Source organism: Equus asinus, unplaced genomic scaffold, assembly GCF_041296235.1.
Source record: "Equus asinus isolate D_3611 breed Donkey unplaced genomic scaffold, EquAss-T2T_v2 contig_803, whole genome shotgun sequence".
In the NCBI taxonomy this organism is placed as follows: domain Eukaryota; kingdom Metazoa; phylum Chordata; class Mammalia; order Perissodactyla; family Equidae; genus Equus; species Equus asinus.
In genome coordinates this window covers 1,159,773-1,303,951 of record NW_027225520.1, presented here as the reverse complement: position 1 = coordinate 1,303,951, position 144,179 = coordinate 1,159,773, and the positions used below count along the sequence as shown (strand labels likewise).

At 41.8% G+C, this 144,179-nt stretch overlaps 1 protein-coding gene and 2 long non-coding RNA genes across 16 annotated transcripts; 1 reads left to right on the top strand and 2 right to left on the bottom strand.

Moving 5' to 3' along the window:
- Positions 1–49,826: 49,826 nt before the first annotated feature.
- LOC139039758 (serine/threonine-protein phosphatase 2A regulatory subunit B'' subunit beta-like) lies at positions 49,827–107,164 on the bottom strand. 9 transcript variants are annotated; one of them, XR_011501300.1, is made up of 4 exons: positions 104,797–107,164; positions 91,528–91,710; positions 83,898–84,056; positions 49,827–50,451 (listed from the first exon to the last, which is right to left on the bottom strand). XR_011501300.1 is itself a non-coding variant. In XM_070503822.1 (4 exons), exons 1-3 carry the CDS (start codon positions 105,142–105,144, stop codon positions 68,115–68,117), a joined length of 660 nt encoding a protein of 219 aa, XP_070359923.1. In that variant the 5' UTR covers positions 105,145–107,164; the 3' UTR covers positions 49,827–50,451; positions 68,083–68,114. The 9 variants fall into 9 exon arrangements, 7 of the variants coding, with proteins under 7 accessions (XP_070359923.1, XP_070359924.1, XP_070359925.1 ...); XM_070503822.1 differs by lacking the exon at positions 83,898–84,056 and adding an exon at positions 68,083–68,243; XM_070503823.1 differs by lacking the exon at positions 83,898–84,056 and adding an exon at positions 53,346–53,452.
- LOC123283898 (uncharacterized) lies at positions 60,145–83,728 on the top strand. Its single transcript, XR_011501308.1, has 4 exons — positions 60,145–62,676; positions 67,756–67,928; positions 72,820–72,890; positions 74,569–83,728. It is a non-coding gene; the product is annotated as an uncharacterized lncRNA (long non-coding RNA).
- Positions 107,165–128,265: 21,101 nt separating the features above from the next.
- On the bottom strand, positions 128,266–143,833 carry LOC123284406 (uncharacterized). Of its 6 annotated transcripts, none has more exons than XR_011501303.1 (6): positions 141,664–143,833; positions 139,040–139,131; positions 138,099–138,177; positions 136,210–136,307; positions 133,104–133,267; positions 128,266–131,224 (listed from the first exon to the last, which is right to left on the bottom strand). It is a non-coding gene; the product is annotated as an uncharacterized lncRNA (long non-coding RNA). The 6 variants fall into 6 exon arrangements; XR_011501305.1 differs by having other exon boundaries at positions 128,266–131,220; positions 141,664–143,832; XR_011501302.1 differs by having other exon boundaries at positions 133,104–136,093; positions 141,664–143,756.
- Positions 143,834–144,179: the final 346 nt, after the last annotated feature.

Sequence of the window (144,179 nt, the reverse complement as noted above, 5' to 3'; positions counted from 1 at the left end):
AGGGCGAGGCTGGAGGAAGGTCCTGTGCAAAGGGACTAAGGGTAGGCAGGACTTTCCCTCTCTGGGCCCCTCTAGGGTCTCCCTGTTCACCTTTGACCTGGGCTTGGTCCTCCTGGGATTCGGGTCCTTGACTCTGATTCCCACTTCCTGCTTCTTTTCTCTCCAAGGGGAAAGATTGGGGAGGCAGCTTTTAGCGCCACTGCCGGGTCTCCCTCCACGAACCTGGTGCTCCCTGTGAACTAGGATTTTCAGCATCCCTGCACTTCCGCATGCAATTCTTTCTTAGGGCAGAAATTCCCTAGATGCCCCTAGCCTTTCTGTCAGGTCCATCGTGGCCACTCCTTCCAGGCTGGACCTGATGGATCCCAGGGGAGCTCTGGTTTTCCAGGATAACAGACCATCATCCTGACCAGGAATGACCCCACAGTGTTCCTTGCTGCCCAGGGTGACCTCTGGGCCTGTGTGGTTCTCAGGTCCATGGTCTTGGACAATCACCAGTTTACACACTCTGGTGTAATTTGACTGGCTTTTCCTAAAGTGGTAGCTGGGCCCAAGCCCATGAAGCACATAGCCCCTGGGGTGACTGGGGTCTTTTCCACAGTCTTGTGCGGTGGTTCTGTCATCAAGGTGTGAAACTTTCCTGTTGGGAAGTTGGAAAGATGAGGCCTAAGAAGGGTGTGAGTTAGGGGTCCTGCGGGCAATGCCACCAAACTAATGTTCTGTGGATGTGCATGGACACAGCCTCACCAAGTATAATGTGGAAATGCTCCCCGTGTGGGTGTCCAACAGATACTGGTCTGGCTCAACCGGAGAACCCGCCTGAGAACCAACAGCTAAAGGGTGACCACCCGGCCTTTTGAGCCTCATCCCCAGGAAACACCATGTAAACAAGGACTAGATGAATCGCTTGTCACTTCTGAGTTATCCCCTCCTTCCTGATCACTGCAAGTGTCACTCAGACACTCTGCAGGCCGGACTTTGCCAGGGAGGCCGTCTCTGGACAGCCAGAAGCTGAGGATAAATCCTGGTTCCCGGCAGCACAGGCCCTTGCTGATGCAGCACAGCCACCCAGGAAAGAGACTTGCCAGAGGAAGGTGGGGAAGGCTGTGCTGTCCCTCCAGGGAGAAAGAGTCGTGGCAGGTCCCAGGGCTAGTCCAGGGCCAGGATGAAGGCACGGGTGTCCCACGAGTGTCTCCTCCAGGACTGGGATGCTCCTGAGAGCCTACCCGGCAGGTAGCAACATTCAGTAAGTCACGTAGGTACAGCTGTGACAGAGAAGGGACAATTTATCCCATCTTTGGGTTTCCAAATTGGAGATTGTTTGCTGAAGTCCATGAGTAAAGCAGTTAGAAAATCTGGATGACAGGTTTATTTTTGAAGGAAAGTATGAGTTACCAAAACTGGCTTCCTCAGAGCTAAGTAAAGGGAAGAGAAAATAACAATGTGAATCTCTTGAAATCCCTCAGGTGCATATAGTGTCAGAGAGAAATTGTCAGAATATTTGAGGAACTGGAAAGCTGGGTTCTGTTTAAACTGTTGCTGGTGTAAGGTGGGGATGGGTGCTTGCATCTCGTCTTCCAGTGTAAGTGAAAACAAGATCACATTAGGAGTGAACTCAGTCTTTCCAAAGTGGTGTAAGACATGGGTGTACTCCTCACTCACGTCCCTCAAGAGTATCTTGCCACGTGGTCCATTCATTGAAGCATCTTCCATTTACAGGAGCTAACAAAAAATCTGCCCCATTGACAGCCATACCATCCAGCTAAGTTCCACCTCACCCCACTCACAGTGCCCCGCAAGCCTCTCTTGGTGATCTGTCTCATCACAGTGAGGGATTCATGCCAGAGTATTCCAGAACCCTGGGAACCATATTCATACCACCTCCAATTGCCAAGACAGGAGTGTCTCTGAATGGGAAATCTGACTCTCAAACACTGCCTTTCCCTTGAATGACATGATTGGCCCATTCACCCGACTGCTGCCCCCTCGGTTTTGGTGGCTCTGGAAGAGGTACCAAGATGTACTGGCCTTTCCTTCACCATTGAGGAGACCAATGAGAACCCTTCTTGACTCCTCAACCTGCCCTTAGGTTTTGATGTGTACACTGCCTGTCCCAGTGACCACAAGACCTTGGAGACCACTCTGAGTCTCCTTAGGGAATTGAACTCTCTCTAACTACAACCACCAGACTAGAGCAAAACTGGGGCCACTGTTTTAGGAATAACTTCAGCATTTGCAGCTAAGGTTGGAACACTTCTGGAGATCTACCAAAGCCCCTGGGTAAGGGGTCTGGATCCTGGAGAGAGAGATTCCGGTCTTCACCAATCAGTTCTCTCATCCAATCATAGGGAAAGGCAGAAGCTCTACGTATGTCATCCCAAGGACTTCTCAGTTTGTCAGATTATTAACTGGGTTGGGAAGGAATATAATGGCGAAGGAGAAGTGCCATGGAAACATTGAGACTCAGCCCAGGGTCATGCTCAAGGCCAATGCATCCACCACACTGCTCCTGGGAACATTGGCTGAGGACAGCTCACAGCTCTTTCCCTCACAGGACATGCCCACAGCATAGGGAACCACCTAACCTTAGGACACAGCCCTCTCGAGGGACAGCCAGAGGCCCATGTCTGACTGATAAGGGAATAAGAAACCTGGTCTCAATTTGGGACAACACCAAAGGGCTGTCCCAGCTCCAGAGATCCTTGAGAGTTGGCAGAGACTCAGTGGCAACTGTCTTGGCCTTCAGCTTCTCCTTCAACTATCCCCGCCTTGCTAACTTCCCATAGGGATATCTCCCCAGAACACTTCCCTAAACCTTCCACATGGAATCCTCCCCCTCACAGTCTCTTTCCAGGGCCCCATCTGTGTCAGGCAGCAATCGGGAGACATTAATGCTGAACACAGCTGCATGAGATTCGGCAAATACTGTTCTGGAAGAATGATCTGTTAGACAATCTGAGAGGGTAGGTCATTGTAATCTCCAGGATAACTTAGGTAATGCTCTGGTAATAAATGCAACAATTGAGAAATTCATGACTAAAGATGTATTTCTCCTCAGATTTACATCATACATTGATAGTTGAGGTGAAGGGACCCCTGGTTCCTAAGTCACGTGGGGCAAGGCTGATGGAGGCCCCACGATCTTGTTGGTACACCATCTGAAACTGATGCCTTCTTCAGTTGCCACCAAAGGACAGAAAGAGCACCTAGTGTCTTACACCTCCTCTTTTATTCTCTGGCTTAAAAGTGATGCCATTGGTTGGAAGGTGCCACACATCCTTTCCAAAACCAAGAGGTCTAGGAAACATAGTCTTCTGTGTGCGAGAGTGAAAGCAAAAGTGGATGCTGGCACCACACTCTCTTTCTTTTCACCAAAGGATATGATTGCTTTCCCTCTCACATAGAGAATTCACTCACCCTCTTTCCCAAGGAGGACATCTGAAGACCCGGTAGACTCAGAAACCCTAGCTGACCCTTGGGCTAATGGGACAAAGACTTCAGGGACCACACATGACAAAGAATACAGAACTCGCAGGAGTGGATCTGAAAATTCACTAAAGAAATGAACAAGGACTATTGTAATAAGCAGAAACAAGAAACTCTGGGGATGGGGAGAACCTGACATCCTCAATTGTCACATCATCCTATTCCAAATACTCAGTCTCCTGCAAGAAGTTGCAGGGCATACAAAGGGACAAAGAAGGATGGCTCATACAGAGGAAAACTTCATGATTAGAAGGGGCCCTTGAGGAAGCACTGAGGGGTTACTGCAGAAAATCTTGTCTGCTTGTTGCTATTCACATTCCTGTGCTGAGCCTATGTCTTCATAAGCTTGTCGCGGGGATGCTGAACAGCTCTGTTTCAGGGTAAGACAGAGTCAGAGGTCATGGATACCAGCACCTGATTTGTCTATTCTCTTCTGTCTTTCTCCATGACTATATCTACTGTCTCATCTTGCTTTATAAGCAAAACCTGGAAAACCTACCAAAGCAATTGTTTTTGGGTTTTTCTACCAATAGTAAAGAAAATATGGCTGTTACTTTTGGTGCTGAAACTCAATTTTGTGGAGCAAATTTCAACCTGAATTTGAAGTTTGTTTAAAATATTTAAACATAGAATAACCATATGACCTGACCCTTCCACTCCTAGATATTTACCCCCTAAAATCGAACACAGGTATACAACCAACAATTTGTCTAGGAATATTCACATCAGCCCTGTGCGTAATAGTCCAAGGTGCAAGGTCCATCAACTGATGAAGGGAGAAACAAAAATGGGGACATCCATGCAATGGGATATGAATCAGCCATGGAAAGAAGTGAACTGCTGATGTGTGTATAATCTTTAAAAACATTATGCTAGTGAAAGAAGGCAGACACAAAAGGAGAAATCTTTATGTTTCTATAGATACGAAAAGCCCAGAAAAGGCAGATCAATAGATAGAATGTCCCTTCCTGGTTGCCAGAGGCTGGGCGTAGGGTGGAATGGGGAGCGACTGCTTAATTTGTATGGGGTTTCCTTTAGGATGATGAAATCTTGTGGTCCAGATAGCAGTGATGATTGCACAGCACTGGGAATGTCCTAAACCCCACTGAATTGTGGGTCATTCACCTTTTCACAGTGAATTTTACGTGACGTGAATTTTACCTTAATTTAAGAAAACAATACAGAGTTCATTAGCTCCCACAACAGAATGTCAAGAGCCCCTGTGGCTCAAGGATGAAAGGGCTCTATCAACAACCTCATGACTACTCCAGGAGTGGTAGATTTTCATTTTCTCTCATAGTGAGAGTGTTCTGTCCATTGTCACAAGACTATTCTATTCTTGGCCCCAAATGTCCAAAGACAGTGAGAGAAAATATGCCCTGTCATACCCCTTTTCACTAGACAGGGCTTTCCTTCCAGAAGCCCCAAGGGAACTTTCTGGGTCAGTGTTGCAATCCAGCCCATCACTAAGCTACACTTTGAGCAGTGACAGGATTGCATTCAATTCCTTCCCCACTGTTCTCAGGTAAGAAGAAAAGGTCATGTTTCCTGAGTCCATGAGATGGGAAACACCCAAACCAAACTTAGGTTCTAGCAAGGAGAAAGCCATCAGTACACAAATAACTCCCTGTTCTAGGATTTAATTTTCTTATTAATAGACTTTACTTTTTAGAATAATTTTAAGTTTACAGAAAAATTCAGCATGGGGCTGGCTCAGTGGCATAGTGGTTAAGTTTGTATGTTCCAGTTTGGTGGCCCGGGTGTCCCAGGGTTGATCCCGGGTGCAGACCTATGTACCACTGATGAAGCCATGCTGTGCTGGTGTGCCACATACAAAATATAGGAAGATTGGCACAGATGTTAGCTCAGCAGCAGTCTTCCTCAAGCAAAAAGAGGAAGATTAGCAATACATGTTAGCCCAGGGCCAATCTTCCCCAGCAAAATATATATATATATATATATATATGTATATATATATATATATATACAGCAGACAGCACAAGTTCCAATATTCTCCCTCATACCCCAGTTCACACACACTTTCCCTTGTCATCAATATCTTGCATTTGTGAGATACATTGGTTATATTTGGTGACTGATACAATATAAAGTAAACAACTTATATTAGGGTTCACTCTGTGTGTTTTATCTTTAATGGGCTTTGAAGAATGTATAAGGACATCTATCCACTGTTACAGTATCATACACCATAATTTCTCTGCTCTAAAATTCCTCTGTGCTCCTCCTATTCATTCCTCCCTCCCTCTGCCCAAGTCCCAGTAACGACTGAAGTTTTTACCATCTCCTTGGTTTTGCCTTCTCCAAAATGGCACATAATTGGAATCATACAGTGTGCAGCCTTTTCCAATTGGCTTCTTTTACTAAGAAATGTGCATTTAAGATTCCTCCATGTTTTTTTCTTGGCTTGATAATTCATTTCTTTTCTATTGCTGAATAATATTCCATTGTTTGAATAGACAACAGTTTGTTTATCCATTTACCTCTTGGAGGGCATCTTGTTTAGTTGCCATCTTTTCCAATAATGAATAAAGCTGACATAAACATTCAACTGTAGGTTTTGTGTGGATATATGTTTTCAATTCATTCAAGTATGTACCAAGGAGTGAAATTGCTGGATCTTAGGGCAAGAATGTCTAGCTTTGTAAGACACTTCCAAACTCTCCTCCAAAGTGGCCGCACTGTCTTGCATTCCCAACAGCGATGGATGAAGTTTCCTGTTGCTCCATGTCCACCTCAGCATTTGCAGTTGTTAGTGTTCTGGGTTTTGGCCGTTCTAATAGGCCTGTACTTGCATCTGATTGTTATTTCTAATTTGCATTTCCCTGATGGCAAGGATGTTGAGCATCTTTCTGTGTGCTCATTTGCCATCTGTGTATGAAAGGGCAGAAACAGAATGGACTGCAGGAAAAGAGATGGCTGGGATGACAGGAAGGTGGAGGCAGAGATGATCTTCAGGGCTGACTAGGCACTGACTATGCCCTCTGTCAGATAAATTGTGGTCTACCTAACATTGAGTTTTGAGTGAAAACTCCATAGTATCTGGTTGTGCACACATATATCTTATTGAGGCTTGAGTTTTTATATATGTTTTCACTGAAAGATGCCGTAAGCCCTATGTATAAACAGGTTGCTGTACAGCAGGTGATGACGGTGTCAGAGATGATGAGAGTCTATCTTGAGTGGATGGTGTCTGCCATGCAAGCGGCATGTGTTGCCTATCACCACAGGCAGAAACCCAAACACTTCTGCCACTGCGTCTTAGTATTGGAGTCTCCAAGGAAAACACAACGCAGCCAAGCACTGGGTGGAACAATGCTTTACTCACATAGAGGAGACAGAGCAAGATCAGCTTCAGTGGTAGGCATTGGTCCCCCATGGCCAGCGGGTTCCTCCTGGCAGCTGAGGCAGGGCAGCTGGCCTGCACACACCCCTCTCATGCTGTAGAAGAAAGAACCTGACCCCCTCTGCAAGGGACAAGTATAGCAGTGGAGTTGGCCAGCTGCCATGTGACGCCCAAGCTTAAGCAGAACGAAGGAGAACACATTGAGTCTGGAATGGGAAAAGATAGTCCCACAAGAGGTGACAAGTCCAGCACAGGCTGTGCAGACTCCTTACCTCTTGGTGAGGAAGTGTTCCCCACCCAAGACTCCTTCCTAAGTGGCCCAGTGAGGGTCCACAGACCACAGGCGCTGGATTGCCTCTCCCGGCAGTGTCAGTGGCAGCCAATGCCTCTCCCATTACGCATTTTCATTTTGCATTTGCCACCAGAGAGAGCCCTGAGTGGAGCTACATCTGTTTTATCTCTTGGAGGACACTTCATTCCTGAGAAGTTTCCGTATTCTTGGCTACATTGGGTTCATAATCTAATCATTTTTATATTTGTGTATGTAGCATGCGCAGTATCCCCTCTCTAATGTTCAGTTCACTTGCAACACTGGAGGCGCTTACTATTATATTTCTATTTTAGTGCTGAAGATTCTGAGGTCAGAAGAGACTACATAACATCTACGAAGTTATCACGTTTACTAAGTGCTGAAGCCATGTTACCAGGTCAGACAAGCTTCCTTCAGAGCTGACCTTTTAACCTCTAATGACTTCTTGTAGAAAAGAGAAGAGTAAATGCAAGTGCTTTCTCAAGATCATTGATTGCAGGAGTTCTTTGAAGAGAAAACAAAAAGCAATGCCTTCGTGTTAGGAGAAAACCTTACAGTTCTCCTTTACGCAGTGTCTCATCTTAATTTTCACACGGAACACCTCACTTCACCAAATCTGTGTGGGTTTTCCCCACACCAAGCAATTCCGTGGACACCAGCTGGGCGTTCTACAGTTTAACCTAACTCTGACACTCTGTAGCTGGAGATAGCGTCAGATCCCACTGGTTGAGGGCTCAGTCCCATGACACTGCCCCCACTTCAGATGCCAATGGCAAGTGGTAGGTCCCCAGGTTACCCACATTTTCTGTCCAATTTAGCTACAAATCAGAGGTTACCACAACTTCCTCCTCAGGTTCTATTAATTTTCTAGAGCAGTTCACAGAACTCAGGGAAACATTTATATATGTTTACCAGTTTATTGAAGGATATGATGAATGATACAGATGAACAGCCTAATGAAGAGACACACAGGGTGAGGTTGGGGAGGGTCCCGAACATGAGAGCATTTGTCCCTGTGGAGTCGGGATGGATCACCCCCACTGTAGGCAGATGCGTTCACCAACCTGGAGGCACCCCAAAGCCCATAGTATTGGGATTTCATGGAGGCTCCCTCACATAAGCATGACCGATTATTAACTCCACTTCCAGCCCCTCCTCTCTCTCTGGAGAAGTTGGAGGAGAAAGGGGGGATGGAAATCCCAAGCTTCTAATCACAGCCTGGTCTTTCTGGTGTCCAGCCTGCATCCAAAAGCCACACAGGAGCCCACCCAGAGTTGCCTAGTTAGAACAAAAGAAGCTTCTATTGCTCTTGGCACTTAGGAATTTACCAGTGTTCCAGGAGCGCTGTCAGGAACTGTGGGCAGAGACCTATCTATATTTCCTATTAGCTCACAACGTTTTTTCCATTTCACATTACTGTCTCCAGATACTGACTGTCGATACAGCACATGTTTGCACCCTTCTCTGCTGTATTAAGCCTGGGTGGGCTTGACTGCTCCCAGAGGCCGCAGACGGGGAAGCGTCCGTAATCTGTAATGCCTGTTCATGAGTATCTGACTACAAATGCTATGCCCCTCAGGCATATGCAGACATGGATAAACTGCAGCCAGAGGCTCAAAATCCGGAAAGAAGGGGCTATTAGAAGCTGAATCCCTACATAGGATGGGGGGAAGAATTTTCCCTCTAATCTTCTTGGTTCTTCTGGTTGTTCTAAGAGTTAAATTGACATAAGACAGAAAAAAGGAGAAAAAGAAAACAAAGTTTAATAACATGTATGCATGGGAGAAACCTAGGAAAACTGAGTAACTCACCAAAATGGCTGAAGCCACCACCTTAATTACCAACTCAAGCTGAAGACATAGGGGATGTTGGCGGTGGGGGTTTGGGACTTCCAGGGGCAATTCATGTGGAGATGGAAAAGCAAATGTTTGGTAAATAATTGTTTGCCGTACCTGGCAGAGACTTTGGATACAGAGAGGACTGTGATCCACCGGGCCTTTCTAGGTTCCTCGCTGTCTGTCACACCTCGTTCATATCACACTGTAGTTTCCATGGTAAGAGTTCCCTCCTGGAACAGGCCTTCCATCTAGAATTCTTTTAGGCAGTTATGGGGAAGGTCAAAGTCTTTGGCTCTTAAAATTGATCAAGCCAAAGAGACACATTTTGGGGTAGCAAATTCTGCTCCACTACAGTAGTTAGATTCATGAGGAACTGGAGCAAATGGGAAATGTAAAGTTCTCCTCAAAGGAGGCCCACATTTTAGTTATCAGCATTATTATATATTTAAGTATGTATTGCATACATAGCACAACCGTTCAAAAGGCAAACTTTCCTTCCAAGTGCTCAGACACACAGTAGTTCACTTCAGAGAGAACAGAGCTTTAATTTTGGTGTGTATCCTTGCAGAGAAGTTACTTTCATATACAAATAGGCAGATGCTGAAAATACACACACCTACCTATATGCGTATATAAATATATAGGTCTATACTATGTTAATATGCAATCTCAAATACATATATGCATTTCTAAGTATTTATCTATTTCTTCACACACATGTGGTTCCAAATCAGTACATTAGACGTGTCGTCATTTCCCACAGCTTCAAGTTAGGTCACAGTATGTGTGGCTGCACCCTAGGCTAAATAACCCGTCTTCTAGTAACACGCGTTAAGGATTTCCCTGTATTCTTACAAGCAGCGCTCCAATTATTAAACCTGCATAAACTACAGTTTGCATCTATGTAGGCTTACACGTAAGTTAAATTTTCAAAAGTGTATTTTCTGTGTGCATTTTCACTTGTGATGAATTTTCACTTGAGTGTCTTTTCACTTGAAAAATTTCTCACGGTGACTGTACCATTTTGCGTTTTCACAGCAATGTGAGTGTCTGTTTCCCCAGCCCACAGTTCCTACTCTGATTCTCCATTCTTCTTGCGCTAATGCTCTACTTTCTCCTCACCTCAAATATCATTCAAAGAGACATTTTCCCTCTGTGTCAAGGCTCAGCGAGGATTCCACACTTGTCACTTTAGCCACATCTGTACTACAAACAGGAGAAGACTGCAATATTATTCTTTTTGTAGGTTCAGCAAAATAAAATCTCATTCACACACATATTTCTAAGATCACTTAGGGTATTTCAATCTCTGACAATGGATAAAAACTAGGCTGAGAACATGATCCAGTACCTCTATAAAGAGTTTAACTGTTTAAAAAAAGTTACATTTTGTGGACACTGAAAGCTCATGGAATAGGAGTAAACATGAGTTGGGAACTGTGAAATAATAAGAAATATATATATTGATGTCTTCCCCTGGTTCCTGACACAGAGCTCCTCAAACCCTTGTAAAAACCTAAGTGGTGAGAGCAGTAGGAGCATCTTTTGTCCCAACAGGTGACTCTGGTGGGCCCCCGGATGACTCCAGGATGGGAGCGGGTTACCAGAAAGACCAAGTCTTGACTAGAAGTTTGGAATTTTGAGCCCCATCCTTCATCCTCCAGAGAGGGAGAGGGGCTAGAAACGGAGTTAATAATTGATCATGCCCACGAGAGAAAGCCTCCAGAAAACCCCAACAGTACAGCGTCTGGGGAGTTTCTGGGTGAACACGTGGAGGTGCTGGGAGAGTAGCACGCCTGGAGAGTGCATGGATCTGTGCCTGTTCCCCATGCCTTGCCCTAGGCATCTCTTCCATTTCGTTGTTTCAGAGTTATATTCTTCTATGATAAACTGGTAATCTTAAAAGTAAAACATATCTCTGAGTTCTTTGAGCTGCTGTAGCAAATTAAATTGAACCCAAGGAGGAGGTTGTGGGAACGTCTGATCTATAGCCTGTCGGTCAGAAGTGTAAGTGACAACCGGGGCTTGGGATTGGAATCTGAGGTTGGGGGGGAACAGTCTGGTAGGACTGAACCCTCAACCTGTGGAATCTGATGCTGTCTCCAGGTAAACAGTGTCAGAATTTGGGTGAATTGAGTTGCATTGTAGGACAGCCAGCTGGTCCAGGGTCCTGGGTCCAGGAACCTCAAAGAGGAACAGAGAAGGAAGTGACATGAAATAGCTGTTCTTTAATAATTCTATTATAAGAATTAATAATATTATCTGAGGAAATGTGGAAATCACACAAGCCAGGAAAGGAGAGACAAATGGCCATAAGATGCTTGTACAATAAAAAGAAATGTGAAAATTTGTTTGTGTGCTATAGAATTTTGCGTGTGTGTGTGCATTTTAAAGTATTAAACTTAATATACAATTATAACCCAGTTTCAGCTATCAGTATCATAACAAAATAATTTCCCCATACAAAAAAATAAACATTTAAACATTTTAACAGCTACAAAATTATATTGAGCGTGTTTCATTACTTACTTAACCATCTCAATCTTTGGGAAATTTAGTTGTTTTCCATAATATGCGATTATAAATGATGCTGGTATTAATCATACTAAAACATTCTGTATATTTTTTATTTTCTTACGCTAGACGTATAAGAGAGCATGAACTGAGAAAAATTTTAATTGCTCCTAATTTATATTTCCACCAGCACTACATAAAGTTTCTTACCTCAACAGCGTTACCATAAGGGATTAGTATTTCTTTAAACAATAATTTTGGAAAGGGAGCCTTGGAATGCAATCACAAAGGTAGGCATTGTAGGACAGGAATTCTGAGTTTCCTTCCTATACAGATTTTAAGAACTCTGCCTAAAGCCAAAGAGAAGCCCGATCTTCTTTTCTTTATTTTTTTATTTTTCCCGAGGATTGGCACCTGGGCTAACAACTGTTGCCAATCTTTTTTTTTTCTGCTTTTATCTCCCCAAACCCCCCCTGTATAGTTGTATATCTTAGTTGCACGTCCTTCTAGTTGTGGGATGTGGGACACCGCCTCAATGTGGCCTGACGAGCAGTGTCATGTCCGCGCCCAGGATCCGAACCCTGGGCCGCCACAGCGGAGTGCACGAACTTAACCATTCGGCCATGGAGCTGGTCCCTGGATCTTCTTTTATTTTATATGAATTTTATTTTCTTTTTTACCCCTTTTACAAAAGAAAGATCCAACATCAAGTGATGGAGCCATTGGCCTCCCCAAAGATGTTCACAGATCACTGCATCCTTTGTCTCTCTTTTCTGGGAGGGGTACATATGATCAGGCTGTGTTAAACAACTTGATCACGAATATCATGTTGAGCTAGCTGATTTAATTACTCCTTCCCTGAGACTCCAGTGCCACAGGGACTGCTGGATTTGGAAAAAATGACCCAAGACCAAAAGGGGATATTGGGTAGGTTCCAGAACTTTTTAAAAATCTCTACTGCAGCAGAATGAATGACAACAGAGAGAAACTTTATTAAGCTGGATTTCAGGGTCTCTCAGCCTAGGCTTCCACTATAGGGATAACGTCCTGAGCAGAGAAATTTTTCTGTTAACCCTAGATCACTTAGAAGAACTATTACTTACTTTTGGAGTGTCAGAACTGACATGTTGAAATAGGACATTGGAAGAGGGAAGAGTTAACAGTGGATGTCTGTGGAGTGTGCTGAGGAAAACTTTGTCTTGCCATGTCTCCTTAATGGACACAAGAAGGTTCATACGTATAAGGGAACTCCATTTTCCTGTGAATATGTCCTTGCCTCATTGAAATACAGGAATTTTCTATAATTCAAAGGATGGAATGTATCTTCAAGAAAATTCTGAATGAGAATCAAAGCAAACAGTGCTTTATTTTGATAAAAAACAACAATAATAACAAAAACACTGAAGCAGTTATGCAGGTGCCATATCCCTCTGGTGTGCTGGGTTCCCTGCCCTGGTCTGAAGAGGAGAGTCCTCGCTACGACCTCACACAGCATTCCCTTCTGTATGTCTATGACATCTTCCATGTGTTTACTCCTGGAACACAAGGAGAGATCTCCAACTCAGTGACACCACGCCAGTTGATGCACGCGGGCCATCTGGCCACTGAGGGCTCTGACAGTCTTCGTTGATGATCATGACCTCATGATGCATGGCACAGAACAATCTTCTCCACTTTGCCAAGTTTTAATATCCTCCACGATTACAGTGTTTAGCCAATGAGTTACATGCTTATACGTTACAGTAGCTGGGAGAGGTTTCCTTCCAACTTCTGGTATTGGAGGGAAAGAAAGGACAACTTTGGGAGTCAGTCAAACCATAGGAGACACACAAAGGCTGTTCACATTGTAGGAAATAATCAGATCTATTCTTTCTTTCAAAATAAGTCTGTTGAATGTTGAAGTCATTCTCTCCAATGTTTTGTCACTTGCAGAAATTCTTGTATGAATTCATTATAGGAGAAACTGAGTTTCTTCTGTCTTTCTTATTATAATTAGAAACAGTGAGATGAAGGTGCTTAATAGGATTACTCCAGGGCAAGAGGGGTCCCTCTCTGAAGAGTCCTGTAGATGTGGATTTCCTACATACAATAAGTAGAATGATGGGATTTCATCTTTAGTTTGAGAAGAGGTCTTTTCATTAAACATTGTTCTTGGAAACAAGAGGGCGAGATGTTGGCAGTAGCGGGGATAATGAAACTATTTTGAAATAAGCAGAACTTCAAACTGAGGAAACCTAGGGGATTGTTCCAGTGGCAATGAGGAAAGCGGGAACTGGAGAGACTATGCCACCAGGTTGGGGTAACAGGAACCTCACAGCTCCAATGGTGATCTGTCAGCATGAAGGAGGGTTAAGTGGTCTGAATCATCAGAATATGAAGAAAAGGACAAAAAGAAGACACCACAAGTCAACTCAGACCTAGGAAGAGACCCAGAGGTTTCACTTTGGGATCCTCCACGGTTAATAAACCTGTGTTCTTTCATAATTGTGAAAGGAGGCTCGCCTCCCCCAACAGTCACATTCAATTTCCATTATTAAGTTGACAAAATTAAGAATTTTCTTCTTTCTTCTCCAAAGCATACTGACAAATAAATACTAGATTTGCTGAGGCAGGATTCCTGTTTTGAGATCCACAGAAAAAAGAGCCTGAGTGAATTGTAGCTCTGTGAAAATAATCTTTGAAAATGTCCAGTTAAGCTTATTTTAAGTACTGAGGCAATCAGATTGTAACCTACGGACTCAGAGGTCAGTGTGAGCTGGTCATTGACGTGAAATACATTTACAAAGAACAGTTACACTTGTCCTGAAAACAGTGTTTGTGCTTTCACTTTTTTAGAATCTGAATTTGGAGAAGAACCTGATTGACCAAAATTATAACTTTAAGAACTTCATGAATAGAGAAATTTCTTTCTTTTCACCTTCCTTTCTTCTATTTCATTTTCATGGTGAAATATACAAACACAAAAATGGATACATAGTAGACAAGGAGAACTGATCGTTGGTTACCAGGGGAAAGGGGGGGTGGGGAGAGGGCCACAAAGGGTGAAGTGGTGTACCCACAACATGACCAACAATAATGTACAACTGAAATCTCACAAGGTTGTAAACTATCATAATCTTAACAAAAAAATGGATACATATAGATGGTTATTAAATAAACAACTGTGTGACATCAACCCAGGTCAAGAAATAGAGTACTACTACCACCAGTAGGTCTCCTGCATGCCCCCTACTGTTGCTAGACTCCACTTGCCCCCAGGATATCGAATATCCAAATTAGCATAATAACCCTCCCTTGTCTTTCTTTATACTCTTATCATGTCTATTTCTATGCCAAAATCATAGTCTGATTTTTGCCTGTTTTTTTTTCCCTTGTGTAATTAGGGTAACATATATATATACTGTTGCATCTGATTTCTTTCATTCAATATTAAGTATTTAAGATTCATACTCAGTGTTGCAAGTTAATCCTATTAATATACCATTTTGTTTATTCCTTCGATTGTTGATGGAGGTCTGGATTGTGTTCACTTTTGGCAGTTACAAATGATGCTTCTGAGATGATTCTTCTGTGTGTGTGTATATATATATATATACACATATATATATATCTGGTTACCATTCGCATGGATTTACTTATGGTATTAAGCAGGGATCATAGGGTAACCATATCTTCAGTTTTACTGGGGATATTGTCTTTTTTTCCTTCAAAGTCAACAAACCAATTGATAGTCCCACACTGTAATTCCCATATCTTCACATTCTTGCTGACACTTAATACTGTCCAGATTTTAATTTGAGGCTTCTGGTGGGTGTGTGGTGATGACTGTGGTGTAAATTTACTCAGCCTTTTCTTTTCTGTAATTCTGTCCCTGGTCAAGATTTGTGTGTGGGGGACAGGGTAGGAGGGAACCCGGGATTCCTACATCATCCTACGTGAAAATGTTTGTGGGGCACTGATATCAGTTATTTCTTTTACTTTACTTGGTATTTCAAGTGCACTGTCCAGTAGTGTGGCCAGGACACAGAGTCATTTCTCAAGGACCCCACGGAGTCTAAATATTAGACTCTAAATATTAGGTCTTCTTGTTTCCCTTTGAAATAGCTTCTTTTGTCCATCTGATAAAACAACCTCGAGTACTCTTTTTAAAAACAATAATTAAGATATAATTGACACATTATATTAGTTTCAGGTGTACAACATAGCGATTCAATATCTGTGTATATTGTGAAATGGTCACCACAATAAGTCTAGTTAACATCCACCACTATACATAATTACATATTGTTTTCTTCTGATGAGAAATTTTAAGATCTACTCAGCCACTTTCAAATATACAATATAGCGTTATTAACTATAGTTAATATAAATATAAATAGAGTCAACAAGTGCGTTACATCCCCAAGACATTTATTTATAGCTGGAAGTTTGTTATTCAACCCTCTTCATCCCTTTCACCCCCCATCCCGACCCCCCACCTCAATTACTCTTGAGGGAGCATAAAATCCTCATACTGACTAATCTGGGTACTTCCAAATTATTTGTCGGCTTCCACTCAGATCTTGCATTGAAAATCTCAAAGAGAGAGTTTAGATTTTCTTTCCTTCTCACTGCCTGACCTGACCAAAATGTCATGCATCGCTACTGGCCTATTGCTACATCCAGGAGAGTCACTTGAGGAATAGACAAAACTGGAAGAAAAAACACATCGATAATTTATCATTACATTGTCATCAAAAGCATGGAATTCACCAATGATGCCTAGGAAGAAATTGGGATCATTTATGGAATAGTGTAAAGAGAATGTAGGAGATGTCTCAGCTGAAGAGAAAGAAGCTACAAAAAACAATTATGAAAAAGATGGAGCAATAAAATGCATCAGGAGATTCAGGAGCATAAACAGAGTTAAGGGAAAAAAATGACCCATATTTTCTTAGTTACTCATTATGGAGAGCAGGATCAATTCCTAAAAGGTCAAGTAATTCTGATTCTGATGTATTTGATGATAATGTTTATTACTAATGGTAATTTGTATTTTCAACTATCATCATGTAATGCTGATAATTTGCATATATAATTTATATTTCTATAGTTATTGCTACTCTCCTCTTAGACTAGTGACCATTATTTTGAGCGACAAAAACACAGTGCCTTGAGATTATCTGTCTGTTCATTATATGAGTCAAGTTATTGAATTTTTGTCTTGCATCAATTTTTATTTCATTGATTGATTGTCATTTAGATGATTCGGATGTTCACACATAATTATCAAGTCAAATCTCAGTATTTATTTAGCATTTCTCTCTTCAGTTATGGTTGGAAAATCTGTCCCTAACTTAATATTACAAAAACATATGCAGGTGTATCTCCAGATCGCTTTTACATTTAATTATTCATTCCATTTTGACTATTATAGCTTAGCCTAGAGAATTAAGTAAATGTGTATTACTTCACTCCTACACACCATTTAAACGGATCAAGAGTTGCTTGCCCCGTATGCTGTCCCCAGGCTGCAGCCGCCTGAGGGGACTCGCCCGGGGCCCCGCCCTCAGAGCTCACACCCGCCGTGCGCTCTCGCCCCGGGGCCGCCCCGCCGATCCTCCCCCGCGGCTCTGCGCGCACAGGCCGGACGCTCGGAGCGGCGCCGGGCTGCCCTGCTCGTCCTCCTGGGCGCAGCGGCACCTCTGGACCGAGCACGCGCACCAGCGGCCTCCTCGCAGGCTCCGTGCCCGCGCACGCGCCCTCGCGTCGCGCTCCTGGCGGAGAGACCTGCGCTCGGGCCGGGCTCCGGGCGGTTCTCGCGCTGCCGTTCTCGCGGGACTTCCGCGCTTCGGCGGCCTTTCTGACAAGCCGCCGCGCCCAGGGATGTTCAGGTTGGAGCGACACTTCCCAGAGGGCAGCGGTCACGCCAGATCTTCGGCTTCCATTCCGTTTTCGCGCGCTTCTCCCTCTTTGCAGGGTGAGTGGAGCTCATTTGTGGATGTATTAGCACAGGATGCGGGAATCCTGTGAAGCGAGTCACTTCAGAGCCCGACGTGAACCAGGAGGGGTGACGGCGGAAGCGCTCACAGTGTGGCGGCCCGTAGTAGGGACACCAGTCCTCACGGGACTCTCGGGCCTGAACGGCAGAGGACGGTGTGTGTCTGTGGGGACAGACGGGCAGCGTGTGGCGGGGTGTGTGTGAGAGACGCGAGTGAGTGGTGGGATGCGCCTCCGTGCCGTGGGTGTGGCTGCGAGGCTGTGACAGGTGCGTGGCTGTGCTGGGGTGACGGGGATTTGGTTGCATGTCCTTTACCTGTGCAGGTGTGATGGCTGTGGCTCTGTGGCGTCACTGTCTGGTGGCTCTGGGCTGCCTGGCGCTTCCTCCTCTTCTCTCCTCACAGCCGCTTGGCTGCAAGAGGGAAGTAGGACATTGAGCCCTAAAGGAAGATTTCCAGCCAGGGGGCACCGAGGTTAGTTTGGGAAAGCCTGGGGAGTTCTCTACTTGGGAGCTCTGAGGGGCAGCTACTGTCTCAGAGCCTCGGGGTTCCCAGAGCTCGGACCCCAGGAACGTGCTGTAAACCTATACCCGTAGTCCAGGCTCTGTCGTCTTTTCCATCTGTTTATGTGTATGAGCAGGGCGGGTGTGGACCTGGAGAGTGTCGTGTAAGGGAGTCATTCTGTGCCCCAAGAAAAGCCTGGTGCCTCGTGACTTCCTCCTCAGTCCTGCCATACCCCAAAGAAGAACCTTGGGGAGGGGAAAGAATTGTTTTACACACAAAAGTCAACATTGAGGATGGTTGATTTTCTTTCATAAAATCATTGATTTTAAATTATTGATATAAGAAAAATTTAACAAAACTTAGCAATAATATCTGATTTTTAGTTGTCTTCCCAAAAACATGTCCAAATACTAAATGAAATAGAAGAAAATAAGGAATCATTTTATTTACCCACATGCCTTTTGTTGCTGCTTAAGGGCACTGTCAGTCTTACTAATGTTCTCACTTTATGAGACGCTTGATCACATCGGATTTTTTGAGCAGGTTATGATTCACAAATGTCTCTTTGTTTCTGCTCCATTTCGGTGGGAGGGAAATTTCTTCATTTCTAGAAACTCTTGATTTATAAATTAAAAATGCAATCTCAAGTAAAAGTCCTGATTCCCCCCCTTTTTTTTTGTGAGCATTATCAGAGCAGGGCTGATAAGCACAATTTTATCCTAAAAAGGCAAATTGTTTCTTTTATAATACCCAGTTAGGGGACATGCAATGTTCTTCAATAAAAATAGCTAACATATTTATACAGGATTACAACATATTATTAAGTTTTTATGTAGATTATATTTCTCTAAGATATTCATGCTTAAGAAGTGATCTTCATACTCCTGCCTCTACTGATGAAAAACCCAAGACACTAAAATGTCATGAACTCCAAGAGCAGTTACATTTAGAAAATCTGAGAACAGAATCTATGTCTTAAGTTTCAACTGGATACCTTTCCCCAGTTATGAGTGCGTACTTCACACTGGGACCAGTATCATCGTGATTAATAATCCTGTACATGCCATCACATAGCAGGACCAAATTAATTAACCTGTTCCCTGTTAGATTTTTGTGTTTCTGGTTTTGGTTGTCAAAAACTGCGTATTGAAGATACTCGTATCTCTTCTAGCCCAGTCTCTTCTAGCCAGTGTTTACGTATTCACTGACCAGATTATTCTCTCCTATGTGCTCAACTTAGTAATATTAAGAGCTATAATGGAGGAAGGAAGAAATTAAGTCCTATAAAGAAATGACTTGAGCTTCCCATGTCAGGACTGTAGTTGCATGAGAGATGGAGATCCCATTTGGCCAAGCAGGGAAAGACTGACATTCTCACAGACATGAGTTTTCTAGATACATGTGATAAAGCCCAGCAATGAACGGTCTCTGGAGGCTGAGATCCAATGCTCTGTGAGGTTTTTGGAATTGAATAGCAATATGAATTAGTGATTGTAATATATGGATCATGGTTCTTGGTAAGGAATTTCTGAATGATGAGTACAATGAATATTTTATTATTGACTAGGATGTGCTGAAATTGAATGACCTTGGTATAATTCTGCATCATCATACATCGAGTATTCTCTAAATCAGGAACCGCAAAAATGTTCAGTGAAGGATTGTTAATGGCCATAAAAGAGAATAAAAACATAAGCTGTTTAAGTTATCAGAGATGAAGAACAGAAAAGACCTTAGATATGTTGTCCAACCTAGTGTATAGAAACCTAGTCATCTGGAGATGATTACATCTGTTATAACTGTAAGTTTGAGTGCTATGCAGCCATTCAAAATATTTGTTAAAATAAGAAAACTATGTGGCATAGGATTTAACATAAAGAACTTGAGGATTGAAGACATCCCTTAGTTTATCAAACCCTCTTATTTTTCTGTCCCTTGTGACAATGTCTTTCTTTCATTTGGAGTGTTTAGCCCATTTACATTTAATGTAATCATTGATACAGTTAGATTAAGGTCACCCATTTTATTATTTTCTGTCTTTTCCATCTGGCTTTTGTTCCCATATTGCTCTATTTTGTCTTCTTGGGTTAATTAAGTATTTATTTAAAATTCCATGTTAATTTGCTTCTTTGCTATACTTTGTGATCATTTTTAGTGGTCACGGTCTGTATTATAATATATATTCTTAACTATTCAGAATCTACTTAGAGTTAATATTGAACTCTGCTCTTACTCGTCAAGTGTAAGAACCTTGCAATTTATAGCCCCATCTTCTATATTGCAGCTGTCATATATATTACATCTATCTTTATATAAAACTATAATACCATGTTTTTAATAACATCTGTATTGATATAGAACACAGCACATATTTAAAGTATACACTTGGATTCGTTTATTTAAAATTTTGATATAATAGACATATAACATTGAAGGAGATCTGGCCTAAGAACATGAATGTGCTTGCATACAGGACATTTCATGGAGCTGAGTTGCGGCTGAGCTGGCTTGCAAACAGGATGTTCTGCCCATTCCTCTTATGGCCCTTCCGGGGAGAACATTGCCTGCAAACAGGAGTGTTCTCAGATCCTGGAATTCAGCCTAGGGCTGGGAAACAAACACAGCATTGTAAGCACGTGAGCGTGCTTGCATAGAAGCATGTATGATGAGTCACCGCCTTTGGCTAGTTGCCGGCTTTGTCTAGGGGGATATAAATATAAACAGCCCGTGCCAGACGGGGCTTTTTTTCTTCCACTGTCGACACCGGTGTCCGTCTCTTTTTTGGGGCCCCAACTTTCTTCATTTCGTCAGCAACATCACATTATATTAGTTTCAGGTGTACAACATATTGATTCAATATTTGTATATATTGAGAACTGATCACACTAAGTCAACAGTATATTTACCTTTCGCCTGCCTATCCTTTGGATTATTTTCATCATAAGCTCACTTCTGCCTATAATGTACATCATACAATGCATCATTATTATTTTTGCTTTATGCATTTAGTCCTTTTTTAAAGAAATTTTAAAAATTCATTCTTCCACCACTTCCCCTCCAAAATTCTTACACCTGGCAGACACAAACTCAGGAGATCTCTGAGAGCTTTTTATCTATTAATTTAAACCAAGGGGTAAGAGAATTTGATTGGAATACAGCCACACCCATTCGTTTATATATTGTCGATGGCTGCTTTCCAGCTACAACAGCAGAGCTGAGTAACTACAAAAATATTTATTATCTGGCCCTTTATGAAAAAAACTGCTGATCCTCAGTTAACGGCAGTAGAGGAATTCCTGAATGAATGTCACTCAGGGGGATGCACTGCGGTGGTGCTCGAGGCTCTCTGCCTTGGGCTTCTTCCCTCCCCCTTGGCTTTCACTCACCAAGTGGACACAAAGTAGAGAGCAGCTTTGGTCTTCCTAAATATACGTTAGTGACAAGGTAGCTGGCATATTTAGGGGATTAAGAATTCCTTAATAACCAGACACCGAATAGCCAGACAGCTGAGGAGGACCGTGCAATAAAACCGCATATAACAATGAATAAAACCGCATATAACACTTGAGGCAGAGTATAACATGCTTGGCCATGGCATATTATTCTCTTGAAAAACTGCTCAGTTTTTCTTGTGAATATTTTATTCATAAGTTTTGTACAAATATTCAAAATTGGTATTAATATTGATTTCATACATTAATACTCAAAATTAAGAATTTAATAGTCTTAAATTTTTGTTATCGCCATTACATGTCCATTAAAAGTTAGAGGTGCAGGCCTGGTGGTTAAGCTTGCATGCTCCACTTTTGTGGCCCAGAATTCACAGGTTCAGATCCTGGGTATGGACCTATACACTGCTCATCACAGCATGCTGTGGTGAGCATCCCACATACAAAATAGAGGAAGATTGGCACAGGTATTCACTCAGCAACAAACTTCCTCAAGCAGAAAGAGGAAGATTGGCAACAGATGATAGCTCAGGGCCAATCTTCCTCACCAAAAAATAAAAAAAAAAATCAACGTTCAACTTGATTGCAAACCCATATGGCTCTGTTTTTTCATTTCATTTCCTTTCTTGCGATTTTAATATTAGAGTGTTAACCACTTTCCCAAATTCATCTGACAGACTAGTGTTTCCATTTCTACTTTGTTTGAAGCCAACAGATTACCTGGGTACCTGCCCCAGCCCAATTCCTTTGAGCACTTCTCATCCTGGTAGTACCGCTGGGTCCCACATAAAAGGAGCATCTCTAAATGAGCCCCTCAGTGAAAATCAGGTATCATGTGTTCTTGGCCAATAGTATGCTGGAGCTCAGGGCCAGTCTACGAGAGTATAAAATGCCATGTGGCTACTTAGCCGTGTTTCGATACTTACCAGCAAACTTAACAATAGTGCAGATTCTTTAATGTGTGAAGGTTTTAAAGCAGGGTGAGAAATATCCACTAATGGTTTTATTTGTTTAATGTATCATGCCTAAAGTTATAATTTCTCAAATAATTGTCATTTCATTAAACTATCAACATCCCTCTAGATTTGCACTGTCAGATACAATAGCCACTAGCTACTTGTGGCTATTTAAATTTAATTGATTAAAATTAAATAAAATTAAAAATTGAATCCTTCACGGGTACTAGCCATAACAAAGTGTTCACTAGCCATGTGTATCGGACTTTACAGATAAAGAAGTTTTCTATCATCATAAAACTTTCTATCACATAGGAATATTCTGAATACCTACATTTTACATAAATAAAGAGAATTTTATGGATTTAACTAATTAAATACTGCCACACATTTAATCATTTGCAAAATTAATTGAGTACTGTAAAGCATATGGTTAAAATCATAAATCTTTGTCAGATATTTGAAAGCATCTTAATTCTTGTCTAGTAGAAACAATATGCAAAAATATTGTTTAAAAATAGTAAGTTGGAAAAATGTTGACTTACATTTTGTTATTACCATTTTTATGTTTATACTTACTCATATTCTCATTTCTTACCGTATTTCCCCTGTGATTATGATAACTGGACGATTTTAGATAATTCCTGCAGTTTCCATGTTTTTGCCTGACACACACACACAAAGTGTAATCACAAAAAGTGAATGTTTTGGATCTAGCTTATCAACCAAATATTTCTCAGTCAGGGCCTAGGTGTTGGTGACCTTGCGATGGAGGCCCCTAAATATCTTTCCTTTATTTCCTTCTTACAAATACGTGATTGAGATGGGTTAAGTTATAGTTTCAGACCCTTCCTCCCCTATGATAGAGTAACAAGGATAGCAGGCACTCTTTCACCTCAAACAACTTAAAAATATAAAAATATGTGTGAAATGACAGTGTTCAGACATTAGTCAACTGCTCAAGACTAAGATCCCTGACTGCATAAACAGTCAAGGTGAACCCTATTATTTCTCCAAACGTAATGAACCAATAGCCACAGTGGAAAAACTCCATAATATATGGAATATTGGGTAAAGTACGCAAAACGAGACTGGCTTAATAGAGAGGAAAAATTAGACCTATGACATAAAAAAGCCCTTAACTTTTTAAAAGCTATTCTGGTCTTGCCTAACAAAGCTTCAAAATGCACCTTGAAAGGATCAAACACTTTCCAAGTTATACCACCTGCAAAGAAGCAGGAAAATGTGATACACAATCAGGAGAAAAATCAATATTCAAAACTGACTCAGATATAGAATTAGTAGACAGGTTATTAAAATAGTTATACCTATGTTTCATATGGTGACAAAGGTAGAGCAAAATATGAGCATGTTAAGAGAGTCATGGGAGATTTTTAAAAACCCAAATTAAACATATGGAAATGAAAACTACAATGCCTGAAATGTAAACTACATTGGGGAAATTAACAACTGATTAGGTACTGCAGAGGAAAGATTATTGAGGTTGAAGGTATACTAATCAAAAAGAAACAGAATGAAAAGACTGTAAACTTATCAGTGAGCTGTGAGACAACTTTAAGTGAACTAATATTGTCATTAAAGCTCCCAAAGAATGAAGAAAGAGGAGGGGACTGAAAAATTATTTGAAGAATATGGTAAACAATTTTCCAAAATTGATGAAAATTATAGACCTAAAATTAAAACTCAGTGAACTGTAATCATAGGAATGTAGAAATATAAACCAAGGCTGATCATAACCCATGATTTTGAAACAGTGATGAAGTAAAGAGGAAGTCAGCAGAGAAAGGAGACTCATTATATAAAGAACAAAAACAAGAATAAAATCAGATTTCTATTTGGAAACAAGAAGGTAGAAGGCAATTGAGCAAACTCCTTCTGCAGTGCTGAAAAGAAAAATATTTCCTTGAATTCTATGTAAAGTAAAATATTTTTGTAAAAAAGTAAAAATTAGTGTATGTCCAATTTTCTCACAGACATAAGAAATGAAAGAATTGATTTAACAGCATACCTGCACTATAAAAATGTTAAAGTCCCCCAGACAGATAGAAAATAAAATCAGATGAAAACTTAGATCTACACAAGACATGATAAAAATGTGTGTAAGTATATTTCTTTCTTATTTTTTAAATTAGTAAAAAGATAACTGAGTGGGACCCTCAGAATGGTGTAATGAGGAGCTTGGCAATTTTCCCCACAAAGCAACGATGAAACTGAATAACGTTATTAAAACAATTACTTTCACTCTGTGGAAATTGAGCAAACACATAAATGAATCAAGAAGCATTTATTCAAGCAAAACTACTGAACTCCAGGAAGGGACAATGGGAGTGTCCAGAGTTTTAGCCTAGGGATGCTCCCATCTGCCTCTGGCTTTGTTTTACCAGAGTTGAACAAGCTCTGAAAACCAGCAGCATTGAGCTCTGGGAGACTGACATGAGTTGGAATGGAGTCTGGAAAAACCCCATGCCTGGAGGTGTTGTGCAAAAGGAATGTGAACCTCAGTGCAAACAACTGGGGATGGATAGCCAACACAGACGGTCTGAGGGTGCAATATCATGAGACTAACCAGAGGTTAAGACAATTCTGGAAATGAGAAAGCCAGAGAAGTTCTTAATAAGATTTGACATATTCGTGGTGGTCCGGAAGGTTGGTTTATGCATAAAGTTGTGAGAACCCTAGCCATCTGTTCATCTCTGGCTGAATATGAGGCCTTGAGTATGCAAAGAGGTGACAGGAGAAGGCCCTGCAGAAAGTAAAAAGCCAAGGATTTGTTTGTTTTATTTTATTGAGGTCATAATAATTTATATCATTGTGAAATGTCAGTTGTACATTATTGTTTGTCAGTCACTATATAAATGTGCCCCTTCATCCCTTGTCCCTACCCCCCAACACCCTTCGCCTCTGGTAACACTAAACTGTTCTCTTTGTGTGTTAGTTTATCTTCCACTTATGAGTGAAATCATATGGTGTTTGTCTTTTTCTGTCTGGTAAAAGCCAGGGATTTTAATGTGTTTCCCAACCAACACTCAGAGCCATTGCCAAGGGGTAGAAGGCTCACCTAATCAAGGGGCTTATGGACAACATCTGAGCATTCATTGGCTGACCACTAAGCTATGCTGACCCAGAAGTGACGCTGTGAAGCCAGGCTTAAAGGAAAAAAAGAATTTAAAAAATAACAATAAAGTGGTTGGAGACATCAGCATCTCCACGTTGCAAAGGAGACAGATTACAGAATTAGCCAAGTCAGTACACAAAAAACAATATCAGTTCCTGGGGGAGTAGTAGATCTAAATCCAGAGTTGGTGCAATATATTATCTAACATGTCCAGTTGTCAACAATAAAAAATGGGAACTGCAAAGAAATGGGAAAGTGTGAACCATACATGGGGAAAAGTCAACAGAAACTGTTTCTGGGGGAGGTGAAGATAGTGGACTCAGGAAAAAAATACTTAAAAGGAGCTACTACAAATATATTCAAAGATCGAAATGAAACCATATTTGATGAACTAAAATAATGTGTACAATGGCTCATCAAATAGAGAATCAATAAAGAGAGATTACTTTTTAAAAACATAATAGAAATTCAAGATATAAAGTGTTGAATATCTCAAATGAAAAGTTCCAAAGAGAAGCTCAACAGCAAATTGAGTTGTCAGAAGGAAGATTTTGTGAACCTGCTGATAGGTCAATGGAGATTATCCAGTCTGAAGAAACAAAGATAAAAGGAATAAAAATTAACAGAATGTCACAACCTGCTGGGAAAACAATCAAGCATAGCAAGCATACACGACAGAAGTTCCAGGAGTATAATAGTTACTTTGAAGGAGAGTAGAGAAAAGGACAGAAGAGTTCTTTGAAGAAATAATGGCCCCACATTTCCCCAAATGAGGAAAAACCAATCTACAAATCCAAGAAGGTCAACAAACTTCAAGTAGGATAAACAAAAGGAAATTCACATATAAACACATCATAGTCAAGCTACTGAATGCCAAAGACAAGTAGAAAATCTTGCAAGAAGCAAGAGAAAGAGGACTCATTATGTACAAGGGAACCACAAGCAACTGACAGCTGACTTCTCTTCAGAAACAATGCAGGCCAGATGACATTGAAAATGCATTTTTCTCTTTCTTTCAACTGATTGTAAAGATGATTGCACAAAACGATGAAAAAACTGTAATATTGGACCTATATAAATATGTAATATATGAAAATTGCACAAAGACAGGGAAGAATGGAGCTATATCGAAACAGTTTCTAAACCTTACTGGAAGTAAATATTAATCTGAAGAGTATTATGTTAAGATGTATATTGTCTTCCCTTGAGTAACTACTAAGAAAATAATTCAGGCTATTAAGACAACCAGTAAAATGTTTCTCTAGAAAAAAATATATTTGATATGAAAAAGCAGTAAAAAAGGCACAAAAACACATAAGACATAGGAAACAGCAAAATGGGAGATAAAAAGTTAACAATATCAATAATTGAATTAAATTTGAAATGTATGAAGTACTCCAATTGAAAGCTGAGATGGTTGGGGCCAGCTCTGTGGCACAGTGGTTAAGTTCATGTGCTCTGCTTCGGTCACCCAAGGTTTGCAGGTTCTGATCTCAGGTGGGAGCTATCAGCTCTCATCAGGCCACACTGCAGCAGCATTCCCACTAAAGCAGAGCAAGATTGGCACAGATGTTAGCTCAGCAACAATCTTCTTCAAGCAAAAAGAGGAAGATTGGCAACAGATGTTAGCTCAGGGCCAATCGTCCTCGGGGTAAAAAAAAAAAGCAAAGATTGTCAGTCTCAAAACAAAACAATATACAACTGTATGCTGTTTACAAGAGACAAACTTTAAATTCAAATAGACAAATAGGTTCAAAGTAAATCATAGTAAAGTACACCATGCAAATAGTAACAAAATAGCTGGAGTGGCTATATCAATATCAGGCAAAATACTGTTTGATGCAAAAAATGTCACTAGAGACAAAAAGGAATATTTTATAAGGAGGAAAAGGGAAACTTACATAAATATTTAACAATTATAGACATAAACATATTTGACAGCTGAGCAACAAAATATATGAAGCAAGTCTGGCAGAATTAAAGAAGATATAAACAAATTGTCAACAATAGCTGGGGTCTTTAATATGCCATTCTCAGTCTGGGTCCAATGAAGGAAGAGAAACCTCACAGTAATTTGAACAGGAAACTGTTAATATAAATGACTAACTATTAATTAATACTTACATAAGGGGATTAGAATAATGAGAGATTAGCAAGTAAGTAAACAGTACGCTACAGAGTATAAGACTACAGATATAAGGAACACTAAACAGGGCTGAGATTGAGAGCCCATGGGAGATCCACTTGACAGGACTGAGATCCAGACCTTGTGGGAGAGGGCAAGGCCTTTACTTACTGAAAGGACTCTGCGAGTAAGCCATGGTAATGGATCTTCAAGAAGCCCACCTCCTAGTGTGCTGCGTAAAGCTGTCCGTGGGGCATCTCACCAGAGATACTTAAGTGCGAACCTGTGCAATGGAGGACACACATGGAAACTGCTGATTACTGTGAGCTGCTGGCACCAGGCACTGGAGATGCTCTGAGTGACACAGGAGCCAAGGGGATACTCTGCCATAAAATAACCCAAGGATGAGTGTGTGATTAAAGAGCACAGATGTATTTACAGAGCAGCCAGAATGAATGAAACTATAGCTGAGTCAATAATTTTTTAACTGTCACACAGCATTCCCAATAATGGAGAGAAAAACTAGATTAAAAAATGAATATGAACAATCTTATCTGCCAATTTGATTGACATCACATGTGTAGAATAGAGGCAGAGACCATATGCTAGGCTATAAAATGACTCAATATATTTAAAAGAACTGAAATAATGTAAAGTTCTCCTATCACAACATAATTGAATTAAAAAGCAACAGAAAGAAATGTGGGAAAAATCTCAAAGTTTGGAAATTAAACTACATGCTTCTAAACCGCCCATATGTCAAAGAAGAAATCACAATGGAAACTAAAAATAATTTGAATGAATGAAACAAAAACAACATCTCACAACAGATTAGAAGTAAACGAGGATGCAGAGGAAAATTTATAGCTTTAACACCTATATTAGAAAAAATTATTTTAAATAAATACCTAATTGTTCTAATTGAAGGTAGAAAAGAGGAGCAAACAAAACCAAAAGCAAGCAGAAGGAAGGAAATGATCAAGAATAGAGCAGAGATGGAAGTCTATTAGAAATAATAAAAAATTACAGCAAAGATACAGGGTACAAAACCAACTTACAAAGATCAGTTGCATTTCTATACTCTAATAATGAACTAAGAGAATTCAAGAATACCATCCCATTTACAATTGCAACAAAAAGAATAAAATATCTAGCAGTAAATTTAATCAAGGAGGTAAAAGACCTATACAATGAAAACTATAAGACATTACTGGAAGAAATTGATGATGACATAAAGAAATGGAAAGATATTCCATGAACTTGGATTGGAAGGATAAACATAGTTAGAATGTCCATACTACCTAAAGTGAGCTACAGATTCAATGCAATCCCAATCAGAATCCCAATGACATTCTTCACGGAAATAGAACAAAGAATCCTAAAATTCATATGGGGGAACAAAAGAACCCAAGTAGCTAAAGCAATTCTGAGGAAAAAAAAAAAAAAAACAAAGCTGGAGGCATCACAATCCCTGACTTCAAAATATACTACAAAAATATAGTAATCAAAACAGCATGGTACTGGTAAGAAAACAGGCACACAGATCAGTGGAACAGAAGAGAAAGCCCAGAAATAAAACCACACATCTACAGACAGCTAATCTTTGACAAGGGGGCTAAGAACATACAATGTAGAAAGGAAAGACTCTTCAATAAATGACATTGGGAAAACTGGACAACCATATGCAAAAGAATGAAAGTAGACCATTATCTTTCACCATAAACAAAAATTAACTCAAAATGGATCAACTACTTGAAGGTAAGACATGAAACTATAAAACTGTTAGAACAAAATATAGGCAGTAGACTCTTTGACATGGGTCTTACAAAGATCTTTTTGAATACCATGTCTCTTCAGGCAAGGGAAAAAAAGAAATAACTGGGACTTCATCAGACTAAAGAGCTTCTGCAAGGAAAAGGGAACAAGGATCAAAATGAAAAGACAACCAGGGCTGGCCCGGTGGTGCAGTGGTTAAGTTTGCATGTTCCATTTTGGCGGCCCAGGTTTCACTGGTTCGGATTCAAGGTGTGGATCTGGCACCACGTGGCAAGCCATGCTGTGGCAGGTGTCCCACATATAAAGTAGAGGAAGATGGTCACCGATGTTAGCTCAGGGCAAGTCTTCCTTAGCAAAAAGAGGAGGATTGGCAGTAGTTAGCTCAGGGCTAGTCTTCCTCAAAAAAAAAAAAAAAGAAAAGAAAATATACTAAGGCAGCAAGGCAGAAGAAAATAACTTGCAAAGGAACCCCATCAGGTTTTCAGTGGATTTCTCAGCAGAAACCTGACAGTCTAGGAGAGAGTGGAATGATCTATTCAAAATCCTGAATGACAAAACTTCCAGCCAAGAATACTCTATCCAATGAAAATCTCCTTCAGATATGACAGAGAAAAACTTGCCCAGATAAACAAAAGCTAAGGGAGTTCATTGCCACAAGTGCCCCCCTACAAGAAATCCTCAAGCAGGCCCTCATATCTGAAAAAAGAAATAGGAAAGGCGCTACAAAGCCCTGAGCAAGGAGATGATAGGCAGGCAATAATCAAGAAGTGGCAGATCTCTATCAGATAAGGTTAGTAAACAATTCTAACGTCAAGGATAATATAAACAGAAAATACCAAAACAAAAATGACCTCATCTTTTTATCCATAGATGCACAACACAGGTTGGAAAAAGATATGACAAAATAACTTAGAAGGGAAATAGTAAAGGGATGGAATCAGTATAGTCTAAGGAAGTAGGAGGCTGTCAGAAAATGGACTATCTCAACTATGAGATTGTTTATATGAACTTAAGGGTAACCAATAACAAATAATCAGAACAGACATCTTTACAATAAACGAGGAGGAAAAGAAGAAAAACAACAGAGAAAACTACCTAATCAAATTGGTAGTCCAAAATACATAGGAAGGAAACAAAGGAAATGCAGAAGAACCAGGAAATGTGTGAGAAGATGGGAGTGTTAAGCCCTATATATCAATAGTCTCTCTAAATGTAAATGGATTGAATTCTCCAATCAAAAGATACAGAGTGGCAAGATGGATTAAAGAACAAATGCCAACAATATGCTGCCTCCAGGAAACATATCTCAGCTCTAGAGACAAACATAGGCTCAGAGTGAAGAGATAGAAGACAATACTTCAAGTTGATGGCAAACCAAAGAAAGCAGGTGATGCCATACTTATATCAGACAAAGTAGACTTCAAGATAAAACTGATAAAGAGAGACAGAAAGGGGCAGTGTATAATAATAAAGGGGACTCACCACCAAGAAGACATAACACTTATAAACATGTCTGCACCCAACAGGAGCACCAAAGTACATAAAGCAACTATTAACAAAGCTAAAAGGAGATATTACCAACAACACAATAATAGTAGGGGACCACAATACTCCACTTACATCAGTGGATGGATCATCTAGACAAAAAGCCAACAAACAGATACTGGACTTAAATGAAAAACTAGATGAGATGAACATAGTAGACATATATAGAGTCCTCCATCCCAAAACAGCAGAATACACATTCTTCTCAAGAACGCATAGAACATTCTCAGGGATAGAGCAAATATTGGGAAACAAGGCAAACCTTAATAAATTTAGGTAGATTGAAATGATATCTACTATCGTTTCTGACCATAATGCCGTGAAACTAGAAATCAACTACAAGAAAAAAGCTGGGAGAGGAACCAAAAATGTGGAGACTAGACAACATGCTACTGAACAACCAAAGGGTCATCAAAAAAATAAAGGAAGAGATCAAAAGATATTCAGAGGCAAACAAAAATGGAAACACCATGTTGACTCTTATGAGATGCAGTAAAAGCAGTCCTAAGAGGGAAGTTTATAGCAACACAGCACCACGTTAACAAACAAGAAAAAGCTCAAATAAACTATCTTAATCTACACCTAACAGAATTAGAAAAAGAAGAAGAAACAAAGCCCAAGCTCAGGAGAAGCAGGGAAATAATAAAAATTAAGTGCAGAAATAAATGAAATAGAAACAAAAAAGACTGTGAAAGGATCAATGAAACAAGGAGCTGGTTCTTTGAGAGGATGAACAAAATTGACAAACCCTTAGTGAGACTAAGAAAAAAAGAAAGAAGGCTCAAATACATAAAATTAGAAATGAAAGAGCAGAAATTTCAATGGATAGCACAGAAATACAAAAGATTATGAGAATACTATGAAAAACTATATGCTAACACACTGGACAACCTAGAAGAAATGGATAAATTCTTAGACTCTTACAACCTCCCAAAACCGAATCAAGAATAAACAGAGAATCTGAATAGACCAATCACAAGTAAAGAGATTGAAACAGTAATCAAAAACCTCTCCAAAAATAAAAGTCCAGGACCAGACGGCTTCTCAGGAGAATCCTGCCAAACATTCAAAGACAATTTATTACCTATTCTTCTCAAACTATTCCAAAAAGTTGAGGAAGATGGAAATTCCCCTAACACATTCTATGAGGCCAACATCACCCTGATCCCACCACCAGACAAGAACAATACAAAGAAGGAAAATTACAGGTCAATATCGCTGATGAACATAGATGCAAAAATCCTCAACAAAATATTGGCAAACTGAATACAGTAATACATTAAAAAGATCATACACCATGATTAAGTAGTATTCATACCAGGGACACAGGGATGTTTCAACATCCACAAATCAGTAAATGTGATATAACATATAAACACAAAAGGAGGAAGAAAAACCACATGATCATCTCTGTAGAAGCAGAGAAAGCATTTGACAAGATCCAGCATCCATTCATGATAAAAATTCTCAATCAAATGGGTATAGAAGGAAAATATCCCCACACAATAAAGGTCATATATGACAAACCCACAGCCAACATCATACTCAGTGGGGGAAACTGAAAGCCATCCCACTGATAACAGGAACAAGACAAGGATGCCCACTCTCTCCACTCTTATTCAACATAGTACCAGAGGTTTTGGCCAGAGCAATTAGGCAGGAAAAAGAAATAAAAAGAATCCAAATAGGCACTGAAGAAGTGAAACTTTCACTCTTTGCAGACGACATGATTTCTATACATAAAATGTATAGAAAACTCTAAAGAATCCATTGGAAAACTCTTAGAAATAATCAACAACTACAGCAAAGTTGTAGCATACAAAGTCAACGTACAAAAATCAGTGGCATTTCTCTACTCTAATAATGAACTAATAGAGCAAGAACTCAAGAATACAACCCAATTTACAATTTCAACAAAAAGATTAAAATATCTAGGATTAAATTTAACCAAAGATGTGTAAAACCTATACAAGGAAAACTATAGGACATTACTGAAAGAAATCGATAATGACATAAAGAAATGGAAAGATAGTCCATGTACACAGATTGGAAAAATAAACATAGTTAAAATGGCCATACTACCTAAAGCAATCCACAGATTCAATGCAATCACAATCAGAATCCCAATGACAATCTTCACAGAAATAGAACAAAGAATCTTAAAATTCGTATGGGGCAACAAAAAACCCAGAATAGCCAAAGCAGTCCTGAGAAACAAGAAAACTGATGGCATCGAAATCCCGGATTTCAAAACATATTACAAAACTGTAGTAATCAGAACAGCATGGTACCAGTACAAAAACAGGCACACAGGTCAGTGAAACAGAACTGAAAGCCCTGAAATAAAACCACACATACATGGACAGCTAATCCTCAATAAAGGAAGCAAGAGGGGCTGGCCTGGTGGTGCTGTGGCTAAGTTTGCACATTCCTCTTTGGTGGCCCAGGGTTGGCCAGTTTGGATCCTGGGTGTGCACATGGCACCACTTGGCAAGCCATGCTGTGGTAGGCATCCCACATATAAAGTAGAGCAGGATGGGCACAGACGTTAGCTCAGGGCCAGCCTTCCTCAGCAAAAAGAGGAGAATTGGCAGCAGACATTAGCTCAGGGCTAATTTTCCTCAAAAACAAATAAATAAATAAATAATAAAGGAACCAAGAACATAGAATGGAGTAAGGAAAGCCACTTCAATAAGTGGTGCTGAGAAAACTAAAGAGCCAAATCTAAAATAATGAAAGTAGACCATTATCCTTCTCCATAGACAAAAATAGACCCAAAATGGATCAAAGACTTGAATGTAAGACCAGAAACTATAAAACTTCTGGAAGAAAATATAGGCAGTACACTCTTTGTCATCAGCCTTAAAAGGATCTTTACAAACATAGTGTCCACTCAGACAAGGGAAACAAAAGAAACAATAAACAAGCGGGACTTCCTCAGACTAAAGAGCTTCTGGAAGGCAGAAGAAACCAAGATCTAAATGAGAAAACAACTCAGGAACTGAGAGAAAATATTTGCAAATCATATATATGATAAGGGATTAATCTCTGCAATATATAAAGAGCTCACGCAACTGAACTATGAAAGAATAAATGACCCAATCAATAAGTGGGCAGAGGATATGAAGAGACATTTTTCCAAAGAAGATATACAGATGGTCAATAGGCAGATGAAAAGGTGCTAAACATCACTAATCATGAGGGAGATACAAATCAATGCTACAGTTAGATATCATCTTATGCCTGTTAGAACAGTTACAATCACCAAGACAAAAAAATAACAAATGTTGGAAAGGTTGTGCAGAAAAGGGAACCCTCATCTACTGGTGGTGGGAACGCAAACTTGTGCAGCCACTTTGGAAAACAGTATGGAGATTTCTCAAAAGGTTAAAAATAGAATTACCATATGACCAGGCTATCCCACTACTAGGTATTTATCCAAAGATCTTGAAATCAACAATAAGAGATGTATGCACCTCTAAGTTCATTGCAGCATTATTCACAATAGCCAAGATGTGGAAGCAACCCAAGTGCCCAACGACTGATGATTGGATAAAGATGATGTGGTATATATATACAATGGAATACTACTCCACCATAAAAAGCACATAATCGTCCCATTCACAACCACATTGGTGGAACTTGAGGGCATCATGTTGAGAGAAATAAGCCACACAGAGAGAGAAAAGAACATATGATTTCACTCATATGTGGAGTATAAACAAACTTATGGACAAAGAGAACAATTTAGTGGTTACTGTGGCAGCAGGAGAGTGGGTACAAGGGGTGAGGTGGCATATCGATATGGTGTTTGATAAATACTGATGTACAACTGAAATTTCACAATGTTATAAACTAGTTAGACCACAATAATTTTTTTTAAACTGGTTTTTTGGAAAGTTCAAAAAAGGTGAGACAACATGAGTGACATCAGCCTCATGGTGGAATTTTCCCCCTTGTCACTCCCCTCTAAGTTACAGCCAAATGGACATGCACTGACCAAGAGAGGATTTCCTATACAGCACTAGAGGATGCCTAAGAGATCCATGCGTCTATACATCTGAAGGTGGGTGGACTCAACCCCCAGTAAGCAGTGGAACTAGGGGAGAAGCCCCCACCACCCTCCCTGAGTGGCAGCAATCCAGGTTGTGGATCCTCACACAGTGGCTTGCACAAGTGGTGAGGACAGCCCAGCCTGGCCTGTGTGACTGCTGGCACAGTGGAGGTGGCCTGGCCCACACAACTGTGAGCAAACGGGGTGGGGGCAGAAGAAATAGCCCCTTTGCCCCAGCAGTGGCAGGTGGAACCTGTGACCAGAGGCTTCAGGAAACACAGCAGATCTGGTGACCTAGCCCCCACTGGTGGCACCCCCCAACACCAGCTCAGCAGCAGCAGGAGATACATATAGTTCTCCAGGTCCCTGGCAGGGATAGTGACACCTGTGAACCCAGCACCCCTGGCAGCAGTGCAGTGAGCACCTTCAGACAACCCAGGACAAGCATCACCGGTCATGATGGGGCAGCAGCATCCAAGCCTATGGGAGCCAACAGAAAGCCAGGGGGGTCTCAAATAGACCAGCCTCACTATACCTGGAAGACCTAGAAAAAGAATAAACAAAGCCCAACGTCAGGAAAAGGAAGGAAATAATGAAATCAGAGCAGAAATAAATGAAACAGGAAGTAGAAAAACAATAGAAAGGATCAATGAAACTAAGAAGTGGTTCTCTGAGAAGATAAACAAAATTGACAATATCTCAGCCAGATTCAGAAAAAAAGAGAGAAGACTCGAATAAATACAATCAGAAATTACAGAGCAGTAACTACAATGGACACTGCAGAAACACATTGGATTACAGAAGAATACTATGAAACACTATATGTCAACAGACTGAATAGCCTGGAAGAAATGGATAAATTCTTAGAACCATATGACCTCTGAAAACTGAATCATGAAGAAATAAAGAATCTGAATACACCAATCACAAGCAGAGATTGAAACTGTTATCAAAAGCCTCCCAAAGAAAAAGTCCAGGACCATACAGCTTCTCTGGTGAATTCTAACAAACATTCAAAGAAGATTTAATTCCTATGCTTCTCAAACTATTCTGAAAAATTGGGAGGATGGGACACTTCTGCATTCATTTTCTGAGGCAAACATTATCCTGATATGAAAACCAGACAAGGATGACACAAAAAAGGAAAATTACAGGCCAATATCAGTGATGAACATAGACGCAAAAGTACTCAACAAAATATTAGGAAATTGAATACAACAATACATTAATTGGATCATAGACCACAATCAAGTGGGATTTACTGTAGGGGTGCTGAAATGGTTCAACATTAGCATATCCATCAATGTGATGTACCACATTAACAAAATGAAGAATGAAAATCACATGATCATATCAATAGATGGAGAGAAAACATCTGACAATTTCCAATATCCATTTATGATAAAAACTCTCAATAAAATGGGTATAGAGGGAAAGTACCTCAACATTACAAAGGCCATATATGACCAACCCACCGCCAACATCACACACAATGGTCAAAAAGTGAAAGCCATTCCTCTGAGAACAGGAACAAGACAAGGGTGCCCACTCTTGCCACTCTTCTTCAACATAGTACTGGGAATTTTAGCCAAACAAGTAAGGCAAGAAAAAGAAATAATAGGTATCCAAAAAGGAAAGGAAGAATTAAAACTGTCACTATTTGTGGTTGACATGATTCTATATACAGAAAACTGTAAAGAATCCAACAAAAAACTATTAGAAATAATCAATGAATACAGTAAAGCTGCAGAGTACAAAATCAACATTCAAAAATCATTTGCGTTTCACTCCATAACGGGGGCCTGCAGTTTGCCAGTTGGGATCCTGGGCGTGGACCTACACACCGCTCATCAGGCCATGCTGTGGTGGCATCCCAAATAGAAGAACTAGAACTATTTACAACTAGGATATACAACTATGTACTGGGGCTTTGGGGAGAAAATAAAAGAGGAAGATTGGCAAAATACGTTATCTCAAGGCCAGTCTTCCTCACACACACAAAATCAGTTGCATTCCTATACACTAGTAATGGACCACCAGAAAGAGAAGTCAAGACTATAATCCCATTTACAACTGCAACAAAAAAGAATAAAATACTTGGAATAAATTTAACCAAGGAGGTGAATGCCATATACTCCAAAAACTATGACATTAATGAAATAACTCAAAGAAGACAAAGAAATGGAAAGATATTCCATTCCCACGCATTGGAAGAATAAACACAGTTAAAATGTCCATATTACCTAAATCAATCTACAGATTGATCTACAGATCAACCTACAGACTTAATGCAAACCCGAATGGAATACCAATGACATTCTTCATGAAAAGAGAAAAAAGAATCTTAAAATTTATATGGAAAAACAAATGACACTGAATAGCCAAAGCAATTCTGAGGGGGGAAAAAAGAAACAATATTTGGATGTATCATGCTCCCTGAACTCAAAATATACTACAAAGCTGTAGTAGTCAAAACAGCATGGTACTGGCATAAAAAACCCGGATATACAGATCAATGGAACAGAATTGAAAGCCCAGAAGTAAAACCACACATCAAGGGACAGCTAATCTTCAACAAAGAAGGCAAGAACACACAATGAAGAAAGGAAAATCTCTTCAATTAATAGTGTTGGGAAAATTGGACAGCCACATGCAAAAGAATGAGTGTAGACCATTGTCTCACATGATACACAAAAATTAACTCTAAATTGATTAAAGACTTGAACGTAAGACCTGAAACCATAAAACTCTTAGAAGAACATATAGGCAGTACAGATTTGACGTAGGTCTTAGTAGTATCTTTCTGAATACCATGTCTCTACAGGCAAGGGAATCAAAAGACAAAATAAAGAAATGGGATTACATCAGACTAAAGAGCTTCTGCAATGCAAAGGAAACCATCAGCAAAACGAAAAGACAACCTCCCAATGGGAAGAAAACATTTGCAAATCATACATCTGACAAGGCGTTACTTTCCAAAATATATAAAGAGCTCATACAACTCATTAACAAGAAAAAAGAATAATCCAATAAAAAAATGGGCAGAGGATACGAACAGACATTTTTCAAAGACGATGTCCAGATGGCCAACAGGCACACGAAAAGATGTTCGACATCACTAATCATCAGGGAAATGCAAATCAAAACGACAATGAGATATCACCTCAGACCAGTCAAATGGCTATAATTACCAAGACAAAAAATAACAAACGTTGGAGAGGATGTGGAGTAAAGGGAATGCTCATAAACTGGTGGTGGGAATGCAAACCGGTGTGACCACTATGGAAAACAGTATGCAAATTTCTCAAAAACTTAAAAACGGAAATACTGTATGATCCAGCCATTCTGCTACTGGGTATTTATCAAAAGAACATGAAATCACTAATTCAAAAAGATATATGCACCCGTATGCTCACCACAGCATTATTCACAATAGGCAAGATGTGGAAGCAACCTAGGTGCCCATCAAGAGACAAATGGATAAGAAGGTGTTGTATATATATACAATGGAATACTAATCACCCATAAAAACAGACAAACTCCTCCCATGTGAGACAACATGGATGGATCTTGAGCAAAATAAGTCAGACAGAGAAAGAAATACTGTATGATTTCACTCCTATGTGGAATATAAGCAAACACATAAATGAGAATAGATTAGTGGTTACCAGAGGAAAAAGGGATGAGGGAGGATGAAATGGTAAAGCCACATATGTATGGTGATGGATAAAAACTGAATTATTGGTGATGAACACAATGCAGTCTAAAGAGAAACTGAAATATAATGATAGACACTTGAAATGTATACAAGGTTGAAAGCCAATATGACCCAATAAAATAATTATATATATAGAAATACATATATATACATATATATATATTTAAATACAGACACTGACCACTAAAAATAGGCACATATAGAAAAAGCAAGTTAAAATGGAATTTTAAATAAATATTATTAACCCCAAAGAAGAAAAAAAGAGAAAGGGGAACAAAAGCCAAACGGAAAAAAAGAAAACATATAGTAAAACGGATGACCTAAATCTAACTGTCAATAATTACATTAAATGTAAAAGGATAAAATTCTCCAATTGAAACTTAGAGTTTGTCATAACAGATAGAAAAACAGCATTTAAAAAGAAACAAAAGAATATCTTAAATACTCAAATTCTTTGTTAAATTCTATCATATGTAGTTTCATTATTTTGACAAATATTTTGAATGGCTGCATAGCACTCTAACTTATGGTATAATAGAATTAATCATGTTTAGATGATTATGATTTTATACATTAAGTTGGACAACATATCTAAGGTCTTTTCTGCTCTTGCTCTCTGTTAATTTAAGACATGATTTTACTCTCTCTTATGGCCACTAGCAATCCGACTTAGTACTTCTGTGGTTCATGAGTTAGAGGATACTAATGTAGGATGATCCAGAATTATATCAAAGTCATTAAAATTCATCGCATCCTAGTCAGCAATAAAATAGTCATATTTATCATTCAGGAATCCGTTACCAAGGACCATGATCCATATATTTTCAAGTCTTAAATCATATTGCTATTCAATTCCAAAAACCTCACAGAGCATTGGATCTCAGCCTCCAGAGATCGTTCATTGCTGGGCTTTATCACGTGTATCTAGAAAACTCACGTCTGTGAGAATGTCAGAGTCTTTCCCTGCTTGGCCAAATGGGATCTCCATCTCTCATGCAACTACAGTCCTGACACGGGAAGCTCAAATCATTTCTTGACAGGACTTAATTTCTTCATTCCTCCATTATAGCTCTTAATATTACTAAGTTGAACATATAGGAGAGAATAATCTGGTCAGTGAATACATAAACACTGGCTAGAAGAGACTCGGCCACATAAGGAGGACTAGGTTATTTGGAACCATTGTTCAGTTCACTGGAATGGGAGGAACTGGGAAGCACATAATAACATGGGGTTCTTTTGGGTAGGAAGCTTCAGAACAATTAATGAAAACATTTACGTCCCACTATTTCAATGAGAAGGAAACACTAACTTACACATACCATGGTTGTGCACCTGCCAAAACGGATCAGTCCTCCTTGGGATTCCTCTACTGGGAAAGAACAAAGAGAATCCAGAGCTGGGAAAGGAAAAAGAGACCATGAGAGCAAGCATAATTTAGGGTTACCATGAGAGGAAGTAACATTTGGCTCCTCCATTCCATTTTGCATAATACCTCTAACTGTACAAACATAACAATATGAAAAAATTAGAAGGACTGTACATAAACCCAAACTCTTCCCCTAATGCCCAGGAAACCCAAACACTTCAGCAGACAGTTTTCTGGCCAGACCTCCACTTTGGGGAAGCTGCTCTGCACCTGAGACTAGGCTGCTCAGCCCAGCCCTGAACAGGTCCTCCTCCCTCCATTCACACCTTCCAGGACTGAAAAGGAGCCACGCCATCCAGGCACACCTAACCTCATGGCCTTGGGGTCAGGTGAGGTTGAAGAGGTTAGAAAAGACATAGAACTGGTCAGGAAATATTCAGTATTCCAATTCCAGAAAAACTGACTGTGATTAAACACATTACAACATATCCACGTAATAAACGTGAAGTCAGGAAAAATATCGTGAACATGGAAAGCATTCCGGAAACACTGTCAGTAGAAAAATCAGGTTATAAAACTATAGGTACAATATGATACCATTTGAAGAACATATGTGTATCTCAATATCAAACGACTGAAAAATCATCAGACTTCAATAGACAGAAAAAATCTAGAAAGTTTTACATTTACATGTTGACAGTGCTTATCTTTTGCCCCTGATGGGGGATTTTGTTTGTTGAGTATATCTTAACTTGCTGATTGAATGTTCATTTGTTAAAATATCTATGCATGTGAAGATTTGTTGTGTGTTAAGTGGAAGCTGTTTTCCAAAATGTGGAAAGTTCATTCTTCTAAACAGAGTTTAGTTGGTCTTGGGGAAATGTACTAAATTTGGGTTGTTTTATTAAATGGTTTTTGTTTCCTTCAGTTACCAGTGACACAATCTCCTCTCAGGTTTCTAGGCATGCTCATTGCTGGATTACTGTCTAGACAGATGGCTGAAGTCCCTGAGTATAGCTAATATGTATTGTTGCTGGTCTCAGGGCTACATCCTTTTGCAAGTTCTCTTCATGGAACCCTTTCCCATCCTGTTAGCCACGTCCTCCAGAAAGCTGCTCAATTATCTTATCCCATCAGTCTCACTCAGCAACCATCATCATCAGAATAAAAAATGTAAAGTAGGAGTTACCATGTGACCCAGGACTTCTGCCCTTAGGTATATACTGAAGAGAATGGAAATATGCATTCACACAAAAACTAGTACACAAATGTTCACATTTGTCACAGCCAAAAAGTGGAAGCAATACAAATGTCCATCAACAGATGGATGAAGAAAATGCCATTTATGGATATAAGGGAATATTACGCAGCCAGAAAAATAAGGCTATTTTGATACCGACTCCTCATGGATGACCTTGAGGACACTGCACTAAGTAAAATGAGCTAGTCACGAAAGTATAAATTTTGCACGATTGCTCTACTATGAGGGTCCTAGAGAAGTCAAATTCATAGACACAGAAAGGAGAACAGTGGTTGCCAGGACTGGGAGGAGAGGGGAATGGGGAGTTAGTGTTTAATGGGACAGAGTTTCAGTCGAAGATGAAAAAGTCCTGGAAGTGGGTGGTGCTGATGGTTGTACAACAGTGTGAATGTACTTACTGTCACAGAACTGTACACTGAAAAGTGGTTAAAATAGCAAATGTAATGCCGTGTATACTTTCCAAAATAAAGTAAAAGAATGATGTGCTTATCTACCACATGGACGAACTTTGAAAACCTCAGGCTAAGTGAAAGGAGCTAGACATAAAAGGACACATACTGCATGATTCCATGTAGACTGAATTTCAAGACTCAGCAAATCCATGGAGACAGACGACGTGTTAGTGGTTTCCAGAGTATGGGAGGACGAGGGATAGGAAGTGACAGCTGACAAGGACAGGGTTTCTTACTAAGGTGATCAAATATTTTGGAATTAGATAGTGGTACTGATTTGTACAACCTTGTGAATATAGTAAAAAGTTTTCATTTGAGTACATTTTTACAAGGTGAATTTGGGGCTGGCCCAGTGGTGTAGTGGTCAAGTTCAGCACATTTTGCTTTGGTGGCCCGGGTTCACAGGTTTGGGTCCCAGGCATGGACCTACACCACTCATCATGCCATGCTGTGGTGGCACCCCACATACACAACAGAGGAAGACGGGCACAGATGTTAGCTCGGGGCCACTCTTCCTCAAGCAAAAAGAGGAAGATTAGCCACAGGTGTTAGCACAGGGCCAAACTACCTCACCAAAAAAAAAAAAGGGGGGGGGAATTTTATGATCATGTGTATATCTCAACTGAAAAAGTAAGGTAAAAATTTACAACATAAATTCCTTACCATCATGGTGCTCTCATAGGTCATCATAGTTTGATCGCAACCCGACAGTGGTGGCTGCAGTCAGAATGACATCACTGCCTTATCAAACACCAAGTCACATTATCTGAATCTCCCTAGTGGCCTTCAATGCATCTATTCCTATTCAGGGTTTACTTTACCTACCAGAAGGAACATAAGAGTATCAACAGTGTCATTTGAGTCTTTTTATCACCCCAAATACTAAGATGGCATGGTCTGGCATATGATAAGCATTTACTAAAAATCTGATTATTTTACCCCAAATTCTAGTTCTAGACATTTCTTAAGAAAATATTGAGATAAAGAAATGCATGTACGAGTATCTTCAATACAGAGTTTTTGACAGCCAAAAACTAGAAACACAAAAATCTAACAGGGAACAGGTTAATTAATTTGGTTCTGCTGTGTGATGGCATGTACAGGATTATTAATCAGGATGATACTGGTCCCAGTGTAAAGTACACACTCATAACCGGGGAATGGTATCCAGTTGAAACTTAAGACATAGATTCTGTTCTCAGATTTTCTAAATGTAACTGCTCTTAGAGTTCATGACATTTTAGTGTCTTGGGTTTTTCATCAGTAAAGGCAAGAGTACGAAGATCACTTACTTAGCATGAATATGTTGGAGAAATATGATCTACATTAAAACTTAGTAATATGTTGTAATCCCATATAAATATAAATATGTTAGCTATTTTTATTGAAGAACATTGCATGTCCCCTAATTGGGTATTATAAAAGAAACGATTCTCCTTCCTAGAGTAAAATTGTGCTTATCAGCCCTGCTCTGATAATGCTCACAAAAATAATGGGCAAAATTAGATCTTTTGCTTGAGAATGCATTTTTAATTCATACATCAAGAGTTTCTAGAAAAGAGGAGGAGGAAATTTCCCTCCCGCCGAAATGCAGCAGAAACAAAGAGACATTTGTGAATCACAACCTGCGCAAAGAAGCTGATGTGATCAAGCGTCTCATAAAGTGAGAACATCAGTAAGACTCTCAGTGCCCTGAAGCAGCAACAAAAGGCATGTGGGTAAATAAAATGATTCCTTATTTTCTTGTATTTCAATCAGTATTTGGAAATCTTTTTGGGAAGACAACTAAAAATCAGATATTATTCCAAAGTTTTGTTAAATTTTTCTTATATCAATAATTTAAAATCAGTGAATTTATGAAAGAAAGAAACAACTATCCTCAATGTTGATTTTTGCATGAAAACAATTCTTTCCCCTCCCCAAGGTTCTTCTTTGGGGTATGGCAGGACTGAGGAGGAAGTCACCAGGCACCAGGCTGTTCTTGGGGCACAGAATGACTCTCTTACACGACACTCTCCAGGTCCACACCCGCCCTGCTCATACACATAAACAGATGGAAAAGACGACAGAGCCTGGACTACGGGTATAGGTTTACAGCACGTTCCTGGGGTCCGAGCTCTGGGAACCCCGAGGCTCTGAGACAGTAGCTGCCCCTCAGAGCTCCCAAGTAGAGAACTCCCCAGGCTTTCCCAAACTAACCTCGGTGCCCCCTGGCTGGAAATCTTCCTTTAGGGCTCAATGTCCTACTTTCCTCTTGCAGCCAAGTGGCTGTGAGGAGAGAAGAGGAGGAAGCGCCAGGGAGCCCAGAGCCACCAGACAGTGACGCCACAGAGCCACAGCCATCACACCCGCACAGGTGAAGGACACGCAACCAAATCCCCGTCACCCCAGCACAGCCACTCACCTGTCACAGCCTCGCAGCCACACCCACGGCACGGAGGCGCATCCCACCGCTCACTCGCGTCTCTCACACACACCCCGCCACACGCTGCCCGTCTGTCCCCACAGACACACACCGTCCTCTGCCGTTCATGCCCGAGAGTCCCCTGAGGACTGGCGTCCTTACTACGGGCCTCCACCCTGTGAGCGCTCCCGCTGCCACCCCACCTGGTTCACGTCGGGCTCCGAATTGACTCGCTTCACAGGATTCCCGCATCCTGTGCTAACACATCCACAAACGAGCTCCACTCACCTTGCAAAGAGGGAGAAGCGCGCGAAAACGGAATGGAAGCCGAAGATCTGGCGTGACCGCTGCCCTCTGGCAAGTGTCGCTCCAACCTGAACCTCTCTGGGCGCGGCGGCTCGTCAGACAGGCCGCCGAAGCGCGGAAGTCCCGGTGGAACTGCAGCGGCGAGAACCGCCCGGAGCCCGGCCCCGGAGCGCGCGATGCGAGGGCACGTGCACGGGCAAACGCCGCTGCGCCCAGGAGGCCGAGCAGGGCAGCCCGGCGCTGGTTCTGAGCCTCTGGCCTGTGCACGCAGAGTCGCACTGGAGTGTCGGGGGGCGGCCCCTGGGGCGCGAGCGCACGGCGGGTGTGAGCTCTGAGGGCGGGGCCCCGGGCGAGTCCCCTCAGGCGGCTGCAGCCTGGCGACAGCATATGCGGAACCTAACTCCTGATACCGCCGGGGGCGGGATGGTTTATTCAGAAAGCCTGTTAGCTGCGTTTAAACGGTGTGTAGGAGTGAAGTAACACATGTTTACTTAATTCTCTAGGCTAAGCTATAATAATAAAAATGGAATGAATATTTAATTGTAAAGGTGCTGTGGTGAATATTTTGTATATACTTTGCAATATTGATTTAGGGACAGATTTTCCAAGCATACCCAAAGAGAGGAATCTTAGTAAAATTCTAAGAGTTCACTGGATAATTATTGTAATCATCCTAATCACTTGAATGCAAATCAATTAATAAAAGTAAATCCTAGACAAAGATTTGATAGATTTATTTTAACAAATATAATGAGACTGCATTACAGCCCGCTGAATTAGAATCTCTGGAAAGCTTTTGTTTATGTCTGTGGAGGATTTTGACACAGCCAATGCATGGACTAAGATTTGAGAGTCAGTGCCTAATAACAAGTATAATAATGCAAATAATAACTAATGTATACTTAATCCATGCCATGAGCCATGCACCAGGCCAAGCACTTCAGATTATCTCCTTTAACATTCATAACAACCCAATGGTGTAGGTACTGTTACTATTCCTGTTTTATATGTGAGGGAATGGACGTTTAGAGGGGTCAAGTTACTTGCTTAAGGTCACATGGTAGGACTTGAGCTCATGAAACAGACAAACAGCTTTTCAGCCTCTAGCTGTAACCATCAATTATATACAGAGGGCCAAGGAACATGTTAAATGGCACCATGGGGATTCAATCAGAAAACTCCAGAATGTGGGAAATTCCATGACATAAATGACTTGGGTTTTTTTTGACAATCAAAATGGATGAAACAGAGAGGGAAGAGAGACTTGTAGATCAGCACTGTCCTATAACACTTTGTGCAATCGTGGAAATGTTCCGTATCTGCACTATCCATGCGACTATTTGGCACTTGAAATGTGGCTGTTGCAATGGAGGAACTGAATTTTTAATTTTATTTAATTTGAATTAATTTGTGTTTAAATTTAAATGGATACATGTGGCTAGTAGCTGCCATGTTGAACAGTGCAGTTATAGATCAGACTAAAGAGACAGGTCAGTCAAATGCTATGTGTAGACCTTATTTAAATCCTGAGTCAAACAAAATAATTCTAAAAAGATTTTATGAGACAACTGGGAAATGGCCACTGACTAGGTATGTGTTAAAATTTTTAAGTAGCATAATGGCTTTATAGTTAGGCTTTTAAAAAAGAGACTTTACCTTTTAGAGATACACACTAAAATATGTAAGCATGGGGATGATATGACATCTGGAACTTGCTGTATAAGATTCCTTTGGGGGCAAGAGAGAGTACTGGTTGGAGTATAGATGAACATCACTGACCGTGAATGGATGATTGTTGAAGCTGGGTGATGGGCACATGAGGGTACAACTGTCTTCTCTCAATCTTAGAATAGGTTTGAAATGTAAAAAGATATTTGCGTAGTGCTTTTCCATGTATTATCTCATTTAATCATCAGAACTTAGGAAGCAACTGGAACGACTGTTTACAGATGGAGAATCCGAGGCTCAGAGAGATTAGGTAACGTGCCTGAGGTCACACAGCTAGTTGAAGGCCTAGACTCAAATCCAAGCAATCTACCTCCAAATGTTGTGATTCCATCTCCTCATACTCTGTGTGACAACCTGTGTCATTGTCACGGGTTGCTTAACGGTGAATGAAGCAGGAAGGGTGAGGGAAACAGAGTAAACACCATGGCTCTCATTCAGAATGATGGCTCTGCAGCACGTGCTCCTCTAATTAGGAAGAGATGACCGTCAGCCACCAGCTGCATGAGCTGATTAGTGAGCACAGAGAGAGAATGCTGCTGAACAGGATTAATTTGTAAGTTCCAGCTGTGAAAGAGGCTTTATTAACCTTTTTCTATATACCACCAATGATGATAATAAAAGCCATTTAAGACATTAAGTCCATTGATTGCAATTGCTCTTCTCAGGACTCAAAGGTTATATTATGCTCCTTTTCCTTCAAAATATAGTCAATATGTGCTGAGGAAAATTTTCTCAGGGTAGTATCTGAAACAAAAGACAAGTAACTTGTATTTGATCTTGTTAATGCATCTATTCTCAAATTAAATGATTTTGGTCTTTAATTTCTTATACCTTCCTCAAAGGCCTTGGTTCCTATCGGCATATGATGACACGTTAACGTTTCCTACATAAAAGATTTCACAGCAGAGGCACAGCTCGGCCAATGCTTTTAGGCAATATTTTCACTCCTTGACAATTATGATACAGTGAAGTATCTTTCTTAAGCTAATAAATTAACCACTTAGTATCTGTGGGAACTACAAACAAGAGAGATGAATATACTAATTATTACCCTTCGTATCCGGACCTTTGTCTAGGCTTCACTGCTTACTGGTTGTAGCCTATGATAGTAGTCACTCAGCACTTGAGTGAAGAGTCACATGTAGCTTCATCTCTAAAAATATTTGCAAATATTTGCCTGGATCTGTTGGAATGTAATAAAAGGGACAAAAAAATAATGGCCTAATAATGACAGGATGCAGGAAAAAGGGTTATGAATTGAATCTTGAAGCAATTAAACTGTGTCCCGTAGAATTTTATTCCTGGGCTGAGAGTAACGGCCTTGAAGCACTGAGCCTTCTTGCTCAGAACAACTGCCTGCTTCCCAAGCAGCTGCTCTGAATCCAACATCTCCATCATCTCAAGCAGCCGTCACTCCCTCCTCAGGTCTGAGCTGACCCATCTCACCTGAGAGCTGGAGTTGCAGGAAGGCACGAGGCAGGAATTGGAGTCAGAAGGCAAATGGCAAGCGCAGATTTATGGAATGGTGAGTTCCAATAATTAAGTAACCAAAATGTCATACAGAAATGAGATGTGCCACACAAATTGTAACCATGAGTGCCTTAGAGTTTGCTGAGGAGAGAATAGGATTACGAAGACTTTACCCTAATGGTCTAAGAAGGCTTTGAAAACTACGGATGTCTTTCCACGTGCTTTGAGTCAAGACTTGTTTTCTTCACGTTCTTATTAAAAAATCCACCTCTAGCCAAAAGGGTTTAAAGACATTACCACCTTCTAAAGATCATGAAAATTGAAAATCAAAATGACTTTGCTTATGTAGGATCCAAACTTTTCTGAAGTATTTGAGTTCTCTTCAAAGGAAATTTCACACATAATTTGGAGGAATGCACGTGTTGAGGTAAAGATTCTTTTAGGGACATTTAGATGGTGAAAGAAAGTAAGCCCTACCCTCACCCCCACAGATAGTGCAATAAACCATTATTAGATCTTATACTGTTATTAAATAATATGTTTTACAAAAAAGATTGAACACATAAAATAAGAACATACCTCTGATTGTTCCAGAAGTAAAAATATCATCATTTTGTGTCAAAAAGCTCTTCCTGATTGACCACACCTGCTATGTTCCTTGTTCACTGTGTAGTTTATTGCTTATTTCTACAGGCCGGCTCTGCAGATGTCACGTCTGGTTATGCAACAGGTTTGGAGTTTTAGTTTATTTTTGGCTGGGATGGCGTGACAAAGTTTAATGTCTTGCATAAGCTTAACATTTCAAAAATTTTTAGCCTGAACTTTGTTACATCTAGGACTTTCCTGAAACTTTGACCTGATAATGAGGAGAAAGTGAACATTATTCAAAAGATGTAGGACAAGGAAGATAGGGAGAAAGGAGCATCAGTACTGAACCCTCCAGATCAATCTTCGCCCTCGACCTGATACAGTTATCAATGCTGCATTAGACAACCCGGCTCTGGGCAGTGAGCAGAAGCCTTTCAACGAAGACGTCTGGCTACTACATACAGTGTTTAGCATGGTTTCCCAATTGAAGGTTTCTGAATTTAATTTAACCTCACCGTTAGCCTCCCTTAATATCTGGCAGGCAAAGTGTTGCACAGTCTGGATAGAATCCTGCTGCAGGATTACCAGATTTCTGGACTATTAGTACTATTCTCTTTTAATGTCATCGTTGTGAAACAAAATGAACAACCTGAAAACTATATTTGCAAGTTAAGCTGCAGTAACCATTTACTGCCAAAACTAAACGTGACCAAAAACCTCTAAACATGACAAAACACACGCACACCACCCTACACCACACACACACACACACACACACACACACACACACACACACACGGGCCAGGAGCCATAAGGCAATAGTTTGATAAATTATACTACTATCAAAATCATACAACTCCCAAACACAGAGGATACACACAAGAGACAGAAAGGATGTGGGTAAGAGGAATCCTCACTTACTACTAGGGAAAAGTATGAACTCTAGGAGACAACCACGCTGAAGAACACTTTACAATAGCCAGTAAGGAGGGTGCAGGACTCACAAACCAACAGCCTCCCTTGTAGACAGACACACTAGGGAAATCCTTGGACACGTGCACAAGGAGATATGTCAATGCAGCATTGTTTTTACTAAAGGAAAAAGGAATAATCTAAATGTTTATTAATTTTAAAATAGAAAAATATATTCATAAAAGGGACTACTATTCGGTAGTTAAAAGGAATAATCTCAATCTATATGCATCCACATGGATAAATTTTGAAGTCATAGTGAATAACCATGCTGAATTGCAGAATGATATGCACAGTCTGGTGCAATTTATAGAAACTTTATAATTTTAAAAAATTATATATATACATTTTTTAAAGAAACAGATCTGTGAAAAAGTATAAAACCATGGGAGTGTATTGTTTAAGGTGTTGTCAAAATCACAGGTGACTCCCTTGTTTAGGCCAAGCCCAATTTGGGTTCTTTTAAAAATAAGCAATGAGGTAGAAGTTTCAGAATATCCAAAGACTAGAGAGTATTCAGAAGTTTCTTTTACCGTCCTTTAATTCTTTCTGCAAAAACGTTCAGACATGAGCACATTGGTTCCATCAGCCTCCTCAGGAAATGTCTTCATTTTTCATGTGCCCGAGCAGATAGGAACGCCCCAGGCCCCCTGCCTGCAACCTTTCATAGAGGCAGACGTTAGAGCTTTGACCCCAGCTAAAATCTGCTCCAAAGTGGGCAGAAAGAGGTATTATGGCCTTTTTCAAATGAACCTCTCCTAGGGTCAAAATAAATTATTGTATAATATATAATATATCCAATCGCAACTCAACGACCTCCTTTGAGGCAAGTTTGACGGGCAGATTCTTCTCTGTTCTTTATTAGCAACATCAGTCAGAAGGTGGCACAGTTTGTGAACAGCTTCTCACGGGAACTTTGCGAGCCTCACTGTTGCAACGATGTGAACCTGGTCTCTCTTGGAAAGATGCTTGCAGATCCCGGGAAGGCTTACTTGAGAACAACTGTCCACAGACAATTCATTATTGCTGTCTTTTTTTCTTCTAAAAGACACAGGAAAATATTTAAACCTTTGGTGCATGTGAGGGGGTTTTCAGGTGTACAAAGGGTCTCCACAAATGATGCACGTCACCTTCGAGGTGGTGGTCACCTGTGGGGAGACGTGGAGAAGAACGGCATCAGTGAGAGTGGAAGAGAAGCTTCAGCTGTACCTGTAACATTTTATTCTTTAAAAAACAAAGGTGAAGCAAATATTGCAAAATCACGGTAACATTTTAAAACTGGATGGTGGACATATAGGTGCTATTATATAATTCTCTCCTGCTTTCTGTACACTTGAAATGTTATACTTAAAAAAATGATAAAGAAACAAAGCAATGCTGAAGGGTGAACAACAAACTTGGAAAAATATATTCAGAACATGTATGGGTGTGGGCCCTGTGGCCGAGAGGTTAAGTTCATGTGCTCATCTTTGGCAGCCTGGGGTTTGCTGGTTCGGATCCTGGGTGTGGACCTACACACTGCCCACCAGGCCATGCTGCGGTAGCATCCCACATAGAAGAACTAGAATGACTTGGAACTAGGATATACAATTACGTACTGGGGCTTTGGGGAGAAAAAAAATACAGGAAAATTGGTAACAGGTGTTAGCTTAGGGCCACTCTTGCTCACCAAAAAAAAAGGAAAAGCATACTTAAAAAAAAAAGGAACATGTATGAGAAAAGGGTCTATTTTCCTGATATGTAAAGACAAATCAATAAGGACAAGATAAATGACCCAAGAGAAAAATCTGTGGAGGATATGAATGGGGAATTTATAGAAAAATAGCTAATGAATTTATAAAATATATAGCCTAAATATATATGAATCTCTCTCCATGTGTGTCTATGTGTGTGTATACACTCATCAAACAAATGCAAATTGAGAAAACAATACTGCTTTTCACTATCATATTGGCAAAATTTCTTATATTTGGCAAAACACAGTGTTACTAATGGTGGAGAAGAAACATTCTCATGTGTTTTTGAGAAGACTGTATTGGTATAATCATTCTGGAAGGCAACATTTTTTACATTCCCTTTGAAAGACCAATTCCATTTCTAGGGTTTTTTCCCTTTGGATATAATTGCATGAATGCACACAGATATATGTATAAAGGTATTGTTTATCATAGTAAAAAATTGAAGAGAAAATAAATTTTCACCAGTGGAAGACAGATCAAATTGATGATGATACATCCAATTGCCGAATAGTCTGTATCAACAAATGAAGATCTCCACAATACAACATAAGTTTAGAATGAGCAAGTGGTGGAACCATGTATACAATACAATTCGATTTGCATGAAAGGCATGCGTTATACATACGTGTGCACCCAAATGTCTGAACGCAGCATCACAGTGATTACCTCCGGGGCATGAAACTGGAGGTTGGGAACAGGCAAGAAACCTTTTCTTTCCTCTTAGACTTTTATTGCATCAGTTAGGACTCTATGCTGCAAATGACGGAAAACGGAAACTCAACCTGCTCTAAGAAGTGGGTGGATTTGTTGGCTTAATGTAACTGAAAAATCTGGGGGGAGTTTCAGTTCATCTTGAATCACGGCTCTGCAATGTCACCAGGATGCTTTTCCTGGGTCATGACTTCATCTTTTGCGTATGTGAATGGTGTCCTCTAGGGGTGTGTACCTGATGGCCCTGATCATCTGGATAGCTCCCCTATCCATTACCAAAGGCAGGGGGGAATGCTTCCCTTTTCCAGAAGCCTCTACTTACTGGCTCTCAAGGGTTCATCAGTTCTAATTGGATTGTATACCAATCTTTGAATCAAACATCATCAATCGTGGCAACGGGCTTGTGGATCAATTCCAGGCAAACAAATTAACATAAAATGGAGTCTGGATGGTTTCCCAAAAGAAAGAGGGATGCTGGGCAGCAAAGAGCAAATATCCACTATTGCTAGATAATGTTTTCCCAAGGGCATGTAATTATCTGTCTGTCTATCTATCTATCTATCTATCTTTCTATCTATCTATCTATCTATCTATCTATTTTATAGTCCACTAGGGCCTAGACTCTGAGCTCCACAGGAAGGGACTATGTTTGTGTCACTCATTATCTGTCCTTTGGGTCTAAGACGGGTTCCTGGAACATGATAGGTGGTCAGATAATATTTGTAGAATAAAAACAAGATGAAACAACCTACATTGCAACCTGACTCCTAATCACTGTCTACAGATTAAGAAAACTTAGTCACAGAATGAGCATCCTCAAGGCTATCTTTCACAATATTTTCATCCCAAGTGATCAGAAGAGAGGCTGATGTAGTGAGAGAGACACAATTTTTAGGAGAAACACTGATGGCTCTTTTAAACATTTGCTGATACTGCTTTTTGTTGATAGAAATTATTTGATACATTGTGTGAATTCATTACTCCTGAACTATTGCAATAATGGTTGAACTCAGCTAATTCACTTACTCTATTGTTCAAATAGCTTAGGGTCAGGCTAATTTAAGACTTTTCTTCTTCTTTCTCTTCCCTTTCCTTGGCCCTCCTTTGGGTACTCCCCTCACCGGGCCACCGAGAACTGCTTCTGCCTGTGCAGCTTGCCACATATTTACGGTTGCCAGATAAAATACAGGATGCTCAGTAATGTGTGAATTTCAGATAAACAGCGCATTATTTTTCAGTACGTGTATGTCCCAGATATTGCATGGGACCAGATATTACATGGGGTATGCTTATCTAAAAGATTATTCATTGTTTATCAGAGTTCACATGTAACTGAGCATCCAGTGTTTTTATTTGCTGTAATTTCTTATTTTTATTTGCTAAATCTGGCAACTCTACACATAATGCCGGCTACCTGCAACTACTTTCAGTTTCCCAAAGGGTAAACCCCTGGGCTTTCTGGACCATGAAATAGCTGATTATTGGATTTTTACTTGTTAGTATGGCTCTTTTATACTTAAAGAGCAATCCTAAAGTAAACCCGTGTGTAACCACCCCCCAGGTGAAGAAACATAGCAGAACGATGCCAGTACCTTAGCGCCATCTGTGGTTCTTTCCTATATCAGCATCCTCCTCCCTCCCTTGAGGGGTAACGACTGGCTTTTTTCATCATTCTCTGGCATCTCTTTAGGTTTGCCACCTGTGTAAGCATGCATAACGATATAGCTCCTTTTGACTACCTTTGATAGCTTCTTTGTGACTTGTTTCTTTCACCCAACCTTGCACTTGTGAGGTTTATCCATGTTTATGAGTGCCGCTGTGCTTCCTTACTTGTCATTGCTGCACAGTGTTCCAAAATGTGATCATACCCATGATTATCCATCCATTGTACTGTTGTGCGGTTGATGGTACAGTTTTAACTTAAGTTGAAAATTTTAGAATGTTTTAAATTTATTGCAGGAAACTAAAATAACTACCATAAAATAGTTTCATACCGTTTAGGGAAATTTCTAATACTTAGTACTCCTCTGAAAATTTCTGTTGCTATATTCAATAATTGGGCAAAGTTTAGAGGCTTATATAAATTGGTTCTCATTTATATTCACAAATTGTTTTTTATTGTGGAATAACAGACATATAGTAAAATGCACAAATCTTAAATATATATCTTGATGAATTTTTACATATGTATATACCTGTGTAACCATCACCCAGATCAAGATCTAGAACGTTTCCAGCATCCTTTTACTATGACTGTCTTGCAGCTCTTTTATTTCCTGTTGCTACCTACAAGATAGCTGTCTGTCTAAATTTTTGGACATGCCCAATACAAGTCTGTATGATGATGGGTTTTGGGCTTTCAGGTGCACCACATGGTGAGTCTGCACAATGCTAAGTGGTTCCTTTAGAGAAGGGCTCAAGCCATTCGATTTCCAAAAGGAAAAGTGATAATACAGATGCTGATGGGGCTAACAAAGTAGATGAACTAATGTTTCTATTAAATAAAAAAATATTTATCTTCCAAAAGGAGGATTTAAGATCAGGCAGATAGTAACATCACATGTCTTTATAGTTAAATTGAACATATAACTCTCTGCTTGTGTATTTATCATATAAAGACAAAACTGACTTATTGCAAATATTATCACCCACTAGCTGTAAAATGCCTTGAACCTGGTGATGTGTAGAAAGTATAAGAATAAAGTTACATGCAAGCAATTTATTCAAAACTTTGAACTTATTGATATATTTTTTATTACTATAATGTATTCTGTATACTGCTCTGTATTCTGACCACAAATTGCTGTGATTCCCCTCAGAATTATGCCACTCTCTAATGGCTACATAACAGCAATGTCTCTGAAAATATACCCAGTGGCACAGTGGTTAAGTTTGCACCCTCCACTTCAGCGGCCCAGGGTTCACCTGTTCGGATCCCGGGTCCAGACAAGGCACCACTTGGCAAGCCATGCTGTGGCAGGCATCCCACATATAAAGTAGAGGAAGATGGGCATGAATGTTAGCTTAGGGCCAGTCTTCCTCAGCAAAAAGAGGGGGATTGGCTCAGGGCTAATCTGCCTAAAAAAAAATATATATATATATATATATATACACTCTGAAATTTATTTATTTATTTATATTTTAATTGCAGTAACATTGGATTATAACATTATATAGCTTTTGGATGTACATCATAATATATTTCGAATTCTGTGTAGATTACATCCTGTTCACCACCCCAAAATTAATTATAGTCCATCCCCTCACATGTCAGCCTAATCACCCCTTTTGCCCTCCCCTCCTTTCCCTATGGCAACCACCAATCCAATCTCCATTGCTATGTGTTTGTTTGTCATTGCTTTTATCTTCTACTTATGAGTGAGGTCATACGGTATTTGACTTTCTCGCTCTGACTAATTTCACTCAGCAGAATACCCTCAAGGACCATCCATGTTGTCAGAAATGGCCATGTTTCATCATTTCTTATGGCTGAGTAGTATTCCATTGTGTATAAATACCACATCTTGTTTATCCATTCATCCCTTGATGGGCACCTAGTTTGCTCCCAAGTCTTGGCTATTGTGTATAATGCTGCAATGAACATAGGGGTGCATGCATCTTTATGCTTTTGTATTTTCAAGTTCTTTGGATAAATACCCTGCAGCAGAATAGCTGGATCATATGGTAGATCTATTCTTAATTTTCTGAGGATACTCCATACTGCTTTCCATAGTGGCTGCACCAGTTTGCACTCCCACCAGCAGTGTACAAGGGTTCCCTTCTCTCCACATACTCTCCAACATTTGTTGTTTCCTGTCTTGTTAATTATAGCCATTCTGACCAGAGGGAGGTGATACCTCATTGTAATTTTGATTTGCATGTCCCTGATAACTAATGATGTTGAGAACATTTTCATATGCCTGTTTGCCATCTGTGTATCTTCTTTAGAGAAATCTCTGTTCAGATCTTTTGCCCATTTTTTAATTGGATTGTTGGTTTTCTTGTTGAGCTGTATGAGTTCTTTGTATATTTTGGATACCAGCCCCTTATCTGGTATATGGTTTGCAAATATCTTCTCAATAAAGGAATACAGTCAAGTCGCAGGAAACAAAATCAATGTACAAAAATTAGTTGCGTTTGTACATACTAACAATGAAGCAGAAGAAAGAGAAATTAAGAATGCAATCCCACTTACAATTGCAATCAAAAGAATAAAATACCTAGGAATAAACTTAACCAAAGAGGTGAAAGATCTGTACACCGAAAACTATAAAACATTGATGAAAGAACCCAAAGAAGACACATAGAAATGGAAAGATATTCCATGCTCTTGGACTTGAAGAATCAACATCATTAAAATGTCCATACTCCTTAAAGCAATCTGTAGATTCAATGCAATCCCTATCAAAGTTCCAACAAAATTTTTCAAAGAAATAGAACAAAGAATCCTAAAATTTACATGGAACAACAAAAGACCCTGAATAGCCAAAGAACACCTGAGAAAAAAGAACAAAGCTGGAGGTATCACACTTCCTGATTTCAAAATATACTACAAAGCTACAGTAACCAAAACAGCATGGTACTGGCACAAAAACAGACACACACATCAAGGGAACAGAATCGAGAGCCCAGAAATAAGCCCACACATTTATGGACAGCTAATATTCGACAAGGGAGCCAAGAGCATACCATGGAGAAAAGAGAGTCTCTTCAATAAATGGTGTTGGGAAAACTGGACAGCCACATGCAAAAGAATGAAAGATCATTCCCTTACACCATGCGCAAAAATCAACTCAAAATGGATTAAAGGCTTGAATGTAAGACCTGAAACCATGAAACTCCTGGAAGAAAACATAGGCAGTACGATCTTTGACGTCGGTCCTAGCAGCATATTTTCAAGTCACACGTCTGTCCGGGCAAGGGAAACTAAAGAAAAAATGAACAAGTGGGACTACATCAGACTAAAAAGCTTCTGCACAGCAAAGGAAACCATGTGAAATTTCTGAATGCTCACTAGAGATACGTTGTTCAGACAGATCTCTCCAGTATTTTACATTTTCAGCATGGGAAGAAAAGAGAACTCAAGCACTGAGAGTTTTAGTGAATCTTAAGGAAAAGTATTCACGTGTTAAATGAAATGATTTTGTGTGCACATGCAATACATGTTGAAGAGGAAGAGAGGGAAGAAGAAAGTGGATGGGCACTGAACAATGTTTTATTTCTATAAATGTGGAGCTTACAATTGAGAATCTCTTGCAGGAAAGATTCCAGGTCAAGATGTACGCTGTGACACATGATTAATCCCCACTCTCTCATCTCCCACTGAAATTCCAACACAGACACTTTTCAAAATCACAGAACTATATCTGTAGAAAACGATTACAGTCTCGTCAGTGTGCCAGAAATTTTGAGGACTACCTGGAAAATAGAAAGCAAATGGGTTGAAATTTCCTGTAAAAATCAAAAGAGAAGAAATTGCATCTCAGGACACCAAAGCCAAGCCAGGTTCTTTCTAGGAAGCCTCAGATAAGCTCTAGGCTCAGCATCAGCGGATTCAAAGGGAGGAGCTGGCTGTGGAGCAACCATCAGTGGAGTTCCCTCAAGATGCTTCCTCGTGAGAGTATTTGGGCCTGAGAGAAAAACCAAAGCCAGACTTGTAGTAATGTCAGAATTTAGACCCAAAAAAGCATTAAAACAAGATACTTTATAATATTAAAGGGGGAATTTGCAATGAAGGTATAAAATCTCTGCACCAAATAACATAGCATCAATATCGATCAAGCAACAACTGTAGGAGATGCAAGGAGAAATAGAAACCCACTAGAGATGGAGCCTTCAGTTCACCTCTCTCGATCTATTTTAGAGCAAGTAGACAAAAGTAAGAAAATAGAAGAAAGTGCAGTAATGTCTTCAAAGGTCTAGGGAAAGACTTTTTGAATTTAGCCTTATTGTTAATTAAGCATCAGGATAAAATGAAGACATCTGGAAATTAAAAAGTTACCATTCAGTGTCCCCACGAGAAAACAATTACTTGAAGTTCTTCAGGCCAAAAATGGGAAACCAAGACATCAGATTGTACATAATGGTGGCAACTAAGTACAACCAGAAAAAATAAAAGAAAAATTTAAGCAGCAAACTTTTAATGTCGTAGCCTTCAGTTTCCTTCTAAATTAGTTCAATCGCAATGTTTGGTTTGCGGTGAACAATACTTATGTAATCTTAATATTGTACATGCCGTGTATTGGTTTTCACTTTTGGGTGTCAAACAATGTCAAAAGCACAGAAGATTTAATAATTATATTACAGAACAGCAAGTAAATCTCATAAATCTTGGCAATTTAAAGATTACGTGGCAGGGTATCTCAGCCAACAAATTCAAGTGTATAAGAAATATCACTTTATTTTCTACATTTCAGTTTAATTTCCACCTCTGGGAAATATTCTCTTTCTCCCTCTACCTCTCTCATAAGACCTGCTTGATGGGAAATGTAACCACAGACATTCCTGGGCTTTCTCTGCCCTCCTGGGGTCCCACCAAGGTATGCAGTTGCCAAATATTCAGAGAGAAGGGCGCCCCCCAGGCTTCAGTGATCTGCACACCCGGGTAACCGGGAGCCTCCATGAATGACTCTTTGCAGCGCAGCAGATCTCTGCTCCTTTGGGGCTCCACGCGCGGCATGGGAGTCTCAGCTGAGGTTGGAACCCTGTGCTAGGGTCCTGCTTTCCCCAAATAGCTGACACCACTACCTTTTCTGAGGTTTGCCCCTCCTAGGGCTCCACCATGGAGCAGTGTTTGTTTCCCACGTAGCTTCTCAGCACCGCTCCGGCCCTCGCGGACCTCAGACGGGGGAGCCTCTCCTGCCCCTGCTCCTCCAGGGCCCCTGCGTCCTCCTGAACGTCGTGTGCTCCTCGCTGAGCTCAGGTGTGTGGACAAGTAAAACAGGCAAACATTTGACTGGCTAACTCTGCCCTCCTCCCTGCCCTGTGCCTCTCCTGAGGCAATAAAATTCACAGCATGTTACTGCTTGAATGGAAAAATGGAAAAGGGGAAACATGAATTAAGATCACACAGTATTTTTCAGACAATATTAACATAACTGAGAACAATAGGGAGGTAACTAGAGAGAAGAGGAGTAGAAGGGTAGTGTTCTTGCCTTTCATTGTGGATACTGAATCCATAGTAAATTTGATAAATCAAGAATTAAACATTTATATATGCTATTTAGAGTAAATAAGGCAATGACTAGAAAATAAAAATATAAACAATATAATCCAGAGGTGGAAGGGGAGTTAAATCATGATAAATTCTTAGTCCCTCAGAGTGGAATATCAATAGATTCTGTATAAACTTGATAAAACTTGAAGAAATATGATATAAAACTAAACTAAAAACTATTAACAGAGGTGATTTCTGGGAAATGAGTTAGGGCCTAGGGAGAAGAGGAGAAAACTGGGAAGAGGAGGGAGACTTTGTTATTTTCATTTTAAGCTTTTTTATTTTAATTTTTTTAATGATGCAATCCTTTTCTAACAAAAATTAGGTTAGTTAAAAATAAATGACTATTTTAACACACTGCCTCATCAACATTTATAAGACATACTTAATAAAGAATTCACACATTAAAATGTGCCTATGGGCACTAGGCCTTTACTTTAAAAATTCACTATTAAATTCCTTCCCATATTAGGAAGAGCTGCTAAAAAATCCACACCGAAAAACAAACCCCCTTAGCTTTATATAGATAAACAAATAATTTAGCCAAAAAGAAATACTTGAGAAACGACTAGAAGGAAACACTAACAAAAATTAGCAAGAGTGACAAGGCAATGGTAATGAGCACGCCGTCTTTCAAAAGAAGAAATCATTCAAAATATTTCTTTATCAGAGTCGCAAAAAAAATCATGTCCTCTGGTACAGTAAAACCACTTTAAAGATATATTCCAGCACCCTGCTAAATTCCATCAAAGTTCCTGTATGTAATCTCTATCAGTGCACACTACACTATATATTTACTCCTGAGATCTAAACTTCATGTAAAACTACACATCATCCTGAATAAGAGAGAGTGCAAGATGGCACAGGCAAGCACACAGACTCAGTGCCCTCTTCACAGTCTACTTTCCTTCAGAAGGTGGGCAAGTTCCTTTACCTCCAGCTCTTGTTTTTCTCCTCTGCCAATATGGAACTTCCAAATCGAGGTCTTATGAGGCTTTCCACATATGCCAAGAAGGAACCCAGCTACCAGGCAAAGAAGTCCAAGAGAGACCAAATGGAGAATCTGCTGGGGAAGGAAAGCCTAACCAAAGGGAGAGAATGGCCCCACTTGATAGTCAGCAACTGGGTCCACAAAGATGAGCGAGACGGCCGTGGATTCTCTCACTCTAGTGGGAGAATGAGAAGAGAGAATTAGAAAGGGGATCAATACCCATCCCAGCCAGTGCCTGGCCCTTTGAGCCAACCCAGCTGAGAACACAGACATGAAACACAGATGACTTGTTCCACTGAGGTCTGCCCAAATTCCTGACCCACTGAATCAAGAGCAAATAAAATGGTGGTTGTTTTATGCTGCACATTTTGGGGTAATCTGCTACAAAGGAATAAGTAACGCATATAGTCCCCTTTGTGTATTCTCATTCATGATACTGTTTGTGTCTTCTTTTTTTGATCAATCTTGCTAGAGTTTTATCTATTTTAATTTTTTCAAAGAATGAAGTTTTAACTTTGTCGATTTTCTTATTGTATCTTTACTTTCTATTTCACTGGTTTGTGTACTTTCTTTTACTATCTTTCTATTTTCTTTGACTTTACTCAGTTATTATTTTTCTAATTTCTTAAGAGGGACACATATTAATTTTAAGATTTTCTTCTTTTCTAATATAAGCATTTAAAATTTCTTTCAAAATTCCTTTCAAAGCACCTAATCCCACTAGTCTTGATTTGCTTCTTCATTATCTTTTGGTTTTAGACATTTACATTTTCCATCATAAGTTTCATCTTAAACCCAGAAGTTACTACACAGGGATTTTAAATTTATTTTTCGCTTTTAATTTCTAACTTTCTTGAGTCTATGCAGTTTGTTGAAGTTTTCTTCATGGCCTAGTGTGTGATCATTTGTAACTCCTCCATACGTGCTCAAGGAAAATATGTGTTCTCTGATTATTGAATGTCCATTCGGTCAAGTTGGTTAATGCTTTTGTTGAGATCTTCTTTATATCGTTGCTGAATTGTGTCTGTTTGGTCAATCAGTGCTGAGAGAGGTGTGTTGAATCACTCACGATAACGGCGGATTCATCATTTTTTCTCTGTAGTTCTGTAGATTTTTGCTTCATCAATAGTGAGCCTATTTTATTAGCTCCATACATGTTTAAAATTGCTCTAGCTTGGCGAATAGAATGTTTTATCATTGCACCATGACCCTCTCTGTTCCTAACAATGTGCCAGCTTTCTTTTGGAAAACTGCTTGGCAATTTCTTATAAAGTTAAGCATACCCAGAATGACCCAGAAATACCACATCTATATTTCCCCAAGAGAAATAAAACATGCCCACAAAAAAGACTTGTACAAGAATGTTTATAGCAACTGTTGACCTTAAACAGACAGTCAGTTATTTCTCCAGCAAAAATGGGTTTATGGGGGACCAGGAAAGAATTGCAGTTCAAAGTCTGAAACCATCTCGAGCCAGGTGCAAGTCGCTAGCAGCATGGAGGAGAAACTCTATTCTGGGAGGAAGAGCAAGTTGGGACGGCCATTGTAAACATGGAGTCCAGAGGTATAGCAGCGTTTCACTAGCTGAGTTGTGATAGTCTCTCATTGGCTGAGCTTCTTGGTCAAGAAGAAGTCTGTCTTCTTCCTGTTGGGCTCTGCTAGAAGGTAGGGTGTGAGAGCTCCACCTTTGGGCCCCAAGACTCCAATTTAATGAAGTTTCTATTTATTAATTTCCACACAACTTTATTCATAATCGCTAAAAACGGAAACAATCCAGATGTCCAGCAATGGGTGAATGGGTAGACAAAGTATTCGATGGAATACTTTTCAGCAATAAAATCCAACTCCTGATCACGCAACAGTAGGGATGGATCTGGAAAGCATGGTTAGAGAAAGAAGGCCCACCTGGGAGAGGACCTACCCCCTTTATGTGTGTGGTGATGGAAATCAGAGCAGAGGTTGGCTGCCTAACAGTGGGCGCCTGGAAAGGGGATGAGGGAACTCTCAGTGATGGAAATACTCTGTATCCCGATTGGGTGGTGCTTACACAGCTGTTTACGTTTAGCAAAACTCATCAAATCACACACTAAAAGATCAATCCTTTCCACGGTATTTAAATTTTACCTCAATAAAAAGCGGATGGGAAAAAAAAAGCCTGGCGATGTTGGAAAGTAACGCTAAGCGATGTAAGGAGAAATCTGCGGTAGTAAACCCTTTTTAAAAAATATTAAGTGAAGAAAACGTTCCAATAAGCTGAGCTGTATTTGTGTGACTAAATAAGGACGTTAAAAAGCCCTGCAAACAGTGAATCCCTTCTGCTCCGAGGAGCGCTTTCATTTTTCCTCGGATGCTGGGGCCCTGGAGCTCCGGTCGGATTAGGGACCCTAACGCCTCACCTGCGCCCCGGCCCCGCCCCTCAGGCATAATCCCGTCGTACCCGCCCATCCTTTGAACCGTGCGTTCACCTTTCAATCAGTTCGAATAGCACAGGGAGAGAACCAATCGCAAGCCTCGTGGGAGAGAAGGGGCGGGCCCCTTTCCCGCAGGGGTTGCTCAAAGGCCCTCCAATCAGAGGCTGGGTGTGGGAAGTTCGGATTCTGGGCGGCTCAGGTGTAGGCGGCACTGCTCCGAGGCGGCGGCGGCGGCTCTCCAGACAGGGAGCGTTCCTTTCCTTTTGGTTTGACTGAGGTTTCACGCGACAGGCTGCCTGAGGAAGGTGAGTGCTGGGAGCTGGAGGAAGGGCGCTGGCTCGCCTCCTCCTAGAAGGTCTGGAAGGGTCTGAGGTGGGCAGTGGCGAGCTGGACGCCGCTTGGGGGAGGCTCCTCTAGGACCACTTACCTGTCCTTCCCGCAGCCGATGGCTCCGTCCTCCAGAAGAGTAAGTATTTGTTGCCATAATCTATGCAGCAGTCAGCGTTTCACCACTGGGCCGTGATTGGCCTCTGGGGCGGGACGATGCTTAGCATCCTTGGCCCCGACCTTCAATTCCAGTAGCTGCTCCCAGAGCCAGCGACAACTAAACCCGCCCTGGTTGGGAACCTCTAGGCAAGCAAGACGAAGGCATTCTAGACTTTCAAGCTGGAAGAAACTCCACTCAGCCAAGAGGGGAACTTAGATGTCCTGTATGTGAAGAGCCAGGCTGCGGGGCTTGAGATCCCAGCTCCAGCGCCTGTTGGCAGTTCTCTCCCTCACCTGTGTAACAGCAATGACACTAACCACCTGTGCTGGTTTAGGTGACAATTAAACACGCCTTTACTATTAACTCGAGCTTTTGCACACACCCTGTCTCTCTTTGTGGAGCATAGTCCTATGCAGTATTTTAAAATAACTAATGGTTTATTGTTTAACATTTAGCACATTAATACTTGCAGGAGGTGGCAAGTCAAATAGTAGAGGAGCATGCTTACTGAAAAGTAGAGTCCTTTGTCACTTCCCCTGGGCTCTTACAGGAGAATGTTATTAGCATCCAGGTCAGAAGAATTCTCATTTTTTATATACTCTGTTGATTGCTTAAAATCATGTAACATTTTAATGGGTTGCATTTCTTGTGCAGATTTTTCTTTTATCTGGAGTTTTCTAGTGGACTGTCTCAGTTATTCTTGTTGTTGAAGAGTATAGTGTGCTTAGAACTTTTCTATCTTCCTATTGCAGACCTTCCCCTTTTTCTTTCTTTTTTTTTCTTTTGAGCCAGCAACACTTGTGGAGAATCAGTCATCTTTCTCCCATTGGGCTTGGTTCTTTTCTATACCAGCTGCATAGGTGACTCCCTTAGACTTTCCACTTTCCTTTATTCTTTTCCTCATTTGAATGAAGGATTTCCTGGAACACATGGCATCCTGTTTCTTGTCCTTCTCCCTTGTTTTGCTTGAACACGTTCTCAAGAATCTTTCTAAGAAAAGAGTATGGGCCAGGTAAACAATATGATTTTTCACATGGCCGAAAATAATTTCATTATGCCCTCAAATGGCAAACTATGGTTATCCTTCTGTATCACCATGGTAGTTCTTCTAAAATCCCATCTTTTGCTCAATCTTGTATATCCAACTGCCTGCTTATCATCCCTGTCTGTCTAATAGGCATCTCGTGTGTTTGGTTTGTTTTGTTTTTTGGCTTGAGAAAAAATGCCAGGCTGCCTGCCTTCATCACAGGGAAAGGTTAGGAAACGATTCTGTATACTGTCCTTCACTTACTTTCCCTATTCTCTCCTTTCCTTCACTCTTGTCACTTTGTAATGCTGTGCGGTGAGCCTAGAGCCTCTTGTTTGTGTTATGGCCCACAGCTTCCTGGGCTTCACTTCATCTGTCAAGCAAGGCCCTATGTAGAAGCCCAAAATAGATCGTACTATCTTTTGATAACTTTCTTCCCACTCTGCAGTGTCGTATATTTATTCCATTTTGTACTGAAAATTTTTTATTTCAGAATGCTCTGAGGTGGGGCAGGAGGTGAACTGGAATCTTAATTTTTTAAATAATATGAAAATCTATATAAGTTGTCTACCTTTCTTTTCCCTGGCAGGATGGCTGCATCACATTTTGCCAGTCAACTGAGAAAGGATTTAAGTATTGAGATGATTAGAACTAAAATTGCTGAGGAGAGTTTTCTCTCTCAGAAAGCAGACAGATATGATAAATATGAACGAAAAAGACACTCTGGTTTGACGGATGTCAACCTTCCAACCTTGGAAGGTAGAAATCTTGAATTAGAGGAGACATCTCAAGAGCCTATTCCAGAAGAGATGAGTGTGAGGCAAAGTAAGTAAAGAGCTATTGTAATTTTAACTGCTTTGAAGAGGGGAAAAAAGTTGGTTTAATACCTGAGGTTAAAAAATCCTTGACCAGGGGCCAGCTGGGTGGTGTGGTGGTTAGGTTCACATACTCTGCTTCTGCGGCCCGAGGTTTGTGGGTTCGGATCCTGGGCGTGGACCTACATACTGCTCCTCAAGCCTGTGGCAGCATCCAGCAAACAAAATAGAGGAAGCTTTGGCAACAGATGTTACCTCAGGGACAATCTTCCACATCAAAAAAAAAAAAAAAACTTACCAGAAGAATGGAGTTTTGAAATACCATTCTAAATAACTTGATATTTTCTATGACTAAATACTTCCTATTTAAGGTAAAGGCAGTGAAAGTTCCATTCGCTTGTGGAGTGTTGTAAGTTCTGACTTCTGGAGTTTGAATAAGATAAGTGTTGACAAGATTAATTGATAAGGGACATTAAAATAGAAGTTTTGTAGCTAAATCAGGTCTCAAGTTGTTTAAATGTTCACTGCTTCAATTTTGTCATTTTCCAGGACCAGTGAAATATGCAGCCCAAGGGCCTTCTTTACAGGGAGACCAGCTTTACTCTGAGTGACATGAGAAGCCATTATTGGATTAGTGTGTTTATAATCTGCTTTATGTTTTAAAGCATCACTTACGGATGGTAGGGTGACCAGCATGGCCTCCAGAAGACCAGCTGGGAGATAACTGCAATAATTTAGCTCATGGTTGACCACAGTGGGAACGGCAACCCTGGGTGGTTTCATTCTGGTTACATTTTGAAGTTTGAACCAATAGGATTTCCTAATAGAGTGGATGTAGGTTGATAAAGAAAAGTCAGGATGGTTCTAAGGGTTTTGGCCTGAGCAACTAAAAAAATGGAGTGGCCATTTACTAAGTTGTAAAATACTGAGAGAAGAACTTGCCATCTATAGATGGCAAGTCAGGGTGCTGTCTAGTATGGTCTGATGATGTGAAATATAAAGCTGGGCTGTTTTAGTGAAGAGGAAGAAATAATTGAGAAACAGCAATGAGGGACCACCCCCCACCCCGGCCCGCTTCAGGCCCAGTGATATGACCTTTGTGGGAGAAGAAAACAGTCAACCACTTGAGAGGACAACTAGGGGAGCGTTGTCTTCAGGGGAGAGCCAGGTTACGGTTAGATCAAGAGATGAAGGGAAGAGGAACTTCAGGGAAGTTGAGGATATAGGGGTTTCATCGATGATTAACCACTTCATCATCTGAGCTTTCGCATCTTCTGTTCTCTGCCTGGATTATTTCTTTTAAACAACTTTATTGAGGTAGAATTTGCATACCATAAAATTCACCCATTTAAGTAAATGCCTTTTGTTTAGTAAATTTACTGAGTTGTGCAGTCATCTCCCTGGATTATTTTAAACCCTCACCCAGTGGGCAAACGCACTCTCATTCTTCAGAAACCTTCTCGGGTATTCTCTCTTCTGACAAGCCTTTCCTGACCTCCCCAGACAGGTTTATACTGATTCTCGATTGTGCATTCTCGTAGTCTTCATTCCATGCTAAACCAAATTGAAACTGTGCTCATCTCCCCCACGATACTGTGAGCCCTTCAGGGGCAGAAATTCTCTTATTCTTACTTCCTAAAAATGTCTGGTACATAGTAGCCACTCACATTTTTCAAACAAGTTTAAATAAACATGAAAATACATAGTAGAAACCTGAGTTGAGAATCACAGGTGGGAGATAAGGAATCTGACAGGTCAAGGTGTCATCCAGGGATGCCTCTGAAGCTTGACTGAGGCTGGAGGAGCTGTTTCCAAGATGACTCACTCACATGACTGGCAAGTCGATGCTGGCTTTTGGCAGGAGGCCTTAGTTCTTCGTCATGTGGTGTCTCCATAGGGCTGACGCGGGGTCGGTGAGCCGAGGAGTCGAAAGAAAGATTTCTTAGACTCTCAAGATCTGGCAGTAGTGCTCTTTTATTTAGAGAATAGTGTGGAATAGCATGGGGACAGGACCCATGGGCAGTCGGAGCTTCTGCTGCTGCCGCTGCCCCGAACTGAGGGTTGGGGCCAATATTTAAGGCATAGGTGTGTGAGTTATCTCTTTATTAGTGCCCGTTTGGTCTGGCCATTTGGCGGTCCCACAACTTTTAGATAAGAATCAAACCGGATTGAGTAAATGGCAGAAGTCACCGCTCAAATATTATCCTCGGCTAAAGACAAAGGAGGATTTTGGGGTGGGGGGTCAGTTACATGAGGTTGCCAGACAGTTTCCAAAGATAAGGCCATCCCCCCTTCCTCCTGGCTCAGAGAGGGAGGCATCTTCACAGATAGAGGTTTCCCTTAGAAATGTAAATGTTTTCCCAACAAGGGGCAAACAAATTCCAGAGAGGGAGGCATGAAGATTTCCTTTACAAATGCAATTGCCTCTGATCAAAGGGCAAACAAATTCCACTCCTTGGAGCCTGCTTCTTATCTGTAGTTTTAAAAGTAACCAGCCTAAAAATCCTCATCATAAACTGTTTTAAAATTAAGCAGCCTAAAAATCCCCATCAGGGCTGCCTGAATCTCCTTAAGGCTCCACATGGCCACTGACTTCCCCAGCGCAAGTGATCTGAGAGAGAGCAGGGCCAAGCTGCACTGTCTTTAATGATACAGTCTTGGAAGCCACACTCCATCATTCCCACACTTTTCTTGGTGACACAGCTCAGCCCTATTCTGTGTGGAGGGGACAACACAAGGGCATGACTACCAGGAGGTGAGAATTGTTGGAGGTCAGCTTGGAGGTGGGTGATCATAGAAGTTAATTAATTTAAAAGTGAAGTAATGGATGCCTAGGGGATGGCAAGCAGTTAATTTGTGAACAAGAGAAGGCAAAAGGGAGAGAAATTTTGAAAGAACAGGGGTTGAAATGACTTGTGTGGTTAGCGTGCTAAGGAATCAATACGAAGTTACTGAAAGTATTGCTTAGCAGCTGTTGAAGTTAGATAATGGTATTTTAGACATTTGGATAACTTTTTATTTGAATGTTTTATATGCTATTTTCCCCCCTGCTTAGGATCAGCAAAGTCTCTTCTAAGTGATCAACGAAGACAAATGTTCCAGAAATACCTAGAGGAAAAGCGACTGAAAAAATTGAGAAACCTTCAGCGATGACCATTTATAGTGGGTGTTTATAGACATGATAAGACTATTTTTCTTTCATGAATACCAGCACACCAACCAAAAAAGGTAAATTTAGTATCATAACTTGATATTCAGGAATAGTTCTTAACCAGACTTTTCTTTAAGAGATTATACTTGATCTTAGCCAAGAGGCCAAGAAGCGATTATTTGAGAGTTTAAATGACTAAAACAACCCTTTCCCTGTAGTCCCTTTATTCACTTAGCTAGTTGGCAGGAGCTGGGAGTGACATCCTAATAGTTCAGAAGATGGAGATGAGGTCTCTCGGTGCAGCCATAGGTAGGTTGACACGGGATAAAACTAGCAAAGCAGTCAGAGCCAGGCTGGACGGGCAAGGCCGGGCGAAGGATCTGGCGTCCACCCTGTCGGATGCGGAGAGTCAAGAGAGGCTTATACATGAGCTTGTACCATGATCAGATTAATAATTCAGGAAGATTACCCTAGGCTGGAAGATCGTAGTCTGGAAGGGGAAGAACTTATAGGTAGGAAGACTGTAGTGAGACTGTCGTGATGGAATAGATGAGACAGGATAAGGGGACTGGGGCAGTGGGCTTAAAGGAAGAAACAGGTGTGAGACATCTCAGGAGATAAATTTGACGGGGACCAAGCAGATGGTGAGGGGTGAAGGAAATTGAAGAGTCGGAGATAAGATGATTCTGAAGATAAATTAGTTTGAGCAACCATATAAATTGTGCTGCAGCTAAAAGAGGGGTGGAAGCCAGGAAAAGGAACATGCCTAAGTGGGTGCATATTGATAATGCTTTTCCTGCTTTTTCTGCAGCTCATTTGGGCCATCTGGATAACAGGCAGTTGGGAATAAAAATTTGAAAATCAGGACGGAGATCCATGCTGAGTGGTGGATTTAGGATATGATATTGGGAGTATGGATGGGGGTTTAAGCTGTAGGGCTAAATGAGACCACTCCAGTAAAGATATACACATTGTGAAAGAGTGAGGTCTAGAGAGCACCTTCAAGTGGGCAGAAGTCAGGTACCAGTGATAGGTCAGATTGGCAGGAGAGCTAAAACAGGACAGAAGCTGGAGGAGGGGTGATCTAAAGAAGAGAATGATCCATGAGTTAAGGGGGATGAAGTTTGAACACAGGCAGCTGGATTTGTAAATTAGGTAGTCACTGGTGATTTGCTCTTTTCAAGGTAGTCTCTTGTTGGCTGTGTATTCATTCCTGATTTAAATAAGAATTGAATAATATAAAAGCTCAAGATATCGCCTGTTTTTGTTTGCTTCAGGAATGTCATTGATTTGAGAGACCTTTGATTACTCTGCATGTGACCTTAGGATAAGGTGGAAGTGACCAAAATTAGTAGAATGTAGCTCAAGGTGGAAAGATACAGAAAAATATGGTGTGTATGTGTTCGAGGAGGGCGAGATTGTTTCTGTTTGGAGGAACATCAGAGAAGACCTCTTGGAAGGGGCTGAATTTAATCTGGCTTCTCAAGAGTATGTAAGGCACCAGTCATTGGTCTAAACTGTAAACAGCTATTTACAAAGTGTTATATGTAGGGGGAAAAAGACACACATTGTTGTGTTAAATACTACGATTCACCAGTAGTTTTTTATTCTACTTAGACAATAGCCATCGCTGAATATTGTTTACTTTGTGCCTCGTTTCTTCAGCACTAGATCTTCCCTGAGATTTGGAGAAGCAAGTGGCTTCTAATCTACAGAAGAAGTCTGATTGTGCTTCTTCAGGAATTTTAGAGTTGATAAATAACTTATCACTTTTAATCAATCCTTCTCTTGCTGGATTTCTTCCTTGCTTTGTGATCAGGTCTCCATTTTCTTATGGACAGAGGACAAGTGCACAATCATTGGATTTGAAGGCAAACTGTCAAAGCTAAGAAAGTAAGCTGTGCAGTATCTTTTCATAAACAGGAGAGAAGAGATCTTAATACTCTAGTTTCTTCATTGACCCCTTCCAAATATTTCCAGTTCATCATATTAACAAGGATTCTAATACCTGGAAAATATAGTATGAAATTTCTCCTTTGTGCTCACTGAGAAATATGAGTAAGTTTTGAGGCTTTTAAGCATAATTTAAATCAAACCAGAACCAGAAAAGAGAGTAATTTAAGTTAGCAAGTATCTTTTTGCCATAAATGATTAAGGGTTGGATGACTAAGGGTAAAATTTAACTTTAAAATGGAGACTTTATTTTGTAATGAGACATGGAAGTAAATTATGGCAGTTCATTTTTTTTAACTTTGTCTGCTTTTGATTGTTTTAATGCTGTTCCATCTTGTATGGATTGCCAGGTCAAAGGCCAAAGCCCAAATGGAGCTGACTAGGGTGAAGTTGATAGTAGATAATTGTTACTAAAATGATGAATCGTGCTCCTTTTCTCAGAGTAAGTAAATTCATTTTAAATCTATTATCAGCTTCAATCAGAGTGATTATTTTACTAGAGTTAACAGTACCAAACTCCCTGTTATTGGCATGGTGACATAGAGCAGTTTTGGCTAGATGCTAAGGAAGTACTCACTTGAAATATTCATTGCCAAACATCCCTTATGAGATCTATACCAACTCTGTGTGTCACTCTGTTTGTTTACTGGGCTCTATTATGCATCCATGTCACTATAAAATGCAGATAGGGATATAAAGCACGTAGGGTGGGGGATAAACTTACGGGTCTTCAGAACACCATTATGGACAAAGTTAATAGGACGATTACTAAAATAAAGTGAAGTGGGCAAGGAGGTAAATAGCATGTCTCTTTATCAGGTGAGAAGGCTCCGTTTCACGTATTCAATAAATTGAGTCACTGCCATGTTCCTCTAGGCTCTAGGATATAGTAATGAATAAAGCAACATTCCCTGTTTTCATGGAGCTTACATGTGAGATAGGCAATGAAAAGAAAAATATATAGTATGTGATGGTCCTAAGTATTATGCGGGAAATAAAAAAAAAAAAAGGCAGATGGGGAGTATTGAAGCTGGTACAGGGTGAGCTTCCGATGGGGCCTCACTGAGACGGTGGCGCTTTGAATGCAGTCTCCAAGGAAGTTGCAGAGTGCACTGTGGGAAGAGTTTTCTATCCAGGAGAAGATTTTTCCAGACAAAATTCAAAAGTTTTGAAGCGAAAACATGCTGGTATGTTTAAGGACTCTCAGAAGATTATAGTCAGCTATTTAGAATAGCTTAGGCTATTGGCATTTTCAAAATTCTAGGATTCTACAAAAAGTTTGTAAGGAAATCTATATAATGGAAAACTTTTTTCATCTCATCTTATTTGGGGTGGTGGATTTTTTGCTGGGTCATTTACAATAGATTTCAGATGAGGGGTCAAAATACCGATTGAAAATGTGGTAATTTGATTCATCAAGCAATTAAATCACATACCACCTAATCTTTTCAATAGATCATTAATAGGAGTGATGTTCGAGCAACACGATCTGGTCAAAGACAAACCTCTGAAAAGAAAGTGTCCAACGAGAAAAAGGTAGCTTATTATTATAAGCTCTGACGTTGCCGCAACAATGCTTTAGTAATTACCGAAAGCATTTAATTTCATGGTTCCCGCAGCAGGGCAGCCTGCAATGCCCACGTGCGTGAGAACCACTCGGTCGATGACTCAAAGAGCGAAGCAGACCTCGGGGGCAGGCACCGCCAGTGCAGCCTCTGCGGGAGCAGCCTTGGCTGTGCCGGCCACGCGAGCGGCACGTGGTGAGAACTGTTCCTTCATCAGTGGCTGAAGTAGAATGCTCTGGTCCCTGAGGTTTTTCGTGTTCAGTTTTTAAAGTCATCGTGTACTTCTTTGAGTAGGCGAGGAGGAAACGGGAGATTCCAGGTCCCGAAGACAGGTTCAGTGCCCCACCATCCAGTTAGCACACAGTGGGCGCTCAAGCGGTGAAGCATGTGCACCGGTGGGCAGCGCCACAAAGTGAAGATTAATGGCCCCAGTAAATTACAGCCCATTTGTTTGGTGGAATACAGTGTAGCGTTTAAGAACGATCCTGTGAAAGACACTTCATGACATGGTCCAGGATGTATTAAGTGGGCAAAGAAAACAGGTCCAATTCTGAACAGTGTGATCACAATTCTAAAATATGTATGTGAATATGTGAACATAGGAAAAAAACTGGAAAAGCATACCCTGAATTGTCAGCAGTGATGATTTCTGAATAAGGTCATCTTGAGTGATTTTTATTTATTTATTTTTTGAGGAAGATTAGCCCTGAGCTAACATCTGCCGCTAATCCTCCTCTTTCTTGCTGAGGAAGAGTGGCTCGGAGCTAACATCCGTGCCCATCTTCCTCTGCTTTATATGTGGGACACCCACCACAGCATGTTTTCGACAGGCAGTGGGTGGGTCCGCACCCGGGATCTGAGCACCTGGGCTGCCAAAGCAGAAGCGTGAACTTACCTGCTGCGCAGCGGGGCCAGCCCCTCTGGGGTGATGTTTTTTGCGCTTTGCTTTTCCTGATTTTCTATAATAAATATGCATTTGATAGTCAGAGGCAAAAGGTAAAATACTTTAGCACCTTTGGTTTTGTAAACAGATATCCTATACTTGGCAGGAAGTTTTATCTGTATTTATCGTATTTAAATAGGGTATTTTAAATAGGATATTTTAAAATGACTTTTAATCATAAAATCCATTAAGGCATAGATTCATATTGTTGCCTTTTTTTCTTTCCCAAATTACCTAGTACTTTTTAATTTTTTTCGAGGAAGATTGGCCTTGAGCTAACATCTGTGCCCATCTTCCTCTAGTTTATATGTGGGACAGCTGCCACAGCATGGCTTGATAAGCAGTGCATAGGTCCATGCCCAGGGTCTGAACCAGCAAACCCCGGGCCACCAAAGTGGAGTGTATGAACTCAGCTGCTATGCCACTGGACCGGCTCCTTACCTAGCATTTTTAATGCAGAATTTTCTATCTAGTCAAAATGGATCTGTTATGTCATTTTTATTTTAGATAATATAACAGAAAGAAAAGTACCAGATCAAGGAAGGCCTGCCAAAAAGATCGAAGAAGAACCAGGCAAGGTAGAGTATAAGTATCTGTTTATTTCTAGACATTTGGAAAATCTCATTTTTATTTTCATGAAGCTGAAATTAAGCTTACAAAACTGCTTCAAGAGGTTAACCTCCACGTGTGTGAAAACCTCTTGAAGCACAAGGAAGCGTCAAGAGGGTTTACTGTTATGGTTTGTGAGGTGTCTCATCTTTAAAACCTTATAGGTAGAGAATGTGTAGTTTGGTTAACAGAAGAGAGAAAATAAAAACACAGCTGACGGAAACCTTCATGTGAGCATCGGCTAGGAGATGGGTGCAGTGGGTGAAATGCGTTGACTCTGGATTCAGCTAGGCCTGAGTTTGCCTATTGTCTCGCTTCCAATTGGCTATATAATCTTGGGGAAGCTATGAGTTTGTTCTCCCAGCTGTAACATGTAATATCTACACAGAGTAGTTTCAAGAATGAAATCACCTGACGTTTCTGACAGCATCTAGCATAGTGCCTGGTAGAGTCTTCAAAAAGAGCCACCATTTCGAGGACCCAATCCCTTAATTTATAATCCATGCTATAATTCCTTAGCCTTAAAAAAAAAAAACAAAGTTATGCCAAAGTGTAAGAAACCTGGCTAGGTTCTTACCAAAAATCAGACATAGATCCTCCAAGGAAGGCAGTACAGGGTGATCTTCACAGGCGAGCAGCTGGACCTCACAGCTCCTCCCTCAAGGTTGGTTTTCTCCTTAAGGATTATCGCTAGTGTCTACCTTTGCAGCCACACAGGCCTCAAGCACAGTGTTACCCTTAAACTCTAGTCCGGGTAGAAATACGTATCTCATTAAAACTCAGAAACGTAGAAACCTCTAAAAATTATGTTGAAATGAGTGGATTAAATTGGCAAAGGTGGTTGAAAGGTACAAACTTCCAGTTATAAAATAAGTAAGTAGAGAATGTAATGTACTGCATGGTGACTACAGTTAATAATATTGTATATTTGAAAGTTGCTAAGAGTAGATCTTAAAAGTTCTCATCACAAGAAAACAAAATTTGTAACTGTGCATGGCGATGGATGTTAACTAGACTAACTGGGGTGATCATTGCACAATATACAAATATTGAATCATGTTGTATACCTGAAACTAATGTAATGTTGTATGCCAATTATATTACAGTAAAAAAAAACTACCAAATAACAAATTGACTTGAAAAAGAAAATACGCTTCACATTTTATATGGTTAATCTTATTGTGCCACATTGAAAAATAGTTTTGCTCATATGATAAACTTATTTATAATAATCCAAAGTTATTAAAAAAGATTATGTCCTTGACAATACTGGTAATCCAATAAACATTGGATTTCTGATTCTCAAACCTTTGTAATTATCAATATAATTTAAGTAAAAAGATACGTATTTGTTAGGTGAGTGAATTTTTCCACCTTAGTTTTCATATATTTTAATTTTTGGTAATACCTAAAACCTATTACATAGTTTTTTTAATATGGATTGGTTCTCCCTCTTTCTGGACCATAGCAATGGTTTATGTAGCTGGTCTTCTGACTCCATGTAAACATTTAATTGTATTTGTTTTTGTTTCTTAAATTATGTACGTGGGATATATCTCTTAACTTTCACATTTTCGGGCCTAAAAAATTGGTGGAATATATCCCAAGAAGAGAGACTCTCACTCTATTCTGTTTATTCACATCCAGGTCATGTCTTTTAAAGTTGATAGCGAAGTAAATACTTTGGAATCACAAACCAGTGTGACAAACGGAAGGGATCCAGATGGAGTCTTATCCAAAGTGGAAAAGTTACCTGAGACAAATCCTGCAGAAGTGAAAGGGAGGCCATCCTTCGCACCAGTAGATTTTCTGTTTCGGCCACCAGATGGTCTGAAGAGCTATGACGTAACACCTAGACGCCAACAAGCACCGCTACTTTGACAGCCAGTGACAGAATGAGATGTTATTAATGAATTCCTTGCTGACATGGAGAACGAATGCCTTTCTTAAATTTGGCCTGTGCTTTTTAAGTTATTTAGTTAGTAAACTATGTTCATTACAAATCATGAAAATTTGACCTCTCCAAAAAATTTTTCAGAAGGATACAATAATGTATTTGACAGATTTGATATTTTCTGTGCATTATTATTTTCACGATTCAATTTGCTTTTTTTTGCTTTTAAGAAGTGACTTAATTGCAACACTTAGAAATAAATTTTTAGAAAGAAGAAATTGCTATACTGCAGCTCAGACATGGTTTGGATTTTTTTGTTTGTGTTTTTTTTACTGAGTACTACTTTATAAAAGCTATCTCAAAAGACAAAATGATTAACTTGTAAAGTGGGGAGAAAAAATCAGTTTGAATCTTTACAAGAAATGGCAAGGTTGCTTTCCAAAGGCTGGCTGGCGGCAGATTGACCGAGAACTGCTCTGCGGCATCTGAGACTCCTAAGTGTGTATGTCCGGTTGAGAGGGCTTTGCATCTGTGGATCTCATCACAGGGGGCAGAGACGGGCCTTCCCGCTGGAGGTGTTTACGGTTTTTCCCTCTAGATTAGACATGTTTTAAAAAACAGAAACATATTTCTATTTTATCCCATGTTTTTAAAAAACAACATAATTTTGAAATCCTTCAGTGAGATGTATGGGTTCATGTTTTACGAAGTGTATTTTTGCTCTTGCTTAGTGATGAGGCTCCAGAAGTAACAAAAGAAATGTTGGCACACAAAAGTGAAACTTCAGTACATCAAGATTCCGACGAATTACGCCGTCCTTTGAGTTCTCTGACAGTTGGGAGCACAGGTATGGTATTTTCATGAATTTTTTACTTGTTTCTCTGGGTTATGGTTTATCAGAGATCGTTTAGAGTCTTTTCCACCATGTGTCTCACCATGTAGCTCAGGGTGTGATCTCAGGGTCAGAAGAGACGGAAAAGCATGGGGAGGGCTATCTGGAAACAGAGCTGGAATGAGGACTGCAGACTGAGAGGGGGACCGAAATGTAAATTTCAAGAGATGAAGAACATTGAGAGACACTGTAAAAGGAGATCTGATGAATGAAATCTTTGAGGCAGAAATAAAATTTTATTTAAATTTTAAATTTATTTACAATTTTAAATTTCAATGTTGAAAAAATTGAAGGATTTAAGAAATTTGTCTTGTGGGGGATGTCGTTATAGGAGTTGCTGCTTTGAAATGTATATGTAATGTTTTCTTTAATCTATAGATCGTGTCTTAAATAAAAATGAAACTACTACTGAAAATTTACATGGCTTTCCAATAAAAGAAGTCCCATCACTTGAAATAAAGGAGGATCAGACATCTCAGCAGCGACATGTGCTGCATTTCAGGTCTGTGCGTTTGTTCCCAGTGTAAGCATTTTGTATTAATGTCTAGACATTTAAAACCAAAATTAAACTATTTTAACCTTAATATAATACGTAGATGAATTAGGAGGAAACTGACCTTGAGTGATTTTTATTTATCTTTTAAATTAAAAATCTTTTTCAATGGCTAGTATATTCATGTGGTTGCTAACTTAAAAGATAGAAAGAGGTACAAGTGAGAAGCCTTTTTTCCAACTCTGCTCCCAACCCTACAGTTCGAACCTTCCACAGAGGCAAGTGTTATTCATTTCTTGTGAATTCTTCCAGAGATACATAATGCATATGTAGATAAACTTTTTTTAAATGTAAACAGTAGCATACTATTCTGTTTTCATTTAATGTTAAATGTAGGAGATATTCCATTTGAGTCCTTTAAGAACTTTCTCATGCTGTTTTTGTGTGTGTTTTAATGGCCGCATGGTATCCAATTGTATGGCTACACCACGATTTACTTAGTAGGTCCCTGTTGCTGGTTGTTTCCATTGAGTTCAGTCTGGTAGTATTACTGTCAAGCCTGCAAAAAACAAGCCTGGATGCTTTTCAATCCTCTCCTGTGCAAATAAATAAAGACCTCAATTTACATTCCCTCAGCAAAATATGGGAGTTCCTATTTTATCATACCTTTTTTTTCAAACAAAGAAACTAAGTTAATGTTTATTTTACAAAAGAAGGATAGAGGGAGATGATGGTAGGCTCCTTGGCCCACTAAATCATAAGATAGGATTATGTTTCTCCAACTATGAAGACTGAAAATTAGAGTTCCTGTTTGGGAACCTAAAAGCCATGTCACCTAAATGCCTTGGACACAGATCAGAGGACTGCATCTGGAGAAAGGCCCCAACGCTCCACATCACACAGGAAATGATGACATACTATGTTCTTGAGTGAATGTAGCAAGGAGATTCTCACATCTTTTCCAATACAGTACTAACCACTTTTTTGGGCTTTGACAATCAAATAGAGGAGAAATATTATCTTCCTATACTTTTAATACTCATTTGTTCTATTATGAATGAGTATATTTCAGAGCCACTTCAGCTGTTTGTAGAACGTAAGGTTTTATGATTGTAAGGGATTTTAGAGATGAGCTAGTCCACCGTGTTGTTGGACTGAGACATTGAGATAATAAGCAATTTACCCAACTAAATAATGTCGGATCTAAGACAAGTCTCCTTTCTCATTAATTAAGTTTTCATTAGATATAAACAGCTAATTTTTTCTTCTAAGAAAAAAAACTATCCTCAGTTTCTCCTGCTAAGATGCTTTTTATAAAGAGACAGATTCAATTTATCTTGGGCCGGGGTTTCTCAACTTGCACTACTGACATTTCAGATTGGATAATTCTTGTTGTGGGGCCGTCCTCTGCATCGCAGGATGTTGTGTAACGTCCCAGACCAGTAGCACTCCTCTGGTTTGTGACAAAGGTGCTCTAGACACTGCCAGATGTCCCCTGGGGGGCAAAATTGACCAGTGTTGAGAACTACCGCCCTTGGACAAGCAAAGCCTACTAATTAGAATCTGTGAGGCCCTGACACTGTAATTCCAGTCTTACAGGGTTTAGCTTCAACTTACTCTGGGCAGTTGGGTTGGTCTCAGTTCCATGGGCAATACCAGAAGTAAAGACAGAACTCAGGCATGTCTGGTTCTTTCTGTTTCATCTCTGATAAATGAGAACGGAAAGAACTAGAAATATTAGCTTGGAAAGTTGCTCTTGGCATTAACCATCCACGTAAGTTTTAGGTGTAGAAAGATGGACATGTATAGGATATCAACTTGTATTTATGGATTTTAATATATCACAGTTCATAAAATAAGCATCAGCTCTGGAAAATCGCTATTGTATAAGTGTCATATTGCTAATACTTAGATATTAGTATGAGAAACATTTGTAAAGCTGAAACATGTCATAATTTTAGAAAGATTCTCTGATATGAAAGAGAGGAATTAATATTGACCGACTGCCTTGAGTGGGAAAGGAAGCTTGAAGTATAGATTCCAAACAAAGGGGAGGGAACATTTATGTTTTTTGTCTTAGCTTTGTTTATTTTATTTTATTTATGTATTTATTCTTTTTAGGAAGATCGGCCCTGAGCTAACATCTGTTGCCAGTCTTCCTCCTTTTTTTCCCTCTCCCCAAAGCCCTGACATATAGCTGTATATCCTAGTTGTAGGTCATTCTAGTTCTTCTGCGTGGGATGCCAGCACAGCATGGCCTGATGAGCGGTGTGTAGGTCTGGGCCCAGGATCTGAACCAGTGAACCCTGGGCTGCTGAAGGTGAGTGCATGGACCCAACCACTTGGCCACCAGGGTGGCTCTGCATTGTTTATTTTAATATGTCTACATTTATCTGAAACAAAAATCTAGTGTTGCCGAACTTTATAGTTTTGTTAATCAAAATAGCAAGACTTTTCATTTCTCAACATACGTTCACTAGTATCTCTGTGCTAAAATGGTAGATGACTTATAAGGTGTAAGTAATTAGAATGTTAGCAATCATTCCTGGGAGTTAAACGTTTGCCTATTTATTGTTAGATTTTTTATGACTTTTTGAGTGACATCTATATCTAGTATTGTTTAATTATGCAAAATATTTTCTGAATGAAAATGACCTAAATAAATATGGAACAAATTTTCTGATATTTCCTTAATCTTATTTGGAGAAGCTTTTTAGAAAAAATCATTTGTGTGCTGTGTGAAGTCCTTAGATGCTGATGTACAGTGAGTTGTTTGAGGTTGAATTCTTGTAAAATACAAGGTGAGCAGAATGCTGTTTACTATGTAGCAACATATATGAGAATGAATATTGCTACGTTTTAGTGGGAACAGAAGCAGACAGTTAATGCTCAGTATTTGTATGACAAAGTTTTGTAGTCGATGTTTTTTTGTTTTGCTTTAAGGTAAGAGTTTGATTCTGGAAGCCCCAGGATATTTGGGGTGAGGTCGTCTTATCAGCTGGCTGACTTGCAATCAAGGTCCTGTTTTGTTCTCTAGCTTTTAAAAATCTCATCTTTTCCTTAGCAGAAGATCTTATTCCCCTCGCAGTTGGTCAAAAAAGACTCCTTAAGGCAGAAATATTCAAACGGCTTGAAGAACTGGTGGACAATTTGGAATACAAATGAGGCAAAAAGGATACCACCTGTGCAGACCTGGATGGGTTCTGGAACATGGCCAGCCTTCAGGTATGTGGCCAGGATTTGGAATGGCTTAACTTTCGAGTCGCATGTTTTTGGAAGTGAGGTAACAGTAGTAAAATGGGAGTAGTAGAGGCTGCTTAGGTATCTGTAATATTAAAGGAGATATTAGCCCCTTTACAAACTGTAAAGCACTGTCTAAATTTTATGGCTGCTGTCCCCTCCTCCTGCATACTGTCAGGGTAATTTCTATATGGGTTGGAAATTGAGATTCTATTCAGCTGTTGCCTAGTCTGTGATGATTCCATGTGTGCGAAAATGAGGACGAGTCTTCAGTAGCTGGGTCCATCGAGCAGTTATTGTCCCTGCTGTGTGTCAGGCGTTGTATGAGGAGCTGACAAATAGGCACATTCTCTACCCCAGAGGAGTTTATAGTTTTATCAGAGTCAGACATAGCCCTCATACCAATCTGGTGTAGAAAGCGCTGATAGAGGCCGTTACTAGGAAAATCAGTGAAGGTAGGGAGATGACAATTTCTAGCTTTTTGAGCTTATTTTAGAAATAAGCATATAAAATACTAATTCAAGAACCAGTGGCCAAGAACCATGAGACATTTGCAGACAGCCCGAAACCTGGAAGAAGGGGCCGCAGCAGCACAGGAAGGAAGCTGTCTGGATGAGGCCGTGGGCTGATCCAGGAGAAAGAACTTTAAAAGCAAGTGTTAATATGCTCAAAGAGACCAGGCATTTTTTCTGCCAAATGAGAACAGCTATGCAAAAAAGAACATTCAGAGAACGACAACAAGAGCTCTTTGAAGTTAAAAACTATATGAGCAGAAATGTAAGATTCACTAGAAAGATGGAATATGAAGCTGAGATCTCCCATAAATTAGAGCAAAAAAGAGAGAGATAAAAGAGGAGAGACTAGATAAGAATATTAAGGGGACCAGTCTAGGAAGTATAATATCCAAATAACAGGGATTCCAGAAAAAGAGAACAGAAAAAATAGTGGAGAGGAAATGATCAATGAAATAGTTTGACATTTTCCTGGAACTGGAGGACCTGAATTCCAGATTGAAGGAGCCCATTGAGTGCCTAGCACTGTATGTCAGTGTAGACACACACCAATGCACAATGAAATATAATTGTACAACTCTTGGGATGAGGAGAAACATCTAGAAACTTCCAGAGAGCAAAAACAAGTTTCATACAAAAGGTCAAAAATCAGAATATCCCTAGATTTCTCAACAGCGACATCGAAAGCTGGGAGAACAAGGCCCTCAAACTTCTCGGGGAAAATAACACTCAGCCTGGTGTTGTATACCCAGCCAGTCACGCTTGAGTGTGGAAAGGCATGTTTCAGACACACACAGTCTGAAATTTTACCTCCCAGGCACCCTTTCTCAGGAAACTGAGAACGGCCCTCACAAAAATGAGGGAGTAAGCCAAGAAAGGGGAAGGAGCTGGGACAGATCCCCAAAAAGTCTAAGGGAATTGTGGCTGAGGTGAGTAAAGAGGGTGAGCAGCAGGCTTAGGAAGCAGCTGTTCAGACTGGAGCAGGAGGCTGGGGCTCGGCGAGATACTGTCTCTGAGGCTGAACGGAACAGAATACCCGAGTGGTTTGCTTTTCTAGTTGTATTAAGAGGGAATTTATACATACTGTGCAGACTTTAGAGGCAAATTGATGATAGATACATTAAAAAACTAAGCAAACAAAAAGCAAAGCAATGATGAAGTCTAGAGAAAAATGTGAAGAAACACAATATTCTGGTAATTATATGGCGCAGAAGTGAATAGTGTTTATGGAGTCACTTTATGACCAGTTGACATAATAATGAGTTGGTTCACTAGCATCCTTCAATGGTGACCAATTAATTTTGTCTTTCTTAGTATCATAATTATTTTATGGATTTAAAAGTATTTGTGTTGGCATCTTTTACAGTCATTATCTTTAGTGATGCTCATTTCCCAGTTTTGGCCAGTGGGAGCCTCTTCAAGTTGGCTCCTGGGGCTTTTATTTATTTTAAAGAGCTATACTGAGGATAAACAATCTACATATGATAAAATCTGCCCATTCTAAGTGTAAAAGTCAATGATGTTTAGTAAATTTACAGAGTTGTGCAACCGTCGCTGCAATCCAAACTTAGAACGTTTTCCTCACCGCAGAAAGATGCCTCTTGCCTGTTTTCAGTCAGTTCCCATTGCCACTCCCAGTCCCAAGCAACCACGAGTCTCCTTACTGTCTCTGTAGATTTGCTTTTTCTGAACGTTTCATTCTAAGAATCACCCAATATGTGGTCTTTTGTATGTGGCTTCTTTCCCTCGGCGTGGTGTCTCTGGGGTTCCTCCATGTTGCAGCACATGCCTGTACTTTGTTCCTTTCATGGCTGAGTAGCGGTTCATGGAGACATCAGTCTGTATCGTCCAGTTGATGGACATTTCCACTATTTGACGATTACGAATAATCTATGAATATTCACTTACAAATCTTCATGTGGGCATGTTTTCTTTCACTTGGGTAGATATGGCTGGATCATGTGGTAAATTTCTGTTTAACTATTTAAGAAACTGCCAAACTGCTTTCCAAATTGATTACACCCTTTCACGTGCCCGCCAGCAGTGTGTGAGAGCTCCTGTTGCTCCGCATCCTCACCAGTGCTTGCTCCTGTCTCTCTTAGTATTGGCCATCCTGTGGGGTGTGAACTGTCATATTGTAGATTTGATTTGCATTTCCCTAATGAGTAATGATGATCAGCATCTTTTCATGTGCTTATTATTAGACATTTGTATGTCGTCTTCGGTGAAATATCTATTCAAATCTTTTTGCCCATTTTTAATTGGGTCTGTCTTTTTATTATTGAGTTGTAAGTGTTCTTTGTATATTCTGGATACAAGTCCTTTATCAGAAATATTTGCAAATATTTCCTCCCAGTTTGTGGCTTGTTCTTTAATTTTCTTAATGGTATCTTTTGGAACACAGCTGTTTTTAATTTTGATGAAGTTCAGTTTATCAATTTTTTTAATGTTGTGATTTTGGCATTATTTCCAAGAACTCTTTTTGCCTAACCATAGGTCACAAAGATTTTATCTTATGTTTACTTCTAAAAGCTTTATCTCTTTCACTTAGGTCTGTGAACATTTGGAGTTCATTTTTTAAAAAAATTAAGTTGTGATTAATTATTTTTTGCTAGGAAAGATTTGCCCTGAGCAAATCTGTTGCCAGTCTTCCTCTCTTTTTTTTCCTCCCCAAAGCCCTGGTATATAATTGTGTATTCTAGTTGTAAGTCCTACTAGTTCTTCTGTGTGAGCTGCCACCACAGCATGGCTACTGCTAGACAAGTCATGTGGTTCCACACCCAGGAACTGAACTTGGGCTGTCAAAGCACAGCATACTGAACTTTGACCACTAGGTTATCAGGGCTGGCTCTGGAGTTCATTTTTGTGTATGGTGTAGGAAAGAGCCCAAATTCATATTTTTTCTTGCAGATATCCACTTTTCTCAGTCCTGTTTGTTGGAAAAAACTATCTTTTCCTCACTGAATTGCATTGGCACTTTTGTTGAAAATCAATTGGTCATAAGTGTAATCCTGAGTCTTTTTGACATTTAAATTTTTTTGAGAAAGGGAGATTGAGAGTACCTATTTGTATAAATGCAAATAGAGTACCTATTTGTATAAACAGAGACTCAAAGCATATTTACCCAACTGTTGACAGTGGTTACCACTTTGAGGAGATTGGAAATACCAGAAGGATGGGATCATACATTCCCATCCTGCTAGTATGTATATTATTTGAATCCTTTAAAATGAGATTGTGCCAGGGTCAGCCCAGTGGTATAGTGGTTAAATTTGGCACACTCCACTTCATTGCCCCAGGGTTTGCGGGTTCTGATCCCAGGCATGGACCTACACCACTCATCAAGCCATGTTGTGGTGGTGACCCACGTACAAAATAGAGGAAGACTGGCACAGATGTTAGCTCAGGGCCAGTCTTCCTCAAGCGAAAAAAGAAGAGGATTGGTAACAGATGTTCGGGCCGATCTTCCTCACCAAAACAATAAAAATGAAAATAAAATGAGATTATGTCAAGAGAAAGAGAAGGCAAGCTACAGACTAGGGGAAACTTTTGCAAAAGACCTATCTGATAAAGGACTGTTTTCTAAAATATACAAAGAACTCTTAAAACTCAACAATGATAAAACAAGCAACCTGATTTAAAAATGGACAAAAGAACTGAACAGACAGACACTTGATCAAAGAAGACAGATGGATGGTAAGTAAGTGTATGAAAAGATAAGATGCTCAACATCATATGCCCTTAGAGAATTGCCAGTTAAAAGTAAAATGAGACACTAGTACACACTTATTAGAATGGCAAAGATCCAAACCGCTGACAGCACCGGATGTTGGTGAGGATGTGGAGCAACAGGAGCACTCATTCATAGCTGGTGGGGGTGCAAAATGGTGCAGCCACTTTGGAAGACAGTTTGGCAGTTTCTTACAAAACTAAACAGAGTCTTACCATACGATGCTGCAGTCACGCTCCTTGGTGTTTGCCCAAATGAGCTGAAAACCTGTGTCCAGACAAACATGTGCACAGATGTTTATAGCAGCATTGTTCATAATTGCCAAGACTTGGAAGCAATGGATATGCTCCTCAGTAGGAGAAGGGATAAATAAACTGTAAAAAAAAAACAAAAAAACAAAAAAAAAACGGAGAGATTGTGTTCACACTGTATAATTTAGGATATCTCTCCTACCATTTTAGTCATCAAAATAGTTTGGGAGTTATTCACATATGACATCCTTTATGTAGATTTTTAACATAAAATAACAATGAACAATTTTACCATAAGAATTCATTTGAATACAAAATTGACAATGACAGTCTAATTTTATGTCACCAGTCCAAGTCGTTGTCAATTTGTTTGAAGCTTTTGGGCATTAATTTGTAAATTTAATATGGTTAGCATTAATCTGATAAACTTGTGCTTCATTTATTAACAGATACAGGATCTACGCCAGAAATTCAACAATCTGACCATACTTGAGGAGTGTGGATGGGAGAAAGCCAGCAATACGAGCAAAGATGTGTTTCAGGTAAATTTGTGGATTTCTAATATAGACTTTTACTTTAATGAATTTAAGCTTTAGAAACATTTAGCTTCAGGTTTTTCATTTCACAAAACGTGTCATCTATTACAATGTCCTGATTGTCTTGAAGAGTGAGGAAAGGTCAACACAAAATTCAGGATGGTTATTTCTGGCGGGGGAGGTGGGGCTGAGATTGGATTTGGTCCTCCTGAGAGCTTCTGAGTTGCTAAGTAACGGTATGTACCAGTGTGTTTTATTCTTTAAACTGTACCTATACATTGTTTTGCAGTAATAATAGCAGTAGTACATAATTTATATAATGTGCCAACTATGCTTCCCAGGCCCTCACACACATTGACTCAGTTAATCCTCACAACAGTCCTGTGAGGTGGGTGCCGTTATCCCCGGGTGGGGAATCTGAGGCCAGGAAGACTCGAGCACGTGCCCAGGGTGGAGCTGGGTTTCTCATTCCAGAACCCATGTTCTTAACCCACAGGTTATGCCATCTCTGCTTTCTATACTCTTGTGCGTGATATATTTCAAAATGAAAGAACTTTTTAAGTAGAAAAGAGGAACAATGACTCTTAGACTCTCTCTCTTCTTCCCAAATTTTATCATGTAAAATTTCCTATTTTCTCTGTAAAATTGGCTTTGTTGACATGATAGATTCCATTCTTATCTATTTGTACTAATTTTTTTCCCAAAATATTTTAACTCCAAGCTTTTGGTTCAGAATTGCTACTTCTCAAGCCAGCTTGGAGCCCTGCCACTTTTTCTTTTAGATTTTAGAAAAATGCCTCTGGTTGTAAAATCAGGTTTCTAAACTGGTACTTTATTATGCTGTGTAATCCAAATAAAAACTCTGTTTTGAATTCTGTCTTAGGAGTTTAAGATGTTAGAGTATTAAAGGATTATTGTAGGATTGTTTTACTAATGAAGTCTCCTTATTTTACTAATGAAGTAATGTCTTAGTAAGACGTTAGTAATGTCTTACTAATGACAAAGGCCCTGAGGACAGTGACGAGATTGATTGAATGAATTTCAAGTCTGTTAAACAGGAAGGATGCTGGGACATTTGGACCTGCCGTGCGATTTCTTATCGGGTGCTTAGTCCTGGGGACATAACACCATCAGTGACGCAGATAACGGCTGTGTCAAGACAGCATTATGTCGGAGCCTTGTAATTCTGCCCCTTACCACCAGTGTTTCTCTCCTACATTATTTTATAGGCCACCGTTAAGACTACTGAACAGTTAAAATCAAACTAATCTTTTATCTATACTTTGGAACCATTCCCCCAGATCTCTTATTCATTGACCTCTCATCCCATCAGTTAGCCTTGTTCTCTCTTTTCCATCAGTTTTTAGACATGTTGAAGGGTCCTATCTTTGTTTACATTAAACGACAACCACAACTAACTCCTTGAGGGCAGGAACTTTGTCCTTTACCTTTGACCCCCAGCATGTTTAGCACATACTAGGAACTTGATAAGCATAAGATGGATGTGTGAAATATTTTAGGCATGCTTTATTCATTTTTCTTATAAGATGGTAATGAGTTGCTTTAGTAAATGTCATAATTTCTCTTTGTAGGAAAAAGTTGTCTCGGGTATAGCGAGTGAACCAAAACATGATGATGCTGGGATCGCAGATGGGGGTCGCCTCGCTGCTGTGAAGAAGGCAATGAGAGAGAGGATGCAGCCGGGAGAGCGTGCTGAGGCCGTGGGCTCTGCGGTGCCAAAGGAAGTTGATCATAAAGCGTTTGACACTGGATCTTTTAGAATTGAAAGTCCCGTTAAATCATTCTCAGGTTAGTTTTTCTGTTGAGACTACTTAAGAAACGTACTTGGGTTGGATGGGAGCTTGTACAGGAGGTGAAAAAGTTTTCACAGGAAGCAATATAAGCTGTCTGTGATTTCTGGAAAATAGACCACATCCTCACCACCAAACACTTGCAGATTTTGTTTGATGGATGGGATTAGATTACCTGAAGTGACATATCTCCTAAAGTTGCTTTTCTGTGTTTTCTAAGTGACTTCACTTCCATTATTAGCCCCTAACCCCACGGTCCTGGGAGGAAGGTCCCAGGTCCCAAGAGGGAAGGGTGATGAGCATGAGGAGTGAGGTGATTTCCTTCAGGTTGGTGCCAGGCTGGATGAGAATTTCAGCAGGAAAGGAAGCTTAGGCACCAAACCATCACACTTCTCTGGCTGTTCTTAAAAAATGACGCTTAGGGAAGGTGGGTTTGGTTTTATTTTCATTTGTATCAAAACTTTTGCCCAGATCTTTTTGAAACACAACAGGCCAATCCACAGACAGAAAGGGGACTCATGGTTGCCAGGGGCTGGGCGTGGGGAATGGGGAGTGACTGCTACAGAACCCGGGATTCCCTTGTAGGGGGATGTGAATGTTCGGGAACCAGACAGTGGTAATGGTTGTGCAACACTGTCTATGAAATAAAGGCCCCTGAATTGTACATCTTAAAATGGTTAAAATGCTGGTGGAACTTTATGTGAATTTTACCACCATAAAAAGAATGAAAGTATCTGCAGTATGATTTAGTTTATGTACAATTCTAGAAATCCCTAATCAATAGTGACCACAGGGAGCCTGGGGCTGGGGGCGGGAGGGATGAGAATGAAGCAGAGTTTAGGGGCCAGTGGAGACGCTCATCATGCTGACTGTGCTGACGGCTTGACAGGCCCACTGGAGCTCACCAAACTGTCCACAGCAGACACCCACTGCTTCTCGCCCAGCAACCGTGCCCGGAGAAAGCCGCCAAAGAAGTAGAAAAGCTACACAGGTTTCAGCTCGTGGGGTCACTTTCATGCTCCCACACGAACATGCAAAGCGAGGACCACCTCGCCAATGGGGAGTGATCGCCACCCATAATGTTCAGAGAGAACACACCCAAGCATAGAACAGCATGCTACTTCTCATCCAAGAAAGGGAAGAAATTAAATATGTGTGTACATACACAGATGTATATTTGTAGGTATTTGCTCATATTAAAAAATAAAGGATAAGCCAAATTTATGAAAACTGTTACTTATGGGGGAGGAAGAGAGCAGAGTTGAACAGACAGGGGTAGACTCTGGACTTATGGGAATATATCTGGTTTGTGAGTTTTGACCTTGGAACCATGTACGTTTTTACATACTTATAAAACAAAATTTAAAAACATACTTTAAAAAGGCGATCTCTAACAGAAGAGAAGGGGACACTTCCGATCTTCCTCTTGGACCAGTGTTACCCTAATACCAAAACCAGACACAGGAATCACAGGAAAACTGCCAGCCAGTATCTCTTCTGGATACGGACACAAAAACCATCCACAGAATACCAGCCAGTGAAATCCAGCCACGCAGAAAAAGGACCACACACGATGGCCAAGTGGGATTTGCTCCAGAACGCAAGGTTGGTTTAACATTGGAAAAACCAACTCACGTAATGCACCTCATCCATAGAATAAAGAACCAAACCACACGGGCCTCTCAACAGACACAGGAAAAACATCCGACCAAGCTAACATCTTTTCTTGATAAAAACGCTGACCAAACCAGGAATGGAAAGGAAGGTCCCCAACCCGATAAAGGGTATCTGTGAAAACCCACGCTCACAGCATGCTTAGCGGTGAAGGACTGGATGCTTTTCCCAAGGGCAGGATCAAGAACCTCCACTCTCGGACATCAACACCACACCACGCTACAGGTTCTTCCCAGAGCAGTCGGGCGCGACGAGGAAATAACAGATCCACACCGGGAAGGAAGAAGCGAAACTATTTCTAGCCGCAGGTAACATGATCATGTACACACAAAATCCTAAGGAATACGCTAAAACACTATTAGAACGAATAAATGAGTTCAGAGGACTGCAGGATACAAGATCAGTACACAGGAATTAATTGCATTTTTATACACTTGCAATGAACAAGCTGAAAATAAAATTCAGAGAAGCATTCCAGTTATAATAGCATCAAAAAGAATAAAATGCTTCAGAACAAATTTAACAGAAGATGTGCAAAACTTATACTTGAAAACTACAAAACATCTTCGAAAGAAACTAAGACCTAAATGAGTGGAAGACGTCCTATGTACACGGATGAGAAGACAGTAGTAAGACGGCCATACTCCCCACACCGATCTACAGAGTCAACGCGAGCCCAGCAGAACCCCAGCTGGCGTCTCTGCAGAAACTGACAAGCTGACCCTAAAATCCATAAGGAGTTGCAAGGGTCCACGGAGAGCCAAAACAAGCTTGAGAAGGGACTCACACGTCCCATTTCAAAACCGACTACAAAGCAGCAGTAATCAAGACAGGGTGGAACTGGCATAAAGACACAAGGACAGGTCAAGGGCTAGAATCAGAATCCAGTACTAAACCCTCATATTTATGGGGAACTGATTTTCAACAAGGGGGCCAGGGCCACTGGACGGGGAAAGAATGGTCTCTTCAGCCTTGGTGCTGAGACAACTGGATTTCCAGACGTAAAAAATGGAGTTTGACCGCTGCATCACTATATTCAAAAATTAACTCAAAATGGATCAAAGACCTAGACGTAAAGGCCGAAACTAGAAACTCTCAGGAAAAAACAAAAGCAAATCTTCATGACCTTGCATCTGGCAATGATTTCTTGGATATGACGGCAAAAGTACGGGCAACAAATGAAAAAACAGATAAAGTGAACTTTATCAAACAAACAAAAACTTTTTGGCATCATGGAAGACTATCAAAAACTGAAAAAAGGGGTCAGCCTGGTGGTACAGTAGTTAAGTTTGCACACTCTGCTTCAGTGGCCCAGTGTTGGTGGGTTCAGATCCTGGGCACAGACTTACACACCGCTCAACAAGCCATGCTGTTGCAGCAGCCCACATCCAAAATAGAGGAAGACTGGCACAGATGTTAGCTCAGGTCCAGTCTTCCTCAGCAAAAAAGAAAAGGTTAAAAAAGACTCAGGTCAATTCTCAGTTTTTCAGGTGCTGAGTACATATAATTAAAAAAAAGAAAAAACAACTCAGAGAATGGGAAAAAATGCACACCAAGTATTGGATAAGGGACTTGAATCTAGAATATATAAAGAACTCTTACAATTGGACAATAAAGTGACAATCCAGTTAAAGAACGGGCACAGGATCTAAACAAACATTTCTACAAAGAAGATGCACAAATAGCCAATAAGCAGATGAAAAGCTGCTCAACATGACAGTCTTCAGGGAAATGCGAGTCAAAACCACCAGGAGACACTTCGTGCCCCCTAGGACACGCTGTCTACAATCAGCAAGACACAAGTGCTGGCGAGGGTGTGAGAGATCGGAACCCTCCTACGCTGCCGGTGGGAATGCAAAATGGGGCAGCTGCTTTGGGAAATGGTCTTGTGGCTCCTCAAAGCGTTAAACATGGTGTCGCCATGTGTCCCAGCAATTCCACTCCTAGGTGTGTATATCTGAGAGAACCCTACACCTGCACACCAAGACTCGCACACGCGTGTTCCAGCAGCCCTGTGCACCACAGCCCAAAGGTGGGCCAACCCAGACGTCCATCAGTTGATGAATGGATAAATGCACAACGGGACGCTGAAAGGACGTGCCACTGACACACGCCCCAATACAGACGAACCTTGAAAACACAGGCTCGCTTGTATTTTTGCTTTATTTTGCAATAAAGCACTTCCTTTATTGCTCCTCGCTTTACCGCGCTTTGCTTTATTGCGTTTTTCACCAGATGCTCCACCAGCAAAGAGAAGATGACTTGCTGAAGGCTCAGGTGCTGGTTAGCATTTTTTAGCAATATGGTATTTTTTAATTAGGGTATGCACTTTTCTTTAGTCATAATGCTATCACCCACTTAGACTACAGCATAGCATAAACCTAACTTTTATCTGCACTCGGAAACCAAACAATTCGTGTGACTTGCTTTATGGTGACATTCACTTTGTTGTGGGGGCCTGGAGCCGAGCCCCCAGTGTCGCCCGGGTCTGGCTGTGTGCTGAGGGAAAGAAGGCAGACACAAAAAGCCACACATGGTATGGATCTGTTTACATAAGATGTCCAGGATACTCGAACCTACAGAGACAGGAAGTGGATTAGTTGGGGGTGGGGGAGGGGGGATGACAGCTAAAGGGTACAGGGTTTCTTTTAGGGGGTGACAAAAATGTCCTCCAGTTGACTACGATGATGGCTGCACAACTCCGGGCATACACTGCATTGTGCTGAGTTGTACGTTTTAAATGGGTGAACTGTGGTCCGAGAGTTATATCTCAATAAAGCAGTTCCAACAAGAAAAGAGGACAAGCCCTAAAAACTGCAAGCAAAAGGAAGCACGTGAACCATTCAGCAGGTGGAACAGAACCTGCTCACAACACACATGGACGGAGGGTCAGCATCCAGAATAGGAAGAGACATTCCAGAGGGGAGGGTGGGGATGAAGAAAGAGAGAGAAAGCACCCCGGAAGCACAGGGGCAAAGGGGAAGCACAAGCACCCCAATGCGGCCTGAAGGCGGAGCTCAGGAGCACAGCCCAAGGCAGCCCGATCCATGGGGGAGCGGGACGCGTCAACGCCAGCACCCAGGAGGGGCCGTGCCAGCCGCCGGCTACACGGGAGCCTTCCCACGCGGCTGAGGCGATGTGGGAAACCACGATTGTGCTCGTCTACGTGTGTCTACACATGTCAACATGGATGGCCTGGAGACATGCCACCGAATTTCAAAACCAAATGGTGAGACAATGCACGGGGGATCATGTGTTAGGCTAAGTTCAAAATCGACATGTTGCTGCGCATGGACTGTGGGTCCACTAGCACCCACCCTACACAGGGAGAGACACGGGGCAGGAGGGCGGAGAGGAAGGCCCAGGCTGGACCTCAGGGGATCAGTTGCTTAAAAAATGCAAAGGTGAACGCTGCTCCATCTGGGAGGGCAACAACGCACAGGCATGTCTGTCTTCAATATTTGGCACAACCGTTAATACAGAGTCTCCACTGTGTTTCAGATCCTGAAAACAGAACACAAGCACCAACCCGTGAACGTGGTGCTGCCCAGAGGCAGCACGCAGGGCACCCACCTTGGCCACCTTGCCCATGTCCTCCATGGTGGCTCTCTCGTGCGGAAACTGGGCGAAGGTCCGCTCAATCTTGGCGATGACGGCATCGACGTTCACTGTCCCCTGCGGACGGCCTCGGGGGAAGTAGAAGGTGGGGATGCTCTGGCTGCTGGCTGGTGGCAGGGGCTCCTCCTTTGTCTGGACCTGAGAAATGAGACAGGTGGTGAGGACTTGGGAACAGGAAACATCGTCCTCACATGAACCCGTAACAGACAGGGGCGGCACCGTTCTCAAAGTGAGCGCACGGGGCCACGGAACCCCAATGTGCACAGAACGCCAGACAATCCTGGGGGCCAACTCCAGCCATGAGGCCACCCGCATCCGAAAGGTCACACACCACAAGAGAGCGTCACATACCACTGATCCACACTGCTGAGCCTCCCCCAGCCCTGCCTCAGTGTGACCCCGCAACAGTGACAGCTGACGGCCCAGGCTGCCAGGGAGGCTGGCACAGGTCCTTGTGGGGAGCCTGCCCCGCAGTCCTCCTGGGGTCAGGGTCCTCCAGGCGGGCCGTCAATGGCGCTCGCTCACAGCCAGGACAGGTGTGGCCTCTCTTTGGGGCCCACACCTGCAGTCGCTGGTTCCCACGTGTGCCTCCCGGAGAATGGGACGTACGTCTGTCACCTGACCTGGGATGGCCCTCCGGGAAAGGATCTGGCCCTGCAGCCTCTTTCTCGCCAGAAGGCAGAACGGCAGCTGAGCCACCCCAAGTGAAGCCAGCACCTTCAGCAGCAACTACTTCGGAGAAGTTTGACCTCCTGACATGCTTTCCAAGACACAGTGGTGTCGGGACGTGCCCTCGGGGATTCAGGGAGCTGACCTGCTGTGGGGCTGTCGTTACAGGCGGAAGGGGGGACTCTGTATATAAAACACGGTTGTTTAAAATGCCCCCAAGCAGAAAGAGCTGTTCAGTGGACCCGGTTAAGGAATGACTGCCGAAAGTTGGCCCCAGGCCTGGTCTGCAGCACCGAGGGGGGAGAGGCTCTGAATCTCCTCTGAGGCCGAGCCCATGAGGCTCGCTGTTCCCACTACGGTGGGCACGGTCGCCCAGCAGGACTCAGCAGCATCTCCCTGCTGACTCAGGAGAGGCCTTCTGGGGCCAGAAACAGCTCCTGGGAGCCGGGTCGTAGACGGCCGCCGAGGACCAGGCACCCGGTCGGCCTCGACGGGCAGTGACGGGGAGGCACAGTCTGGCCCATGGACGCATCTCCGGTCTACACCCTACATTCTCTAGGGCTGGGGACACGAGGCCACAGTCTCAGGAGGCAGGAACAGCCCAGCGTCCTACTGGGGAAGGACTGGACTGAGCAGCAAAAACCCAATGCCTGAGGCCACGGGGGCTGATGGGGCCGGGAGTGGGCAGATGGTCAGGAGAGTGCACTGTGAGGGTCCCCAACTCAACAAGGTCTGGGGAACCCAATGCACACGGGACACCACGGGACCACATAGGACCTGCAGACCCTGAGCGTGCAGGAGACACACACACAACACAGCAGGCCGAGGAAACACCACAGAGGGTTCAGGGCCGGCCCAGTGACCGGGCACAGCGTGGTTCTTACCCAGAGGAATGGCACCGCCAGCAGGCCCGAACGCCCAGGTGGGGGGTCCCCTCCATGCGCCACGGGGCACTCACATGTCAGCCACCCTCCCCAAGGCCGAGTGACAGAGCACAGCTCATGCAGCCACCGCCTCATGCCACAGGGACCAGGGGCTGGAACACCAGACACCAACAGCACTACCAATTTGCCACCAGGATACACAGTCAACACGGCTCCCCACTGAAACCTGCGGGTGTCCTACACATCTCGTCCTGCAACGGGGGCCTCTTCACCACCCAGCTGCAGCCTCTGGGACCGGCTAGTGTCCTCCTCAGTCCATCAGTCCATCTCAGGGACGGCCCATGTTCTCTCAGTCACGTCTCGGGATGGCCCCACGTCCCCCTCACTCATGTCTTGGGGTGGCCCCCCACGTCCCCTCAGTCACGTCTCAGGATGGCCCCACGTCCCCCTCAGTCACGTCTCAGAACGGCCCTGCATCCCCTCACTCACGTCCCGGGACGGTCCCTCGTCCCCCTCACTCACGTCTCGGGAGGGGCCCATGTCCCCCTCAGTCATGTCTCAGGGTTGCCCCGCATCCCCTCAGTCACGTCTCAGCATGGCCCCATGTCCCCTTCAGTCACATCTCGGGACGGCCTCGCGTCCCCTCAGTCATGTCCCGGGACGCCCTGTGTCACCTGTCTGTTTTCCCTCCAGCACTAGGAGGAGGAGTCACTTGTAAACGCTTTCTGTCCTGCCCCACTGACGTGACCCACAGACGACAGCAACACGTCCAGAGGTGTTGCTGTCCTGAGTCTGCTGTACTGGGGGGCTATGGGGAGAGCCTGCAGACGCACGACAATGAGCCCTGTGATCACAACAGGGCAAATAAAACAGTCAGGGGTTTGACGCAGGGTCACCTCAGTGCTGAGAGCCGAGAGGCAGATGTGGACGGCACGGTGATCAGAAAGGAGAGGCTGCAAAGGGCGGCCCTGAGGTTCCGGCACCTATTGCAGGCCGGCTGTGCTGAGCGAGGTGGATCTGCCATGGACGGTGGGAAGCACGAGGACCACACTGTGGACTAAGCCTCAGAGCAGAGCAAAGGCTGGACGATGACCTCGGGCCCACCCTTCACGAGACTCGGCCCGAGTCAGCACCCAGGGACACAGGCTGATCCCCCTCCTCCCAGCCCGGGATGTCCTGTTCCACGGGGATTGGGTTACAGTGTCAGAATCACTGAGTCCTGATGTGACAGCCCTGCACAGCAGCACTGAGCCAAAACCACACCCACCGTGGCCCAGGGACAGGCGGGAGGGGAAGCCACACCCAGAGCTGCCTCCTTGGAAGGAGAGGGTTCGGTTCAACAGATCTGCTGGGGGTGCCCACGATTCGCTTTGAGGAAGATAACTTTTCCCCTCGATTTCTGGAACAAAGACTGAGGGCCATTTTTCATTTTTTTAATTTTTTGTGAGGAAGACTGTTACTGAGCTAACATCTGTCCCAATCGTCTACTACTTCATATGAAGGAGGCCGCCTCAGCGTGACTTGACGAGCGGTGCTAGGTCTGCGCCTGGGATCCGAACCCGCGAACCCCAGGCCACCGAATCGGAGCCTGTAAACTTAACTGCTGTGCCCCCGGGGCAGGCCCCTGAGTGCCTGTTTCCTTGCCTTGTGGCGGTGGTTCCGTTTTCCCGTCTTTCTCTTTTCTTCTCTCCCGCGAGGCGGAATGAATTGCGAGCCCAATGCCCTGAGCTGTCGGCCACAGTCGCTGCCCTTGTACCTTTGTGCAATACGGTGTTGGTGTTTCCTGAGCACCGACCACATCTTCCCATGAGCCATCTCACTCAACTGCCGCGTTCAGGACAATCTGTGACTGACGTGCCACCAGCATCCTGTATTCACGGTGGGAAAACTGAGGCACAAGGAGTCTGGCGCTCCAGGCAGAGGGCAGGGCACCTACACTGTGGGGTGGCTGCCCCTGGGCTGGTTCTGGAGCCGTTGTCAACCATGTGCCTTCTCCCCAGTCCATGGCTGGGCTGACACAGACCCCTGGGCTGCTAAGTCACAGGGACGTCGTTCGCTGCTGGTCAGCGCTAGGAGGCCGCGCACCTGGTCACCTGGGAAAGGACAAGGAAGAGGGATGACAGCGCTGCTACGCCTCCATGCAGACACACTGCTCGGCCTCTCGCCTACGACCAGGTGTGATTCCTGAAAACGAGGTTGCTGTCACCGTGTCAGCCGGCTTCTGCCAGACCCGTTACACAGTTAATACTCAGGCCGGTCCTGAGAAATGGACTTTGACAAAATGGACAGAACGTGACAAAGAACTTAAATCAAATCTTCCTGCGGCTGTCAGTGCACAGCAATCCACCACGAGGCTCACCCTCGCCCCCCTGGCTGGCCCGAGCGTCCCCATGGGTGCCCTCCTCCCCCTGGATGGCCACAGGCACACTCCAGCTGGCGACGGCGTGATGCTGACTCCACCACACGAAGCCCTGAAAGCAGCGGGGTGGGCTCACTGGGGCGTCCTGGACATGTGGTGTCAGGCCCTGTGTCGCTCACGCCCACTATCTGTGCCCCCCTCCTGTGGAGACATAGGGACATTTCCTGCCCAAGGGCTGCCAAGCGACAGCTCTGGAACCTCGCTGGACACTCACGAGGAAGTCTGTCTTCATCTGCACAAGTCACGCGTGGCGACCAGACCTCCTCATGAATCCGCAGTCTACGCAGATGCGAATCCAGGCTGGGATCCGCGAGCAAGGCTTTGCCCTGGGGTCCTGGCGGCTCTGCCTGGGGAAGTAACGTGGCCTTTGTGCCCTGGTGACCTCGCGGTGACCCGGCCGCCACCACACGTGAGGGGAGGGCGGGAGGCCAGCATGCCCCTTTGTGGAGCAGCAGCAGCAGCAGCGAGTGCTCGTGGCTCCTGTCCTAGGCGTGAGGATACATGCAAGCACCTCCTGAGGGGGCTTTGGGGGCCTGGTGTCCCTGGTGCTGGTGTCTGCACACACCACAGTCCTAAAGGTGGGCGGTCCCCACCACGGGCTAGGCGCCTGTCCTGCGTTGTTTAAAGGTGAGCGAGTGCAAGAAGCTTACAAAGGCCCCAATCTGAATGGGAGCACAGGGAGGCAGCCGGCACGGCCTCAGCACCGCAAGAGTGTGGCTCGTCCACGTGCTCCTGCGGGAGGAGCTCCGGGGGCCACCACCATCTCCGACACCGCATTCCCTCCTGCCCCGTCAGCAGAGGGCGCTGTCAAACTGAGGTTCCGCCGTCTGGGGGAACTAAGACACCACACAGGCATCATGCTCCACCCCCACCGTACTCTGAACCAGGTGGAGCATCTCCTCATTTGTCTAAAAGGCAAGGACACCATCTTCCCTGCCCCTTCTCTACTCCACGCTGTGCCGTCATTTCTGTTCCTCCTCTGACCATTCCCAGGGCGGCACGTGTCTTCGGCTTTGTGAGTTTTGTCCTCCGTCCCCAGGCCCCACGTCTTTTTATTTACTTTGTGACGTCTGTCACCACACGGGAGTTTTTAGATCACGTTTGTAGTCGGCTTCATTCTCTCGTTGGTCTAACAGATGGTCCAAGGCAGCACTGGGAGCTACTTTATGACATCTGAGCACATGCCCTGTGCTCACGAACTCAGAACGACCGGCACCACGGGGACAACGTCTGAGGTCTGTACAGTGGCCCATCGACCCTCCCATGGCCCTGCTGGGCGGGGAGGCCTCGGACAACAGGAGAGGCCAGAGGTATAGAGAAGGACATGGGGGGCCAGTTCCAAGGAGGATGGACACCGGGCCCCCGTGATGCAGGCTCGGCCGCAGTCCGAGAGGGAGAAGCTGATGGGCCACCCGGGCAGAGGGGCCAGCCTGGGCCAAGGGCACGGGGAGCCCCAGGTCCTGTGTGGGCCTCGCAAGGGGCAGAAACCACGCGTCAGGAGCAAGTTCACCAAACCTCTGTGGGTGGAGACGCGCCAACGTGTCTTCCGAAGCTGCAAAGACTGAGCACTCTAGGAGGCAGTATTCACACTGCACGGGATGAACCACATCTGACGGTTTCTACCCGCTTCCTGAGCACATGGCGCAGAGATTCCCACAACAGCGATGGCACCGGCTCAGTCACCTGTTCCTCCTTCTCCATCCCCCACCGTCTGCTGGTCCGCTTGTCTCCAGGGGCAGGAACAGGAAGGGGATGGGGCCCAACAGCCAAATGGGCCTCCCAGTCAGGACTGGCGGGGAAGGGCCTGCTGGTCGCGATGGAGACACACACACAGACGCACACACACGCATGAGGCCTCCACGCCCAGGGCTGCCACGCGAGGGCCTGTCTCTGCCTCAGCTCGTGTGTCTGTTCCTGGGGGTGGACACACAGCTCGCTGATCTCCAGGAACCCCTCGCCTCGTGCGGCAGCCCGGGTCCTTCTGACCCTGGAACACAGCAGAGCTCCTGTCTTCCTCTGCTCCGGGCCCTGAGGCCTGGCCCCGAGGACACACGCATAGCTCCATGAGACATGACCTTCTGGACAGCGGCACAGGACGAGCAGAGTGGGACACGAGCGAGCTTACTGCCTGGGGAGCTTGACCATGGTGGAGGGAGGACGCCCACATGGGCTGCGCAGTGAGAGACGGCCCCTGTGGTCAGAGCCATGCGGACGGGGGGAATTTGGGGGGAATTTGGCAGATGGAGGGAGGGAGGAAGGGAGACAGCTACAAACTTAGGGGCAAAGACACAACCACAGGTCTTTGGTGCTCTTGACAGCGCCCTGCAGACACCCCGCATGGCCACACTGGCTGCTGCCAGCAGGAGGGCTTCCCTTGAGGGTGCCACACGTCCCTTCCACCAACACGCTGGTACAGGAGGACGGTCCCCTGGGTCAGGAGTTTGAGAACCACTGCACCACAGCTCCCTGGGGCACAGCGGGTGTGTGGAGGCGCTAATGACTGCCCCTGTCACTGCCCACCTCAGGGCCTTTGTGCCTACTGTTCCCAGGCGCCCCACAAGCACTGCCTTACCTCATCTAAGACCATGATCAGATCCCACCTGCCACTAGCATGTCATCAATAGACAACACAACACCCCCCGCCTGAGCCCACTCCCACCTGCCGTCCCCTCACACCAACCATCACCCCAGGTCACAAGGTCATCCCTGACACACCACACATCCCACCCCACCTGCCGCCCCCTCATAGTAACCGTTACCCCAGGTCACAAGGTCATCCCTGACAGGACAAACATCCCACCCTACCTGCTGCCCCTTCACAGGAGCCATCACCCCAGGTCACAAGGTCATCCTACACACCACACATCCCACCTCACCTGCAGCCCCCTCATAGGAACCATCACCCCAGGTCACGAGGTCATCCCTGACAGAACACACATCCCACCCCACCTGCCGCCCCTTCACAGGAACCTCACCCCAGGTCACAAGGTCATCCCTGACAGAACACACATCCCACCCCACCTGCCGCCCCTTCACAGGTACTGTCATCCCAGTCAGGCTCTGTAGGCTTTTCTGTCATCCCAACTAGAAGGTGCAGCTACCCTCCAGTGCCTGGCACAGAGCAGGCCCCCAGCAATATGCAGTGATGGAACGCACATCCCAAAGAGCTCCCCTGAAAGGAAAACACCTTTCGCTGTGTTCGGAAAGCTGCTACCTCAGAGAACTTGGCCACATGACTCTGTTTCCCTCTGTCCACAGTGAGTCTCTCCCAGCCTGGAACCTTCCATGTCTCTCACACTCATGGGGAAGCAAGCGTCTCCCACCAACTCACTCCCTGAGGCACAGCGCAACACTGGATGACCCAGTTCTGGTGCTGGACTTGCAGGATCGACTCAGGGAGAAGTAAATGCTAACATGTGTGCTCTTTCTGCGGCCCTGTCAAGACCCAGGTACCCGGACCAGCCCTTCTGAGGAAGGCAGCTGGAAATGCTGGGGAGAGCACTTGACAAACATCTTCCTGAGTGCCTCACGGACTGGCAAGAGAGGAAGGACTCTCAGGGCACGGACGCTGGGAAGGGGCACCCAGCGAGGCCAGGAGAGGCTGGACAGGCGCTGCCTTCAGGGAGTGCACTCAAGGGGGTGAAGTGACCGTCACCTCACAGTGTTGCAGAGCTCGGGGACAGGAGGCAACATCCAGCATCCTCGACGGAGGCTGCCCCCTGAGCGGGATCCTGGGGGCTGCCCCTGCAGCGAGAAGAATGAAGTGGAAATAAATCCCCACCAACCTCTGACCCCAGGAAGGAAAGGACAATCATAGGCCTGAAAGCTGGTGCTGCATCAAGGGGCTGCGGGCAGGGGTGGTGGCAAAGCTCCCGAGAGCTCACAGCAGACTCCCAGTCAAGTGTGCAAACCAAATGTACATCCTGTGCCTGGTCCCCAAACCCTCCAGCCGACGACGTCAGGCTGCCACAGATCAGCAGTGCCCGGAAGCAGCAAGATGTGCTGAGGTGAACCATCCTCAACTCGGGACTCAGAAAACGCCCCAAGTTCCAAGGAAAGTGAGGCGTTCATGATCAAAATGCACAAACACACATGAAAGGAAGGCACCATGGGGGAGAGCCGGCAAGCAGGGAGCAGCTGGGCTGGCGAAGACTCCGGACTCTGACGTTGTTGAGAATGAGAGCCGACACGCTTCATATATCAAGACAGGGAGAGGCTTGAAGATGCAAGAGTGAGGAGACTTAAGACAGCCCCAAATAAAACGTCCAGAAGAACAGGAAACACACTTGCTTTCTGGGTTGGAGAGCAGAGCAGCACAGCTGGGAGGGACTCGTGCCCCGGGAGGGAGGAGACGCAGGTGCTGAGCCTGCAGCTGCAGAGCTGGAGACACATCCTGAGACCCGAGGCCCAAGGAACCCCAAGCAGGAGTCCTTGGAGCGACCCACACTGCACACCGGACGACGAGACGGGACAACACCCAAGACAGCGGCAGATCCTCAGAACCTGCCACAAGGAGACGGAACGGAACAGAAAAGGGGACCGTCTCCAAAGGAGCGACCCAGGAGCCCTGCAGCCAGCTTCTCGACAGAAATGCAGGGGCCAGAGCTGGAGGAGAGCGGCTGCCCTTTCGCCCAAACGCCACCTCCCGGGAGGTGTCTGCCACACAAAACCAACATGGAGACAGTTTGAGACCAAAACGGAAGAAAAGCAAAAGCGAGCCGGCCACTGTCAGCAGACGCTGGTCCAGGATGTGCGGGGGACCGTGCGTCAGGCAGAAGCCAAGTGCTCCTGACGCAGGTCGGAGATGCAGGAAAGGGGCGTATGGGGGGCAAATCTCAACACGCTGACTGTGTGAATCATCATAAGGCGGCGATTTTATTTCTTTTTAAAAACCCTCCGAAGGCAACAACAGCAGTATAAAATGAATGGGGTCATGGAATGGAAGTGTCTGAGAGTTTTGTTTTTTTTTGTTGAAGAAGATTAGCCCTGAGCATCTGCCGATCCTCCTCTTTTTGCTGAGGAAGACTGGGCCTGAGCTAACATCCGTGCCCATCTTCCTCTACTTTATATGTGGGACGCCTACCACAGCATGGCTTGCCAAGTGGTGCCATGTCTGCACCTGGGATCCGAACTGGTGAACCCCGGGCCGCTGAAGCAGAACATGCTCACTTAACTGCTGCGCCACTGGGCCAGCCCCCATCTGAGTGTTTTGAGCTGGAAGGCAAAGGTATTAATTTTTCACCTGGAAAAATCCAGTAGTGGCCATTTCTAGGATGAGCAGTCAGCTAGGAGCAAGGGAATACTCCAAAGTAGGAGAGGAAAAGAGAAAGAGGAGGCAAGAAAGGACAGGACGAAAATAAACCAAGATGGACGAACAGTCATAACACGTGGAAACAGACAAACGGCACAGTTAAAAGATGAAGATCAGAAGGAAAAAGAGAATCGTGTCTATTCACAAGAGACACACATAAGACGTAAGGGTGCAGAGGGTGAACATCTTCTCAAAAGACGGAAAAGGGTAGAGGGGCCGTGGGGTGGCTGGACTGACGTGCACACAAGAGGTGGAGGTGTGGACAGTACTAGAGAGAGACAGGGACCGCGTCAGGGCAGGCGACCAGGGGAAACGACATGCCTCAGAGCTGGCCGATGCCGGCCCCAGGAGCCCCACACGGACACGGCAGACGCTGCAGGGAAAAGCAGAGGTCCAGCCCCCAGGGAGGCCGGGCCCAGCTCCCCGGAGCGATGACGGAGCTGACCGGACAACGAGAAACAAACAGCCTGCTGCAGACACGGGAGATTTACAAGTTTAATCTCCGGGACAGAAATAGATGCGGCCCCAGCACAGCTGCAGCTCTCACATTCTTTTCCAACACACAGGACGCCGTTGGGGGCTGGCCACCTCCTGGGCCGCAAAACAGGTCTCAGCAGGTCCTGCAGGGACCGTGGGGCGCATTCCCCGACCTCCAGGGGACGCGGCCAGATGACTGGAATGAACAAAAGTGGCAAAAACACACACGTGTGTGTGTGAAAGGAGAGTCCTAAAGTACGGCTCAGGCCTCTTAAAAAATGGCAACCAGCCGACCAAGGGGCATTCGGGTCCCCAAGCCTCTTGCCTGGGCTCCCACCCGCCCCGCCCCACGCAGGCCCCCTGCAGCCCCGATCAAGGGGCACGGCCTCACGGAGAGCTACTTCTGTAGAGGGCCCCAGCCGCCTGCTCCCTGACTCGACCCCACTCCTGGGACCTCAGACTCGCCCATGGGCCTCCCAGAACACACAGTGGGGCGGAGCGGTGCCCCCACGACCAAAATCCAAGCCCTGGGATAAAGCAAAGGCATCTCTTCTCCCGCAGAAGGGTGTGGGGGAGCCCAGCAGAAATCCGTCCAGCTGTGTCTCTGGGGTCACACCTCCCAACACCAGCCTCGGACGGTCAGGTCCCAGAGGGGTCAGACGGCACGTGCTGGGACATCAGATGGGTCCCTCCGACTCCAACGGGCCAGGACAGGGCACAGGTGGCAGAATGAGAGCAGGCCAGGCAGGGACGCTGGGCCGGAGCGGCCAAGCCCAGCAGCGTCCTGGGCGGCCCCGTCTGAGACCGGATGCAGCAGCAAGGCCGGGACAGGGCCCTGGACGGGGCCAGGGAGCTCAGGGGGACAGCCTGTGGATTCCAGGTGAGCCCAGGCCCCAAAGATGCTGCACCCAACAGGAGGCCCCTGTGGGCCGCGAGCTTTCTCCTCGGCTCCCGTGGACCCTCCACACCAGCTGGCAGGAGGTGCGCCAACTAAACGCGTGAACGACACTCCACGCTGACAGATGGGAGCCAGAGGTCAAAGTTTAACACAGGGGAGCCAAAGACAACAACGGGGGAGCCAGGCCCTGCACACGGGTTCGTGCGAAGGATCTCCCTCCAGCACAGGAGGGGCCGGGCTCACTGTGGAGGCTGCTGGGCCAGCCGCGTTCACAGGAGGGAGCAGAGCTGTGTTCCCAACACTGACACAGACGGGGGAGCCCGGCTGAGCGGGGTCCCCGGCCTGGACACTGTCAGCCTGGCTCTGCACCTGCCCCACAGGACGGGCTCCCAAGGGGGCGTGTGTGTGGCTCTGGAGTGGCCTGTGAGGGGAACCTGCATCCACAGCCGAGTGGACAGAGGGGCCGCTTCCAGCTGCCAGGGTCCTGGGAATGTGGATCAAAGGGGGTATTCATGACCCTTCCTGCAGGGTACTGTGACCCCACCCAGACTAGGACCCCAGACTGTTGCCCACTTGCCATCTGGGACAGGCAGAGCTGGGAGGCCACGCTGTCACCCCAGGGAGGGGAGGTCAGCTCAGAGTCCAGGACTGTCCCCAGGGGGTGGCCACACTGGGGTCTGGAATGACGCTCAGCGGGGTCTGTGTGCCCTGAAGGACCCTGCAGGGAGGCTGGACAGCGTGTCCGGGCCCACAGCAAGGTGACAGAGTGGAGGAGCAGAGGCGCCCGTCAACTGTGCCTGAGCCTGTTTGTGGAGAGTGGGTGATGGGACCCCCGGGGTACAGGACGCTCAGGACCCCTTCCAGCGGGGTGAGCCGAGCATGTCCTGGGCCTGAGAGAGCCTGCAGTGACCACCGGGAGTTGGCGCTGCTCGGCGCCCAGAAGGCCCGAGAATCCCTGGGCAGGGTGGGCGGGTGGACATGGGAGGCGGGAGCAGGGATGGCTCCACTGTGGACGGCACAGCCGTGCCCCAGGGTCCTCTGCTCCGGGCCAGGGGGGCCCACTGAGCGGGTGGCGTGGCCGTCAGGCTGAAGCACCACCTCCCTCCCTCCACCCCCAGCCTCTCCCTCTACCCCCAGCCTCTCCCAAAGATGTTTGCTGACCCCCCCAAGGCTGTGTCCCGAATCCGCCCTCCAACATCTTGGGATGAAAGGAGCCAGGAGAACTCTCCTTCTGCTCCTCCCACAACCCCCATGAGAAAGACCCACTGGTCCACCGCCTGCAGCCCAGGGAGCACTCACGTTACGCAATGCACATCGTCACGGCTGAGAAGCAAGGTTGAGACATGTTTTCTGTGACAAGAAACAACTTCCCATGAAATGAATTCATAAAGTTTGATTCCCAAAAAGTGATTTTCATTTGATAAGCAGCAGCCCTAAAGCAATGCAGACTTTCCTGCATGGGCTCTGTGGGGAGCCGGGCCCCCAGGCACGACCATCCTGGGCGAGGCTGGAGGGATTTCCGGGTCTCCCACACAGCCCAGTGGACCATCAGGAGAAACCCTAACTGCCCCACATCTGTTTTCCTATCGTCAAAGCAGGACCCGCGTGGGGCAGATTCCACTCCTGGGTCTCCAAATGCAGGCACTTTCCTTAAAATCTAGGGACAGACTCACACCTTCCCCAGCTGCAGACAAAACTTCAGAAGTTGGAAGACACAAGACAGGAAAAATTCCCAAGCTGTGTAAAAGCTGAGATATGATCCCAGAAAAACTCCCATTAAAATATCAGCAGAAGGCAGGTCTTTTTTTCCCCCAGATGGCCCGGTCTGATTGGATGTCATTTTTTTTGGCCACAACAGGACGTTAAGTCCTGGCCTAGAGAAAAAGTGCGGGTGTCTAACTGCAAGAGGTGAGGCGTTCAGGAGCAGGAGCCCCGGCCCCAAGCCCTGTGGCCCTGCCCCCAGCACCGGCCCAGAGCTGAGGCGAGGACAAGATATGCCACGGAGAGACCCCTCGAGTCACAGACAGACTCTGGGGATCACGGGCTGTCTGATGCTTCCAAACGACTGGGTCCCTCAAACTAACTCGTAACACGTCCAAGGTGTAGACACAGCAGGTCTTACTCCTCTGAGCACACACAACCATGGAGAGGGTGTCTACACGCCAACTACTCACTATCAGCACCGAGCCATCCACTTGCCCGGCCCATGTGTGCAGATCCCCACAGCCCAGTAAACACCATGTGGCCGAGAAGGCCAGGCGTCCCACAGGGCCGTGTCATCACGGAGATGGCCGTGACCATGGGCCAGGCTTCCCACCGGGACCACAGGGTCAGGTCCCCACCCGAGCCAGAACCTGTCCACGCGCTGGGGGCTTGCATCCTGGCCACACCGCGGCACCTGCCGCCAAAACTCCAGCAACGGGCGAGCTCTTAGGAGCTCTCCCAGCGACTTCACGCGGGACCCACGCTCCCTGCACGGGTGGGTGCGAGCAGCCCCCGCCCCCCCCACACCAGGGAGGGACTCGGGAGGGACCCGGGTGGGCCGGGGGGGTGACATGCGGCAGACCTGGACCTGCTGGAAGGCCTTGAGCCTCTTCTTGAAGCGGGAGGGCAGCACGAAGTCGCAGCCGCGGGCCAGTGAGGCCAGCTCCTGCCTCAGGCTGGGGTCCTGGCACAGCGACGGCTCGTGGAGCCGCATGTCGGCTCGCGTGGGCCGCCAGGGCCCGGGCCAGGCACCTCGCTCTGGCTCTTGCTCTCGGGGCTGGGCCTGGCTGGGGCCGCTGGGCTCGGGGCGGCAGCTGCGCCCGGCAGGACGGTTGGGGTGGCTGGGCTCAGCGCACTCCGTGCGTCGCTGGCCAGGCGCTGTGGGGGCCGGCCCAGGCGGCGCGCGTTCCACAGGCTGAGGAGGGCACATGGCTGGAGGAGGGGTGGCAGGCCACCCCTCCCGCGGGCGGGCGGGCCGGCGGCTGTGCAGGCGGGAGGGGACAGCTGGCGCGCCCTGACCGAGCAGCTCTCTGCGCGACTGCTGAGGGTGCGGGAGGCCTTGCAGGGGGCGGTGTCTGCAGGGACCCCGGCTGTGGCTCAGTGTGGACGCACAGGGCACAAACAGGTCAGCAAGGACAGCCGATCTGGGGCAGATCTGGGGCCGCCTGCCAGCGCTCGCACAGCGGGGAGGTGGCGCTCTCCCCAGAAGCAAAGCCTGCCCGCCCGCCCACGACTAAAGGGGACCTGCCACAGGCTCCTCGCGGAGGAGCGGGTTCTACGCTGAGGCCCCAGCCTGGGACCCAGATGCAGCCAAGCAGCTGTTCCCTCCCTGAAAACGCACTGGGAACAAAGGGGTCTGCCCGCCCCAGCTTCCCCTGCTCCTTAGAGGCTGAGAAAACATACTGAAGCTGCAGAGGACACCGGAAAGTTTTCTCTTCAAAAATCGGGTGAGGGGGTGAGTATTCTGGCTTCTGTAGTCTTGGTGCCGGTTCCACACGACAAAACGTAGAATGTCAGGACAGGGCAGAAAGTACCACAACATACAAGGTAACAATATGGAACGACAGTGTGGAACGTCACGACAAAGTACCAAGTAACCAGAACGTCCAAAATAACGACAGTGCACAAAGTACCAACAGGGCAGAACGTAACCACAACGCAGGATGTAGCGCTAACGCACACCATAAGGTAGGAGCCAGTCACATAAACGTCAACAGGGCAGCAGACAGCAGGTGCACTGAGGATGCGGCCAGCGGACACACGGACACCCGGCACCTCCGCCCGCTCCCGCAGGAAGGACCAAGGCTGCAGTGGGGGCCGAGTCGCCTGGGCCCACGCAACTCAACAACAAAACATCAAACAACCCAATCAAAAAATGGGCTGGAGACATGAACAGACATTTCTCCAAAGAAGATATACTGATGGCCAATAGGCACAGGAACAGATGCTTATCATCGCTGATCATCAGGGAAATGCAAATCAAAACTACACTAACATATCACCTTACACCCGTTAGAATGACAAAAATATCTAAAACTAATACTAACAAATGTTGGAGAGGTTGTGGAGAAAAAGGAACCCTCATACACTGCTGGTGGGAAGGCAAACTGGTGCAGCCACTATGGAAAACAGTATGGAGATTCCTCAAAAAATTAAAAATAGAACTACCATACGATCCAGCCATCCCACTACTGGGTATTTATCCAAAGAGCTTGAAGTCAGCAATCCCAAAAGTCCTATGCACCCCAATGTTTATTGCAGCACTATTTACAATAGCCAAGATGTGGAAGCAACCTAAGTGCCCAGCAACAGATGAATGGATAAAGAAGATGTGGTACATATATACAATGGAATACTACTCAGCTGTAAAACAGAACAAAATCATTCCATTTGCAATAACATGGATGGACCTTGAGGGAATTATGTTAAGTGAAATAAGCCAGCAAGAGAAGGATAATCTGTGTATGACCCCACTCATATGAGGAATTTAAAATTATGGACTAAGAACAGTTTAGCGGATACCAGGGGAAAGGTGGGGTGGGGGGTGGGCACAAAGGGTGAAGTGGTGCACCTACAACACGACTGACAAACATTAATGTACAACTGAAATTTCACAAGATTGTAACCTATCATTAACTCCATAAAAAAGTGTTAAATGTATATCTTTTTTTACTTATCAAATACTTAAGGGAAAAAAAGACTACCCATTGTAGGACAACTTACTCTGAAGTAGACACTCTCACATATGGACAGTGGTAATAAAAGGATTTAGAAAACAACTTGGCAATAAGCCTTTGATCTCTTGAGTAATTCTGCTTCTTTTTATCTATACAAAGAAAATAATTCTTAATAAATAACTTTACTCACAAAAGATACTGATCTATGAGTTATTTACAACAGCGAAAACACTGTAAATAATTAAAATGTATAATAATGGCTAAATAAACAGGTATGCATAAAAGTCATACAATATCATACCATCCATTAAAAATAATTCAAAAAAGTTCAATTATAATATGGAAAATAGTTCACACTACAATGCTAACCAAAAATAGCAGGCTATAAGTTGTAGACAAAATATGATCACAACTATGTTTAAAAGCACATGAGGTAAGCCCTGTGGGATAGTGGTTAAGTTCACGTGCTCCACTTTAGCGGCCCGGGGTTCATGGTTTCAGATCCCAGTCTCAGACCTACACACCACTTATCAAGCCATGCTGTGGCGGTGTTCCACATACAAAATAGAGGAAGACTGGCACAGACGTTAGCTCAGCAACAATCTTCCTCAAGCAAAAAGAAGATAAGCAACAGATGTTAACTCAGGGCCAATCTTCCTCAACAAAAAAAAATACAATAGGGGGCCAGCCTGGTGGCATAGTGTCGTTAAGTTGGCAGCAGCCTGGGGTTCACAGGTTCAGATCCTGAGCACAGACCTAGCACCACTGTCAAACCACGCTGTGGCGGCATCTCACATAAAATAGACGAAGATTGACACAGATGTTAGCTCAGCAACAATCTTCCTCAAGCAAAAAGAGGAAGATTGGCAACAGATGTTAGCTAGGGCCAATCTTGCTCACACACACCAAAAAAAAAAAGGAAATAAAATAAAATAAAATAAAACTATTACAGTAAAATACTGTCAGAAATATTAATAGTAGGTGTTATCTAGATGATAATATTATAGGTGATCTTTTTCTACCTTTTCATATTATAAATTTATCGCTTTTATGCTGTAAAAGTTCTGTTTTCTTTTTTAATTCATGTAATTTTCTTTTATAGTTCATAAATGAAGATTGGAGATGTATGAGGTAAACTAAACTTAAAAGTTGAAAACTTAATTTTCCTAAGATTTTGCAAGGTAATCCACTCCCATTCAAGAAATTACTCATATGTGCATGTGTTTTTAGTTTTAAAATTATTGTATCTATTTACAATGCATTATAAAATATACAGCTCATTTATTTGTTAGTATCCATAATAACTTCAGTTATAAATCAAACAGTATTTGATAGTTAGCTTTTCACACCTCCTTTATTTACAAGTTTACTCCTTGCTTTAGTGTTAGAAATCTTATGTCCTTATTCAAGTAAAATTATAAGAAATTCTATCAAAATCTTCCAAGTATTAATTACATAAGCATATAAAATAAAGTCTAATTGTCTATAAACTTTTTATGCCTTGATTTTAGTCGCAAATGTGATACAGGCCCATACAGGTTTCCACTACGCTGCTGAATACTTAACCACTGCTTCCGGTTGTTAGGGTAAATGGTGGAATTTTTCTCAGTGGGTCCACGTGTCTTGGGTTTCCTTACAAAAACTTACCAAATTTTAACATGTGCATTTTATGCACACTGACCTGATTTAAACCTCATGAGAACTTTATTACAGGAACCTGAGGCTCAGAAAGGCACTTATTTGCTGAATGCAATAAGGGAGTTAAATAATTTGCACTTACAGCTACTAAGTGGAAAATTAGGAATTCTATCTCCAACCAAAGCCTACGCTATACTGCACCCCTTAGGGGAACTCCAGGCACAGTGACAAATATAATTTAATGAATAGAAAAAGTAGTTACCCTAAAAGATAATCCTCAAAAAACTCAAAATCTGAAGTACAGTTTCTACTGAATGTGTATCGCTTTTGCACCATTGTAAAGTCAAAAAATCGTTAAGTTGAACCACCATTAAGTTGGGAACCGTCTGTACTTAAAAGGACTATGGACAAACTAAGACGTCCATGAAAGTGCTTTCAGTTACTAGAGCATACTTTTCCAAAGTTTTTCATCTTTGTTCATTGCTATCTTTATTGTTTTATATATGCTCATTGATTTAATTTACTTTTTTAATAAGACACTTTATGGACACATGAAATTACCCGAGTTCTCTGGCTTTACTGCTCATGCTTAAGCCACTGTGCTTACCACACTATTTTCACTTGGACATAGCAGCAACTAAAGATAAGTCACTAACAATAAGAAAAGTAAATCATTTTAAAATCAATTCCTAAAACTTCCAACTAAAACTGGAACCGATCCTCACAAAGACCAAGACTTGACAGGCGTTACAAAAGTATTTCAAGCAAAGGACAGTACGAAAACTAAAGCCACAGACAGCTATGGCATTTCACATAGGACCATTTAAAAAAAAAACAAAAAACACTAACCAGTCAGCTACAGCCCATAAGGAGCTTATAAGTCCTCACTCCTATGCTCACAACAAGAAAAAAGATAAAGGAAACTGTAAATCAATAACATCTTAGAAAACTGAGGTCACAGGGCAAATCACCACTGAAAACACTGGAGACAGGCAGATACAGAGAATCACAGCTTATCTGGAGTGGGAACACTTCAACAGTAACTGACAAACTGTAGGAGACCAAGTATGGATCAGCCTGAGAGTTAAAATATCTTGGGGTCCCAGTTTTGGGGGGGGGCCCACACTTTCCTGGGTTTTACGTCCAGGAACCCTAGGAGGTTTTCAGGTTTTCACAATGAAGATCTGAGGAAAATCCTCTTCTGCTTTGAGCAGGAGAAGGGGAAAGTAACCATACTGAAATATGCCCAGAACATTCTCTTCTTAACAAAGTCACACCCTGAAGATAAAGTACTTTAGCAGAGCATCATCTACCTGGAGGAAGAGCAATTAGGCAACCTCAGCCTCCACCAGCCTTCTTGTCTCACCGAAGCTGGGGGAGGGAGGGAGGGCTAAAAGACACTTTTGAAGGTCACAGTCCAGGGACTCAGGACCACTAGAAAAAAATGAGATTTAATCGTAAGATTACAGAACACTTTCCCTCCCCAACTGCTTATCACCCCATCAACAGGGATCCACCATAACAACAGTGAATTACAAGTGAGAATACAGCAAGATAACAGACTCTGTTTAAGAAGGAGTTTTTACTTAGGGAAATCCAAAGAAAACAGGAAGAAAAAAATTAAAACAAGGAAACTAGAAGAAAATGAAGCCTCTGTCACCTACGGGTACAGCAAATATTAAACACAACCCAGTTCCTAGTGAGATTAACATAAAAGCTCACACTAAAAGCCTGATTACCTCAGTTCCTATCACCAGAAATATCATATTTGGCTTTCAAAAAAAATTGCAAGTCATGCTAAAAGGCAAGAAAAAACACAATCTTAAGAGACAAAGACTGCATTAGAACCAGACTCAGATAAGACACAGGTTTTTGGAATTATAAGACAGGGGAATTAAAAATAACTGTGACTAGTATGATAAGGTCTCCAATAAAAAAAAAGCAGGTAACGTGCAAGAATAGATGGGTAATATAAGCAGAGAGATGGAAACTCTATTAAATAAAACAAAAGGAAATGCTATAAATCTAAAACACTGTAAAAGAAATAAAGATGCTTTTGATGGGCTCATCAATAGACTGGACACAGGCAAGGAAAGAATCAATGAGCTCGAAGAGGAAAGAACCAGTCAGGTTGATGATACGTCAACAGAAATTTTCCAAACTGAAATGCAAAAGAGAAAAGAGAGAAAAAAAAGAAAACAGAAAAACTAGTAACTATAGGACAATTACAAAAGTTGTAACATACACATAATGGAATAAGAAAGAGAGAGAAAAGAGCAGAAGAAATGTTTGAAATAATGGTGGGTGGAAAATCTTCCAGAATTAATGATAGATACCACAGACGCAGGAAGCACAGAGAATATCAAGCAAGATAAATACCAAATATCTACACCGAGCTATATCATATGCAAACAGGCAAAAAAACAAAGACAGAGAAGAATTTTAAGAAGGCAGAAGAAAGACACCTTATCTAAAGAGAAACAAGGATAAGCATTCCATCTGACATGTGGTCAGAAACCATGCAAGCAGGAGGAGCACGGAATAAAATATTTAAAGTGTTTAAAGGAAATAAAAAAACCACCAAGCAGGAACAATGTATCCAGCAAAATGATCCTTTGAAAGCGAAAGAAAAATAAAGGCTTTCTCAAACAAATGAAAACTTAAAGAATCTGTTGCCAGGAGACTTGCCTTGCAAGAAATGTTAAAAGAAGTTTTTCAAAGAGAAAGAAAATTATATAGGTCAGAAACACACATCTGATAAAGAAAGGAAGAGCATTAGAGAAGGAATAAATGAAGGGAAAATAACATCTTTTATGTTTCTTATTCTTAACTTACCTAATAGCAAAAATGTATCGGGTGAGTGTGATCCCCTTACAGATAAGAAGAAGAATTGGGAACGCTCTATTATCAGGTACCTACACTATTTGTGAATGGTATGGTTTTATTTGAAAGTAGACTCAGACTAGTTATAAATGTATATTGCAAACTGTAAGACAACCAATAAAAATTGTTTTAAAGAAGTATAATTTATAAGTTAAAAGAGGAAAGAAAATGAAATCATATAAAATGTTTAAAACCAAAGGCAAAATGGGGAAGATAAAAAGAAAAAAGAAAACAAAGAACAAGTGCAATGAATAAACAACAGCTACAAACATGGCAGATATTAATCCAAATATATAAAAATTAACTTTAAATGTAAATGATCTAAATACATCAACTAAGAGTCAGAATGTGTCAGAGTGTCAGTGTGGATACAATCAGGTGTCAGAATGAATTAAAAAACAAGACTCAATTATATGTTGTCTACAAGAAACCCACTTGAAACATAACAATATTGGGGCTGGCCAGCAGTTAAGTTCGCATGTTCCGTTTTGGTGGCCCAGGGTTCGCCAGTTTGGATCCCAGGTGCAGACACGGCACCGCTTGGCAAGCCATGCTGTGGTAGGCGTCCCACATATAAAGTAGAGGAAGATGGGCATGGATGTTAGCTCAGGGCCAGTCTTCCTCAGCAAAAAGAGGAGGATTGGCAGCAGTTACCTCAGAGCTAATCTTCCTCAATAAATAAATAAATGAATAAATAAGTAAATAAAAATAAACATAACCATAGTGATTTTAAGTAAAGGGATGATGGGGGAAATGGGGACTTGTTGTTTAATGGGTATAAAGTTTCAGTTTTGCAAGAAGAGAAAGTCCTGAAGATTGGTTGCACAACAATGTAAATGTACTTAACACTATTGAAATGTACATTTAAAGGTTAAAATGGGGGCCAGCCCAGGTGGCCCAGTGGTTAAGTTTGGCACGCTCCACTTCGGCAGCCTGGGTTCAGTTACCAGGCACAGACCTCTGTCAGTGGTCACGCTGTGGTGGTGGCGCACATACAAAAAGAGGAAGATTGGCAACAGATGTTGCCAGGGTGAATCTACCTCAACAACAACAACAACAACAAAAGGTTAAAATGGTAAATATTATGTTATGTATGGGTAGTTCACCACAATATTTTTTTAAAAAGTAAAGGGATGTATATTCAAGTCCTTTGCCATTTTTTAATTGAGTTGTTTGTCTTTTTGTCACTGAGTTGTAAGAGTTTTTTATATATTCTAGATAGTAAACCCTTATCAGATATATGATTTGCAAATATTTTTTCCCATTCTGTAGATTATCTTTACACTCTCTTAACAGTGCCCTTTGATGTGAAAAAAGGTTTTAATTTTAAGGAAATCCAAACTATTTTTTCTTTTGTTGTTTGTGTTTTGTGCATCTTATTTAAGACACCACTGGCAAATCCAAGGTCATGAAGATTAGCCCCTATGATTTCTCCTGAGAGTTTTATAGTTTTAGGTCTTTAATTTAGGTATTTGATCCATTGTGAGTTGTGGTATAAAGTATAAGGTAAGGATCCAATCTTCATTCTTTTGCATGTGGATATCCAGTTGACCCAGCACCATTCACTGAAGAGACTATCAAGAAAGGTATACAGTTTTTGTCAGGGATGATAAAAGAGCTCTGAGTATAGATGGTGGTGATTGTTACATACTGTGAATGCATTTAATGTCACTGAATTGCACATTTACAAATGGCTAAAATTATAAATATTGTGTTAGATATATTTTACCACAATAAAAATAAATGTGAGATACTACTTCACATCCACTAGAATGGGTATAATAAAAAAAGATGGACAATAGGATGTGTTGGTAAGGATGTGGAAAAATTGGAACCATGATACAATGCTGATATGAATGTCAAATAGTATCGTCACTTTGAAAAACAGTTCTGAAAGTTCCTCAAAAAGATAAACAGAGTTACCACATGACCCAACAATTCCACTCCTAAGTATATACCAAAGAGAAGAGAAAATATATGCCCAGACAAAAATTTATACACACTCATAATTCGATTCATAATAACCAAAAAGTAGAAACAAACCAAATATCTGTCAAATGATGAATGGGATATTATTCAACAATAAAAAGAAATGAAGTTTTAAGTCATGCTACAACGTGGATGTACCTTGAAAACATTATGTTAAAATGAATGTATCTGGTCACAAAAGACCACATGTTGTATGATTCCTTTTATATAAAATATTCAGAATACACAAATACATAGAGATAGAAAGTAAAAGAGTGGTTGTTAGGATCCAGGGTAGAAGTTGTGAGGGGCAATGAGGCATGCCCACTAATTGGTATGGGGATTCTTGTTGGAGTGATAAATATTGTGGTGACTATACTAAAACCACTGAAATGTACTCTTTAAATGGGTAAACTGTGTGGAATGTGATTTATTTTAATAAAGCTGTTATTTTAAAAAAATGACGCACATTAACTGAATTGCTGATAGATCTTTTGACAGTAATTGCACTGGAATTTTGTCCTTTAATACAATTTCTAGCCCAAAGAAGAACGAGGGAGGAAAAACCTAACTCAAACTAAAAGATTTAACATGATCTGAAAATATTATTTGAATCCTGAGCTTTAAAAGGAATAAATAGGAAGTAATCAATCTGTAATTGCTTGAATTTTTTGCTTCAGCAGAGATTATAAAATTATGGAATGGAAATAGAAATTAAAATAATCTGTTATAAATATACATATTTTTTAACTTATCTGTCAAGACAATTATTTTGTTGCCTTTTGAGGCCAAGCAGTAGTGAACATTGATTGACTATATTAAAAATGAGCAGAAGCAGCACAAGTTCCTTCCACCAAGGATATCTCACCCTAGGATATCAACTCTTTAATGAAGCTCTGCTTTCTGAAAAATTCCACATTCAGTATTAAGAAAAAAACCAAGTGTCCACACTTTATGTTCATCAAGGGCACAAGGTTTTTACAATGTGATTTTACAATTTCTGTTCTCTATAATAAGATTTTTTGGCCTTCAACTCTACTTGAATCTTATTATTGTATTACTTTCTATTTAACATTAATTGCTTAATATTAATTTTGTACTGGGACACAGAAAGGACCAAAGTACCAGACAGTCTGGCAGGAAGCTTGTGCCACAAGTAAGGGAAGTCAAATGGTATCTTCCCTTTTTAATTCTTCAGAGATCTCTCTAGAGATCCTCTAAAAGACCTAGACTTTTTAAACCCACGTGCTTCTCTTGACCCTTGAGAAATATTAACATCTTAAACTTCAAAAATTTCTGGGACTATAACAAACTTTTGTTCCTTTTCAAAAAGAAAAAAAAGGAGGGGAAGAGAAAATACTGAAACAAGAAATAAACAAGACTGGTGTCTATTCTACATCATCTCAAAAAATCATTCAGGCCTCCCAGCCATCTAAGGATATAAAAATTAAGTATATGAGACAACAGGTCACACCAGCATGGGTAACACAGAATAGTCATCTTAGAAGATTAATTTTATTTTTCTAAAGACAGCGTCCAAAGTTTACCACAACCAACATGGCATTACTGAAACCTAAGACCTTCTCTTTGAGTCCTCACACAAGATACATTAAAAGGTAGTCCTTCATAAATAAGTATCCTGCATACAAAGAGCCACGGAAAATCTCTTGAATACCACTGAAGATTTCTCTAAAAACAAAAAGGAGGCGATCCTTTTTTTCACAAAACCTTGGATCTAACTCATTTGAGTAAAAACTCAGAATAGCGGTTCTACATTTTGTAGAAGCCATCTTAAGACTTTGCAGAAGTAAACGGAAGAATTCATAAGGAGTTGATCAGAAGCAAACTAATTCTGTACGCCGTGCCTAACCATTAAAGTTACATGAAGATTAGCATAAAGAGAGGACTCAACTAAGAAGAAACAAGAGAAAATCAGTAAGTTCTGCAATTCTGATAGATGAGGAGTAGAATACAACCCAACAAACCTGTCCAACATCAGCTCTAATCCTCCTACCTCAAGACAACTAGAGTTCCTAGTCTGTGTGTACTCATTCTGATAGTTGAGCATCTTGCCCTGTACGTAAAACCTAATTCTCGTCTTACCACCCAAAACTACAACTCATTCCTTGTCACTCTGGTTAAACTTCCTCATTCATTTCTTTTCAGCTGATGGCACCGATCTCAGAAAACTAAAATTAATACCACTCCCAGAATGCAAATAGCCTATCTTCTTTAACTATTAAATGGTTTTCTTATAATTCCATTATGATTAATAAAAGAGATTCAGAAATGGCCAAAGATCCTGAGTTTCGAATTTTCCAGTCTGGTTTAACACATGAAAAAGTCATATGGGTCTGTTTTAGCAGGCTGATGCCTCAGGGGAAAGATGAGTCATAATCTAGGAGTAACAATATAATAAGGAAACAAGACTAATAGATATAACTTTCTAATGGTTGATGCTTTTTTGAAAATCCTTTAAAGTAACGGTGTAGCATTAAAATTACAAAGCAAAGGCAATTCAGGTCACCTTCACAAATATCTGTTGCCTGGAAAACTTCCATTTAAACTCTTCCCGAATTGATAAGGGTTTTAAACCCAGTTAACCAGTCAGATTTCACGTCTTATTCATGAGGAGTTAGATTCACTTAGTCATTTTACAATATTTACCAAATGCTGAATCTATTCTGGACACTTGGTATTGGAATAAAAAATATATTAAGACCTCACCTCAAGGAACTCACAATCTAATAGTGAAAAAAGGCTGTTAAGTAGCCCAGGAGTAATCTAGGGAAGAAAGGGGGGTCCGTCCCTATAACTATGAATTACCTAATGCTTTTTAAATCTTTGACTACACCTAATTTTTATACAGCTTCCTTTAGGGTTAAAACTCTTTACCTTATTTCCAACAACTGCTAACCTCCATTTTAAGAACCAAAATTTGCTAGAGGGTCAGGAATTTCCTGAAAGAATACCTTGGAAAAGCAAACACTGAACCACAAATGTTTCCTGTATTAAAAGAGAAAGGTGTAATGGTTTAACATAAAGTCAAGGGAAAACGTAGATCACTTGAAGGTGGTAAATATTTGCAAAGCTTAGATTTACCATTCCATTCAAGGCAAATCTACCCAAATTCAATACATTCTATTCACTTTAACACAAAAAGTAAACAAGTATTACTGCCTTTATTTTCTACAAAAGCATGCTAAATTCTTTCAAAAAAGGAAACCTTTAGGAGGTTTTTAACAGGATGAAGTTTATTTTAGCTCAAAGGGAATGAATTTAGATTTAAGTAAGTTAAAAGACAAACTACCCTCAAATGAAGCAGAAATACAATTTTACTTCTACTCATTGTAACAAAATCTATTTTCCTCTAGAACTTGATTCAGAGTGAATTTATATCCCTATATATTGTCATACAAAGAGTACTTAAACCCAGTTTAAATAAAAGCCTTATTTCTCTTTTGGTAAAGAAGAAAGTGGAGAAAACCAAAATCTAGATTTCCTGAGAGAAAACAAAAGTCACGTTCCTATTCTATAGCTAAATATTTAGTGTCATAACTAAGCCCATCCACAAGCTACTATGGTAACCATTTAATTTGTGGACTACTACTCAATTTTGAGAGAGTGCTAAAAAGCAAATCTCTCCAGATAAAAACAAAGCTTATTTCCCTAATCAATAAAAACTGAAACAGATAAAATCTGCAACACAAGTGGCTAACTAAACAGAGTTTTGAAAAATATTAATTAAGCTCTGAAATAATATTAAGTTTTTTACACAAGCAATAAAACCATCGTGCCAGAGGCAAAAGATATATAAACACATTAGATCATCTTCGAAAAAACAGTGTTTAGCTCATCTTTAGAATGTAGTGAACTCGATACTCCAGGTGATAGACACCTGAGAAGGAAGGTATGAAAAATCAGAATCAACTTATATGGTAACTTCCATACTTTGGGATATGTACATCACAGCTATTCATAGCTCTTTTCATAGAATTCATACCTAATCAATTCTCTCTCCAACTATTAAGTAAATCCACTCCAAAAAATAGAAAAGGAGCAAAAAAGGAAAGTCAAGGGGCTGGCCCCGTGGCCTAATGGTTAAGTTCACGGGCTCTGCTTTGGTGGCCCAGGGTTTTACTGGTTCGAATCTTGGGCACAGACATGGCACACTGCTCATCAAGCCATGCTGAGGCGGCATCCCACATGCCACGACTAGAAGGACCCACGAGTAAAAATACACAACTATGTACCAGGGAGCTTTGGGGAGAAAAAGGAAAAATAAAATCTTAAGAAAAAGAAAAGGGGGGGGCGGCCCATTGGCACAGCAGTTGAGTGTGCACATTCTGCTTCAGAGGCCTGGGGTTCACCGATTCGGATCCCAGGTGTAGACATGGCACTGTTTGGCAAGACATGCTGTGGTAGACGTCCCACATACAAAGTAGAGGAAGATGGGCACGGATGTTAGCTCAGGGCTAATCTTCCTCAAAAAAAAGAAAAGAAAGCTAGTCAATTTTGTTAAGAGCTTACACTATGCTAAACATCTTATAAAGATTTTCATTTAGGTGTTATTGTTTCCATTGCACAGATGAAAAACCAACTTTCCAAAGTCACCCAAAGTTACAAAGCAAGAGAATTGGATTTGAACCCAAATCTATCGCTATATCATGTAATTCCAAATGAAAGCAAGTTGAGAGTAGAGCTCAAACTATTTGAATTGTATTCCAAAGGATTGGAGATTAATCGATTTTCCTCTACTTCCTTTCCCCGAGAAGAGAAAATACCAAATGCAAATAGACCTCTTACTTAAGTTAAATGACAATCCCTCAATAATTTATGAGATATTCTTTGAAATATTCCTCTAATAATGGAAAAACAACCGGTAAACAATAATATAGCTTGGTTCCATTTGCATCTTAAGGAAAGCCTGATATTTAATAAAAGAAAAGCACTAATTCGTCTTTGAAAATGAAAACAATTACAGCTCATTTACTCACTTATCTTTTCTATAACAATAGTCCAGGTGTGGAAGTTTTAGCATATGGTTACTAAGGACTCTCCTCCACATCCTTCTTCCCTGATGATAAATCCACTACTGAAAGTAAAATATAAAGAAAAGTGTGAAGTACAAAATAGAATGTCATCTAAAATCCCACCATCCAGAGATAATCGTAGGGGAAAATGTTAACACACATTTGGTTTTAACAAAACTGAATGGTTACTCTACTGGTTTGTAACCTTTCCTGTCCATTAATATACTGTAAATATTTTCCTGCATCATTAAATATTCTTCTAAAACATAATTTTTAGTGGCAGCATAGTATTCCATCATGTAAAGATGCCATAAGATTTTTTTCCAGCTAACAGCACTTAAAGAGGGATATGCTTTCATTGTAAGAATTGCAGCTGCATACTAATAGGATATATAGCACAGCTGGTAAATTTTAAAATCAATTTTTATTTATTCAGATCATAAGTACCACAAAAAAAAGGGCTACGTGTATTAACTATTACAAAAGATTCGCTGAGAAAAATATGGTGACACTTATTTTATCTTCACTTAAAGAATTACCAATGCTTGTCTGCGCTGTTAAAAACTTCAGTGTTAAGTTATAGGTGTCTACAAAAACACACTGGCCACAATAAAGAACTGCAGAACAAGAAAATTCTCAAACTGCCAGTGGAAGTGTAAATTAATAAAGTCATTATGGAGAGCAATTTGGCAATTCTAATAAGAAACAAAGGAGTGACATCAGCATCATGGCAGAGTGAGGTCTTGCCTTACACTCTCCCCCCCTAAGATACAATGAAAAGGACACTCATAAACCAACAGAGGAAACTGACACAATACAAGAGATGTCTGAGAGATCCACACAGCCATATGTCTGAAGATGAAGGTGCTGGACCACACAGGAGGCAGCGGAAGGAGGTAAGGGGATCTCCTGTCCCCCCTCGAACGGCAGCAATCTAGAGCATAACACCATGCATGGCTCTGAGAGAAGAGAGGGGGAAAGGGCAGCCCTCCAGGGGAACGCATTCAATCTCAGAGTTGTCTCCCAGCCTGTGGCAACACTCCACACAGAGGAGGCTTAGCAATCACGGGGGCGTCTTCCCCAAGCTGAGCAGCCCAGAAGGGCAGAGAGTGAGTACAGAGCAGGAGCACCCCCAGGATCACGCAGCAAAAGAAAGCAGCCTTCCCCTGCCTGGCACATCAGCTCATCCAGAGCAAGGGACTCTCACCAGAGCGCCTGCACACCTATGTGTGTAAAGCAGCGGTGGCCAGTGGGCAAATGCAGATGGGCCCTGTCAGCACAACTTCCAAAGGACAAGCACACCTGCCAGGGATTGCAGTGGGCTCAGAATACACAGGTTCTGCCCGGCCCTCCCGTGGTGGGAAGAGGCAGCTGTGACTAGATACTACCACTATGCAACAGCACAAATCCACCCCATCAAATAGTATGAAGAGATATATTAACACTACAGACCAGAAAGTAAATGACCCAGAAATGAATCCTGAAGCCACAGAAAATTACAATCTAACTGACGGACAATTCAAAATAACTATCACAAAAAAACTCAATGAGATATAGAAAAAAAAAATCAGAAATGCTGGCAATGAAAAACACAATGAATAAGATAAAGAAAAATTTGGAGTCTTTAAACAGAGGTGATATTATGGAGGACAAAATTAGCAATTTAGAAGAAAGAAATATGCAAATGCTTCAGAAGGATGAGGAGATAGAAGTAAGACTACAAACAAATGAAAAAATATCCAACTCAATTACAAAATGTAACATAAGGATAATCGGTATTCCAGAGGGAGAAAGGAGCAGAGAGCTTGTTCAAAGAAATAATAGCTGAGAACTTCCCAAAGCCAGGGAAGGAGCTGGAATTACAAGTAAATGAAGTCAATAGAACTCTTAATTACATCAACATAAAAAGACCTTCTCCAAGGCATGTATTAGTAAAACTGGCAAAAATCAAAGACCAAAAGTATTAAGGGCAGCAAGGCAGAAGAAAATAACCTACAACAGAACCCCTATCAGGCTTTCAGATTTCTCAGCAGAAACCTTAGAGGCTAGGAGAGAGCAGAATGATATATTCAAAATTCTGAAAGACAAAAACTTTCAGCCGAGAATACTCTACCCAGCAAAAATATCCTTCAGATATGCTGGAGAAATAAAAACTTTTCCAGATGAATAAAAGCTAAAGGAGTTCACTGCCACAAAACCTCCCATAAAAGAAATGATCACGAAGGCCCTCATACCTCAAAAAAAAAGGGTTAACCAAGCCTTGAGTGAGGAGATAGACAAAAACAGAATATTACAACTCTCTATCACAACAGGTTAGCAAACAATTATAACGTTAAAGAAAAAGGGAAGGAAAACATCAAAAATAACTATAATCACTTCATTTTAACCAAAACTCACAAAACGGATTAAGTTGTGACAACAATAACTCAGGGAAGAAGGAAGAGATGGAACCTGCTCAGACTAAGAAAATAAAAGGCTATCAGAAAATGGACTATTTCATCTACAAGATCTTTTATACAAACCTCACGATAACTACTGAACAAAAACTCAGAACAGAGACACAAATGATAAATAAAGACAAAACTGAGAAAACCCTCATAGAGAGTCGCCAAACTTAATTCACAGTCAGAAATACACCGGATTGAGAAACAAGGGAAATACAGAACAACCAGAAAACAAGTGATAAAATGGCAGCATTAAGCCCTCATATGTCAATAATCATTATAAATGCAAGTGGAGTGAATTCTCCAATCAAAAAACACAGAGTGGCTGGATGGATTAAAAAAACAAGACCCAACAATATGCTGCCTCCAGGAAACATCTCAGCTCTAAACACAAATACGGGCTTAGAAGGGATGGAAGACAATACTCCAAGTTAAGGGAAAACAAAAGAAAGCAGGTCTTGCCATACCTGTATCAGACAAAGTAGACTTCAAGATAAAAAAGGCAATGAGAGACAACACAGGCAGTATATAATAATAAAAGGGACACTACACCAAGAGGATATAACACTTTTAAGTATATGCACCTAACACAGGAGCACCAAAGTACACAAAGTAACTACTGACTGACCTAAACAGAGATATTAACAGCAAAACAATAATAGTAGGGGCCCTTAACACCCCACTTACATCAATGGATAGATCATACAGAAAGTCACCAAGGAAACATGGGATATAAATGAAAAACTAGAGCAGAGGGACTTAACAGATATGTATAGAACATTCCATCCAAAAACTGCAGAATACACATTGTTCCCAAGTACACGTGGAACATTCTCAAAGACGGACCATATGTTGGGAAACAAGGCAAGCCTCAAGAACTTAAGACTGAAATCATATCAAGCATCTTTTTCAACTGTATTCTATGAAACTAGAAGTCAACTACAAGAAAAAAGCTGGGCAAGTCATGAATATGTGGACACTAAACAACATGCTACTGAACAACCAATGGATCACTGAAGAAATCAAAGGAAAAATCAAAAAATATCTGGAGACAAATGAAAATGAAAACACATCATACAAAGTCATATGGGATGCAGCAAAAGAGGTCCTGAGAGGGAAATTCACAGCAATCCAGGTCCACCATGGAAACAAGAAAAATCTCCAATAAGCAATCTTAAACTATGCCTAACAGAGAAAATGAAGAACAAAATCCAAAGTCAGCAGAAAGAAGAAAATAATAAAAACTAAGTTCAGAAAAAAATGAAACAAATCAAATAAACAGTAGAAAAGATCAATGAAACTAACAGCTGGTTCTTTGAGAAGATAAGCAAAATTCACAAACCCTTAGCCAGACTCACTAAGGAAAAAAGGAAAAAGGCTCAAGTAAATATAATTAGAAATGAAAGAAGAGAAATTACAACGAATACCACAGAAATGCAAAGGATTATAAGAGAAGACTGTGAAAAACAGTATGTCAACAAATGGGACAATCTAGAAGAAATGGATAAATTCTTAGACTCATACAACCTCCCAAAACTAAGTCAAGAAGAAACAGAGGATCTGAATAGACCAATCACAAGCAAAGAGACTAAAACAGTAATCAAAAGCCTCCCAGAAAACAAAAGTCCAGGACCAAATGGCTGCTCTGGAGAATTCTAGGAAACATTCAAAGAAGAGTCAGTGCCTATCCTTCTCAAACTTTTCCAAAAAATTCAAGAAGATGGAACACTTCCTAACACATTCTACAAGGCCACTGTCACCCTGATCCCAAAGCCAGATGAGGAAAACACAAAGAAGGAAAATTAGAGGCCAGTATCACTGATGAACATACATGCAAAAGTCCTCGACAAAACAGTGGCAACCTGAATGCAGCAATACATTAAAAGCATCATACACCATGATCAAATGGGATTTATACAGGGATGCACGGATGCTTCAGCATCTGCGAATCAATCAATGTGATAAACCACATTAACAACATGAGGAATAAAAACTATATGATCATCTCAACAGACACAGAGAAAGCATTTGACAAGATCCAACAGCCATTTATGATAAAAACTCTCAACAAAATGGGTACAGAAGTAAAGTGCCTCAACATAATAAAGGCCATATATGACAAACTGACAGCCAACATCATACTCAACAAGGAAAAACTGAAAACCATCCCTCTAAGACAAACAGGAAGAAGACAATCTCCACTAATATTCAATGCAGTAGTGGATATTTTGGCAAGAGCAATTAAGCAAGAGAAAGAAATAAAAGCAATCCAAGCTGGCAATGAAGAAGTGAAACTCTCAGTGTTTACAGATGACATGATTTTATATATAGAAAATCCTAAAGAATCCACTGGAAAACTACTAGAAATAATGAAGAACTACAGCAAAGCTGCAGGGTACAAAATCAACTTATAAAAATCAGTTGCATTTCTATACTCTAATAATGAACTAACAGAAAGAGAACTCAAGAATACAATCCCATTTACAAGTGCAACAAAAAGAATAAAATATCTAGGAATAAATTTGACCAAGGAGGTAAGACCTATACAATGAAAATTATAAGACATTATTGAAAGAAATCAATAATGACATTATAAAACGGAAAAATATTCCAGGCATATGGATTGGGAAGATAAACATAGTTAAAATGTCCATACTACCTAAAGAAATCTACAGATCCAATGTAATCCCAATCAGAATCCCAATGATATTCTTCAGGGAAAGAGAACTAAGAAGGCTAAAATTCATATGGGGCAACCAAAGACCCCAAACAGTGAAACCAATCCTGAGAAAAAAGAATGAAGCTGGAGGCATCACAATCCCTGACTTCAAAATATACTACAAAGCTATGGTAATCAAAACAGCATGGTACTGGTACACAAACAGACACATAGATCAATGGAACAGAACTGAAAGCCAGAAAGAAAACCACACATCTATGGACAGCTAATCCTCGACAAAGGAGCTAAGAACATACGATGGAGAAAGCAAAGTCTCTTCAATAAATGGTGCTGGGGAAACTGGGCAGCTACATGCACAAGAATGAAAGTAGACCATTATCTTTCTCGCCATACACAAAAATCAACTCAAAAGAGATTAAAGACCTGCAGATAAGACGTGAAACTATAAAACTCCTAGATGAAAATATAGGCAGTATACTCTTTGACATCGGTCTTAGCAGTACCTTTTCAAATACCATGTCTACTCTCGCAAGGGAAACAAAAGAAAAAATAAGCAAATGGGACTTCATCAGATTAAGGAGCTTCTGCAAGGCCAAGGAAACCAAGAACATAACAAAAAGACAACCCACCCACCAACTGGGAGAAAATATTTGCAAGTCATATATCCAACAAGGGGTTAATCTCCATACTATATAAAGAACTCATACAATTCAACAACAAAAAAACAAACAACCCAATCAAAAAATGGGCAGAGGAATGTGAGGACACAGGGAAAGGTGGCTGTCCACAAGGTAAGAAGAGAGGTCTCACCAGAAACCAATTCTGGTGGCACCTTCATCTCTGACTTACAGCCTCCTTATGAGAAAATAAACTTCTGCTGTTTGAGCCACCCAAAAAAAAAAAAAAAAAGGGCAGAGGATATGAACAGACATTTCTCCAAAGCAGATGGCCAACAGGCACACGAAAAGATGTTCAACATCACTAATCATCAGGAGAATGCAAATCAAAACTACACTAAGTATCACCTTACACCTGTCAGAATGGCTATAATCACCAAGACAAAAAAGAACAAATGTTGGAGAGGGTGTGGAGAAAAGGGAACCCTCATACACTGCTGGTGGGAATGCAAATTGGTGCAGTCACTATGGAAAACAGCATGGAGATTTCTCAAGAAATTAAAAATAAAACTACCATATGATCCAGCTATGCCACTGCTGGGTATTTATCCAAAGAACTTGAAATCAACAATTTAAATAGACCCATGAACCCCTATGTTCTTTGCAGCATTATTCACAATAGTCAAGATGTGGAAGCAACTCAAGTGCCCATCGACTGATGATTGAATAAAGATGATGTGGTAGTTATATACAATGAAATACTACTCAGCCATAACAAAAGACAAAACCTTCCCATTTGCAACAACATGGATGGAACTTGAGGATATTATGTTAAGCTAAATAAGCCAGACAGAAAAAGATGAACACCGTATGATTTCACTCATGTGGAAGATAAATACATGGACAGAGAACAGATTAGTGGTTACCTAAGGGTAGGAGGTTCGGGGGTGGGGATAAGGGCTAAAGGGGCACATATATATGGTGAGTGACAAATAATAATGTACAACTGGAATTTCACAATGTTATAAACTATTATGACCTAAGTAAAATTGATCTCCTGAAGAAACGCTAGCATATGTTCAAAGGAGACATGATGAAGAGTGTTTATGGAACCACATTTAATAGCACCAAATTAGAAAAAGATTCAAAAATCCACCAAGGGTAGATAAATTACAGTTTACTCATACAACTTAATACTAAACAGGAATGAAAAGTGAGCAATCTAGATTAGTGTTGTCCAAAAGAAATGTAATGTAAGCCACAAACATGAGCCACAAGTATAATGTAAAATTTTCTAGAAGCCAAGTTAAGGAAATTGAAAAGGCAGGTGAAATTAATTTTAATATCTTATTTAACCCAATATATCCAAATTATCACTTCAATATACAATATAAAGGAATTCGTAATGAGATTTTACATAATTTTTTCATTTTGTCTTAACCCATTGTGCAAATACACTTCCAGCACATCTCAATTCACACTAGCTACATTTCAAATACTCAATAGCCAGAGATAGTGGCTATTGTTTTGGATAGTGCTGATCTAAGGCTACTTCATACTCCCCAAAACAACACTAAACAAAAAAGCAAGCTGTAAAATAATATGTACTGTAGGGTGCAACTTAAACTTAGGAAACCAAAAGAATTCTAAATAATGTTTATGACTACGTAAAAACGTGTCCATTATATGTTCATATATGTAGACAATATTTTAAAATCCATGAGACCTCATGTCTACCTGTAATGTTTTACTTCTCTAAAAGAAATCTGAAGCAAATGTGACATAAGATTTCATAAGGCTGGGTAGTAGGTGGAAAGGTATTTATATTGTGTTCTTGTCTGGAATATTTCACAATTAAATAAATTCAGAGTGTGCATGTTCTAGAACTCTCATTACCTCTACCTTACAATAACTTAAGTCTGAAAATATGCTAACGAAGTATTTAGAATATAAACAACTTACTTCACTTTGTTCTACAGAGAATAAAAGTAGCCTTCTTTCCTTCATGTAAGTTTTAAGGGAAACGAAAACTTCAAAAAACAAAATAAAGATAAGAATTGATACATTTGCTTTACTTATTTACTCAATAAGCATTTACTACATGGCTATCATTAGCATTCAAGAAGCTCATGGTGTGGAGAACAGCTTTTTCTGTCACAAGTTACACAGTCATGTGGAGATCAAAGTATATTTAGGCACTTTACAGAATACCAAGATCCAAGAAAAAGAGCTACACACCAAAACAGCGACTTTTGGCCCTCAAAATAATCGTTAAATGGAAAAATTTAAAGGAGATTCCTAAAATAGCATATTAGTTTGCTGTATCACCCTGGGACACACAAGGACTTCCTAGAATAGTGTTTTTTAAAAGACCAGTGAAAACACACATGCAAAACCCTCATTATTCATTCTATTTAGTGTTGGCTAAATATGAATTACTGGGACATAAGCTAAATACTCTAAGAAAGGTTCCCAGTGTATGAAAGCAAAGTTCAAAATGAGAAGCACTGAAACCACAGAGAATGAGTTGTCACAACTCAGAACTTCAGATATAAACCATCATTCACAACAACAAATTTTATGCAGAACAAGAAATCTGATAAAATCTAGTTGAAAAGGCAACTTTAAAAATTAAACTTCAATTATCCTGATCTCTTCAATTTACTTTGAAATGAATAAGAAAACAAGATGGATTGTTACATCAATGGAGAGTTGGATAGATAGATAAATATGTGATGAAATAAGTACAGTAAAATACTAAAGGTAGACTCCAGTAAGTATATGTAAAATTTTTTCAATCTAGCTGTAAGTTTGAAAATTTTTCATAATAAAATGTTGAAATATTTATACTTCAATAATATGAGAGTAGGGGCTGGCCCCATGGCCGAGTGGTTAAGTTTGCGCGCTCCACTGCAGGCGGCCCAGTGTTTCGTTGGTTCGAATCCTGGGCACAGACATGGCACTGCTCATCAGACCACGCTGAGGCAGCATCCCACATGCCACAACTAGAAGGACTCACAACGAAGAACGTACAACTCTGTACTGGGGGGCTTTGGGAAGAAAAAGGAAAAAAATAAAAAATCTTTAAAAAAATAACATGAAGAGTACAATAACCTCTAAACTACAATTATGATGGACGCCAAACACCAAAGATACTACCACTTAAAGGAAATCAAGAATGCTACCTGTTTCTTGTATTGGCACCAAAAGAAAATAAAAAAAAATCAACTTGTCTTTTTGCAAATAGTTCATTTTAGGCAAACACTCTACGGCACAGTTTTTTTAAAAAACAAAAAAATTCAATATAATAATATGATGTCTGGAATTTGTTTCAAAATAATCCAGTGAGGGGGGACCTGGGTGGGTCTATATGAAATTCAACTAACCATGAGATGGTAATTGTTGAAGCTTGGTGACAGGTACTTGGCAGGGTTCTATTTTCTTCTTTTTGAATACACTTGTGATTTTCCAGAATAAGAAAGTTAAATATATAAAGAATATTATTTTAACACCTAGCTCAGTGTTCTATACCCTAGAATAAGTGGCCTATAAACAGTAGGTACTCAAATTTGTATAGATAAGCATTTATATAAGTAAGGAAATCTAGAATTTAAACTCACACACTTCTGATTATATTCAGTTAAACATGGATTAATGCTTATTTGTGAATTCATGACATAAAAACATACAAGTCATTCATTTCAAGCGTCCCCTGCCCTTACACCTCACTGGGTGTTCCTAGAGAAGATTCAACCGCCATAGGTAACATTTACTGGGTTAAGCACTGTTCTAAGTGCTTAACACGCATTATCTCAGGTAATCCTCAGAACTACCCTATAAGATAGGTACTATTATTATCTCCATTGTACGGATGAGAAAACTGAGGCACAGGGAGGTTAGGTAACTTGCCCGAAGTCACAATGTAAATAAATTGTGGAGCCAGAATCTAAATGTAGTTGATAACTCCCAAATCATACCTTAGCCAGATCTGAATTACAAAGTACTTAAGAAGTAGAGGTTTGCTTTCATTTAATATAGCAAGTAAAAAATGGGGAGAGATTTTTAAAGTACTCAGGAAAAAAAGAAAAAAAAGAAAGTACTCAGGAAAAACAATTCTTAGCAATGTTTTAATTAGATGGGGGCTTTAAACAAGTGAGTCCAATGTCCTGAATTTACAGCAAATCAAACACAGCTATAATTAAACATATTCTACTTGATTACATAAAAATTCCACAAATACATATGACACTAGAAAGAAACAGCTCTCTAGAGCCACAGGATAGTATGGACGTCACGACTGTATCCCCTAGTAAATAAACAGCCATTTAATAAGTATTTGCTGAATAAGCTGAATGGTTAAAACAATCCTTATCTTATTTGTATAGTTGGATGTTTTTTACTTTGCAGATAAAATAAGCTGTTTCAACTATTTATAGTATTAAAGGTGTAACTAATCCTGGCTCCCCATTAAACGATAATCTTGTAGAAAGATACTGATCCTTGTTTTTATGGACAATTAAGTTCTAAATCTTCTGGGTACCTCCATATTTCTTGATCTATTATTATAGTGTGCATTTAGGAAAGTAGTAAGAGAGTTACCAGGACTTGACATGAGTTCCATAAATCTGATCCAAGCTTCTGGACTTTCCCCACTCTGATCAAAGAATGTAAGGGAAGGGTAACTGTTCTTTGGCCAACTTCTAACTTATTCCACATTTTTCACCATAATAAAATCACATAGGTAATAACGAAATGGAATTCCAAGTTCTAATATAAGACATACGATGGAAAGGTCAAATAAGGAATATTTTTTCACAGCAGAAAGATTAGTTTAAATTACTCAAATTTTATAGAAGACTAGAATTGGTTTACTCACACTTTTTTTCTCCTATTCCAGACTTCCTCCTGCTATAGGTAGGCATCAAGACCTTTCTACCTAGCAAATGGAATTTATTCTGACCTCTAAAGGTCATACTGTTAAACTGGTTATGGAACTTAAAACAGAGTCAAAACTATGGAGCATGCAAATCCAAAGTAGAAACTGTACATCAGAACAAAGAACACATACAAACTACTTTGAGATTAGAAAAGGAAACTTTTCTGATCGAAAACAACTATGTCACTAATTGCACACTCCTAGAAAGTTCCCTTAGCTTCTGAGTTATGTTGTAGTGATTTCAGTAAATAATCACCTTATCTTAATTTAAATAGTAAGGAAACAACTCTGAAGCATATGAACAAAAACACAAGGAATCAAGAAGATTCTAAATAATCCACTGTCACAACAATAGAATTGTAGCTAATTTACTTCCTTGAGACTGTAGCAATGACACAAAACTGTAAAAATTACTTTAAGACATAACAAGTGTCCTTTGGTTTCTTGAACAAGAGTTCTGACATGACTTACAGAAAAATATTCTACATTCTTCATTGTTATAAAATACATACAAAAAATCCTAATGGGCTATTAAAAGCATAGTACTGCACCAAGAACCCTGATCTGGGAGTCAAATAATCTTGGTTCTAGTCCTAATTACTACTTAGAGTTATGACCTTAAGCAAACTGCAACCTCAGTAGAGCTCAATTTCCTCACTTGTAAAATGAGAGAACTTTACTAGATGACTGTTAAGATAACGTCCCAGCTATTAAATTTGCTTCTGAAAGGGATCATCAATCCAACTTTATATTTGACTTTCCAAGTGGTTAAGTTCACACACTCGCTTTGGCAGCACGGGTTTCCCCAGTTTGTATCCTGGGTGTAGACCTACACACTGCTCATCAAGCCACATTGTGGCAGCATCCCACATAACATAGAGGAAGGTTGGAACAGATGTTAGCTCAGCAACAATCTTCCTCAAGCAAAAGGAGGAAGATTGGCAACAGATGTCAGCTCAGGGCCAATCTTCCTCACACAAATAAAAAAGAAAGAAAGAAAGAATTGAGACCTAGGGACACACAAGTAATAGAAGACCCAGAACTAAGTTACAGAAAGCATGGTATTACTCCAGTGCTTTTTCAATATTTCATTCTATTAAAAACACTACCCATAACCTGATAATACCTTGACTTACTTTATATCACCCAAAGTTTCAAAGTTATTTCATTCCTTCACCAACTATTTAAGTCTAAGTGTAAATCAAGCTAGCTATCATCGCTGAACGGGAGCTGTGTCATATAATAAATCTACTTTGCCCATCATTCCACTGTTTATCATTGTTAACTAATTATCTTTTCAAAAGCAAGAGACTCAATAATCCTCACAGAGATCTGGCCCAAGAGTAAAGACAGACTTCCTCCCCCTACCATGTTTCCTAATTTTTAGAAAAGCACATGCAACAAATAACAAAGATTTATTATCTATCGTTACACAAATAAATGTTGGCTTTAACAATAACTTTGATGAAACAAATTTATGAATAAAAGGAAATGTTTTGAACTCCTCACTCTTTTATAACTGGATCACAACTAGGCCACACTACTCAAAACTAAGGAAATATGAACCATACCCTTGCTTCCTTAGAAGGATATCATTAAATATGTCTAGCGTCCACATGGAGGAAAAATCCTGTCCTCAGGTACTTTTCTTGAAAAACAGAAATACAGTAAATAAGAGGAAATAAATGTATCTACGCATATGGTCTTAGCCAGTTCTTAGAAAGCAAAAGACTAGCCATACCATTACAAGATTCAAAACCATGAAAATTTCACTTCTAAAATCGTTATTACATAAAAACTTGCAGAGCTCTCTTTTAGAGAAAGGAATAGCAAATTCAAATACAACACTAGAAATAAAACAAAAGTTAGAAAAATCCACTTAAATTATTAAAGATAAAGCAAACAGGAGCCAGACCGGTGGTGCAGCAGTTACGTTTGCACGTTCCTCTTTGGGGGCCCGGGGTTCACGGGTTCAGATCCTGGCTGCAGACATGGCACCGCTTGTCAAGCCATGCTGTGGCAGGCGTCCCACATATAAAGTAGAGGAAGAAGGGCACGGATGTGAGCTCAGGGCCAGTCTTCCTCAGCAAAAAGAGGACGATTGGCAGCAGATGTTAGCTCAGGGCTAATCTTCCTCAAAAAAAAAAAGGTAAAACAGTATAAACAGTATATTCTTAGACATGACTATGAACATGTTAAAAGAACATTTCCAGTCACATAAAAATTACTTCTGATTTTCACAGAATGCTATTCCCCATCCCTGCCAACTATAATCTGTTATGGTGAAAGACCTAAGCCAAGCCAAGTTATATTTGTAAGTTTCAAGACCGTAACAATTTAAATAAAAAGGAAAACAAGCCAAGAAAAATACCCCCAGAAATATGATGAAAAACTAACATCTATTTCTATTAAGATATCAAATACATTTTAAAAAATTTTGTCATCAAAGGAATAGACAAGGACATCAAGGACAAAGAATAGAACAATTCTCACAAAAGATGCAATTAGTAAAATGTGTTGAACTACCTTTAACCTCTTTATAGCAAGGTACCATTTTACACCCAACAACTGAAAATATAATGCCCAATGAAGGTACAGTGAAATGGGTACTCTCACACATTATGCTAACAGTGTAAATAAGTATAAACCCTTTAGAAAGCAATTGGTAAATTACAGAAGAATCATAAACGTCATAACCTTTGATTCACTAATCCCTCTCTTAGGAATATAAACTAAAGAAATAACCTTTTAAAACGCCTTATAAGAATGAATGAAGCCATTGTCACAGAGAATAATAGAGTAAATTACGCTATAGCTAAATGGATTAAAAACAACTGAAAGAAACAGAAATCAGAACAGAAATTAACAGAGGATAGAGAGAACAGGAACGGGGAATTACTGTTTAATGGATACACAGGTTCTCTTTGGGATGATGAAAAAGTTCTGCAAATAGACTGTGGCGATGGTTACACAATACTATGAATTTACTTAAAGACACTGAACTGTACACTTAAAAATGGTTAAAATGGTAAATTTTATGCTACGTATATTTTTACCACAATAAAAAAGATGGAAAAAATAACTACGTAAACTACATTTTTAAGTGAAAATACTGATTCTCAAATTTAATCAAAACTATTTCTAACTATGTGAACATTATACATGCACATGTCCAAGGAATTTTAAAGCACCACGGGAGCTGGAGCAAAACACCGCTGGAGGACAGCAGCTCTCTCTGGGGGCAATTTTGCCCCCAGGGTACATGTGACAATGTCTGGAGACTATTTGGGAGATCACAACAGCGGATGGGGTCATCACTGGCATATAGTGGGGAAGGGGCGAAGGATACTGCTAAACATCTTACGACGCACCCAAGAGTGCCCCCACGACAAACAATCATCTGGCCCAATGCATCAACAGTGATCCTGCTGAGAAATCCTGCTTTAACAAGATTTTTGGAGAGTTCTCTTTTATTTAATGTGTCTATATTGTTTTTAACGACTGCAGGGTAAATAAAAATTCATTAAAGGCTCAGCAGTTGGGTCTCTTTTTCTTTCCCCTACAAATCTCCCCCACAATCCGTATTTTTTATTCTAGAGAAAGGTCGGGAACCAAAGGTCAAAAATGGGAAAAGCAGCAAATTGTTACACATGGGTTATTTTTCTGCAAACTGTTCTTAAACAAATTACAAGAAATAGAACAAATCTGGAATTGGCAGGCTTTTAACACAATTTCCATAGACCTATCCATATGTTGGCTTTGTATTATTTTCTATTATATTTTTTCTATGATTTTTCTTATTAAGATTATGATAGATTACAACCTTGTGAGATTTCAGTTGTACATTATCGTTAGTAATGATGTGAGTACACCACTTCACCCTGTGTGCCCTCCCCCCACCCCCCCTTTTCCCTGGTAACCACCGATCAGTTTTCCTTGTCTATATGTTAACTTCCACCTATAAGTGGGGTCATATAGAGTTCGTCTTTCTCTGTCTGGCTTATTTTGCTTACCATAATACCCTCAAGGTCCATCCATGTTGATGCGAATGGAACAATTTGGTCCTTTTTTATGGCTGAGTAGTATTCCATTGTGTATATATACCATATCTTCTTTATCCAGTCGTCAGTTTCTGGGCATTTAGGTTGGTTCCATGTCTTGGCTATTGTAAATAATGCTGCGATGAACATAGGGGTGCATGGGATTCTTAGGATTGCTGATCCAAAACCACAAAAAGTGACAAATGTTGGAGAGGTTGTGGAGAAAAGGGAACCCTCATACACTGTTGGTGAGAATGCAAACTAGTGCAGCCACTATGGAAAACAGTATGGAGATTTCTCAAAAAGTTAAAAATAGAAATACCCTATGACCCAGCTATGCCACTACTGGGTATCTATCCTAAGAACCTGAAATCAGCAATCCCAAGAATCCCATGCACCCCTATTTTCTATTATATTTTATGACTCCACATTCTCATTTGTTTCATCATAGCAATTTATTTTCAAATTTGAGACCTATTACTGTTTTACACCATCGTTTCTCCACGATAAAATAACTTTTAAAAATGTTGTTCTTCAAATGCATCTTTGTAAATGCCAGTAAGCGTAAAATAAATGAAATCAATCACCACATTTTTTAAAAGTCATAGTAATAAATTAATGCTAAAACTAGTAAGTGAAAGTTTATTAAGGAATAAGATATTTACACAGTCTCAGTATCTCCCCACAAATTATTTAGTGGTTAAAAATGGGGAATAATTAACTTTACATAGAAAAATCTGGTGGATACCACTTTAACCAAGCGATCGAAATTATCATCACTAGTCTTGGGATCAATTGACATCATGTGTCTCCTATCAAGATGCACTAAAAAGAACACAGTATCACTTCTGTTGTATTTCTACCAAAAATGCATAACCTTAATCTAATCATAAGGAGGCATCACACAGACCCAAACTGAGGGACCTTATAAAAACATAACTGGCCTGTGCTCCTCAAAAATATCAAAGTTAAGAAAGACAATGAGAGGCAGAAGAACTGTTCCAAATTAAAAGACATCAGGGCAAGTGGAAACTCTGAATATGGATTTTGCATTAGATAAGAGTATTATACATATTTAAAGTTTCTGATTTGTTATTTGCATAAAAGAATATTCTTGTCCTTCCGAAATACTGAAGAATTCAGGGGAAAGGGAGCATGATGTCTGCAACTCACTCTCAAATGGTTCAGAAAAAAAATGAATATAAGAAGAGAAAATGCAACTAATTAAGTAGTTGGGACAAAATGTTAACAATGGAACTCTAGATAAAGGGTAAACAGGAGTTCTTTGTACTAGTCTTGTAATGCTTACGTAAGTGTGAAATAATATCACAATAAAAGTCACCAGGTTCCATGATGAACAAAACTGGAAGAGTAATTAAACAATGGGGAAAAATTATCATTAAAAACGATTTCTATTCCACTTCCTTTTCATTTTTATTTTCATTTATTGACTTAGACCATTGTCCCTTCCCTAACCAAGACTTTTAACAATTCAAACATAGTATCACTTGGTACATTAGGTAAGTAAGTGTCTCAACAACTTAAGGTAAAAAATTCATTATTTGAAAACAAGATCCTTCTTTTAAAAGAAGGCGGCAAGTGTCTGGAGCCCCCAAACATAAGAAGCTCTATACCAAATGCACAGGAAATATCAACGCCATTACAAACAACTGAGGACACTTGCCCCAGTGGACTCTGATTTCAAGAGCAGCAGTGCCCTCAGGTGGCAAGAACTTATCATTCTCAAGGGAAATCAAAGTTGCAGGGAAAACAAGTATCTCACCATCTCAGGGCAGCAAAGTAATATCGCTACTGTACAGTTCTGACATACTGAGTAAACAAAGCAGAACAAAAGAAAACCCTCAAAATAGCCTTTGCTATTTTCCAAGTCACATTTCCTCAAGGAAGCTTTATAACAATGGGGTCCTAATTGATTTCACTGTCCCCTGGACCAAAATTATGTAATTACTTATAAAATATTGTCAGTTGTGATTCCCATGTACCACTGTACTTCCAGTTCAATCAAATGACAGCAAGAACCACATGCTATATTTCTATATCCCTTACTTTGCTGAAAATTTAATAGATGCTCAAAAAATAATTTTGCTAGTTGATTTTTTCATGGTTCTGAATATATTCTTCTATGAAAGATGAGCAGATTATTTATAAAATAGATAATCATAAATTGTTGCTTTAATTTCCATACATTGTAACACATGATAAACTATGAATAGACAGACTTTTTTCATACTGAAACATGATTAGGAAGAATCATAAAAATACATAAGAAGGCTCTAGGATTTTTCTATCAATGCCACAGTATAAACGTTAACACCACACAAGAAAAGTGGAACATCAGACTCTATCTACTTAGTCCTGCGTAAGCCTCAACTGTCCTCATCTCTACTGTCATGCCTGAAAAGGGAGAGTGAGCACAAGCACTAGCTGCTCCACATGGGGCTGCTCCAGCTCCAGTCTCTCATCCTTCAAGCATGGTTCAGCAAGTTTGGTACTACTCTATCAAGTTCAATTAAGCCATTCTCTTTGTGCTGTATATAAAGCAACAGAGTGAAACTTCTTTTGCTGGGATTAATTGTCCTAATAAGAAATGCTGCGCTTGGGAGGTAGAAAGAACTTGCCAGAATGTTGTGCCAACAAATGGGGAACATTCGCATTTCAATAAACTGAGTACTCAGTTTTTGGCAGATATACTTTGCCTTAAAGACACTCCTGGAAAACAGTTTTTAATTTTATTTTATAAGTCTTAGTGGAACATCAGTGACAAGTCCACTGGTGTGAGCCTGTCCCCAGCCTTAGGTAGATCAACAGCGTTGGATTGGTAGCAGTTGTCTTGAGTATCCTTAAGTGCCTTTAGGCCCCAAGCACATGTCAACTTCTATGGCTGTTTTACTTGCTGAATCTTACTTGTAACAAAAATTCTGTCCAAAATCCAGCTTTATTTCCTAAGGAATATATTAGGGTTCACAAAGAATAATTTGGCCATATTATCAAATTTCTTTTAATAAAAGACATAGAAAACTTTCTGTGAGGAGAATGAAATTAAAAAGTTATGAATTACCCAGCAACATTAAAGAGAATGTCAACTCTCTCAATTTCATTGGCAAACTCATCAATTTGTTTTTTTTTTTGTGACATCCAGGACTCGAGTCTGAATACCTGAAACATAAAACAAGGGAAATTATTTACTTATACCCATAAAAAATGTTTAGTCTTGTAGATGTAGCTGCTTTGAAGTACAAAGATTACAGTATCTGTCCATTTTGCCTTCATAGGATTGTTGACCATTGGTAGGGTCTTAAGAATCTTAAGAATCTCATTAATAAAAATCTTAAAATCCTCCCCATCCTGAACTCCCAATAACACACCTCTCTTTCCCTCCCTTTCTCTTCACTCTCTAAATTGAATACTAAAGGCCTTTTCTGAGAAAAGACTTTACAGTGAAGTATGATCTATATTAGATGCTTCTCAGTGAGCCAGCAGTAATAACAGAGCGCAGGCTTGCTCTTTCCCCAGAGGTGAGTCACTGCCCCAGGAACACTGAATCCTATCTGAGTGAGGGGTAGGGAAGGGCAGGGCAGTGAGACAGGAGACTGCTTCCATTTGTGCACTTTACCTTCATGTCAATTCCATTATTTATTGGAAACAACTTTGTCAGTCAAGGGTATAATCACTTATTTCTGCACTAAATTGCAAGGAGAAGAAATGAGGGGCCAGGAGAAGGGATGAAACACTTGAAAGCTAGACATGAGAGATCCAGCATTGGATCTCAGAGACACACTGTAATAGTTACTAAAAAACCCCAAACATTCTCTAATAAAAGAAAGTCACTATTTTAATGTTTTTAAAAAAAATATGGTTTATTATTCTTTTATAGATATAGAAAGAAAAGATTATAAACATAGAAAAGGAGAGAAAGGGGAGAAAGTTTTGGGAGGACTTTCTTCCCTTAGTACTTTTTCAATACTTTTTCAGTACAACAGCGTTTTTCTGACTTGGAGTTAAAATTCCCTATTATTAAAATTAAATAATTTTCCAATAATAAATAAACAATCCAATAATTAAAATAGCATAGTCTAATTCCGTTCATGAATTCAATGTGCTAATTTGCATTTGATTATATAACCTGTTCTATTTTGCTGGAAGAATTAACTTTCAAATGAGCTGTCTGTTCTGATTTCTTTCAGAGGAACTCTAGTTGAAGTCCTTTGATGCTGGAGTTGAGTTCAGTGTGGTGCAGTAAGGGGTGATACACAGCGAAATAATTTGCATAATCTCTTAGGGTTTCTGATCATATGTGACTTTAGGGCTGAGCTGTCTCCAATATGGTAGCCACCAGGCACATGTGGCTACTAAGCACTTGAAATGCAGCTAGTCAGAACTGAAATGCGCTGTAAGTGTACAACACACGTGAATTTAAAAGATTTAGTATGAAAAAAGAATGTAAAATATTCCATAAATTTTTTTTATATTGAGTATGTTAAAATGGTATTTTAGATATATTTAGTTAAATAAAATACATTGCTAAAATTAATTTTCATCTGTTTCTTTTTACTTTTTAAATGTAGCCACAGGAAATTTAAATCACACACGTGGTTCACATCATTTTCCTACTGGACAGCACTGTGCTGAGTAGGGCACAGAAGTGAAAGTTGTCATTAAAAGTTAACGCAACAACTGTTAAATTTCACATACAACTTTGTAATTAGGTACTGAATCCTTCAACATGCTGGATAAAAAAAATTTTAAGTATACAACTTTTATATATTTAAGTATACAGATTTTTGTCTGTAGGTTCACAGGATATAGATTTGATATCAAAGAATCAGGCTCTAAGAAGATGGCCGGTGGAGCTGACCAGCCAAGTAATTTTCTTTCAGCAGACGAGTACTGTTTTTTATAATACCTTATGGACTCTGAATCCCAAGTTCAAGCTGCTGAGTTGCTTACCCGGGTACTTTTCCAGTTCTTGAAGTTTGGACTCATTGATATCTGTGGCTATGACTTTGGCACCTTCTCTTGCAAAAGCCTGGAAGACAACACACAAATGAATCCTTTGTTTACTTGGTTAAGCTGCTCTCATGAATAGAAAATCCTTTAGCCTTTTCTCCCTTTATCTTATTTTCATTGTTTTCCTTATACATGGGTGGAATTTCAAACTATCTAGTCTCACTTAGCCCTTCCCATTGTTATTTTTATCATTAATTAGTACAACATGACATACATTGTGCTTGTCATCTGACTTTGTCCCTTTTAGTAACATCAAATACAATAGTGTTTTTAAAAAACTAGGATTCTGTTATTAACACCTCTCAAAATACTACTATTCTATGATTTGACAGCCTTTATTCCATTTCTGAGCAGGTGACTAAACCCCAAATAATGAGAAAAATGGGTTATTTCAACACTTTTCCTCCTAAGAGTATACTAGTGTTTTCACAAATATCAAACTAATCCTACCGTTACAGTTAAGCTGCATTATTAGCTCAAGTGAGGACTATAATGTGCAAGAAGCTGCTATAAATTACAAGGTAAAGGTAACCTGATAGTCTTAGAACTCTGGAGTCCTATGTCTGAACTGAGGTGATTTCAGAGGGCTATGTACTCCTTTAGGCCCGCTGTAACAAATTTATTACAGTGCAGAGAAACTGAGGCAAAGAAATAAGTTCTCAGCGTCAAAAGTTATGAGACGTCACATAATAAATATGTGAGGTAAGCCTTGCTTCATCTGCCTGGGATCAAGAGTAGCAACTTTTATTTTTGTAACTTAAGACAACAGAAGCACAAAAGCCAATAAAAAAAAGAAGTAGAGCAGAATTAAACAGCCATGGGATCTGTCCACGTGATTCAACACCTCCAAAGGCAGGAAGCAAACAGAGATAGTAACTTACTATGGCAGTGGCCCGGCCGATCCCCTGAGCAGCAGCTGTCAGGACGATGACCTTCCCATCAAGTCGACCCATAACGGAACCTGCGGTTTAATCTACAGACACGTGTATTTAATGGCATGCACTGTAGACATGGTCCTATGCAGTAACATCTAGAATGAATGGTTCAATGTACTCCTTTAAGAACCTGAAGATGGCACCTCAGCACAAATATTCCCACCATGAGAATTCTCCAAGAGCGCCCACTCTAGATACCTAGCTTTGTACATCAAAACCATTTGGCACAGCCCACTCAACTGATACTCAGTAAGAGACAGACATTGGACTTGACCCACCTTTCGGTTTTTTGAGAACCCAATGCTGATCCAGAAGGGGTGGAGTCCTCCCCTCCCCATCCTCCCCGCTGTGCCCGCACGCACTGCTATGCCACTGGGCATGTCCTTCCTGCTTTCTGTCCTGTAAACTTCCGTTGGGTTTGCACCATCAATCATTTCTAGTTTGTTTATTTATATTCTTATTTTTGCAGGGGAAGATTCGCCCTAAGCTAACATTGAACCAGGAGGCTGAAGTGGAGTGCACCAAACTTTAACCACTAAGCCATCAGGGCTGGCTCTCATCTGTGGTTTTTCCTTGTCCCTTGGAAAGATTTCACCATCGGCCTCAGAAAGTCACTGAACAAAAGAACCGGAAAATCAAATCATGTCCAATACCCCCATTTTACAGATGAGGAAACTGATGTGGCCTGGTCCAGGTGAGAGAGACAGACGAAACGCAGGCCTCCCCATAACGCTGCCGATCCTCTTCTCAAGCTTAAGCCGGCGGGAGTTAACGCTTTAACAGCCACAGTCAGTCACTTCTGACAGGCAGGACTGAGACACTGTGACCGGGGGAAAGGTGGCGTGCATCAGGTCTGATCAGTGCCGACTGCAGGGCGCGCGGAACGGCTAGTGCTGAGGTCGGGGTGGCGAGGAGTCAAACGATGATCAAATGAGGTGGTCTTCAAGGAGCCAGGCTCTCTCCCCCATCCTGCTGTTCTCAACGTGTGCCTCTGACCTCGCGCCAAGTCACAACATGGCTGCTATGTCCCAAGGCACCATATCCGCATCCGCGTCAAAAAACACCAAGGGAAGGAGCAAAAGCCAAAGGTCTTTCTACCCAAGAAGGAAGGCCTGCTCAGAACCCCGGCCCACGTTTCACCCGCCAGCCCTAGCAGCCGCGGGGGCCGGCGTGTGGGGGCGCCGTCTTCCCCCCTCAGGATGGGAAAGGCAGGGAAGCGAGCTGGGAGGGCGTTGAGCGAACGCACTCAAGCAGCACGCGCGCACACACACCGCGCCCGAGAAGGCGCAGGCGGCTTCTCCAGCCTGGGCCCCGAAGCCCTTTCCTCCCGAGCCCCACTCCGTCCTCCTCAGCCACGCGCGGCTCCGCCCGCCGGGGGCGCTCACGCGGGCAGGCGTCAGGCAAGCGGGGGCGGGAGGGCCGGGGGCGGGGGGGGGGGGCGTCAGGAAGGCGTGGGCGGACGCGCCGGGGGGGGGTGTCAGGCAGGCGGGGGCGGGCGCGCCAGTGGGGCGGGGCGGGGGGCGTCAGGCAGGCGGGGGCGGGCGCGCCGGGGGAGGCGGGGCGCGGGGCGAAGGCCCGAGGTGCGGCCCGGTCCCGCGCGCTCCTTCCCGCGTCCCAGCCGGCGTCGCACCCGGGCCTCCCACCAGCCGGCCCAGCGGGCCTCGTGTCGCCCGGACGCCTGCCGTCCAGCCCTCGGCCGCCCGGGGCCCGCGGCGTCCACGCGCGGACAGGCGGCGGGCGTTCCAGGGGGTGCCCCGCCGTCCCCGCCCCTGCCCGGGCGCTCGCTCCCTCTGCTCCCAGCGCTGCCCCGAGCTGCCGGCGCCCGACTCCGGGACCAGCTCGCCGCTGCCCGAGGCGCTCCGACCGCGGCCGCCCTCGCCAGCCACCAAGAAGCCCAGCCACTCTGAGGCAACGAAATTTTCACCGGTTTTCCCCCTTCTTACACGAGAGGTTCATACTCACTTTAAACTTGGGGAGAGTTGAGATATTTTCAGTATGTACTTTAGGAATGAGAGACTCCAGGAACCTTTACCCACCCCCAGTCCTGAGCGTGCGGATCAAACGCTGTGACTTGAGCCCGTGCGCCCCGCGGCTCTGGGCGCCGGGCTCCGGGCGGCCTCCCCGCCTTTCTGGGCCCGGAGTTTGGAGCCAAAGGTTTACTGTTAGGTCAACTGCACTGCCACGCTAAAACAGAGTTTTTGGGAAAATGAGTTGCAAACATAGACTGAAATGGTAAAATCCAATATGAAAAGCAAACTTGATGGCTTTCTTACTGTAAACACTGGAATCAAAGTGTTAATTTTTCATTATCAGAGACAGAGCATTTTCAGGAATTCTGTCTTCGTGAGCCCGGAAGAAAAATGTTCACTTAAAACACTGAAAAATCCTCTCTTCTTTGGTTATTTTGAAAAACTTAAGATACCAGACTTCCAAATGCATCCTTATCCTGATCTAACTGCTAAGATTTCCTGAAATAAGTAACGTGCAGAGCAAAGCAACATCTAAAAATTAAACATCTCCTTTTCCCAGTCCATTTAAAGTTTCATTGAAAAAATACCAGGAAATCTTACTTTAGAGTAGCAGCAGGTGGATGGCGTCCTCCAGGTCACTGCGCGAGCGGCAAACGGAGACCGACCTTCGTGCAGACAAGTCAGGCGCTTAATGATGAATGCTGGGATGTGTAGTTCAGGTTTCTTCCGAGTTTGCTGGTTCTGTTTCCTTGAGTTTTTAAGGATTCGCACATCGGTATACTCAATGTGTGTACGTGCTGCCGTCTAGTGGAGCTCAGGTCGAACTGCTAACTCCGAGTAAACGGTGAAAAGCGGAAAAAGCCCCCGCAGCATGCTCAGGACTGGAAACCACTCCCTTGGCTTTGACCCCTCTCAGTCCCTGTCGTTTGTGTCTACTACGTGCCGTTCTGCGGTGTTCAAGATGGAATGAGGCAGAAGTCGCATGTGGAAGACGGCAGAGCCGCGAAACAGAAGGAGCCCAGGTCACTGAAGATACTAGAGCCTTCTCTCCTGGCCCTTGACATGATTGCTGAGAGGGCAGCACACGTTCTCTCGCGTTGAAGGTATGGTTGTGGTTCTCTTGTGACGCGCCGTCTCTTCTAACACTAATACACGCTTAGTGGCGGAATGCAGGCGTCCTGACTGCACTGGCGGTGGCGTCAGGGAGCAGGTTGAGCCTCAGTGGGAGTGTGGAGGCTTCAAGGAAAGAACATGCTGGGTAAGAGCAAAAAGCCAAGTCTGGCTGAAGAGAACAGAGACACAAGAAGGAAAAGAAAGGACTGGGTCACGTGAGCCCTCTACACTAGGCTTCGTAACTCCAACTTTCTCAGGCAGGTAACTGAGCAGAGTGAGTGTGTAGGTTGTTTGTGCACGTGCTGTTTAAGTGGCTTCACTCAGCACCCACCCAACTCACTTTCACCTGCCTCCTACACTGTAAGGGTGATAAATAAATGACAAGCAGTAGGCTATATTGGAGGATATGAGGAAGCCATTTGGTTTGAAACTAATTTGACCTGACCTTGTTTTTCCAGAAAGGTCTGTTGAGCATGCATTGTACATCTGCTTTAAACGCTTACAATGTCCCAAAGATAAGAACAATGCCCTTAAAGATAAGGAGGTAGCTTCCCCCGACATCGGCATTTCCTTTAATATGCATCTCTCCCTAAACTAAGGATTAATTATGGACCTGCTGTGCTCACCGTGTGACCACCCACCTTGTGACCACTGACCTACTGACCTCTGACCTGCTGGGCCAGCAAAGCATCTCGCGATAATTGTAAAAGGGATATTCCTGCCATATATGATGGATGCTCTTTGTTCCAAGACTGTGTATAACCACTCGGTACACCCCACTTCTTTGGTGCCCTTCCTTCCTTGGGGGAGGAAGGCCCCAGGCTAGTCCTCAGACCTGACTCATAATAAATTCACCCCAATTTTGATTTGTAGATTGATGTGGATTATTTGTGTCAAGGGGCTGAAAACAAAACTCTCAAATTGCCAGCTTCCTTTGCTGCTAGGGTTGGCCAATGAAATGTGGGCTGGAGTTTCTGAGGAGGCCTTTCTTCTTGGATAGAAAGGCCTTTGGCTTTTGCTCCTTCCTTTTTGGGGGGGGGCGGTCCTGGAACGTGGATATGGTGCCTTGGGACCTAGCAGCCATTTTGTGACTTGGTCTGAGGTCAGAGGCACACACTAAGGACAATAGGGAAGAAAAGGAACCTAGTTCCTTGAAGACAGGCTTAAGACAAAATCCCTAAACTAACTCCTCTGGACTTCTTATGTGAGAAAAATAAACTTTAGTCACTTTTCAGGTTTTTCGTTCTTGGAGCTAAGTGTATCCGTAACAGTCACAGTGGTTAAGAACAGACTGTGGAGTCAGAAAGATGCAGGTAAGTCCCACATCTTTCCCTCACCAGCTAAGTGAATAAGTTACACAGCTGACCAAACCTGTTTCACGTCTGTAAAATGAAGGTAGGCATAGCACCTACCTCAGGGATGTTGTGAGGAGGAAGGACTTGGCATGTACAATATTTGTTACATTTGTACTTAAAAATGTGAATGATTATTAGAAATCCAATTATAATGGATGGTAAAAATTACCCTTAAAGATTTTTTAAAACCCTGCCCTAGTTTCTGCTTGTGTTCACATAAGGTCTTTGGTAAAACTGTCTCTCATTGCCCCACTGTAGCTTCTAACACTGGGTCTAATGACTGTAATCACACGCAGCTGTGCTCCTTGTGTTCCTAACAACATCTTTCCTTTCTTTTTTTTATGCTTTTTTTTTGGTGAGGAAGACTGGCCCTGAGTTAACATGTTACCAATCTTCCTCTTTATTTTTTTTCTCCCCAAAGCTCCAGTACATAGGTGTATATCTTAGTTGTAGGTCATTCTAGCTCTTCTATGTGAGACACTGCTACAGCATGGCTTGATGAGCGGTGGTAGGTCCACGCTCAGGATCTGAACCAGTGAACCCCACGCCACCAAAGCAGAACATGCGAACTTAACCACTTGGCCATGGGGCCAGCGCCAATACCTTTCCTTTGACTTTTGAGGATTTTGGAATAGACTTTTTATGAAT

What these genes read in the sequence shown, in the direction of transcription:
- LOC139039758 (XM_070503820.1), bottom strand. Translation starts at nt 105,144, where the DNA reads ATGTGCCCTCCTCAGCCTGTGGAACGCGCGCCGCCTGGGCCGGCCCCC. An exon ending in AGGCCTTCCAGCAGGTCCAG is followed by an intron (nt 91,711 to 104,796) that starts GTCTGCCGCATG and finishes CTCATTTCTCAG; the next exon opens with GTCCAGACAAAGGAGGAGCC. An exon ending in ACATGGGCAAGGTGGCCAAG is followed by an intron (nt 86,198 to 91,527) that starts GTGGGTGCCCTG and finishes TTGGCACCGCAG; the next exon opens with AGCCCACGGCCTCAGCACGC.